Here is a 144,179-nt window from a genome sequence, read left to right as displayed (position 1 = left end):
TCAAGGCCAGGTTGGAAGGGGCTTGGAGCAACCTGGTTCAGTGGAAGGTGTCCCTGCCCATGGCAGCGGGGTTGTCAGGAGATGATCTTTAGAGTCCCTTCCAAACCAAACCATTCTATGAGGGTTCTGCAAAATTATGTGCATTTCTTTTAGACAGTGGCATGGGCCAGCTGTCAGTATTGAGTGCGCTAATCCTGAGCTGCTTTATGATTCTCTCGCCGACTGCCAAGGTCTGCAGGGAAAGACATCCTCTGCCTAAGGGGCCCTGATGGCATCCTGCCATTGCCATGCACCAGGAAGCTTGGAAACATTGCCAGAAATGTTATTTTGGAAACATGCTGTTTGTAAAAGTTTGTACAGGTATATATACACAACTACAGGAGCCAGGGCTGGGCCTCAGTAGCAGCAGCACCTGCTGGTCCCGAGGGCCACAAACACGTGGGGACATTAACAAACTCCGTACAGACGGTGCCGGCCATTGTGTTCACCATCGCGACGGGGAACGGGGCCGCGGCTGGGGCGGGGACCGGGGTGGGTGGGACCGGGTCAGGGCCAGCGGGGCCGAGCTGTGCCCAGCGGGATCGGGGCCGGCGGGGCGACCTCACGCCGAGAGCCGGGAGCCGTTGCCATGGCGACACCGGCAGAGCCGAGCTGCTGTGCGGGAGCGCGGCCCTGCGAGCGATCCTATCGATTAAACGAGCTTTTTATATAATAATAATTATTATTATTAGTTTATATTTTAAACATTGATTTATTTAGGGCAGAAGGGCAGTGGGACAGACAGCCCGCTGCAAGCCACGTATGAGGAAATCGCTGAGCGCAGCTTGAATGGACGGCGGCCATCGGGGCCCTTCACTGTCCCCAGGAGGGAGCGACCTGGTTTATGTGGTTGTTCTCCAGGGTGAAGTCTCCCTACACAGTAAATACCGGTGCTGAGCACCCAAAGTTGATTTGGTTTTGTGGTGTTTAGGGACAGTGCTCACCAGCAGGGCAACACTCAAAGCCCTGATTACCAGGTCTGCTAAAGTCCCTGCATGTCTGTGGACACCTCAGGTCTTCCCACAGGGATTCCTTGGATGGAAGGTAAGGACCTTCCTGCAGGAGGAATGGCTCCTATAATATTCATTATCCTCAGCCTGACCGCAGCGTTAGTATGCAGTGACCCCTCGTAATAACAGGACACCCCTCTCTCCCAAGCCTTACAGCCTTACATGGGTGTATGCATACTTGTGCTGTCCTCTTGCCTCCCCTGTCTCAGGAAAGAGGCACAATACAGTGCAGCAGTCTGCCGGTGAATCTGTTACTAAAGGAATTCATGCATCTTGCATCTTGAAGATGCATTATTAATGCCTGGACAAATCACATCAGGTGGAGCCCAGCAAGTCCCTGGCACTGCAAAAAGGAACAAAGGCTGGTTCTACAAGAGAGAGAGGGATGAGACAAATTATAACAGCTGGGAGTTTCTTGTCAGTAAGATGGCATAAAAACAGAAATGCTAAAATTGTTTGCATGTAAGACAAGCTTATTTTTTTTTTATTGGGAAGGAAATCACACGTTGCACTGAGAAGAAGATACTTTATTTGTATCCTAATAAATATCACATTGTTGGGCATCTTTGAATTTCACAGCAAACTGGGGCAGCTTGCTGGCATTGAAATTACTTCCAAACAGAGTTTTATTTGGTATCTGGAAAGGACTATAAAGACTGGATTTGCTAGCAGAGGGTCTGTTTCTTGTCTCCTTGAAGTCAATGGCAAAAGTCCCATTCACTCTAGCAGTAACAGGATCAGGCCAGAGTTTGTAGCAGTGTTCCAAAGTGAAGGAGGCGACTGCCTGCAACAGCATGTGGGAAGGCACAGACCCCAGCCTCTCAGGCAAAGAGCAATACTTCTTCGTCTCTAACTCCTGATAAGAAGATCTAATTTGTGCAGCACAGGCTTTGATGCCAGCTAATATTTTTGTCCCTGCAGTGTGAGTACTTAGCCAAAATCTAGGCCTTGCTGGCTTTGTTGCACTGAGAAGGGAAGAGGATGATAGAAACCCAGGATTTCTTTGGGAACAGCCCTGTTTATTTACAGAGGATGCACACAAAGTGCTATTACAGCAAGGCAGGAGCAAAGAAGGCAGTTTCTTGTTTGGAAGTGTCTCTTTTTCAGTGAGTGCTCAGCCAGGAAGCTATGTTTTGGTTTTACCCTGTGAAAATACACCATTGCACTCTAGCAGGCTTCTTTCCCAATGTCTTCTCTTTTCTCATTGTTTTGCACTCCCTCACACATCTGTATACAAGCATACAAACTTCCAGCTGTTTTACTCACAGTCTTCACCCAGGAGAACTGCTGGGTCTCCTCTCAGCTCCTGCCCATTCTGCTCTTTCCTTGTGAAGCTGAGCTATGCTCTGGGCACTGACTTCCATTGCTTCTGTTGCCTCTAAATTAAAGGGCACCCAATTGTTGTTCCATTTAGTCTTAAAGTCCATTAAAAAATAATTCTGACTTTCACCCACCCTGTGTTTTGTGATTTCCATTTCAGCACATCCATGCATTATTTTTGTCTCCAAGCTGACCCACTGGAAGGCAGTATTTTCTTTCCTAAGAGCTTCTAAGGGCACACTGGTAATTTGTGTTTAGCTGACAAAAAAACCTGAAAATACTTCCAGACATATTCTACCAACTCGCTATTTTTTTCTCCCCAATGTATGACTCCTCAGCATTTCTATCAAATTATTTAAATTAAATATATGTCAGAGTGCTTAAAAATGACCTGAAGTAATTATTTAATCACTAATATAGTATGAAATGTGTTTCCACTAGGTCACCGAAAACAGATCTCGCCTTTGATGTGAAATGGAGACAAAAGAATATTTGTTAGGGTTCCACCTGACATTGTAGGAGATTACTGAGATATCCTTAGCCATCACTATAGTGATAATAACTCCCTCAGAGCAAGAGATAAAGCCCTCCAAGAAATAAGACCCAGTGAGGAGAGGGAAAAACAGAAAGGACAAACCCAGCAGTTTTCACTATAGCAAAAAGTAAAAAAATGTGTCTCTCTAATTCTTTAATATACTGGCAATGTGACATGTTTTGCCAGAACCGGATGGATGAGTGAAGACCATGACAGAGGAGCACTGGTGTGATTATATGTACAGGCAGGCATGCACTGAGGACACTGTGGGGTCATAGAGTACCTATACCCAGCCAGGAGAGTGATCTATGGTTAATGAGAACATCTGCTCAGTGCTCACAGACAACCAAAAAGGTAATGATGGTACATATGGAAGGAAAGGACTTGAATATAAACACTTCAAATATTTAAGATATGGCTATGAAGATGATCAGAGGGCTGGAGTGTTCTCCTGTGGAGACAGGCTGGGAGAACTGGGCTTGTTCAACCTGGAGAAGAGAAGGCTCAGGGGAGACCCTAGAGCAGCTTCCAGTGCCTGAAAGGTGCTACAAGAAATCTGGACAGGGACTTTTTACAAGGCCAGATAGTGACAGGACAAGGGGGAGTGAGGTTAAACTGAAAGAGGGGAGATTTGGATTAGACGTTATGAAAAAATTCTTCCCTGTAAGGGTGGTGAGGCACTGGTACAGGTTGCCCAGAGAAGTTGTGGCTGCCCCATCCTTGGCAGTGTTCAAGGTCAGGATGGACAAGGCTTTGAGCAACCTGGTCTAGAAGATGTCCCAGGCCATGGCAGAGGGTTGGAACTGGATGATCTTAAGGTTCTTTCCAACCCAAACCATTCTATGATTCTATGATTATATAACTATGATATAAGGGGCTGAAGCATCATGGCATACAGCACTATGTTCAGGATTAATCAAGCACTATTGAGAATATCAGTTATTGGGGAACAGAGATCATGATCAGCATATCAAGAAAGACTGAAAGCATGGGAAAGCTTCTTGAAAAGGGAACCTGCAGAGATGAGGCTGTTTAGATGCGGCAACTCTTTAGTAAGGAGTCTTTAGTCAGCCTTATTTGGGATTGGAGAATGGCAGGGAATTTAAGGCAGTTAGAGAAGTCTTCACATGAAGATTAGGCACATAGACATGTGGGATTTTCTCTGGTACTCCAGGCCCAGGCAGAATTAGAGCATTCTCATCAATACTTCTGTTTTCCTTCAGGAAAACTCTTGCTTGATTAGGCCCAAAGTGCATCTTCTATTGGTTGCCTAAATTCAGAAAAGAGGATTTTATTTTGTTAAATTGCAGACTAATGATTTCTAGCACATTAAAAGGGGGCATTTTTCCAAAGCTGCTTCTGTATAATCTGTCTGTTAAATAAGAATCTTCCTGGCATCCTACAGGAAATGACATTCTATTTAAACATGTTACCTGCTGATCTACTAGAGAAGCAGGCCAGCAGTTTTCTTGTTTGGTTTGTGTGTGTAGTTGTTTCATGGCTCCTGGGTAATGTTATCCGTATTTTTCTGTTTGGAGAATCACTTTTCCCTGCGCACTCACCAACCAACATGAAACCACCTAATTATATTTTCATAATCATGATTAAAAACCATCTAAATTATCCCGCTTGATGTACTCAAAGAGTTTGTTGATTGCTTTTTGATGTGTATTAGAGCTTTTTGCAGAGCCACATCAAATGGTTTGCTCCACAATGAAATAAAAAAAAAATCTTGTAATATACATATGCACATCTTTAAAAAAAATATATATAATTTATATTCTGCTAATTAAGCTACATCAAAACCAAGTCTATCACCATGAAATAATTGTGTAAAAGCTGCTCACCTATTATAAGAACATTAATTTCCACTTTACTTTTTTTTTCCAAAATATTGATTTTATCTTATACAAGGCAATTCAGCATTTCAGAGACTCAGAGTCTCAGAGTGTTTTTCCACATCCATGGAGACCTTGAATCTTGAATACAAAATCAAGTTTTAGAATAGAAAACTCAAGTAAATAATATTTTCATGTGGAATATGCTCCTTCTGCATCACAGAATATGCTCCTTCTGCATCACAAACATTTTAATTTTTTCCTCTATGTTGTTTTCACATCTTATATATGCCACACCAAATCTTGGCAAAAGTTCTGTCTGCTGCAGCAAAGAGATTATTAAGAAGAGGAGGAGAAGGGAGTTTGCAGAATTTACTCTGATTGTGGGTTAGAGATTGATCCGTGGCCCATTTTACCAGGAGAATGTCACAATGTACAGATGTAGGTTTGGTGCTGGTCTGGTTGATCTTGAAGACTGTGTTGGGACAACATCATGCAGAGGTTCAGAATTTAGTGGAGTCTGGGATTCCTCAAAGCCATGAAAGACTTCATTAGGTCAGTCCATGAGTAAGTTGGAGTCAAGGTTTGCTTCATGGCTGTCCAGCACTGATCACAAAATCAACATTCATTAAATAATAAAAGTAAAATACTCTAGGAACACAATTAAATAATGCAATGTCTGCCTACTTGATATTAAATTTGTTGTCATATCAAATATTCACGTGAAGTAAATCTGTACGTGTGTCTGTATGAATGGAGTGCAAGTGCAAACATTGATTCTTTGCTACAAGTTCATGGCCAGATCTCTAAGGCAAGAGCATGGGGTTTGATCACTCATGCAAAAATGTCCTCCTCCACAGTGTCATCTTCCTTAGCTCTGTGTGTGTATCTGTGTGTGTAGGCTGTTTCTCCTCTCTTGGAAACCTGTAAAATGCTGACACTTATTCTGTGGTATCAGTGACAGCTATGGGGTATTCAAGTACAGCTCTGTTCATCCATGTGCTTCCAGTTTGACTTTCAGTAAATCTTTAATGATCCTTTTCAATTACTGGGTCAAACAGTATTTGACAAGAATGCACGTTGTCTAATATTAGCACTTAGACAGGAGTGCATTTTTTAGATAGCACTTAGAATCCACAATGTTGTCATGATATTTGTGAATGTACTCTCAGGTTGATCTCAATGACCCCATTACAAAGGTCTTCTCATGCCTTGCTGTGTTATCGTCTCTCTTTCCTTGACTTTACTGATAAAGAGCTGTCAGAGTTTACCTGGGAACACTATGAGAGTCAATGTCCTGAGTTATGCCCTAAAAGGACATTGGACTTACTGGCATGGCTGTAACTACCACTGGGTTTCCTGTGTGAGACCATGTGAGACTGATCCTTTGGTTTCTTTGGTGGTGTCTGATCTCACCTGCAGCCCATGTATATTGTGGACCCCTCTGCTGTGTGTCTCATGCATCCCTTAGCCTCCATGCAGGGGAATGGCTTCAGGTGCAGTGTAGTTTCACTCTAGCTGCTGCTCCTGGGTCTGATGTCCATGTGTCCTGCTGGGAAGGCATGGGCCTGATGTCAGGACACAGACCATACAAAAGACGTACAGGCAGATGAAAGAACATCGCTATAGCTATGCAAATAACTTGGCTAGATACTTGGAAAGGAGGCAATTAAATGAGCTGTTGTGAGATTACAGAGCTGTGATTACCCCTTTACCTGGCATCCAAAGGTACTTCCTGTAGTTCTGAAGACAAACAAGGAATCCCCTTCTAATGTTATACTCACTTCCTCTCCCTTTTAGCTGCCATTCCTTCAGTTGATCAGGGTATCAAAACATCATCTGCTTGACCCATTCTTCTGCAGTAGGAAGACAAACAACAGAGTATGGCAGCCCCTTAACGGGCTCTGAAGGTGCTCTTGGAGCATGCTCAGCGTAGCCTGGCTAGACTAAGTTCCTTGTGAAACTTTCTGAAGGCTTCACTTTTTTAAAAAGACTTCTGGCAAAGCAACCACCATTTCTATCTTGCAGCAGCCTAGGGGTTAGGAAGTAGGAAACCCACATTCAGTTCCTATCGTTGCTGGAAAGAATTCAAACACACTTCTAGTCATTAGACTATAGGTTTTTCTGGAACGCTTTACCGCTCCTTGTGAAGCTGCACCACTGTGCAGAAAAATGGTTTGAATTCACCGAGAGAAGGAGAAAAGGCAAGTGAAAGCATGACTCCCCAGGCTAATGATTAGGCAGCTTTTTCAGAAGTAGGAGGAGGTAGGCTCCAGTCATTCCTCCTGTTTTGTGCTTTAGCTCATGCCTGTTTCATATCATGTCCTCATTCTTTCAGTTAAACTGGTGCATTTTGGTATTTTGAGCAAGAAATTATAGTCTGGTATCTACCTACTGTGCATGCTCACAGTGTTCTGCCTATGCAGTGAGTTTACTGTGTGTGTGTCAATGAAGGAAGCTGAGGTTTCTCATCTATTTCCATTTATATGGGATAAGATCTATGAGGCTGATCCAGTTGCAGTGAAAATTCCTCTTTTTGTAAAGCCCACCCTCCCCCAGCCTCCAGCCGTTTTCACAATGTCATCTTTTATTAAGATCACATTAACGCTTCTGGAACAGCCATATTTTATTGGGATCTCTCACAAGAGGATGAGTCAGACCATCTGATTTTATTTTGTTAAGTTCATTTTTGATTTGTTGAATTTAGTTCAGATATGAACACATCTTGTCCAATTTATCTTTAATATAATACAGACGCTGGCACAGGCACTGATCCTGGTTACACTAGTGTAAATTTGGGGACATGCCAATGGAGCACTGCCAAGGCCATATTAAAGTTTCACTTTCAGCATGGCTAGAACTGCTAGCTTCTCAGGAAGCAGGCTGCCGTGGCGGGATGAGCCAATGTACCATTTCTCAATAGCTCTACAATTCTCTCTTGGTTGGAGAATATCCCAGGTAACACAATACAACCAAAGTCAGATGTGGCCAAAAGACTGCTTTTACATAGCCTGAGGCTGACTGGATCGCTAGTTCACATAAGCCTTGACTGATGGGGATAAGTTGATGGGATTTAATCAGTAAAGAGGGAAAAATGAAATAAACTTTGTATGGATGGCAAGAGCCATGATTAGTCAATGTATTTATCACCTGGCTATTTCCCAGAGTCATACAGTAAAACGAGAAGAAATGAACAGCATCTAACCTGTCCAAACCTTATTTTACCTTTTATTGCTCAGAATAGCACATGCTGTAAGGTATGTACCAGGAAAAGGCAACTGGATGCTGTCACAGCTTTTCCCAGAGAACGGGAGTTTTGCGTAATTCTCCTCAATTTGTGTGTGTGCCCCAACGTTCTGCTGTAAATGCTAAAAATGTAAATGGCTTATTGATTTATTGAACCACCTAAATACTTTGATATGTCAGTACTACGATGGATTTTCAGATTTTGGCCTATGCGATGTAACTTCAGAAAACCCAGCTGACAGTAGCTTAGCTGTTCTTGAGACTCAGAATGGGTAATTTGCATTCTACACCCAGTGAAAACCTGTATTTCTTTTTTTTGTACTTCAGACTGAAGTCTGGTGGCATCTCTCGCTTAACTGAAGCCAGAGAACATGATACAAATTTCTTGAAATATGTACTTCATGCTGAATCAGTACTAAACACAGGATAAAATTGACCCCACTTCTCTGGAATGAATCATGACAAGCCTGGGTTGGCAGGAATGGCAACCTGCTGTGAACACTGATACCTCTGTAATTATTGATTTATGGAACTCTCCTGTCTTTCACCAGTTATCTTTCTACCCTTTTCACGTTTATTTGGTTCTTTAATATTGCCTGTGCTCTAACTTGTGAGCTCTGTGGGTTAGTGATTCGCTTTGTATAATTTTCCTGTGGCATCTTTAATTCACTTAAGAGTCCTTAGAAACCTCTACACAGAAAAACACTGAGGTGCGGGTGTGCAGTCCTTGTGGAGCTAAAATGGCTTTCAACAACCATGCCATTGAACAGATGTAGTGCTTTTTCTATCTTGTCCTGATTATTTGAATCAAGGTTTGATTTGACATATATTTTACAAATGTTTAATCCTTTCAATAAATAGAACTCACTATTAAAATACACTACACACTTTACTGCCAAGAGTAATAGTCTAGGATGAAGCCAACACTATAGATGAATAGGGTCTGCCAGGCTTCCAGGCCCTATGTGAACCTTTGGTAACTGCCTTCCTGAAGGCCCCAAGTATAACTCCTTTCAGGCTCCTTTCAAGGTAAGCCCCATGCTCTGGAACATGGACACTGGACCTCTGGCTTCTGCATCTTCCCAGACAGAAGACCCAAATTCTGTCCTATCCTTTTACTCCTGCCTTAGTAAAAGCTGCAAGGTTTTGTGACAGCACAAAAGCTTTTTAAAAGACTGTAAGGCAGCTTGAAAGCCCCTGGGTGGAAGAAGACATCTGCCTGAAACTCTCAGTGGGCTTTGGACTTTGAAGGGTGAGCATACATTTATGGGTGATGGGGAAGAGGCTGTGCTTTATTTTCCCAGTAGGGACCATGGTGGGTACACAGAGTCCCTGGACTGTGACACTTCTGGGCTTGTCCTCATGCAGCAATGCAAAATTTAACCCAGGTATGCCACAGGGTAAGTTTTTCAGCAGAAGACTCTCTGCTGGCATGGCTTAACTGCTATCAGTATCTAACCTCATGGGTTTAAGTATCTTTTCACTGTCATCTCTATGCTTTAGGACTGTATTGTCCTTGGAGAAATCATCCTTTTTGCCTCCAGGGTTCTTGTCAGGTGAGGGTTATCAGAAGGTACACAGGAGCTTTTGTCCTCTTTCTCCTGCTTTGCGGCCCCTGCCTGGCATGGTGCCTGGCCCTGTGCCACTTAGCTGAGAGACAGGGATGGTTCCATTCATGTGATGTCTGCAGAGAGAGGAGGCCTGTGCCTGCCTTGTAGCTCCCCTAAGTCCTTAAGAGACCCTGCAAAAACTCTGCTTCTGTATCTCACCAAAGTTTCTTCAGCTGTTAGTCCTTGCAGGATACTGCAGGAGTCAGATGAGATTTGGGGCTGGATGCTAAAGACCTGGGAGTTGTGATGGGTTTCCACTCACTGCCACTCAGTGACTTCAAGCCCACTGTCAGGACCACCAGCCAGATTGAGAACTACAGACAGAGCCCACAGATGGGTTCCCCAGATTTTATCATCACTCAGATATGTGCGCTCTATCAACAAACTTCTTCCTCCAAGAATCAAAGAGATTTCAGCTTGTTTGCACAAGAGGTGCTCTCTTTTGATGATGATGGAGCAGTGAGCTTGTGGCCAGAGGGTGATGACCTTGTGGTGATATTGGATACTTGACTGTGCACCTCTGATCCCTGCTGGTGAGGTGACAGGGTAATTTTGACCCTGGGGAGGTGGTCCCTTGTATCTCCTAAGCCATTCTCACTAATTTGCATGACTAGAACACCATTTACAAGTTTCTCATGCAGGAACCTGGCTCTTACATCCAGGCAGGTTCAGCACAGCCTCTCTGATGAGGGCATTTCCCACATAGATAGTCAAGAACATTTCTAAAGCTAGCTGAAGGCTCTGATATAGAAACAAGATAATATTTCTTTTCCCATCATCTATGGTCTGTGGGGAGGGAATAGAGACAGCCACCACTCATTTAGCAACAGCAATTCAATTTTTAAGAAATGGGAAGAGACACTAAAAAGCACTCTTTGACTTAGGGTCATTTAAGCAGATAGCGCTGAAGCAAAACCTGTGATGGGGAGCAGCAATTATTTTTAGTTACATTATTACATATTATTCAAGCTTATTGCAACTGGATATATAATAATGCAGCTATTGCATTCATTTTCTATTTCCTTTTAAATAAGACTTCAAATGTTACAAAAAGTTTGAAACATAATTGCTAGTATGACTGCCCTATCTTCAGCCAAATAAGCATTTTTTTTATTAGACCTTATTTTATAAATGGAACGTGGCTTGCAGGTTTGAATTCAATCCTTCTCTGCTCAGCACTAAGCCATATATTGGAGAGGTAGAGCATTTAAATGTTGCCAAGATACCTTTGCATCCCGAAGGGCAAGAGAAAGTTCAGTAAAGTGAAGGCTTAGATTCTGGAGAGTTGAGCCAAATCTATGCAGAAAATCTGAAAATTGCAAATATTGTGGGTTTGGATTGAACCTAATAATGCATTTTATTATTTAGATGTAATAAAAATTTAAATGATGCAAAAAATAGTAAAACCTCTAGTTTAGTGAGAGAGATTGAAGTGTTTTTAGACTATGCTACATGAATGCCAATGTAGACAATTGAGTTTTGATAGCTATTCGTCTAACATTTGCAGAAAGACATTAACAATATATCATCCTTCACTGCCAGCTGCAGTCACATAATATCATTCACAAATTATGTATTTAGGTTTTGAGAACATGAGATGTTTTTTGCAATGCTAAGACCAAGACTGTGCGTCCAGAGATACTGAGCAGAGAGTCTGGCCCAATCCTGATCTCTGATATTTCTACTGACATCAAAAGTGAGAGCCATATGCAAAGGGTTTAACACTGCCACCTGCAGATTGCTGTCGAATTTGCCGGGTTTTCTCACTGTTCCATGGCTATTTTTTGCACTCTTTTTTTTTTTTTTTTTCCCCACCATTTAAATTGTTGCCCTTTCCATTCACTCCTGGTTGCTCTAAAGTCTGCTGGACATCCTCTGATGGACTTTTTCTGGGAATGCTACTCCAGGCTTTAAACACTAAGGCAGTTTTATCAAAACATTCTTTTTTTTTGGTCATCATGCTTCATTATTGACTTTTCTACCCATGAAAGGACTCTGAGCATCCAATCAAATAAGCATGAAGCTACAGAAGACAGTGTGCACATCCTGTGTTCTAGGACTACTTTTGAGCACTGAAACTCAGAGCTGATATTTTCCTCTCACTTAATAAAATTGCCAGAAGGGAAATACCTTCACTGTCAGAATGGCTATGTGAACAGATGAATTAGGATTAATAGGCTTTTTTAATGAGCTTTCTAAATTGGTTATAATAAAGAAGGTATTACAGCATGCTTCTGTCCCCACAATGCCACCCCAGCATGGGAAAGATAGATAGAAAAGAGCAAGATTTATACAAAAGAAAGAACAATCTAGAAGAATCATAGAATCACTGCATTGAAGAGCTAATCCCAGAAGTGACACCAATGGAACACTTTAATAAGGATGAGGTGTGACTACACCAAAACCCAGAACCTGCTGTAGAGATTTGTAAACTACCAAAAACCTGGATAAACTAGTCCATGGCTCACAGCACAAAGCTGTGTGGAGTTACCAGTTGGGGCTTCAGTCTGGGATATCCTACATTTATACTGCACCAGCCCTGAGGCACATAAAGATCTGCCTTGTACACATCAGCTTTGGAGCCTGTGCACATCGCTCCACCGTACTTCTTGTAGGCAATGTCTGCTGAAGAGGCAAAGATCCAGGCAAATTTGATTCTATTGCAAACTCAGGTGGCTGTCTATGGTGTGACAGCTAACACAAAATTCTTTGTTTTCACATCTAAAATTAGGATTAAAAAAATCATATCCCTTTGACAAATGTCTCCAACTTAAAGAAAGACCTATATGAACTGATATGTTAATCAATCTTTGATTATTATTTTATTCTTGATAAAGATTTTGAGTATGAATTTTAATTAATAAAGAGAATAAGTATATAATCCAATTGTGAAGGTTGAAGTAGATCAGTTTTAGAAAGTTTCATAGTCCATCCATTCTTAGGGGCTGATATTAAACTCAGCTTTTGTCTGCTTCAGAAAGAGTGGTATGACTTTATAGGAGAATTTATTTTTGAGAGGGAAGAGCAGACCACATAAATGAGATATTAATATTTTTTCATTACAGCAAGGTCACATGCAGCTGCATTTTCAAAACCCAGGTGTTCTGCACTTCAGGCAGTAGGTGCTCAAATAGATCTCTGCATGCTGCTGTGCCTGGGAGTTTTCAACAGTTATCTTAAATACTGATCTTTTCTAAAAATATGACCATATAATTATATGCTCAGATACTAAGAATTGTGACTATGGTGACTGGAGGCATGTGTCCTGGTTCCCTGCTGGACACTTGGAAATTAGCAGTCCTTGCCTTTACTTCTCAACGGGATTGCTGCAAACACTGGCCTGTCGTTACAGATGGCTTCCTTATTCTCTGCCTAGCAGCGACAGAAAAATGATGCACCCAATTACTAGTGCCACTTAAAAAAAAAGTGCACAGTTCATTAGTTTGAATGGGCGTGCAGTTCTGACCTAGTGTGTCATTCACATATTATAATGAGTCATTAGCATATGCTAATTGCAAGCCTGAGCCTAGCCCTGGCACTTGTAAAAGATGCCGGATGATACTATATAGATGCTGGCTAGCGTTGGCTGTGCACTGCATGCTGGCTCCTGCTTCAAGCAGCAGCCTGGCTGGTTGGCTCCAAACTTGGTACCAGAAGTCTGCCTTTCTCTCTGCAGCAAGGACTGCTGAATCAGCTTTGAATGCAAGCAGAGGCTTATTGAGTGAAGGCATTTTGCAGGTGGGCAAAGGCAATTTCTGGAGACCAGTCATAACTTGGAAACCCTCTGTGATCTGCAAGAGATGCTGGTCAAAAATGGATGGAGACCCACAGACCTTTTCTAAACATGACAGCAATGTGTAGTTCATTCAGCAAGAAAATACTATCAGAGAAAAAGGGAAGTGCCAAACCCCTGGAACGGTAGCTGAGGAACTACAGTGCAGACCTTGAAAGTGCCATGAGCAAGAACAAAACATATTGAAGCTGAATTTCACTTCTAGAAAATGTGTTGAACTCTGCTCACTTGCCTTGGGGTCCAGTCTGCAAACTTTCACCTAGCAGGGGACGCTGGCTACCCATCACTTCCTGAGGGAAGTCAGGGGAATGATTAATTTGCCTCCAGCTGAGCCTGCTGGAGTGTCTTCTGGCTGTCTTCTTCTATGATGGAATCACAGCTCCTTGATTTTCTTTTGTTCCCTTGAGGGACTTTCCCAATTGGTTCTAGTGGTGTTTCTGAGATAATTTACCTACTGGGCTTGGCCAGAGCTCCTCACCTTCCTTCCCTAGGGTAACTCCACCATACCCCTCTGGGTAAAAAGTGTGGAGGGTGAAGTGTGGATGGTGGCTGATTGCATGTACAAATCCAGAGCAATCTTCACAATACGCACCCAGTCCTTCCAGCCACGTTTGCCTCTTCTCTGTAATGGGTGGAGAATCAACTGAAAGTGGTGCTGTCCATGTGCCCGGTGCCACAGATGCTGGACACTGGCACAGGCTGCCCAGAGGAGCTGTGGCTGCGTGGCTGCTCCATCCCTGTCAGTGTTCAAGGCCAGGTTAGACGGGGCTTGGAGCAACCTGGTCTAGTGGAAGGTGTCCCTGCCCACAGCAGGGGCTAGAAACTGGATGATCTTTAAGGTCCTTTCCAACCCAAAACATTCTATGATTCTATAACATCATCTTCCCAGACACTGGTACCCCTGCCACTTTCCCTCTTGCCTGGAGAGTGGAGCAACACTCAGTACGGACAACCCACAATCCTCAGAAATCTCGTGTGAGTGCTTATTAATTGTGGGATTGGCATTAAAATCACAGGACATTAACAGGGCACATTCTTTGTGCTTTATGGTTCAGAAACCACCAGGGGTCAGGGTCTCTAGGGCTTTTCCTGCAAGTGTTAGACGTTCCTGGGGAGGAGAAAAGCAGAGAGAAAGGGAATACTCTTACACAAGTCTTCTGACTTCAGGGGTTGGGGCTGCAAGAAAACAGACAGCAAATGTTGTGGAATTAATTCTAAAATCTGGCAATGCTGCACATGTTTTTCTTCATGGGCAGAATAAAACAGGCAAGTAAGGGCTGCGCTAAGAGAAGCTTTAATTTCTTTCTCTTGAATATGTTTTTTCTAATTCCTCCTGATCCTGATCTCCATTCTGTTGCACACAGTCATCCAGAAAAACACACTTTCTGTGTGTTTTCATCTTTAACTCCACATTTGTTCATCCTGAGCTTTCACTGCCTGTTAGCAGAGATGATGGCTGTTATTACGTGACTTTTCATACAGGTTTCACTGCAGCTGAAGTATCCTGTTTTTCAAACAAACTTCTGTGAAGTAGAAGTGATTAGCCAAATTAATGTGAAGTTAATGTCCCAAAGCAGCACAATTTGTTCTCAGAACTTCACGCGACATTTAGCTAACAGCTTAAAAGAAAGGTTCCATTTGATAAAGCGATCAGAAAGAGTCACAGCAATGAGCTTGGATATGCAGGGCTTGGTATAGTTTTTTTCACTACCATAAATTAAAGAATAAGTATCAAATAGTGTATTTAGTCAGGCAAGCATATGCAAAAAGAAAAAGAAAAGAAAAAAAGGAAAAAAAATTGGCAATTTGGAAAGTTACTCACTGTTTTCATGGTGCATCTTGGGAACTGTAGCTCTGAGGGCCACCAGCAGAGAACAGTGCTGGGGAAGGAGGGAGAGGTTAGGCTTAGGAAGGCCAAAATGCCAGACTTGAGGTGGAGGTCCAAGTCCTTCAGTCCTTGTTGTTTTAATGCCAACAATCCTTTAATAAAATAGCTCACTGCTCGTCCTTATGCAATAGCCTTTTGCTTTTGGAAACCTATGTCCAGATCATGTTCAGGGCTGTAAAAGTGTGTAGGACAATGGATGCCATCTGTTTCTGAAGAGGCTCTCAGAAGAGCCTACACTAGGGATGAGCAACACTTTAGTGATCCTTCCCACAGAATAAATCCTGAGACAGGCAAGACTGGGATGGTAGTCCTTTTGCAGGTGCATTGCCTGAGCTGCCTGGGGAAGCACACACAACACCTGCTCAGGCACTACCCGACTGAAGCTGAGCCACTGCAATTAGTCCCTCATTTTAATGAGCGCCAGGGTTAGTCACATCTTTTTTAAATTACCCCCTTGTGATTTTATCCTTTGAAGGGCTCTTAACCCTCCACTGCTAGCAAGATCAGTGAGGAAATGGCACACAGTACCACTCAGCTGTGCTGGGTGCCTCACAATATCAGGCCAGGTCTTATAGTTTTCAGGGTCAACTTTGGCTGCGAATGGGACCTTCATGGTAGGATCATCCTCCAGTGGTATAAATTGCTCCTATAACATGGCTGACTGCTCATTTGACCTAGGATGGCCCAAAATGGCAGTGTGACCATTCTAGATGGATGATTTTAGATTAATGCATAGAAATCTCATCTCAATTTAAACGTGTCTTCTTTGCAAGGAGAACTCCATGTTCCTTAAACCCAGGCTTCACATTTGTCCCACATTCCTAGAACTCATGATTGTGAATCGCTCTTCTCATTCACCTCAGCTAGTGCAGATAATGTGTAAAAAGGCTTTCAGTATAGAAAATGTTCAGAGGATGAATGTTTGTCTGTCAAGCAGAGCAATTCTACTTGCACTTCAGTATTAAAGAAATCCTGTGAATTAGCATTCCATCAGCTACAAATCCAGTAACTTTGTGGGAAGCTTTTAAGAACATATTCTGTGGTCAGATGATTGCATATTGGGCTAGAACCAGAAGTGATTAAATGTTGAAATTAGAAGCCTATGAAATAAGCTGGGATCCCTAGAAAATCAGTGCACAGCTTATTGTAAATTTGATTATGAATTTTTTAGGCACTAAGTAGACAAAATTACTGTTAATCACATGTAAATTGAGATACTGGAACTAATCCACTGAAATTAGTAGGATTTTTTGCCATTGATTTCGACAAGAGCAGGATCAGGCCTTCTCTGAGCAAGGAAGGGGAGGTGGAAAATTAATGTCTTGAAGAAGAAAGACTTAGGCCAGGTCTCACTATCAAAATGATGGATGGCTCAGTAAGTAACCAACTCTCAATTCTTTTTCTCTTCCCTAAAAAGGCATCATTAGCTGAAAATCTGTGCCAAGCTCAAGTGCCACTTCTATTAAAAAAAGCTAGGTTTTGTCAGCATGATGTATTAATATCAAAGGTCACAACCAGAAACTTATTTACCAAATATGTGCTGATGAAATGTTTGATAACTTGCACAAGGAGTAGAAATCCAGGCTGTAATGGGGTGTCAGTAGAAGGGGTTGCATTTGCTGCTGTGGGGTCCTCGGGTCTTTTCTGCCTGCTGTGGTTGGATGGCATGGGTAATCTGCAGAGACACTGCAGCCTGAAGTCAAGTGAGTATCCTTATTGCAGACATAGGCTTCTTAAGAATAGCTAATATGTTCAGGTAACATAGGGACAGAACCTTGGAATTAAAAGTAAAAATCAGCTGCATTTTAGAGTGAAACAACTGCAAGCTAAAGGAAGAATTTTTTACTATCTAGAGTTCAGCCTCAGTATGTATTTACCTACTGTGGCATTTGGGAATAAGTAGGCATAGTTTATGAATCAATTATTGATAGTGCTGTAACCCCCTCCATTGTGGGCCAGAATGCACAAATGGCCTTTGCACTTTTAAGGTACAACCATGTAATATTGATCACTATTTCCTGTCCTTCTTAACCTCATGAACAAATCATTATCAGCTCACATTTATGAAGGCAGAGATTCCCTAATTCTCCTTTCCCCATCTCCTGGACTCAGCACAGCAACCAAGGGCAAAATGATGAGAGAAGTTAATAATCACTTTAAGCTGCTTCTGCACCATATTCTTAGGCTACTGAAGATCCTTGGCAAAAATTCATCTTACGGCTGGCTCTGCACTGCTCTAGCTGAGTCCTGATTCCTGAGGATTCATTTGAACAACATCAGCCATCGGCCATGGCTTACCAGCCATGCTGCTCCGTCTGTTTTCTCCTGTTGTGTATGCCAAAACCGGGTGCAAGTGTCTTACCCAGGCTGAGAAATCCCTTACATAAGGAGAATTCTCCAGAGGCCCTTTATGCATGATTTACAGCATCATTATGCTATCACACAGCCATAAAACCCATAAAGTCCCAAGCACTGAAAGCAAGATTCACACAGGCTCACACTTTCCTCTAACGGCTGCTGTACCCCTGGAATATGTGCAGCACAAACCTTCTCTCCCCACCTCCACTACCCAGTGTGATGCCCTGGCAGGTCTCAGTGGGCTGCCAAGTGATTGCATGTGATGCTCCTGAGGGAGGAGAGGTTTGAAGAGCCCCTGGCAGATGTGGGTGTACCTGCAGTGTGGATGGGTGACAGAGGTTGCATCCAAGCACTGTGGCTCTTCCCACATCATCTGATGCTAGGAAGTTTTCTCCTGTCAGCACATGAGCCACTACACCATCTCAGCTGTCAAAAACGAAGAAGCCTGAGAGTCTAGGCAAATGTGAATTAAACACGACTGCTCGGGTACTGTGTTATGACAAGCATATTTCCATCCATTATTTTCAGCTACCCAACAAGAAATCATTTCAGTATCAGTGGCTAGCTCTATATACTCACTCATTTGAATATAATGACTTTGGTTTCATCTGAAGGCTTAAAATTCCTCTGGGCAAATCAGATTTCTTTTTAAATCTTTACGAATTGAAAAATCTAGTAGCCATGGTTGATTTCCCATTTTGATGGGTACATTGCTCTCTTAGCTATCTCTCAGGCAGAGTATATCACCTGAAGTGTGAAGTTCTATAAGCACAAATTATGCCTGATAGTGAGATGCCTTCTTTTTTTTTTCCCCTAATTAGTAAAGTTAATTTGATTTAAATGGCAGTTCTGCTGAGGTACTTGTATTTATTCCGCTTTGAATTCATGAACATTCTGAAAATGTTTTCAAAATATTAAATGAAGCTATAATTTTCCTTTGGTCAAGCAAAAAATCCCACCCCACACATTATTGCTTGAACAGCTATTCCCAAGCATTTTCAGAAGGCTTGATTTGCTTTATCCACAGGCTTTGATTTCTTAGGACTGGTGACTTGTCTTATGTAGTAGAAAATTGCAAGTCTCAGCTACAAAGATCCAAGAAAAACAGAAGCCTCTTTATGAGAAGCATGTTATCCTAAGACAGTCTTTGTCGGCCTTTGCAGACTCCTGTGGGTCCCAGAACTCCCACTATGGGGACCACAAAAGGTAAGCAAAACCAGCACACCCACTGCCAGCAGATTTTTATTTGCTGTGTAGAGATCCACATCTCCAGTGATAAATCCTAAAGGGTCCACACACTGAGAAATGCTGAAAAACACTGCCCCAGGTTGAAAACCTCTGTGGTTGAAAACCACTGTGCTCGTACCTTGGAGCTATCTTTGCTAATTGGGCAGAGCTGACAAGCAGGTCCAAGATGGTGAAAAGTGATCCCCAAATTATTAGCAACGTGATGACATCTGGAAATTTTGTAGAGCAATATAGGCACAGCTCTAATCAAGGACTTATTCAGCCTCTTGTATAGCCCATCTGTTAAAGATTTAGCATATTAAATATAATGCCCTCAGCAACTGACTTTGATGCATGTTCAACTGTGAAATATCTTTTCTAGCTAACGTAAAGAAATTATTGTTTATTATCTGTTAGGTCCTTAGAATGGAATCTCTGCAAAAGCCACCAAAATAAATGTATGTTTTTAGTATCTATGAAATGTTGATATCAGATGGAATTGCTCTGCTATCCAAAGTTCACTAAGTCCCAGAGACTTTTCTGGATTTCACTCGGATTCTAACTATGTCCAAACTGCATAAAACAAAGGAAGTGTGTTAAACTTAGGATACTCAGATTTTAAATGAAAAATAGAAAGCAGTGCAGTGCAAATATAACTGTATTTCTGCCTGATATGAAGTAGTTTATTATAAGTATTAGAACACAGTTTATTACCAAGTATTGAACACAGTTTGTTGGGTTTGGTTTTTTCCCCTTTGCTTGGTGCAGAACAAGTGAAAGGTAAGGGATTCATCCTGGTTCAATTCCATTTTGGGAAATTCTGTTTCGCTTGACACTAAATTCACCCTAAAGTGCCAAAAAAGGAGAAAAAAAGGAAGCCTCCACTCCTAAATCATTATTTGCCGCTGTAATTATTAATCAGCAGGTACATCTGATGGCTTCCTTTAGTTTGGGGAAAAGCAGATTGTTGTTTGCATGGCTCCTCATTAAGTTATTATGTTTTCATTCTCTAGAATGAAAAATGTACTATACATATAAAATAACTGCCTTGGGAAACCTTTATTTGAATCTAAGCGAGTTTGCACCTTCAGTAACTGATATTGGAGTAGTATAATCTTCTCTTCAAATTTGTTTATAGTGTTTGATTTAGCTAAGAGTTCCTTCCCCTGTTCTTCCTCCAAAAGAACTTCCATTTTATTCATGGAGGGCTTGTCAGGGTTAAGTGGACCTGTTGGAGCAGGTCCACAAAGACGATCAGATGGATGGAATACCTCCTCTGAGAAGACAAGCTGAGTGAGTTGGGGTTGTTCAGCCTGGGAGCAGGTGATGGGGTCTGAGGAGTACATGCCACATGGTGTCAAGTCCCTGTAACACCACCAGACTGTTCACATGCTGTGAGAACGTGGTGGTGCTGAGGAGGATCATAGGACCCCAGCACTGTACCAGGTGCTTGCTGGGTTGCATTCAGCAGTTCCCAGGGATTTTGTCTTCTTAATATCAGTGGTCATTAGATGGAAATGATACTAAACTGTTTACATTCCTACAGAATCAGAGCTCTCAGGGCTACAATGCCTTTGCAAAGCCTGCTTAAGATCCAGCTTTAATGATTCTGAAATTAAGTCAACAGATCTCCATGTTTCTTCCTTAGCTATGCAATCCAACAGCTTTCTTGAAACTGGTAAATAAGAATCAATGATGCAATCACTGATTAGTTTTTGTGTGTGTGACTTTACTGTTTGCAGTTAGAGCACGGCAGCTCTGCACTGGAAGAAGTCACCAAGCTTCTGTCATTTTTAAGGTGCACTATGCTGAGTACTTACTTTCATTAAGAGATAATAGACTCTAAAATTGCTCAGTTTTGATTTACACACATAAATTAGTAATAAAAGTCTCTAATGACTTTAAACATTTTGCGTTGATAATTAAATTGTAAGGGAGGCTATAAATGGATGTGTAGAAGAGAATATGCTCCTCTTAATATTTATTATACACATTAAAGGCTTGACTTAAATATGTGAGGAAGAGTGGAGACCCTTTGCACTAGACAAGAACAATGCCAAGCTGAGTGCAGGCCCTGCCCTGAAGAGTCGAGTTTTGAGAAAGAAATAGAGCTTGCAAACAGATAAAGCAATTTTCCTGGGATAACACTGTTAGTTCTCACCAAGGATGCTGCTTCCAGGTCCATGACCCTATCCACTGCACAGCAGTTCCTGCATGGAAGATAAAGGATGAGAATTCTAAGCTGTCAAGTTCCCACAATAAAACATATAGAAATATTTTACTTCTGTTCATAACAGATTCATTGTGCAAAAAGGAGTGTTTTTTCCTAGGCATCTACCTCAGTAATATGTGTGAGGTCACTTAGTCCTGCCAGCAGATGCTGTACATTCCAGAAAAATGCAAAGAAGAGACTGACAAAATTAGGAGCTTCTAAGAGGGTTGTGTAGCTATGTTTTCATTTTCAGTGGAAAATGGCAGTTGTGTACAGAGTGTTCAGAAACCATCAAAAAGACCTCTCAAGAGGCATACAGTTGATCTTAAAATCATGAAATATGAAATACAATAATAACTCTAGGAAAGTTCTGGTCCTTGTGCATATTTAATATAAAACTTATAAAATGTGTGGTGTGCACATTAAGGCTCCCTCTGTAATTATAAGTTAAACTTTCTTTTTAGTGAAAACTGAGAACTTACTGGAATCACTCGTCCCTGGCAAGTGATTTTCTGGCTTTCAGAAAATAACAGAGATTGAAAGACTATGAAAAGCAATAGCTGAGATATGGTCAGTTAAAGAACATTTCAGCCTTTACTGGACATTCTCAATTCCTGTAATGAAAGTTTGCTCACCTCAAACCAATCTTTTTTGTCATGCAATTACTTATAATTTAAAATGTACTTCCCATTTCTAGATTGATTTTTTTCTAATAGTATGACCCTCTAGTAGCAGTATCTTCTTGTACATTTTTCTGGCATTAATTTAAGTTTTTTGAAGATTTCATCTCCTGTGAAGAAACCCTGTGCACCTCCTATGTACACAAGACCAACATTTAAAAAATTTGAAAAGAGGTACTCAGTTTCTTCCTTATCATACCTCTTTGCTCTCTGAAGAAGGAAAACAAAAGCTTTTGCTAAATATGGAAAAAGCACCAACCTAGATTTGTTTTATGGTGTCCTGGATGACAAACTTAGGTTGTTTACCAGCCAACAAATATTTCAGATATTCATTCATAGATTTACAAAAGAGAACTAACCAAAAATGTATGTATAACTTGTCTGGCTTTTCCTGACCTTGAAAGTTCATAAATAAATAATAACCTCAAAGTTCAAGAAAATTGCAACAGATATGTACTCAGATTGCTGACATTTTCTGAGAGAAACTTGCAAAGATCTGTATCATAGATCTTGATAAAGTGATGAGTTTTGAAAAAGAGATGGTACTGGCTTTTAAACATCTTCCCCATGGTCACTGGCAAAACAAGAACAGACATTGCTTAGGACATCCCTTAAAGCTCAGTAAGTTTTTGAATGGATATGTTCATGTATCTGCTCATCTGAAATAAAGCAAAAAAAATTACTGTGTGATTGATTTTTACTGCAGGATAAAAAATTTCATGTTTTAGTTTTGCATTGCTCTAGATGCTACTGGTGGTTGAGTACTAAAAGAGAAATTAAGTCATTCACTCCCAGAAACTCCAAAAGTGAAGGAATACAGTGCCAACCAGCTAGTCTTACACAAAGCACTTTTGCCAGCTTTCATGGGAAGATCACAAAAGGCAACAATCTTATAATTAACAAGATGAGTGAGTGTACATTAATAATACATAATTCAGATGCTTCTCACCTCCATCATGAGTAGGTTTTGTGAGATTTTAAGTTTTTATTATGGTGGAGTCTCAATATGACATATAACTCCTAGGACCCAATGTCAAATTTAGGACTCTGATTTTCCACCCACATTTCTCTAGTTCTTCCTGATGTCAGTCACTACCCATGGATGCTATTAGTTAAATAACATTCTGTAGAATATCCCATAGTAAAGTGGTAGATGGCTGGAATTGCCTTCAAAGTGTGTCAATATTTGAATCCTCTTTATGTTTGGATATATCAGAATACTGCATAAGAACATTCTGACTGGTTTGGACTGAATGTCTGTCTAGTCCAGTAGTCTATGGTTGATAAAGCCAAATAGGAGATACTTACGGAAACAGTATAAGAAAGTGAGAAAGAATCAAGTGATCTTCGCACTGATACATACTCAAACTCTGGTCAGATAGTCTAGTGTTGCTTGGTTGCTTATTGTCCTGATGGCTTCCTTCAAAGTCAAACGAAAAAGTACCATGTGGGCTGAGATTGCATCTACTCTAGCATTTTGGTTGCAAGCAATAATCAGTTTTTTTACAGAATTTCCAGTTGTCTCCTTTACTATGTACTGGTTTGATTCACATCGTGGCTTTGTGCATGTAAGTAAGATTTGTTGGAGAGCAAACAATAAGAAACTCTCCTCCTGGATGTATTAGATTCACTCAAAATCCAGCTGTAGTCATAAGGCTACAAATAACTGACTGGTGCTTTGAATGACTTTGAAATACAGGCATGATAAGGAAGTTCAGCTGAGAGGACTGGGTTAATCTAACCTGAAATAAAATCCTGTAATTTTATATAGCGTAAATGCAGAGACATCAATACTGACGTGTTAGGCTATGTCTAGGAAGGCAAAGCAGCAACTCTTTCTTGAACTACAGAGCTGCGAGCAAGTCTCATTCCACTATCTCTGTGGAAACAGACTTTGGTATAAGGAGCTACATAAAAGCCATGACTCATGGGAATTCATGAACTTATGTAGCAGCAGCTAATATTAAGGACTATTGCCTACATATCTATCTCTCAAGACATAATTTTCGAAGCTGTTGTCTTCTTGTTCACTGAACACAAAATCTAGCTAAGAAGTCTAAAGCAACAAAATGCCAAGGAAGAAAGCTGTGGTTTTGCTCTCAGTTGATCTACACAGTTTATCAGTTAGTTCTTTTGACATTGAATTTATTTGAGCTCTAGGTATTTGCAGTGATATTAATGAGTTACCTGACAAAATTAGGTAAAATAGTATTTAAACAGCAAGGCAGCAGGTTGCTGTTGTGGGCTAGTACCTAATAACCTGCTTCAGAGAGCAGGAAAAAAACACATCAAAATGGACTGCTTAGTTACAGAGTGGCTGCAGGGTCCCCCTTCCATGCTGTGTATTCACATCCTGGACCTCCAAATCAGAATTCCCCTGCATGGCATCTGTCATGTGTGGGAGGGTGTATGTACAGCCACACTGGCATGTAACCATCTAGAAACTAGCTGTTAATGCAGGATGTATCATAAGCTACTGTTGCTCTGAGCAGCAGTAACTAGCTGCCTGGCTTAGGGAATTGTAGGGCACCAATCACTGTAGAATCTAAGTGCCAATAATGCTTAACATTTATTTTACACTTTACAGAGTTAAAGTGCTGTAGGAACATTAGCTAATTAATTATTGCATCTCCCTTGTGAGATGGGTCGGTTGGTAAGTATTAGTCCCATGTTACAGATAGGAAAACTGACATGCAGTGTTTTCCCCTTTTATTTTTCTATGCATTCTGTAAAGCTCCAGGCACTTTAGAGGAGTTTGCTGCAAGTTACTTGCCCAAAGCCACTGTTCAAGTTGAGGACCTAGGCAGTATTATCAAACTGGACTTCCAGTTCCCTGTCTCTTGCTCATTTCTCCATGTACCGCACAGCCTGTTTCTGGGTAGTAAGGAGACAGTTTTGTTGCAGCAGTCACAGGAAATAAACAAACAAATCAGACCCAGAGCAACAAACTCCTGTTCTGACAGATCTACTCTGTCCAGAACTCCAAGCGACTCATCTGGGTACTCTGCTCCCTCTACTGCAGGTTTCATATGCAGCACCAGAAATAGGATATACATATTTAATGGCTTATGAATAAGCATCCAGAGGCACCTAGAGAACCTTGTAAGAAACAGGAGCCATGCTTCTCAGTTAGCCTGCTGCTCAGCAAGCACAGAGCTGTGATGGGACTGGGATGTCTGAAATCTCAATAGAATTCCTGAAAGCTTTCCACAGTGTCATCTGCTCAGCATTCAGATCACTCGAAGTAGTCCTAAAGTCCAAATGCTGACTTTACTGCTCAAACCCAGGTTCTGGCAGAAATTGAATTTCTATTGGGCTTCTGTTTTTAAGGGAACAATTCTCTGGGTCCTGCTAGCACTTGGACATGTGGCCCTTTGATTCCTCTATGGGTTGCGTTAGTAAGCTAAGAACATTCATAAGGGTTTTAAAACATGACATTATTGCCATATATCAAAAAGTTTTGGAGTTTACAAAACCAGCAGACCTCTTCAATAGCAAACTTCATGGTTTTCAGAAGCCACTGGCTTCTCCTTTCAGTCTGCTAGGGCATTCAATTTAATCCTCTGAGTTCTGAGCTTTGTTTATGATGTAAAAGTCTCCAGTCTCAACTCTGCAAGGACTGGGGTGTTTTCTACATGCTACTGTAATTATAGCCCAGAACAAACAGACAAGGCTGATGCACCCACTAAATTATTGTATTTTCTAATAATGAAAGGGTTCTGAAATGTGGGAGATGTAAGGTGGCTACAGGTGAGGCACTCCCGACATTACTCTCTCTCAGATGAAAACATTGCAAATGTCAAGTGAGCATGATGGAGCATACATTAGTATATTAATGAAAATGGTCTAAAATATGATGAAAGACACGCTTAAGGAGTGAGTTATTTGGAACTACTTGAATCTGTGAATCATACTTCCATGAGTATTTTCTTACTTGCAGGGCTCTGACCTTCTCTGTGTTTGGTATTGCTGAAAAGAAAATAGTGTGACCATAGACAGTAAATGGAGAATCCCTCTACTTTGACTTGTACAGGTTATGACTTGTGCAGGTTATGTTTGTGATTGAGAAAGGGTCCGTCCTGAGAATGTAGTGATTATAAGTCAGGCACTGGAATCATCTAATGAATACTGGGTTGTTATTACTAGTCACCATTTGGTAAGCCCAGATAGTATTTGCAGCATTGCCTTTGCAGTTGTTGCACTGAAAGCATAATTTAGCTGCTTTTCTTTTTTTCATTCTTAACTGTGAATCTGATTTAATCACATGTCTCTAACAGCTGATGTTTTAAGAAACCCCCAGAATTCACAAGACCCGGCAATTTCAAAATGCAATCCATAAAGCTAATTGCAATTCTTCATGCAAGTAGAACTAATTGCATGTATGTACTTGACCTTTAAACACCAGTTCTGTTTTCTGTCTGAGACTTTTATATTTTTAATTTCTTCACCTCTCTGTTTATTGTTCTTAATCAAGTTGTGCCCTCAAGTGATTAAAAACTCAAATTAAGGCTTCATGCTTTCTTTAAGTATGTGATGGTGAGAAGCGGGTTAACACAAACACTTTCATGGCAATATTTTAAGAGGTTAAAGTACTGATTTAATTGATGTAAATAATTCTTCAAAGTGGTAACCACACAAATGTTGCTGTATTATGCTACTAGATAAGATCCATTGATGAGAATTTTCCTATAAATTTATAGATAATGTACTAGCAGGGTGTCTTCTTGTGTAAATCAGAAACACATAATGAAGAGTACACTTGATTCAAAAATTCATTTTAAATAAGGTAATACCTAATCAGTAGCATAAACAGGATTATTAAAAAAAATCATATTTAACCTTTTGTTCTGGGAGCAGCCTTTGAACAACTGTTCTGGTAGCCTTCCCTGGCATTCACCAAGCATTGGCAGACTTGGCAAACTGGCAGGAAAGATGATGCAGGAATTATTTAATTCAGATGCCTGAATCATTGCACATTGGCTCCACCAATCTTTATATCCTACCCTCAGGTTCTCCTGCACTGTCCATCACTGCCATGCTGGGGACTGGGCTAGTGCCTGTGGCTAATGAATACTGCATTTCCTCCTCTCATTTCATCTCACCTATCAAGATAGAAGTGTAAAATACTATATGTTGAATCTCATCTCCCCTCTTACCATCAACATAACCATGAAGCAGTGTCAAAGAGGGGAATGGTTGGATGGATGGTTTTGGGCTGCTCTCCCTACTGACCTGGTTCTTCTGCTGGAAAGCTGACACCACTTGCTGTGGGAAAGTTGTAATATGGTTTGTTTAATAGAGTAAATCATGCTTTTATCCCTGGAAATAAGATGTGGTGGAGACAGGTTGTCATGGTTACTTAGCCATTTCCCCAGAGTCACAACACCAGTGTCCCGGAGGGGACATAATTCTATTTTATGCATATGCATGAGGCTAGCAGGTGCTTTGGCACTTTAATTATATATTTTTTTAAATGGTTAACTGTAAAATTGTGACAGAAACACAGAGTAAAAAGGATAAGAAATGGGCTTGGAAAGCAGGCAATAGTATTGTCAGGGAAAGAAAAAATATGACCAGGTTTATGAAGGCCTCTGCCAGAATTTAAAATAAATAAATGTGTTTCCTAATGATGTCAGAAAGTCAAGTTGATCCTGAAAATTACACTCTGCAGGTAGGAGGGTATGTGAAAGAAACTTCACAGAATTGAATTCTTATATGAAAATTTTCTATGGGAAAGTTAGTCAGCTAATGGCTGGGGCAAGAAGAGAGGGAGTGAGAGAAACAAGAATGAATAAAATATTAATAACTTAAATATTTAGAAAGCCCCCCAAAACAACAGTAAAATATGTAACTACAAAGACTGTTGGAAAATTGTTGGTATCATCAGATGACAACTTTCATGCCTGATCAAGATGTTTTGTAAGTTACTGCACTTCATTTAGTTTCTGTCTCCTCATGTTAGTCATGACCTATCAGCTTCTGCTGTCCCAGGTGTTAATTACTGTTCCTCAGTTAAAAAGGACTACACATTTTTAGCCCAGTACAATAGAAAGTAAACCAGCTTTAAGTCAAAATAAGTTATGTGGATGAGGATTTCTCAAGTTATCTTCAGATATATCAGCTGCTGTGTAATTACTGTAAATTCAAATATTGTACAAGGCTGTGCATGTTTTGGCAAGTAACTGATATTTAGACATTGGTTAATGTGTCCAACAGTAAGATGAAATCACAAAATACGGAATCTCTGAATACTGATACCTGGCATGCAAAGAAGGGTTCCATGCTGAAAGAACAAGCCCTTACAATTAGTTTGATTTATATATGTCTCCTACCACTGAAACAGAAATTTCACTTTACTACTGCTGATCATGTTAGGGATGTTTTGGACTCAATCAAAGGTTTCTTAACAGGAATAAATGTGTTCACAGATGATGAATAAGCCATGAAAAGTTTTTCTGAGCAATGTCCCAGATTTTTTTCACTGTACTTCTGAAGGCGGGTTGGGAAACCATCATTTTATCAAAAATGTCAAAATTTCAAATTTATTTCTTTGTTTGGAGGGAATGAAAATGAGGCTGTTCATTATTTTTGTTAGCCACTCCAAGTCAGAGAAGACATTATTTTGTCTTGAGCACATTCACTTGGGTTTTGAGATGGTCTTATTCTGTTACATAGATATATAGACACGTGTGTCTCTCTCTTCCTCTCCGCTGCTCCCCCTTCCCACTTATTTTTTGCAAAGTCTATATGTTTCCACAATTTTTTTTTTTTCTTTTTGACAGAAGAATGCATTCTGGTGAATATTTTGGTGGGTTTTTTCCCAAATCTTTTAAATTGCTCTGGTTTTATGTTCTCCAGCATCTTGCTTAAGAGTTTCACGTCAGGCAGTGCTTTCATGGGCATTTGGCTCAGCCTCAATGCCCTATTGTATTGTGAGGTTGTTTTTAACTCAGGTCTCCTCACAGGGCATGCAAACAGATTCATGAAAGGGGGAGGAAGAAGTAGAGTAGGAAAAAGCATGAATTGCTTATCAAACCAATTGTACCAAGAAAAATGTTTGTATAACTGGAGGTTTTGATAAAGCAATGATAACATGGCCTCTGAAAAACCTTATTTCTGAAGAGAAGTTGACTAAATCCAGGCCCTTCTTTCCCCAGTTGCTGTTCTGGAGTGAGCTCAGGAGGCACAGGAGCCACATTTATACACAAGGGGAGAAACATCCGTAATCAGCTGAAGTGAGGTGTGGACTGAAAATGTTAAGAAACGTTGTTTTCCCCTGTTGCAAGTCTGCTTAAACGTTTATGTTCTGCTGGAAATGTTTCATGACAACCAAAGCGTGTTTGGCTCCTGCAGGTGCTGATAAAGGCTAAGGCTCTGTGTTCATTACCAGAGTTGTTCTCCAAAAAATTCTCTTATGCAATCAAGCAATATTCATTTTACGAGCGTTAGAAGCATTTTCCCTCTCCATTGTGAACTTAAAGCCTGAGAAGTGTCTTGGCTGTGTTCTAGGAAATTCTAGCTAGCTAATGCTATTATGGACATATACCATAAAATGTATGTGTTCAGTACAGCCAGAAGACTAAGGAAGAACACTTTGAGATACATTGTGCTGTTTTTCAGGTGGAGCAGAAACTTCTTAAAAGGCTTCACTACAGAGCATACACATTTAGCCAATACCTTTGCTGAGATGTGTGTTAACAAGTCCCTCATGGCAGTGCCAAATGTTAAACAGAGTTGCATACTGCTCAGTTTTAGCAAAGATTTCTACAGAGAAATATTCCCAAAAAGAGTCCGTTTCAGTTGCTAAGATAGCAGTTCACCAAAGAAGTCCAGGCAAACCTGAAGAATCAACCTGATTCAGTGGAGCACTAAAGTATGTTATTTGCACATCCCTGAGATTAACGGGATGGAAGCTAGGGAGGAACCCCAGCCCCGCTGGAGCCCAGGGTGAAAATTCTGTTGATTTCAACAGGGCAAAATTTCATCCCTTGTGTGTAAGTACTTTGCTGAAGGGGCCCTGGGACCTTCCAGATGCTCAGTGCCAAGTACAAGAGTAAGCACTTTTGCCTAATCAAAGACTGTGTCCTTCTTACAAGAAATGTGAGCTTCTGTGGCACTACTGTATCCGCTTCTACTCCTACATGGGCCAAGTGGTCAATGTGCCAAACACAAAACTTAAAAGGAGTAGAAATCAAAGCTGTCCTCTTGCATCTGCACCAGCAAATCCACCTTAGGGGCTTATAACACACCAGTTACTAGTGTTTTTAGGCACCTCATGTATTTATCCTCAGAAGTACTCCATGGGGTGAGGCAGTGCTGCTAATCCTGCAGTACTGACAGCTCAGCAGGGACAAATGGCTGCACAGTGCCACACAAGTAATTCACTGTCAGGCCTCATTCTCCGACAGCTCAGGCTAATGCTCCTAAGCTCAAGACGATGTCTCTTCTCACCACATGTTTTACAAAAAGCCTATTGCCTTGTGTACACAGTACTTACACTGCATGAGAAGAAATCTGGCTATCACATTAAAACTTGGCCTAGAAACCTTTAATCTTAAAAAAAATCATGACATGGAGCTTTTATGGAACTATGAGAGAGACAAATTAAATGGGTGTTGGAATTGTGTTCTATGATATATTAAAAATGACAATGTTGCTTGAGAAGCATTGTAGGAAGCCAAAACTTGACACTGATGAGGGACCAGGCTCTAGAAGGGATTGGGAGGGCTCATTCCTTCCATCTCCTGGCTCCTGAGCAAAAGCAAGTGGTAGCTGTTTCATATATTGCTGGAACAGGCTGTTACATTTGCTCATCACCTAGCACCATCTGATGCGGATTCATGCTCGAGCTGGTCAGGTGCTACCTATCCATAAATAAAACTGTTCTTAACTTTAAATTCAACCCTGTAAAGTCCTTTAAAATCTGAGGTACAAGTGAAGAGTTTTGCCCGAGCTGAGTTGAAGCTAATGCGAGCACTTTGCTTTCCCATAGCTGAAAACTTGAAAGAACATAAAAATCAGGAAAGTGTCAGAAAAAGATTTTAGGAAGCTGCCTATTTCCCTCTCCTTCTTCTTTGTAACCCTATGGCCTCTTACCCTACTTATGCCTACTCTGAGAAGGGCTCAAGGATCTCTACTGAAAGAAATACTACAACCTCGACAGACAACTTCTTCCGTTTCGTTACAGTCCTGGTTGGAAGGGTTTCCTAAAGTCAAACCTTCTGTTATTCAACTCCTTTACCATGGATGTGGCAGAGCATTCCTGTGCCCTTTAACACCTTTTTAGGTACCTGAGGACTGGTATTAAATCCATCCTCAGCCTTTCTTCTTTAGATTAAACAAGCATAGTCACCTTTTGCTCGCCTCTTTCCTTCTCTGTGCTTTTTTTCCTAGAAGTTACCTCCCCTGTCCCTACCCAAGACTACACACAGCATTTCAGCAGAGGCTTGTCTTGTAGCTCTAAAATTGCTTAGATCTCCAAATTACTCCATAATGGAGAAATAGGATTTTGGTTAAAATTGCAGGAAGGTCTTACTTGCACCTTGCCATGTCATCTGCAGCCGTATAAGCATTGCACTGTACTGAACAAGACCTGGAGCAGACCTTTAGAAGATTTAATGATAAATACTTTTGTTTGATCATAAACCACAATCCAAAATATTCTCTATCTGCTCTACAATCTCTTATGACCATATGATGTAGGATAGTGTCAAAACCTCACTAAAGGCAAGGCGCATGCTATCTAATTTCCATTACTGACAAGGCCCATTACACAGAAAAGAAAGTAAGGTTCATTTGACATAGCATGATATATAAATATTGATTTCCAGATGCCTTCTTACAGATTTTTTCTGAGTCTTGAAGTTAATTTGACTTCTTCAATAGCTCCTTATTTCCCCCTTTTGCTTAAGTAAAAGCAGAATACTCTGCTTTTCTAGCTATCTAGTTATTCATTTCCTCTTCACAAGTTCCCAGGAACAGTACTAATGAACCTGAGACGGCTTCAGCCAGTCCTTAAGTATCCTATCCAAACTTCATCAGATTCTGGGGGTTCAAAAACAAATGAACTTAAATGAATACCCTTTACCTATCCTTTCCCTTTTCTAGGAAAAACTGGGTTTTGTTTCTGATTTTAATCATGCCAATTGCATGCTCGTAACTGACCTTTTAATGAGTGAAGATACAAGAACCCCACTTCACACACAGGCCTTCTCTGCATCCTTTCTGAGACTTTTCTGACTCATGATTATTCAATCAACACTGCTTTTGGCTTACCTCTTACTCCCAATGCACATGCAGAATGTTTTTTTTCTTACCCTTGGTGCCTCTGCCTAATGGTGTTCCAGTCTGTGTTCCAGCTTTTCTTCTTCTGTTCTTACATGGTCCTGGTAATCTTTCATACTTGGTCCATACTATCTGAACACAGCTTCCTCCTTCTGTGCACTCCACACCCATGCTGGTCAGTCTGCCTCCTACAGCAGGGACTTTCCATTTCCAGCATTGTTAAAGCCCCCTTGCTACCACTGAAAGCTTCTCTTGCTTGATCAGTTTTGTGGCCAGTTGTGTTGTTCCTCCCACCACATGTGACTTTTTTCCTCTATAATTGTTACTTACAGAATCTTGAGGCAGTTCTAGCCTTCTCTATATGCCAGGCTTTCAGCAAGTAAAAGTACCCAGACTGAGGCAATACCCATCCTGATTTCCCCCTGCCTGTTCTTCCTTTCATATTATTATTCCAGTCATGCAAATTATTCCACCAAGACCCTGTTACACCAATTAAGTGATGATCGTGATCTTGTATTGAGACTTCCAGCTCCACCTGTTTATCCCAAATATTTCTTCCATTAGTATACAGACATCTACAGTGTTCAGCGGATCGATTCACTACCCCCTGTGTCTCTCCTGTGACCCTATTTTGAATACCAAAACCTCAAAAATTTTAGGCACCTATGAGGCTGCTCTTGTTTATGCTCACTTCTTTTTTTTTCCCCTAGTCAACCCCTCCCTCAATCCTACTTTAAAGCCCTTCTAAGTAGGTTAGCAGTTTGTTGGATCAACAGCATGGAGCCACTGCAGCAGAAAAACATGAGCACCCTTCAGTAGCATCTCAGGCTATGGCAGGCAGCACCCAGCTGGCTTTCCCTGAATAGCAAATACAGCCAACAGCAAACCTCCCTTCGCGCCTGAAGAGGGTTGTCAGCTTTTTTAGATATTCTTTTATTATAGGAGAGGGCTGGCTACAAATCTCTTAGTTAGAGTTGGGTGTGTGATTTTTTTCCTTAGCACTGGGTTTAAATATCACTTGATCTTTGAACAATGTACCTGTTCTTGATCTCCACAAGTATCCTCTGCTTCAGGAGGGAGCCAGCTCCTGCATCCCCTCCCTGTGGAGAAGCTGTTTCCTTCCCCATTGATGGTGTTGCTTTCTACTCTGTCTAGACAGCCTTTTTGTGCTTGGAGATGTCCTCACACACTGTGTCCTCAGGGCCTTCTGGCTTCCTTCCCTGCAGCTTACCACCAAAGGCATCCTGGGGTACAGGCACCTCTCCTGCTGTTTTTCTTCCCCACTAGAAGGGAGAGGCCACATTCCTTACAAATACAACCTAAAAAGGGGCTGAAGTATCAGCATTCTCCACCTGAGATGCACCTCTGTGGTGCAGACCAATATCAAAGCTTGTCTTTGTGTACAGATGCAGCCAGACTGATCTCATTCACCCCTTAAACTGAGAGGTGGGGAGCTGCTCTTCTCTGGGAATGGGATATATACTTCAGGATGTATCTTCTGTTTATGGCCATCAGTACAGCAGCCTGAGCACAAACCCATGAGACTTCAGCTTCCTCTAAATATCCTATACAAACCTCATCGTACCAAGAGGAATTGAAAACACTGGGGAGGGGAGCCTTGCGGCTTCCACATCACAGCTAGCTCGAGAACCTGACTTTCTTGGAGTCCAGGCAGTACGAGTGCGTGTCCCACTGCTTCTCTTCATGCAGGAATGATGTGAAAAATACACTTCAGCCCTACTGTTATAAGTGTACAGGATGACAATGCCACCACTGCAGTCTTGTGATTTTTTTTTCCTTCCAACTATGTTCCAATGAAAGAACATTTTGTTTAGCTTGTGAAATGTAAATATCACAAATCATAGGAAAACATACAATAGTTGTATTTTGTTATAAGCAATCAGTACCCACTAGGAAAATGCTAGAAGAATGAAACTCTCTTCCTTTTCCTGTTGATTGTGCGTGCTACGCTTTCAGACAAAATAGCATTTCCCTCCAGGACCTGATGCTACATTCTTTCCCAGCATTTGCTATTGACATTACTTCCTAAGTTATTGTTATTCCTCTTATTGATTATTATTGCAAATACATGGAAGACTTATACCAGCACCCAGCTCCTTCAAAGGCAGAATGGATATCCTCACAAGAAACACAGAGGTAGAGGAAGGTGTGAAGGACCAACATTAATAAATGGGGTACCAATGGTATAAGAACTGTTGTAGTCTATGCACCTGTTTTTCTGAATGTGTTATTCTATGCAGAATAAAGAAATTCTAACATTGAAGTTACTGCTGGAACTGAGTTGTGCAGATCAAAGTGATAATTACCATGTTCTATAAATCCTTGTTTTTGATGATGAGGTTTTTTAAGCCTATAACAACGCACAGCTCCAATTGCGAAAGCTTAAAATTGCTTCTTCAGTAGAAGCAGAGCTTTGATTTCATCTAATTTGACCCTTCCAACACACTTGTAAGTGCACTCCAGCATGGCTAGAGATAAAAACTTTGAAATTTAAATGTGCAACTTGCAGCCAGGGTTGGATTTGCGAGCTAGGACACAGAGTACCTTTTGATGAGCAGCAGTTTTCATTACAGCTGTCAGAAAATACCTCCCCATTAGGAAGCAATGAGTACATTTAATTCAAGTCGAACCCTTCCAGCACCATCACTTACACTCTTCTGCTCTGTGAGTGAGGTTCTAATAATACACTGAGCCATGTGGGACACACCAGGGTGATTAATGCTTGGATGTGAACATACACTGCACAGAGTATATATTTCCCCCTTAAATGAATATATCTGGTTTTCATTGATATTGAGGTAGATTTGCTCTGTACTTGCTCACATGAGGAAGCCTAGAACTGTGGGATGTATCATTCAGTAATAGCTCCTGATAAAACTAACACTTGGAACACGACAAAGTAAAAAATGTGAATTCATATTCACTTTTAATAAACTGGGGTAATTAGTCAGTTGAAATGCGATAGAAAGTGACAGCCTGTGACACATAAAAGACTGCAGACTGACAAAGACAGAGCTATTCTTCATTGCGCTAACATCCGTTTCTTCATCAACATTGAATTTTTTCAGTCTCTTGGCATTTCAATTACATTATAAAATGAAGGGCTAAAATCCTGGCTCTGCATTTTTTCCTCTCCTCTTTGAGAGTAGAGAAAAGAGATGAGAAAAACCATCTCTGCTACTTCTGTAGCCCCTGGAATGATGTAAGTAAGTGGGCCGTGGCATGCATAGTACCTGTGAGGTGTGCAGAAGTTGTTCAGCCTTGATGTCATCAAGGTGCTCCCAGGACTGTGAAATCCCACCAAAGGGAACTCCCTGGAAGACAATGAGAATGGGGCAAAACAGGTAGAAAAGCAGCAAAAATATTTATGAGTAAAACAAATTTATCCATGAAACTCAAGATGCCCCAAACACTCCTTTACTCTTTGCTGGCATCATAGGTAATTTCCTCTGCATTCCCAGTGGCCAGCTCCTAATGGGTATCTGATGGGGGTGGTCAGGTAACTGATTTCTGACAGTATCACATTTCTACCTCACCTGGTCTCCGTTTCTCAGTGCTCCCATCCTTGTTGGGCTGCTCCACAGGGTGCAGGGAGCCAGGAGTGAGGGGGGTGGCAGCATGGCTGGCAGGTCAGTGGCATCACCCATATAGGATGCAGTCCCATGGTGCTCCAAGCAGAGCAAGTCTGGTGATGGTACCAGGGTCACCAGAATGCAAATACAGCTCCCAGACCAAGATGGGGGCCCAACAAGACTACTTCTCACTCATCTCCCATGGCACACCCAGAGCCTGGACACTGCTTTCCCTCTGTTGGTGCTGGTGCATGCTGGACCCCTTGATGAGGTCACATAACTTGCTGTGTGCATAAAACTAATTCCTCTCGCTAAAAAAGACAGCTTTCTGCTCAGTTAACAAACTGAAATTAACCTCTGAAAGACTCAAACATTTCCAGAGCCAGTGGAAGCAGAAGAGAACTGTGGCGATGGGAGCAAGAGAGGAAGGAGAAAGAGAGGAGGAGGAAGATAGAGCTGAGAGCTTGCCTTTCCACTCTCTTATTGGGAGCAGCAGCAAGTCAGCTGGCTTTGCCTAAGAAATTCCTAATACTTAGTTTTCCCTTTTACATGATGGGGTCCAAGCTTAAACAGGGGAAGTTCAGGAAGTTCTTTACTGTGAAGGTGGTGAGGCACTGGAATGGGTTGCCCAAAGAAGTGGTAAATGCTTCATCTCTGGCAGTGGTCAAGGCCAGGCTGAACAGAGCCTTGGGCGAACACAATCTACAAGAGCAGAGTAGAGGGGCAGGATCACCTCCTTCGTCCTGCTGGTCACGCTCCTTTTGATCCAACCGTATCCTGGGCTGCATCAAAAGGAACGTGACCAGCAGGTCGAAGGAGGTGATCCTGCCCTTCCACTCGGGTCTTGTGAGACCTCACCTAGAGTACTGTGTGCAGTTCTGGTGTCCTCAACATAAAAAGGACATGGAACTGTTGGAACAAGTCCAGAGAAGGGCCACGAGGATGATCAGGGGACTGGAGCACCTCCCGTATGAAGACAGGCTGAGAAAGTTGGGGCTGTTCAGCCTGGAGAAGAGAAGGCTGCGTGGAGACCTCATAGCAGCCTTCCAGTATCTGAAGGGGGCCTATAGGGATGCTGGAGAGGGACTCTTCATTAGGGACTGTAGTGACAGGACAATGGGTGACGGGTTGAAACTTAAACAGAGGAAGTTTAGATTGGATATAAGGAAGAAGTTCTTTCCTGCTAGGGTGGTGAGGCACTGGAATGGGTTGCCCAGGGAGGTTGTGAATGCTCCATCCCTGGCAGTGTTCAAGGCCAGGCTGGACAAAGCCTTGCGTGACATGGTGAGGTGTTCCTGCCCATGGCAGGGGAGTTGGAACTAGATGATCTTAAGGTCCTTTCCAACCCTAACTATCCTATGATTCTATATACAACAAAACAGCACCTTTTATTTAGATCACCTGGGACAACTGTAAAAGCCAGACCAGCTTTTAGGCACATGAGTCCTTCCTCAGGACTGACATAGCCTCACTCACTGCCTTGGAGCAGCCTCATGAGCAGAGCACTGCTACTCTTCCCACCATTCAGGTCTTCTGAAAATCCTACCATAAACCTCCAGCAGAGAAAAAGAAGTGAGAAGGAAGCACTTTTACACAACGTACAAGTGATATTTAAATTCTTTTTTAAAATGACATCAGGACGTTTTGTTGTGCAAAGCCTTAACTTGTTGATTTGTGAAACATCAATGACTTATCAGGCATGCTATTTTGTTAATATTTATATATGGTTTTGAGAGCCTCAGATGGAAGGCACCAAGGCTGAGCTGTACTTCTCAGAAGCCTCATGGTCTTATTTGGTTCATATGTCAAAGGAGCTTTTAATTTCTCAGCTGTGGGACTCAAGTCTTAAAATACCCCAGCAGCCAGAAACTCTTATTTAAGTACCTGAATGAAAGGGTCAGGTTTTCAACTGTTTCTAGTCTTCTGCAGTTCCTATTGTTTTAATAGAGATGTTCTGTTCAGGAAACTTCGCTCCCAGCTGTAGGCATGAACTTCTACTGTTGTGACCTAATGCTTCACAGCACAATCACTGCTTCTGTCACTGCAGTGAATAATGGATCTGGAGGGAATGTGTAGTCTAACTAGCATGCACAGAAAAATGGTGATGACCTGAACTCCTACCTTCCACTGCCTACCTTTGAGCCTTATTTTTCAGTGAAAAAGAAGTAATCTTTGCAGAAGTGAAATCAGCAACCATATATTTTAAATAGATCTTACAAATCTCAGAGAGAGACTAAAAGGCAAAACTGTGTTAGCAGCACTGCTAGAATTACTCATTTGTGAACCATTTTGTTGAAAAACACAGCTCTGAGGTGTGCCTTTGAATCCTTTCACCAGTCTCTTAGGTGTTCTGCAGAAGGTGCAACCTGGGCACTGTGACATGTTGCTGAAGGCACCTCTTTTCCATTCTCTGACTGGGCTTCCTATGTCTGACACCTCTCTTCTACCAAAAGTAAAATGTTTTTTTGGTAACTGGGTAAACCAAAATTCTGAATTTTAAGCAGCCAGGGATATGAACTTGAACCTGTGCTTACAAACTTGAAATACATTGCTTATAAATGTTTGTTTGAGTAAAATTTAGGCTGTATGAGTTAGTCTTCCAAAAGAGGCATGAACAGATCCGATCTGAAGCTCAGACCAGTTCCTTGGGTGGTGTAAGTATTGACTTGGGTGCTGACACTGGTGAAACGAAACCATTTTACACCAGCTGAGGGCTCTGTGTATGTTTTTTTAAATTCAGGGAACTTCTCACAGACAGGGTTTTATTCTCGCCCTGTTCAGCCAGCAATATTCATGATCAGAAAGAGAATGCTCCTCTGCCAGGTCACTGCAGAAGTGAGATAAATGTGTGGTCTTAATCATAGTTTACTTTTAACCCTTAGATTTTGCTCATTACCTCTCAGGTTACTTGTTGTAGCAAATCACCTTGGCTCCGGCAGAAAATGCAGGGGAAACAAACTGGAACTTGTTTTCACCTTAAGGAGCCAAGTGGTTTAAGGACTGGCATGTAAACAGCTCCACTACACCTATGCTGTATTATGAAGTCCAGTGGGATTCTGCTTTAATCTTGAGAGGGAGTGCGAGGGGTTTGTTTTTCACAGGGGCTTTAGCCTACAGTTAAGTGCAAACACCTGCTGAAGTACTGGTAATTAGTAGGTAATTAGTAGCTAATGTTCTTAGAATTTAAAAAGAAAAGCTTACATAAGTAATTACTTACTATTTCTTATAATGTGCTGCTTTTCCTGAGATTTCATATCCCCAGACCATTTGCCAAGTTCCTAGGTTCCACAACATACTAAATTGTTTATTAATTACACACGTATATTGCTTGTAGAAAAAAAATAAAATGCATTAAAACGCTGGAAACAGGAGTGAGTTATCTTTTAAATTACAGCACAAGACTCACTGGAAATGACGGAATTTGCAGAGGGCAACGGCTTTAGGAGGAGCATTAATTTGGGGCTGGGAGAGGAGGATGGTGGTGGCTAGAGCAATGAAAGCAACAGCTGGGTAGCCCAGAATGTGTTCCTTTTTCTTGGATAGGGGATAGAGAGACACAGAGTGAGAAGCAGGCTTTGTGGTGAGTGTTTTGCTCAGGCCAGTAAATGTTCAGCACAGCTGTGGACCCCCAATTGGATTCATGCTTTCCCAGATCTATTCACACATTTCAGGTGTGCTAAGAGTTGGGGGCTGCTCTGGCTCTGCAGCAAAACAGTTTGAGTGCTATTTCACCTCTTGCAGGAAGATCTTTTCTGGATCAATGGAAGAGCTAAAACATCTGCCTCGTCAAACTCTTTCTGTAGCCTGCACTCAGCATTTTCATATATGAGAAGTATAATGGCAAAGCCATGCTTCTCAACATGCTTTAGACGGTAGCTAACAGATGATGCAGCAATCGCGGCTGTGATTGCACTCACCAGCTGCCAGTCTTGCTGCTGCAGTGTGTGGGACATGCTTTATACAGAGGCAGAAAAGCAGAATGCCTGCTGAGGTCCATCCATAACTGGATGCTGCTCATCATGTATCCTCCTGTAGGACCCTGGTGACAGCTCAGCATGAGTCTATTCCTACAGGGCAGTAGGGTACACACAGCCTGTTCTCCCTGATGATGACTCTCTTGTGAGGTACAGTGCATACAAAAGCAGGTTTAATATTAGCAAGGACCATATAAAGGTGAATCATAGTTCTACAGAGTAGTCCTTGCAGGGAAGGGATTGAATTTTACCCTCTGAGCTTCTGCATTGGAGGATGGAACACAAAAGTGGTGGGAGATCTGCCATCTTCCCTGAACCCATGCTGTACAGCAAGGCCCTGGGGACAGCTGAGCTATCTCAGGATCCTCTCATGTAGGACAGGGGCTTTTGGAAGAGCTGAGATGGGAAAATGTCCCCACCTTTCAAGGAAGCTTACAAACTTGAAAGAGCAGCCTTCCAAACCTTGTCCATGGCAATGGTGGGGAGTGCCTCTGGAGGTCTCTCAGCTACTAACTGCCTTTATCCTGTCTTACACCATTTTAATCGGGATTCTGTAAACTAAAAACTTGTGGGGCAGCCTGGCCAGGGCTGTGATGCTTTAACAGAAAGGTGATTCCGTCAAAGATGGAGCTACACTAAAGATAGAGAACCATGAAGCTGAAGTGCTTCTTTTATAGTTACTATTCAGAGTGAAGTTTTGTTTTTAGCTTGGCACTGAATAAGAAGAAACAAACAAACATTCACAAATTGGACTAATTGAGATTAAAGCTGCTGGTAGGCACCAACTTAGCATACAGCTTGGGCTTCCTCAGGGCTTTAGGTCCTCTAGCATTCTTATTATTCCTTTCCAATCAATTAAGCTGAATGCAAATGGCAAAACCTAAAATTATGAAGAAAATAAAACAAAGGGAAAAATCACTTCAAGAAAAAAAAACCAAAACACCTCAAGGGTGGGGGAGAGTTGGCTGTTTCAGACATACATTGCTCTTGAGAAAAAACACCCACATTTTCTTGTAGAGTTTTAATACAAGCTGATTAATCTCTTTGGGGTATACACCTTGGAAGGCTCCTAACCCAGCTGTATCTTACTATCAACTCCTCTCACACAGAGCCAGCAACTCTCTGAGGAGGTGCTAAAGTGCTAGGGCAGCATTTGTTTCCCGAGCTCCGGGTCTACTCTCTCCTGGTGAAGACAGACCAGGCACTCCTTTGTCATTCAACTTTGCTTTAGATTCATACAACATTTACCACGACTCAGGTTTTCCTGAACTGCGAACGGCATTGCCTGTCAGGACAAAGGAGAACTCTGAATGAAGGCATCCTAGGTGATGAAGAGATTTGTCCTCGCAAAGTCCTTATGAAAGAGTGGCTTTGTGTCTCTCGCAGCGTTTCTTTCAGTGAAAAAGTGCTAGCTTCATTTTTTAATTAAAAATAGTGCGCGCTTCATACTTACATGGTAATGATTTGTAAAAGTATTTATGTTTCCTAAATAAGCAGTAATTAAAAAAATTAAACAGCAAATCTGCAGCCCTTTAGGAGCTATTTCCTGCCACTGTGCTATGCACCAGGGATGTGTGAGGCTTCCTAATCATTGCTGGGGACCAAAAAAGCAGATTATTTGTGCTTCAAAGGCATCGGTCTGTACATCCAAATTACAAAGTACCACCCCTATTAGTGGTGTAGGACTGAGAATGGAGTTGTTGTGATTCACTCTGAAGGGAAAAATGTATCCGTCAGCCTGTCTATTTTAATTTCTCATTCTTATAGCACATTTTGCTCAGAAGGTGAAGCTATGAAACTCTGAAGGGAGGTAGGGTGAGAATATTGATATAGGAAGATAGTTTCATATTCCTTGAATTGCAACAGAAAACTGCTTGAAAGAGCACAGAAATACCACCCAGCAGTTTAAGAAAGGAAGACTAATTAATTCAAATAATTTTGAATACAAATTGGCATTAAAGTACAAACACAATTTGGCCAGGACGTCGAATGACTGTACCTTGCCAAAGGGTTTATGGCATTAAATTATCTAATCTAGCCATGCTTTCAGACCTGAACAAAAGACCTGTTCTATAGCTCAGTCCCCTCTGTGGGCCCACTCCATGTACCCTGGGGCTTCTAATGCAGTGTTATTTAGCTTTTCCATAAAGACCAACCTTGAATAGAAATGGTATTTTTACTCTTTCTCCAGCATGCTACTTAAGACGTGTCTCACCACAAGGACTCAATTCCGTTGCCTTATCAGAAAATTCAAATACTGTTTAAGGCGTCCGAGACATCCACCAACACATCACCAAGAAAAGGCTCATGGCTTCCTGTACCAGGAACTGCTTCTTGTCCCATATGTCTAATGGAAACACCAGACTGATGGTTTAATGATACAGGCTGGTGTTGTGATATAGTGACAGCACATGTAAATTCCGCTGTGGTAGCCAGTTTTGTTATTTTCAAGCGACATATTCTTACTACACTCAGAATATTGGTTGTTTTGATTCTCTATGAAAATTTAGAACCAGAGGGAAAACAGTTTTTCAGAGGCTACTGCATCTTCCTGGAGTGTTAGAAGAGAGATGAGCTGGATAATGACATTTTGCAGTTTGATTCCTGAAAACTGGTTTGATTTCAGGTCAATCATTTTATTTTTGACGTAAACTGATGGTAGATAACAGAGCAAAAATACACATATTCTTCTCTGGGTGTCAACTGATACACCATTTACCCAGCTGATGTATCAATTTGCACATGAAAAGCTGTGTGCAAATAACACAGGGCAACATTTATGCATTGTAGGCTAATTTTGCTCTCCTTTCATTGGGGTTGACAGGTATAAATGAGAGCAGATGATTTTTTCTCTGTGACCTTATACAGAAATGAATGAGATCCTTCAGGACTTTGTTGCCTGTACATTTATAACAATAAAGCAATCGAAGTGATCATATAATGGCTTCTTTTTCATTGCTTCTTTGGGGCACGAGCTCAGCTCATTTAATTGGTAACAGGTTGATGATCCATCCTGGTCAGGATGGCCTAGGTGGTGGCTAAAAGCTGCACACGCATGATGGGTCTTCATATACCAGACATCGACGTAGGATGTTTGGTATATGAGTATTATGTTCTTAGAGAACCGAGGAAGATCTTGGGTTTATGGCAAGCACGTGTCTATATCTGAAATCATAAAATATAAATACAGTTCATTAGAATTCCACACCAGTCTCAACAGCAAGTGTCTGAACTCGAGTAGGCCGAACCCCTCATTTCCTCCGTGTCTGGGCTGAAGGGGATGAGTGAATCCACATGGAGGAAAGCAGCAGTCCCAGGCTACACTTGGGAATCTTTTCTCCAGGTTTTCTGAAACTTACAGTAAACCTACATAAAATCAAGTGGACAATATAAAGAAAAGAACAGGGCCAAAGAAGGAGCAAATGTTGTATACGTCTTAACAGTTAATTCTTGCCTAGTATTTAGTGGAGCTTTTTGCTTGGTTTGAACATGTTATTCAGAAGCATCTCTTTATAAAGACTTCTTTTTATAAAAGCTTATGTCTGCAGGCACATATTCACCACTACTAGAAATTTTGACATGTTTACATAAATAAAAAAAGCTCATGGCTTGTGGTCTTTCAAGAGCTGGATGAGATGAGAAAATTGATAGCATATTAAGAAAACCCATGCTACCAAGTACTATGAACTCAGAGAGATCTTTTGCTGAGCTTGTGATGTGTCTGTTGTTCTGGAGAACCACAGTTACTGGTTCTCTGTGGGTCATTTAACATAACATCTTTGGTTCTTTGCAGGGCATCTGTCATTATAAGAGTCTGAGAATAACAGTGGATGCCTAATGACTGCTGTTGTGTACAGCCAAGAAGGGAGAAAAGATATTTCTATTGGTCGAGCGAACCAGTTGCTTATCATGAAAAGACATCTTTGGAGCAGGAGCAGTCACTTGACTAAACCTAGCAATCAGCTGTTGACTAGAAGGGGTAAACCTCCAAGTGAATCAGATAGAAGAAGAAACAATGTTTTGTGTTCCAAAGTTCTGTGTTCCAAAAGTTATAAAGTTTATAGTTACTGAAGTGATTCACAGGTCTTCCTAATGATGAAAATCTGGACTTCTTGGAACCAAGGGGTTCCTCTTCTTCCTAAGCAGTGCCTTTGCATCATGTTTATGCTTATATGCATGATTTTTGTACTTACTATGGTTTTATGTACGTATTTCAGGACAGTGAGTCAATGTCACTAAACCTCCCAGTGAGGGAGCAAAAGAAAAGGAAACACAAATTACTATACCACTTGAGCAAGACTCTGTGTATCAAAACCTGGGTAAAATCTTCAACTGTGGTCTTTGGCTTAAATTATGCAGTGTTCTACATCTGGAGGTGGTACCTATATACAGGCCATGTTGATGTCATGGTTGCAACATCTAAGAGCTCTGAATACCACCAAAGATTTCCAACAGAGAATGTGTGAACATTATACAGACAGCAGCAGCATGTTGTTTTGGTTTTTTTTTAGGTATCTCCTGTTAATTAAGGGCATGTCTTAAATGCAGGCTTAGTTTTATCGCTTAGATAAGTGAAAAGCTGCAACATGGATGTGACCCTTGTTTGAAGCCAGCTTAACAAGCCTTTCATGCTCAAAAAGATAGAGTGATGAGAAAGGGAGGCATGAAGAGCTGAAACGATCTAATTGCAGTCACAGAACAGATCAGTTCTGAGCCCTTGTTTCTTAAACCCAAGCACTGCTGCCTCACTGTCCTTCCTCCTGTGACAGAAGTAGTCCAGATGGAGGGTTTGACTTCAGCAATGACTGTCACAACATGGTCTGAATGTGATGTTAATGCCCTACGCACTAACTGTAAAATAACATGAATCCTAGCCTGCACCGAGGTTTCCCTGTCAGTACAGTATGCTGCTTTCTTTGGTGCTCATTAGACGCTTGTAAATGCCTGTCAGAATTTATCGCCTGCTTTTATTTATTTATTTATGTAATCTCACTTACTTTCACAGGTCTTGTCTCTTTAACCACGTAATTTAATTATTAAACATGAAAATATTTCCCCCTTTATTCTGATTGTTCTGTGGCTGATGATAGTGAGATGCCATGATGGAGTGCACTCAAGGACCTCCTAGATGAGCCTATATATTTGCATTGCTAATTTCTTGCCTTGAGAGGGAAGGCAATGGTTGACTTTGTTCCTTGTTTGATTCATAGATCTGTCTTGTTTTATTGAGGATTGATTTGTGTGTAGGCAGGGAAGAGGGCTGGATATATGGTTTGCATTGCTAGCTCTTGCGCACAAGTGAAGTACTGCTTGTTTGCAAGCAGATGTTGAAAAATGGGAGAACAATTGTGTTACAAAAGAATTGTTAAGGTGTCTGTGAGGAAGCTCTGTGTGTTAAGACCTGCACAAAGAGATGCTTTTGGTCTGTGTGGACCAGAAAAGGGAGATGATCAAAGGAGAACTTAGAATGGACAGTCTGAAACAAATGGAAATCACGGATAACAGAAAAATAAATACTTTGTATAGGCTTAGTGTTAGCATCAGAGTCTTACGATGCTGGTAAGATGCAAAAAAAGCCATAAATCAATGGAACGCTGAGAAGAATAATGTTTCTGTAACAAGTGGTATAAGACTTGGAGGCTTAGCCCAGACCAAGAACAAAGTAGAAAGCTTCACAAAAAAATAATTGAGGTCCCTGCAAAATATTTCAATTTTTTTATTGATTGAAGGCAATTATCCCTTAATTGCATATTTAAATGAGGTATTAGGAGGTTTAACTAAGCAATGCCTCTTAATTGCTGCTGCACACTAGGTGTCACAGATTGTGTTTATTTCATATGTTAATTAAAGAGAATGGGTATTTTATTTTATTGACTAGAAGGCTCTTCAGGCTGTACTGCTTAGGACCAAGGATGTCTCAGGTGTCCGCAGGACCCTGGGTATTAATGCAATTATTAGAAAGTTTCCAGTTTTAAATGAAGAGGTGCATCTCAATTTTGTGGATACTTTCAGCCACTTAGACCTTATATAAGTAGGGGGAGGGAGAACCTGAACCCGGGTAACATTAACTTCTATGGTACAGAAATTCTTGAGTGCAGGCACAACAACAGCAAAGGTATGCATGTCAAGAGCACAGGTCTTTTCTGTCAGTGCTGAACACACACCTCTGAGACTGAAATAGGATCTGATGAGGCCTGATTTGAAGTACCAAGCATGATTTCTAGGCTACGGCATTGTTCTCTAAGGATTTGTTGCACAGTCATGTATGGTTCATATGTTGGAGTTAGCAGCCCCACCACCACGAGGTCGGGGGAAGTGTCTGGATACCACATGGTTGTTCTGAGCTGTTTTATTTGGGGATTACTTTACATAAATGATGGGTTTTTCTGTAAAAATCTCTCTTGTCTGACTTACTTCGTAGCTGCTGAAAGAGCGATGTACAGGTAGAGCTAAACATTAATGTGAGGTAGAGTTCTGTGCTGGTGTGTAGTACAGGTCTACACAGTACAGGATCATACACTTCTCTGATAGTATCCAGTTTTCCTATAAGAAAATAATCAGCTGGAAAGCACTGAAAATGCTAGGGACAAGGTATCCCATCTAATCACTGGAGTGCTATGCTGTATCTATATGGAGGAGCAGATGGATGGATACTGCAAACTGGACAGATATGAACCTTCTTCGGGACAGAAACCGTACAGCTGTGTTAGTGAGGTTTGTGCCTGAGCTAATAAGGCCCACTGGGAGGCAGAGTGTGTTAATTTAGGAATAATATAATACTCACGCCATCAAACAGCTTCTGGATCAGAGCAAGTGCAGCTCAGAGCATGGGCAAAAGGGACACATCTGCAGGCGCCCCGTGCAGCTCACCAGTGTGGTGGGGCTGGTGAGAAATTGAAGGTGGTTTCAGGGCGCATCAGGCATGTCCCTGCTTGGGGCATGGAGAAGCTCTCAGAGATATGCATAAGGAAAAGCAATCTGGAGTTGGAACCAGAGGAGAAAAGATCTGCCAGAATGACCAGGGGGGCAGCCGAATCCATTTGGGGAAACTCAGGAACACAGCATATTTTTTCTAGAGAAACAGAAGCAGATGGCAGAAGCCTGAGCAATCTTCAGGCATGGGCCTAGGGAGATGGGCTGCATCCTTGCCTGAGGAGGCAATAACTGACTTACAACAAGAGCAGTGGCCCCAGCCACACACAAGTTCTTGAGGCTGCTGTGAAAGCAGGGAACAAGCAGGAGGGGGAAGACAGAAGGGAGGAAGAATCAAGATTCTCCAGCTGGCTTTGGGGAAAAGGGTCTTGAAGGAGAAAGAGGGCTTCATCAGGGACTGTAGTGATAGGACAAAGGGTAATGGGTTCAAACTAAAACTGGGGAAGGTATCTATCAGGTTAAATATGAAGAAGAAGTTCTTTACTGTGAGGCCCTGGAATGGGTTGCCCGAAGAAGTGATAAATGATCCATCCCTAGCAGTGTTCAAGCCTTGGGTGACACGATCTAGGGTAAGGCATCCCTGCAAAAACAGCAAAGCAATGAGGTTCAGAAATGGTCTTCCAGTTAGGGCAGTGGAAGGAAAAAAGTGTTCTGAACATGGCACTGAACTGGTTTATTTATTGAATCACCGGTTAGCGTTTCAGAGCTGGTCTCTGATGCCAGGGAAGAGCTCTTCCAACTGTATGTTCAAATGTAATATTCCACAAATTGTGTTTCTGGTGTGTTTTCCTACCTGAACATATAAGGGATTTTCAAAGAAGCACCAAAATCCCATGGCTGTTCTTTGAGCACAGGGCATCTGGCTTTCTTTTGTGTTTTGGAAAAAACACCTGGAGCCAGTGATGATGGGATGATCATGGACATCATTTCTGCCTTCTGTCAGAATATAAAAATGCAGTGCCATTCATCAGCTTGAAGTATTGACTGGACTGTTAGACTTAACAGTGAATTTGCTCTCTTTTAAATGTGTTAAATCCAACCATAGATTAAATTTAAACTACTTTGCTACAGCATAATCCACCAGGGACACCCTGACTTTCCATTGACTTTAATGGAGCCTCTACTGAACAATTAGAGCAAAGCACAAATTATGCAGTGTGGCTGTAGAGACGAAGTGGTTAACATCCTTTTTTTTTTGTGGGTAATTTCCCCTTTTAGTTCTTACTGTGTCATTATAATTAGCAAAGCCCAAGGGTTCAAATCTGAGCTAACAAAGGGCAGCAGCATGATAGTTTGTGTGTTGTTACTGCTGCTTATTACATCTATCATTATCATCTCACCATGACCTTGGGCATCCCCTGCTGGTTTATCATCTCTCCATCTCATGTCTGCTGTAAGCTCTCTAGGGCAGATCTGGTGGTTTGGTGGTCCAGACCTTCAACAACAGGACTTCATTCTACATCAAGGCGTGTAGGAGCAGCAATACAACTTTTAGAAAGATGGTTAACAAATGCATGGTTTAACGGCAGGTCTTTTGGAAAGGCAAATGCTGCTGTGCTGAGCATGTCCTCCTGGGGCCCAGTAGGTGTCTGTTGTAGGCCCAAAGAAAGGTTGAGCTGTATATATCAGTATGTTAAAGGACTAGGTAGGGAACACCTCTGCTCTGCCACAAAATACAGGCTACTATCCTGTGGGAGTAGTGACAGATCGGTTAGCTCATGCAAGACCCCATAGGAAAAGGGTGGCTTGGATCTACATCCAGTTCAGTTTTAAGAGAGCTCAACTATGGATTGATCAGACTCATCAACAAGACATTCCTGTCCAGGACAGACTGGCAAGACTGCTGCATCCAGTTTTGTCTTCTGCTGGCACAGCTGCCCAAGCATCTGCAGAGCCTCCATGAGCTGGTGGTATGCTGGTGTCTACCATGCTTTGCTGGAATTGAGCCTTTGAAAAGCTGATATATTTTTGTCTATCTAACATCATTGGGATAATGCAGGGGGCGAAGATGAAGCATAGCAGTTTTTTAACCATTAAAAGGGAGATCAGACTGGACGATTTTTGGCTCCCTTTTGGCCAGAAATCTGTGGAACAATACGTTGTCCCTCATTGGGCAAAGACTTCTGAGAAGCCCGTAATTTAGCCTGTAATGTATGAGAGGTTTAATATTACAACAGGCAGCACAATGGCTTGAAGAGAACCAGACAGGTCTTGACATCACCAGCCTTTTCTTCCCTTCAGTTCCCGAGTGCAGTTGCTATTGTATGAGCTTCCTCACTAATGGCATTGAAGAGGGATCCAGCATCAGCCAACCGGTAGGTCTCTTGCCACTGTATCATTATTTCTGCTCCTAGAAGATGTAGGCAGGACCATGATCAAAATATCGCAGGCTGCCAGCAAACTTCTGCTGCCACGAGAGGGGCCGAACTGCTGTTTGCGAGGGGAGGATGGAAATTTCAAAGTTAACATGGTTCCCATCTCTGGAACTATTTAACTGCAGCACACAAAGCATTCAAGTACATAGGGAATTCAGTCGTTTTATGCAGGTCAGCCCGGCGATGAAAATTTTTATATCAAAATGTTTAACTTCAAAAGGGGTTAGATTCAATTTCCTGGTGAAAGCTCGAGTCAGTTTTCATTTTAATCTCCCCTGCGTGCCTGCCCCTAGGTAAAATGTCATTGCATTGTCACGTTTGATTGTAATAATCGTAGTCATTTGGCCAGCAACAAAATCATAGGCCTGAACGTTCCTGACGATTTAATCCAAATTCAGATCCAGATATGTCACGTGTCCCATTTTTGAGATGAGTGGAGCCATTTATTTGCACCTGGATCATCAAATTAGGATGCTGCTCTGTCCTCTGAGGTCCTTGCTTCTATCTTACCTTATCTCCTGCTCCCCAGACAACATTTTTCCTGTTTAGGGCAGCTGCTCCAATGACTGATTCTGAAGCTGCCCAAATAACGTAGACTCTTCCCCCATCCAGAGAAACCAGAAGTGCCACATTGTTTGTGTCTTTCCTTTCATAAGTAGTTCATGAATATGCTTCCTTAAGTCACTGAAGGAAAATTCTTCCAAGAAAAAAAAAAACTCCTGTCTTGTCTTTAAGAAAAATATTTGGACTGGTAAAATGCATTGTACTATGAAGGATAGTTCCAATTTACAGACTCATGAGCTTACGAGTGGAATAAGCTTCCATCCTTATCTTTATGTTACAGCAATGGCACCCACATACGATAAGTCTTCACTGGCAGAATTTTGAAAAAGTAATTCCAATGCAGTGAATATAAAATAAATGCTATCAAGGAAAAATATTTTTTGCTCCCCTCGAACAGAAAACATTATTGAAACTGTTGGATGCCTCAGGAGTCTATTCATGCAAAATCTATTTCTGCAGTCAAAATATATTCTATTCTGCAGATATTTTTTCAATATGTGACTGAGACTTCAAGACAGAAAGAAATAGCCATTTTGGCCAGGAAAGAACTGGCATGTGGTCTGGCTTTAGGTGAGCATAGATTTTTGCATGAAAATTATAGTAATTATGGGTATTTGTAAACAGCGATTTTTGCACTTTAACGGCCTAATCGCATGGTCAACAGCTGGAAGTTGCTCTATGCAGATTCTTACCTAACACATAATAAAAGTCACCCTTTGCTGCATTTCCACAAAGAAAGGAATTATGGCACAAAAGAGACCTGCCAAATGCAATCTTTCATCCTCTTCTGCTTCTTAAAGAGGATGTTTGAATATTCTGATTTTAAAAAAGGGATAAAACAAAAGGAAAAATAATTTATGTATATCTAAAACGTGTCTAAAGAAAAAAAGAATGGAAAATGCTGATGTATATGTACTACTTAGCCGTTCACTGTTAATGTATGCATTTCCATTGCATTTGAAAGTTCATATGTCATGCATGGTACACATCTGTTCTTTTCATTTTTGATTCTTTTTTAAATACATATTTTTAATTTCTCCCTATTGTTTTCTCAGAAGGGTTCAGTACAGCAATTTAAAAGCATATCCAACAAGGAAAACCACATAAAATGACTCTTGTCATATTGAAAATTTTTGCAACCTGATGAGGAATTTTGCAATCTAACAGGAAACAAAACCTTAAAAAACCCTGCCTAAACTGCCCCCCCCCCCCCCCCCCCCCCGACTGTTGGGAAACACCTCAGTTTAGCATCCTGGTCCCCAGGTGTCCTAATCCAGGCATAGCTCAATCAATTAGAAGTTGCACTAGCTGGTGTTAGTGTTTACATTAATCTTTTCTTTGCATTTAGAAGTGCTGCTATAGCTCAGCTGAGAAATGGTAACTTCAAATCCTTAATTTACTTGTGACGAACACCCTTTATCCTTAGGTTTTCTAATAAGATGCTGTCAATATGCATCACTTCTAGTCTTCTACATCCTCGCCCCTGTTTCTCCGCTGAACATCAGACTATTGTAGTCAGGATTTTCTATAGTCAGGATTTTCTATATCCAGGTTTTAAAAAATGAGTGCATAAAAAAGCTCATGATACACCCACAGCTTCACCAGGAGCTGTGCAGAAAAGCACAACCCCAGCCCTCTTCCTTTCTTGCCTTCGCAGTTACTTCCCTCCCATCAAGTCCATAATAGTTATATAGATTGTGTTAATAAGCATCGAGTTGTATAAAGCTGCACACCCATGGGTTAGTTTGTGTATGAAATCAGTGAGTTTGTATATGTAATGTATAATGTCAACACTAGCTACTGGAACTTGAGTATAAATTTGGTCTAAAACTTGCAGTGGAGGAGAAATGAATGCTAGGAAACTATGGACAAGTGATAACCATGAAGAACTCCAAAGCCTCCCTTAAGAAACTACATTTTGAAGGATTATCTGCAAAAACAAAACCCACTCGGCCTTTGGATCCCTGTCCCTGGTGCATGCTGTTTTGCTGGGCTGAGGATGGGATCTAAGTTTTCTGTGGCTGCAACTGGGACCTGAGCATCCCCAGCAAGCCCCAACTGAGAGAGCTCAGAGGAATGCACTGGCAAAGCCCTGGCATAGAGCAGCTCCCATGTAGCTGATATCTGCCTGACACCTGGGGATCCCCTGCAGTTGATGATGGAGACTGGGTGCAGTTGGGTGAGCAGTGAAGGTTGCCCTTTCTTTCTTTCCCATGCTGCAACAGGGACTTCCCAGCTTCTGACCAGGCTGGGAGACACAGCTCTCAGGTTGCACTTACAAGTCTTACCCCGAGGCTTATTTTTACCCCTTTCTTATCCTTTGAAGTCATTCTGCTTTCTGACAGCAAGCAGTTGGCATATATTTGGGTTCATTTTGCTCTTTCTCCCTTTTTTGCCGCTGTATATGTTATTTTTTGTTAATTTAGGAATTGCTGTGAGTTTTTGGCTTGACTCTTATTGAATATTGTGCATTTTAAAGGTGTTTAGTCCTGTCATTGCTAGTATTAATCGCTTCACTATCAATTCCCTATTCCCATCTGTTGTTTTGAAATAGCATTATATATTATTATGCTTCTTCATTGCTTTGGCTCTCTGTCACAGCTGACTGCTTGTTTACCTCACCCTCTGAGGAGCTCCCAATATCCTTTTTATCCCTTGTTCTCATGGCAATGCTCCAGTTCCATGAGTCCTGGTGTGTTTATCAGAGGTTTAGAGTAGAGCATTAGGGCATCTTGCCCCAGAGTTTTAACATCTCTCTCGGTTTCTGTCCCTCTTCCTCTCCAGCTACCTGTCTTGTCCCTCTGCTATGAGTAACTGCCCTGAAGTATCACCTGCAGAAGTAGATTCATGCCTATAACTCAGCCACCAGCCTTGCACCTCAGCTGAAGTCACCACTGGGGAGAATAGGCAGAGTTACTGGGAAGCCTCCACTGACTCCATTCATCTCTGACATGACCCCCTCAGGTTCCCCAAGAGCACCCATAGGATTTGATTAAGTATTTCCTGTCAGAATTACCTTGGATTTTGCTGCAGTATCCCATTTACTGCTTTTTTTTCCTGCTTGTCCTTTCCTCTTCCTATAGCATTTTTGTGCCCTTTTCCTGCCTAATTGGCTTCGCAATTTTATTACCTCTTCTTTCCTCCCTCATAATAGCAGGCTTGTTTCCAAACTATTTTGTCACTTCTCTACTACACCTATTTTCTCCTTCAGCCACTTAACCAATGTATTTTATGGATGCTTCCAATATTCATGACATCAAATGTCATTTCCACCTGTGTCCCAGGCTGTTTAATTTCTAGCATCTGAAAAAAAAAAAAGAAGCATTTATGCTTTAAAAAGACAATAATGTAGTTAAAAGGGTGGGTTTTTTTTCAATAGCTTTTCATAGGACCATCATAACTTGCATTTTACTCTTTTCAGTGCTAAGGGCTTGTGAGCAGAGATGATAATAATGGTAAACATCACTTCAGCCAATGTCCCCCAACACTTCCATCTCTGCAATCACTTCTCTGCCCTTCACAGTGACCTTGTCCTGCACTGCCTGAATGAATTCCTGCTGCTTGTTTCTCAATCACAAGGAAAATTTCCTGTATGTTATAGTTTATATGACTGCGTAAACGCAGAACTGCAATCCTTTTCTGGAGGAGAGGCAAATACTTCTGTTTGAAAACATAGCTGGAAACGGGAACATCAGTCAGGCAGTGGGTTAGGAATCACTATGCAGGCACCATGTCATTCAAATCCTGTCACACGGGGACCAAGCTCTGTCACTGAAAAGAGCCATCAGATAAACGTGTTGAGGCTGTTAGTCCATTTGGAATAGTATTACTGGGTTACAAACCTTTTTTTTTGTTTGTTTTTTTATTTCTATATTTTCTACATTTTCTAAATTCATAGGAGGCCAGTTTCCATCCAGTTGTTCTTGCCCAGTGGATGCCTCAGGTAAACTTTTTTTTTCTCCTACAACTGGTATTTACATACTGTACATCCACAGAAGGCAGTTCTGGAGGCCTTCATACTTCATTTTGCTAGCTGAAAATGCCAAGCTCCAGCTTCTGTAGTAAGGCTAACTGCCTGTTTCCCAAGCATCTTAGTAGAGTTCTCTGTATCAATTTCAGTTTGAACTTTTGGGGTTTGAATGTGGGTAGCCAGAGTGGTAGACAGTATTTCAGATCTTTTCTCAGCATTGCTTCATACCATTATGTTAAGACTTTCCTTTTGCTATTGAGACTATCTTGCCTGTCATGGGCTGGATTTGGCTTTTCCAGAGGTGAATCCCATTGGCAGCTTAGAGTCATTCATGTTTTCATTAGCTGCTTTAGCAACTTAACCACATCTCAGTCATTTTCAACTGATAAGAGCTCCTTCTACAACAGCTATGGTATCAGTCCCTCAGTACCTGAGCTTCTGTTGCACGTTACTGAATGATTTTTATTTTTTCCTATTCCTCAAATGCATCTATTCTTTCTGTCTGCTCCCCTGATATTCTTCTGTATTAACACTTCCTTTTAGATACGAGCAATCATTAGTATCCTGCTCAGGATCCAAAAATTAAGAACTCTCCCTATTTATATACAGGTCATCAGGAATCAGAGAAAGAAGGATTCCAAATCTGATTCTGGAGAAACTTCATTCGTGTCTCTCCTTTAGCACAAGAGTTCTCTTTTCAGTACTGCCAGGGGTCGTCTTCCTGTCAGCAGGCTCCCACGCAACAGTTCCTCTGTGCTTTCCTATTTTCTCTAGTTTAAGAAATGATTTCCCATTTGGCGCCTTATTAAATGATTTGCTGAAGTCCAGGTACATTATACCTACTATATTTCCTTTGTCTAGATAATCATTAATCTTTACAAAATCCTACCAAGTTAGTCTAAACCTACCATTAGCGAACCCAAATGCTTTGGTATTACTTTTAGTCCATTCACCATTTATTTCCATGACTTAAATGGCTTCTTTCTATCAAAATTTGTTCCAAGGTCTTTGGATGTTTGGTCACTGACTCGTAATTGTCAGCTCTTTTTTCTTCTCCCTTTTAAAAGTAGGAACTGCATTTGCTATTTTTGAATCCCAGGAGTTGATAGGCTTGTCACGAATACGTGCAACTGTTCCTGTAGTTTTGTGTGCCAGTTCTATATGAATTCTGAATGAGATTATCCAGGTCCTCCCAACTGGAGACAATTAAGCTCTTAGGTTTTTTGCTGTTGTTTCCAACGTAGAAAACCTCATTCTCATTATCCATCTTCCCTTTGCCCTTCTGGTCAATCTCATTACTCTTACTAAAGTTCAAGCTAAATGCTCTGTAAGTGGCTCTTTATCCAACAGGTCCATAGATCCTTATTTTTTCCCTCCTGCTAGGAATGCAACTTTGAGATCTTATTAACACCACTGTTTTGATGAATCCTCTGGCCTCTTCCCCATCCAATGCCTGGAGAAACAGAGTGTGTTGACTTCAGCAACTACAGTGCTCAGAGCACTTAGTCCATCAGAGCTTGCCCTTTTGAAATGGAGAACATTAGCTCCAGTCTTTCTTTTGTTTATTCTTCCATTTAATGTAAACTAAATCAAGGCACAATCACTTGAGCCAATTCTGTTTCTAAGCTCAGGTCTACTAAAATTTCTTACCCAAACCAATGGAAAATTCCAGTCACTCTTTTGATTTCTTTCTGTAATAAACACAACTGCATGTATTATGTATAATTGTCATCATCAGCTACTTAATTTCATTGATACCAGAATGCCCAGGAATCTCTTTAGGAGGCATTTTGTCTTAATTGTGCTTAGTAGAGAGGGATAAAGAGCCTGAGAGGCAAGACAAATCTTCAACATAAGTGGAGATGATTGAAATTTGACTGTGACAAATTCCAGCCTTTTTAGCCCAAATTAGGATGAAACATAAAGGTGTATATGTATTAAAAGGGGACTATTTCCAGGTCAGATGAGTTGCTTGAAATGTTTCATTTTGTTTTAACTCCATTAGAACTGATTCAATGGCCTTTTCATTTGGTTTTCCCCTCCAGCATTTTGAAATTTGAAAAAAAAGAAAAAAAGGAAAAAAATATCTGACCTGTCAGAGATGAAATTACTTTAATATTAAATGTTCACACTTTGATTCCTCCTAGAAAGTGTGTTTTTAAAATGACTTCCTGTGCTGTTTTGTATCTGGCAGTGGATTAAAAATATGCTTACCCTGTAACAGAAATTAAACAGAAATGTGCAGTGCATGTGATCAATCACAGCTAAGCAAACTCTGCAAACTGTAGAAATGTTAGCTGAATTATTCTCATGGTGACCTGTGGTTCTGCTAGGTGTATTTCCACAGTGCATGCTTCTGCTTTGTAATCACTGCAAGTTTGGTTGCATGTTTCCTGGGAGGGAAGAAAGGTCCCTTGATGGAAATGTTACGCTGACTGTGTAGATTTTGAGGACTTGTTCTCTCTGCAGAGAGGACGGTCCTAATAAAGAGGCATCTGGGCCTTCTTGTCTCTTTTCATCTATTAAGATATGTCAGGCTAGGCTCTGGACAGCTGGATTGTGATATTTTTGCCCCTAGGGTGTTTTGGGGTAGTGCAGTAGGAGAGCGTTGCTATCTCTAGGAGCCAGTGAATCTGAGAATATGTCCCAAGGATGAAACCTGGAGAAGTGCAAAGAATGATTTCATCTTGATTAATTACACAGTATTGATCCTCTGTGGAAAGAGCAATTATCCCAGACACTCTGTTCGCAGGAGTGAAAGCCACTGGGAAAGCCACTCTGATAAAGAGGATGAACGTTTTCCTTCCAAAGGGCTCAACTGGTTTTATCCTCAGGGTCTGCAGTTTTAAATTTAGACTCAAAGAGAAAAAAAAATTGAGCTTTAGTGTAGATGTGCCCAGCTTATATCAAGTGCAGCAGAAGTTGTACAGAGAAGTGGCAGGGTTAAAACTCCATTCCAGTTGGTAAAGTGTGAAATCTGGCCTTGTGCACCTTTTCATGAACGAGTTTATCCAGAGTTTTCAAAACCTGCAGGTTGTACATTGAAAGTTATCATAATGAGGATGTCATTCTCCCCCAACCACTGCCTTGCCGAGCTGCAGGTGTCTTCATAGGCATTGATCAGAAGGATGCCAGATTCTACCCTATGCATCAAGGAAATAAAGCTCCTTTACCAAGAACATGAATGTGTCAAGTGCAGGATCGCTCACAGCGATATGCTGACATTGTCTTCTCTTCTGATCTTGCAAGGAGTTGTGACTCTTGAGATTTATTATTTATTTTTTTTTTAATTCAGTAGTGTTAGTCTGTATTAACCTACAAGAAGTGCACATCAGTAAAATTTGTAGTAGTGGCCTAAACTTAAACTTATGCCCAAATTCAAGCCCATTCCTTTAGCTGAGATTTTCTCTGTTGTTTTCACCAGACTGCATTTCCAGTCACCAGGGGATAGAGCCACCAGTGTCCAGTAAAACCAGTGTTAATCCATACCCCCTGTGCTTGCTCTCTTTGGTGCACCTGAAGTTTAATCCTCTACCACCCCCTTACTCCAAGGCTGTTGTTACTCTGCAGCACTCCAAGATCTAAAGCCTTGAAGATTTCTCAGCATATGGTCAATGCCATGGTCCTCTTTCTGCTCCATGGAGGTAGGGAAGGAATTTGAGGTAGAACCTTCTCTTAGCTCTAGATGGCTTTTTGACCCTCCTTAGCTGTAGATGCCTTTCCCTTTGGAGCCTTGCTGGTCACACAAAGCCTGGCAGATCCCCTCAGGGATATTACCCTTGAACTAGCTATCCCAGCACTCTCCTCTTTTCTCCTATTGAGCTCCTGTGTTAAGAATCACTCATGTTAATCAGTTGCATTAACAAATCCAGACAAACTGTTAGCTTTTGCCTGCTGCTTCTATAGCATACTCAACTGTCGGTTCTTTTGCTGAACCCGTCTTTGATCCCGTGTTTACTGAGATTTTGTCTTGATTCATAACCCTTCTTTTCCTCAGTTGTTGATCACTATGGGAAGCTTTATAGAAAAGTTCATATGCTTTGGGAGATATTTCAGTCCTCTTTCAGTCAGTGCTATGACAAACACATGAAGCACGCTTTTCTCTAAGAGCTGTCCCTAATTTTTGAGAAACAAACTGCTCTATTCTTCTGCTCAGATCCTACAAACTACAATTCCCATAGTACCACTCAGTATCACAGCTTTGGTGATGTCGGTATCTTGTACTCAGCCACAGCTGGGATTTGGTGTAAAACAATTTTCTAGGTATGTATAGCATCTGTAGATGACTGGCTTTTGTAGCAGCAGGCTGTATATCAAAATATTTTCCACTTTGGGGGAGTGGGTGAAATTGCCAATGTGATCATAATGCAAGCTATAAAAAGATCAAAGTTGCAGTGCTCTGCAGCAGCATTGTCCATTGAAATGTAGCAGGAGATCGCTGGGAAAAAAATGTTCATGCAATATATAAGACATTAAAAATTCTGTTACATTACTCTTACCACAAAGATTGTAATGAAAATGGGAAATGGCACAAACGTAACCCATTCTCATTACAATCGTTAGATTGTAATCTCGTGCTCTCCTTCTCAAGAGAATGCTAAATGAGATTTTAAAGTATGGAAAATAAAGGAGCAAATAGAAACTGGAAAGCAAAAAAGGTGAGGCATGATAGACTGCTCCTGCATTCTTATGTTCTTCATTTTTGCAGTAAAATGGGAGAGAACTGCATGATTTCAAAGAAAGATATATGCACACATAGATATATTTCTTTTTCTTTTTCTTTTTCTTTTTCTTTTGAAATTATATTCTTTCGATATTCTTATCTCCTTCATTCTCACTTGAAAAAAAAGATCCCCCAAACTCAAAGAGGCAAAGTAACACCTCAGATATCTACATCAACAGATTTATTTTAACAGCGTAGAATTTGCCCTTATCCATCACAGTAAGAGCTGAAGGTAACACCTCCCAGTGAGAGAGATCGGTATGACTTAGGAGACTAGCAATTAAAAATCTGTCAGTCACAGGTTTGGATGGAGCCCTGATTAGATAGTGGGCAAAAGTTGTTAATATTACCTGATCACTATAGACGAAAGTACCTGACCTCCTTCTAATCCCCATGTAAGTATTTAAACGACACTCTGCAGCTGCCACTCCGTGGTGCCATCGGTGCTGCCAGCAGAAGACTGAGCATTAAATGGCATAAGAACTGATCTAACCCCAACTCCTTCCCTGCAATGCTAGTTCATGCACAGGTTTGGAGCAGGTGTCAGAGGTACCTTCCTTCTGGAGTCTGATGGGAGAGAGAATGCTGGCTTCTCCTTGGGCTGTGCATCTGGGAGCTTGCAGGACCTCTTAAAATATTGATTAAAGGAAAAAAATTCAATTGAACATTCAGAGTCAGAGTCACAGAAAAGGCTTGAGACCCAGCATTTAATAGCTGTTTTGCTTGGACAGACGGTGGAGGTGAGTGATACACACAGGAAACAAAAGGGCTTCTTGGTCATTGAGGCTATGCCCCTACAGAGTCCACGTGACATCCACTGCACATAACCCTGAACAGTTCATCTTCATAAACATCATAACACCTCTATAGGAAAAGAAAAGCCTTTCAGACAAAAGATTAAAAGCTACAAAATCTTTAGCTTAACCCAGGGAGAAGGTAAAAAAGATCAAAGCCATCAAAAATAATTTAGGTCCTTGCAGTTGTTTTGGAGATGTGTCTTCTTGTCTGGCCCTGGATTTTATGTTCACCCATGTCTTTGCTCACTTTGATTGGTGTAGGTTTGGGATTATTCTTTTTGTTTCATTATTCATTTGTTTTGTTTTTTGTTTTATCTTGAGTCCCCTCCCTTCCCTCACCGATCTTCCCCCAGGAGGTGACCGTGGGCTGCTCTATGTGCAAATACAAGATGGAAGCTGTCCCTATAGACAAATCATCTGTCATAGTTTGATGTAACCTTCCATCACTTTTTGTTTAATGGATATCCTAGGTAAGGTCCTTTCCAACCCTAACTATTCTATGATTCTAAACTTTTTGGCTCACTTAAAATCTGTCAAGAAATTACGAAGGAAAAAATATGATATTTTCATGGGTTTATACCAGAATAAACCTTCTTATCTTTGTTTGCAAATGGCCTCAAAAGGTCAGACTTTTTCTTATCCACATACAGATGCTGGAGGTGACGTGTTAATGATTTGACTGACTTGAAATCCAAAGTTACTTTACAAAGAACATATAAAAATCTAATCTGTAACTTCAGAATGACTTGTAGGTTTTTCTGTAATCCTGGTTAAAAGTGTTTAAAGCTGAGATGACTTCTTATTTGTGAGGTTACACTATCATGGAAATGTTTATAGCTGAACTAGAATTCCTGACATCTCTTCTATGTGAGCTGAGAAAAACCTGCATTTACAGCTGGCCTATGATAAATAGAGGACTTTTAATTTCTCAAGTATCCAGTCCCTTCAACTCCACAACCTACAAAAATAAAAATAAAATTTTCATTCTGAAGCTTAAACTTAATTTAGTTTCAGTGGCAGTGCTGTAATGAGTAGATCTAATTTAACCAGTCAGCACTTCCTGCCATTGGACATTAATTTTTTAAAGTCTGCAAGTTAATCAACCTGGTTTATGGTGAAGTGTGTTTTTACACCAAAACACCTCATTATTCCTTTTTTATTTTTCTGTTAAGTGTTAGGGCTAAGTGAAAATAGTTTCTGAATATAAAAGAATCAATTAATGTTTCAATGCGGGGGTTGGGGGGAAATCGCTCCCCAAATGGGTAACTTTCATTCAGTGCTGCAGACTGTTTCTCTTGAAGATGTCTTGAGAGAATGATCCGTGAGTGCTGCCTGTTAACTGGACTGGTCTTTACAGGCATGATGTATGGTGAGTAAATGAGGGAAAACCTGAATTTACTTTTTTTTTACTATAATAGTCCTCTGAAACATCAAATTAGCCCCAAGAATTTGAGAAGCCACATCCTTAATCTATTTGAGAAGAATCAATCAGAAGACACAGATTTTAGATATTAGAATATGCTATTTATAGGTAAAGATGAGGCTTTGTGTGTGAGAGGTAATACGCAAAGCCAGGCCTTGATTGGACCAAGACTTTTTGATATTACCCTGCAGCCATATTTGACTGGGAGTGTGAGGACATTTGGATCCTAGGTTCCTGCCTTCCAAGGGCAAACCTCCAGGAGCAGCCTTCCCACAGGAACAGCAGGGGCAAATATTTTGTCATTTTAAGTGGGAGCTTGGCAAATGCACTCGAGGGCTGCATGAGAGTATTGCCCCTGACATTATGCGACCATGCACATGGCTCTTTTCTTAATGCCAAAGTGGAAGCTTCTAAGGGAAATAAAAGTGTAAGTGTATCCTTTTGGCTCTCTCCTTTGTTTTTGCTTATACATCAAATTTCAGTAAGTGCAGTACATTTGTTCCCTGGACCTTCAACCCATCATCTCTCTTTTCTGCAAATCAGTTGTGCCTCAGTGTGTTTCAGCTGCTGCAATAACTATAATTCCAGTCATAGCCAGCCACTTAAATGGGCTTCTTGTGTCCATCGGGAAGAGCTATCCCATATGCAATGTCAGCTCCCAATACCTAGAGAAAGCACAGTCTCTCTGCCATGCTTTAAGGAGAGATGCAGTTCTGTGGTGACATTTGAGAGCATTCATTATCTCAGTGCAAGAATCTCTGGGGCACACTCTGGTCTCTTAACTTGTCCTTGTTTAACGGCACTCCTTACCTTTGCTGCCTGTGTTCAGCTAACCAAGTGGTGGCAGAGATGTGTATAGTCCCTCTTAAATCATTCTGATTTTCCCAAGTCCCTCTGCAGTTTTTTGATGGAACATATGGCAATGTTATGTCTATTTGAAAAAGCCTTTGCATCATATGTTTATACAACTGCTCACTATCCCAAGACAAAAATTCTTTCCTGTTATTGCCCATTTGCTGACTAAAGAAATTATCCTCTTTATGTATTCTGGTACTTTACCTTGATACCTTACATGTTTAATTATGTAGTCCATGGTTCATAATCCATATGATTCACTCACCATATAATACAACTCACATCAGTTTCATTTGTTTTAACCCTTGCCCTTTCTCTCTTGCTTTCCTTTGTCCACCTTTGCTATCTATTTGAGTTTGGATAATCACCCTGACTCCCATGACACTTTTCCTCCTTGGTGACAAAATAATCATTGAGTCCAGTGGTACAGGACTTGATCCAGCTCTTGATGATTACAGACGAGATATTAAAATAAGGCAAAAAACAAGCAAAACCCAAAGGAAACTCCAGTTATGTACCACATAAAGGAATAGCACCAGAATGGAGAAAAAGGAATGGGTTTTGTGGCTACAAAAGCAAATGGAGAAACAGCACCGTGTGCTTGGCTCTTTTTCTTTCTTCCTCTGTGCTGCTGGCCACCAACTTCGTTCATCCATGGAAGTCAGGGGTTTCCAGCAGTTTCAGTGGGAAAGCGTGTTGCACACAGCATCTTTCCATTCTCCAATTTCCCAATCATCAAAGCAGGAATAATGTTTTTTCTCTTTCTTGGGTTAGAGGTAGGTGAGGCCAGAAAAACCTTGGAATCTTTTAAGAGTGAAAACAGTTTTCCCCCCTGAGGTCTGATTTGAAATAAAACCCCAGCACCCTGAACATAAAGCTGGATGTGGGTATTTTTTTTTTTCCCTCAGAAGGAACAGTGAAATAGTTTTTAAAGTAATGCTTAAAATGGGCTTTTTACAATTGAACTTTTTTCCTTTGAAGTCCTTTGTATGACCACTGACTACTTCAGATGAAGTAACTTTATTTCAAAGCATGCGATATTAGGGAAATATATCTAATGTACTGTAGAGCTACAAGTAATGGGCTCATTTTCTTTTTGTCCTTTGTATCATACTGTCTCCAGTACATCTTGATGGGCGTACCTAAGGACTCTGTGCTCATTTTTTAGGCTTTCTAGAAATCTGGACTTTTTCTGTCCCTGCGTTATTCCAGAAGGTATCTATTTACATGAGATTCCTGAGCACTACTGATACAACCATTCTTTTTATTTACGAGTCAACGACATTAAGATTTTTTTTTCAACTTCTTTTTCTTTGCCCTTTTGTTTTGAAAAATAAGTCAATAAGCAAAAATCAAATGCAAGTATTTTCATACTTGGTGTAGCTCATCTCTTATACCAGGTATATTTGTCACCACACTTAGGTAAGAAATTTTTACTTGCTGTATGTACCCATTTTATAAATCTATCCTGCAGGGCTTCCAATACATTTCTATTTTCTGATGAAAGCACTTTCCAGACTTTTTCCTTTATTTTGAATTTTTTCCATAAAATATGTTTTCAGGTGGTGGGGAGAGCTGCAAGGTGAATGAAGTTTAGTAAAATCATTCTAACATCCAGGAGCTAATAGCTGTAGTAGAATACCATAGAGGAAAAAAAAAACAAAACAACCCAAAGGTTTGTAAAATGCATTTTTTGTCCTCACAGACATCTTGCTTCTCTGAACCCAAGATGAACCAGTTACACTACATCCACTTTCACCTGAGGAGGCTGGAAGGTGGCACCAGAGTGCATAAAAGCCTGGTTCGTGGTGGCTCAGCTGACTGGAAGAACAGGCTTTGGGGTGAGATCCAGAGCAGCTGCTCTCTGGGGAAGGGAACAGAGTACTTTTACATAAGGAGAACATAATCGTCTAGGCTGACATCTGGAAACGGCAGAAGGGTTAAACATCCAGTACTTGGGGGAAAAGAGGGCCAAGGAATTTTAAATGATGATTTAAGACTCAGTCCTGGAAGCTACTCATTGTAGGTGGACTTCTGCACTTGTGCCCAACACAGTCACTGTTGGCCATGCTAAAGGGATGGTGAAAAACTGTTTGGATGCACAAAACACATGAGGTTGCCAGAAGGCTGATGGGATTACTCTCCTGACCCAACATTTTACACTTCTTTATTCCTGGGCTACGAGATTATTCTGCTGCTTCTAATTGGCTTGATGGTCTTTCTGGAGAAAAATGAGTTGCAACAGCTTTTTCCTTCTCCTGAATTATTTACAGGTGGAAAATATCTGCCTTGCTGGATCTTACCCAAAAGGTACTAAAATGTTTTTTGCAGTCTGATACTATGCTTTTCCCCGCTTTACATTTGGCTAGCAAAATAATTTGGTTCAGTCAGATCTGAATAACATTTTTTTTTCTTCCCATTTTTTTTCCTTCTGGTTTAGGGAGTGAAACAGTTCTTTACACCACCCTATTCCTGATAGCAAACATATGTCTGGACTGCACAGCAATGAGCCTTGCAGTCCTACTTCTGGCAACTGTCCCCTGGCCAAAATGGCATCCCTCAGCACTCCTAATGGAGGTAAGTGCTCTGGAGCCCTCTACATGTCATCAGCACTTCCCAGATTCAAACATGTTACCTCATTTGCCACCACTGTCTTGGCAGCTCTTGCATCCAGGCATTTGGTAAGCTCTGTGGCACAGGCGGTGTTTGGAAGACCAAATCCCTTAAAAACTGTGATGCTGGGATGAGTCAGAGACGGGGTGAGAAAAAAAAAAGGGTGATTAAGTGACTGGCTATCTGGATTAACATCAGCTTGGAGCCTCTGCAGAGCTTGCTTGCATCCCCTAGAAAACGATGTGATACAGAGACTCACCCTACAGCAAAGAACTAAGAAACCTGCCTGCTGTCCTGGCTGGGACTGCTCAAGGAGGATGGACGTTACATAGGAAATTGAACTTGGGTGGAAACTGCCTTTTATCATAGGATTCAGTCTCTGTTCCATCTTCTTTATTTTCCTCCTTAGGAAAAGCAGGGCTGTGCTTTACTAAACACAGCTGATCTTCATTTATAAAGGGGCTGGAAGTAACCCCAGCTTTGCTGGGAAAGGTCAGGTGAACTGCGGTAGAAATGTACCTCCTGATTAGGTGGAAGAGGTACATGGAGGTCCTAAGGGAAATGATGGTTTAGAAGACTGAAGTTCAGTGATACATTGCTGGTGAGAGCATGAGTGAGTTAAAGGCTGTTCACTCAGGATCTGAAGCCATCCTTCTGCTACCGGCTGCTCATCCTGGGTCACAGGAGGCAGAAGAGAAGGACATGTAGCCTCCTCAGCCTCCATGGCCAGCAGGAGACCGTGTGAGCATGTCACCAGCTCCAGCTCCTGCGCCCTTGCCACTGCAGAGGCTGTAAGGACTTGTCTTTTGCTACTGAGCGCGGGTATGTTTTCTTCCAGCTGGGTGGCGTAAGTGGAGCAGGACTCAGCAGGAGGACTCCTGCCTTCTGCAAACACGCTGAACTCGGCCCAATGTGAGCTCTGGCTGTGGAAAATGCAGTAGGAGGCTGAGCTGTTGAGCTTTAATCAGCGTGCAGATCAGAAGGGGAAATTTCTCTCTGTTTCCTCCCATTTCTAATGCAGCAATATTTCAGCACTGTGCTTTAACCCGTGGTTCACAGCTGAGTGGTAGTTTTATGATTTCAGGAGGCCTCAGACCACAGTGTATTTAAATGTTCTATAAAATATGCAGGTTAATCACCTGACCCCTGCAAACTTCTTGGAAGAACCTGTATTGCATTAGCTAATGCATTGCAATGTCCTGTTGGAGCTGCAGAAAAACACTGTACATGGAAAGCAAACCTGTCAAACTTGTAGCTTTCCTGACTACACAAAGCAGAAAAAAATAAAAGCCCTTTAACCAGTGAAAAACAAGATAAACCCACAAACTTGATGGCCTTTTGTGAAACCTCAATTGGACATTGCAGCTCTGTGCTGTAATCTCAGAACAGAACCCTTATCATCTTGGATGTACTAGCATTGACCCATAACACAGAGTCTTAAATAAAAAGCAAACCATACTGTCAAAGCAAAAGTCAGTATCTCAGCAGGTCTGGCCTGAAGCAAGGGAGTGTGCAGAGAGAAAACAAAAACTCAGAAGAAGGAGAAGGCTGGATGGCTTGGAAGGAGGAAAAAAATCAAACCTCTAGAAAAATAGCAGGGTGGAGCAGAAATAAAAATACTTTGGACAAGTGAATCTCTACAGGCTGTGAAGCGCTAGGGAAAAAAAGGCCTAATTCTTGCCTCACCAGTGCCTGAGCTCATGTGGGTCAGCTGTGGTGGGAGAAGGGCTCTCAAGAGCTCAGATTTTGAAACATCTGCACAGATGTGGTCCAGCAAGACCGCCAGGCTGTAATTTATGGGCAGACTGCTCTAGGGCTACATAGGCAAGGGAGATGGCACCACACTCCCCTTAAGAAGAGTGACCAATGCTTCCTTTTCGCTTATGTGGGGACATTGTTCTGTGGCAGTCAGTCCCGAGGAGAGCAGAGACATGGTCTGTGCTCCTTCCTGCCTTGTCTAGTAATTTGTATGTGTGGGTGAGTTAACACTGAGTAGTTCCTGCTCTCCCTTGAATTGTGCTTCTGCCCACTGTATGGTAAGCAGAGATGGATGCAGAGGCATGGCTGAAGTCGTAGTCTTGTTCAGAGACTTCTCTTGGTCCACAGCCCTGCGAGATAGGCTTGTTTCTGCCTCATGTCCTCTCCCTCTCTGTGATGAAGCCAAGTCCTCCACTGGAAGAGATTCTCCTTTCTGTTGCATTGTGCATCCCTGCAAAGGACAGATGGGACCCAGCATTCAAAAGATACTTATGAGGAAATGCTGGCTTCTCAAGTGTTCAGAAGCTGGGAAGCTGAAGGATTGCTGAAATGTAGCCTGTGGAGAGTGAGGTTTGATTCCTACTGTGGAAAGCCCCTTGCCCAAGAAATATTTAACCGGCATAGGCTCATGCAACTGAAATGCAGTTTTACCTCGTTCAAATTATTTCATTCAAGGGTGCCTTGTTTTCTACTTCACTTAGTCCTAGACAGTTTTGTGTCATGAAACTCGCTTTAGAAAGGAGTAGGATGAGTTCACGTGCAACAAAAAAGAGGTGGCTGCATCTCTTGACCAAAACAATGGGGTATCCACCATTACCCTGCATTGCCAGCCTCCCTGGCCAACTGGTTAATTGGCTTGTACATCCTTCTCCATGGTCAATTAGGCCTACTCTCACCTCACTGTTGAGTACTGGTGCACAGCCAGTTGCTCCCTTTGTTTTTCTGGCTCCCAGGAATTACTTGTGGCTTTGTAGAGCTTACGGAGCTGTCTTGTCCTCTACTTCAGTAAGGTCCTTTGCTCAGTACTATTGATCTCTAGGGAGAGCAATGTGTCTACAGGCTGTAGATGCACCTGAAATTCTATCTGCAGTGGCTTCCCATCAGAGGGAGGTTGGAAAAGGAGATAAAACAGGGACCCACGTCAGCACCAGGGGAACTGGCTGCATTGCAAAACCAATGACAGTAGGATTTCCAGTGAGGTTGACAGGTTTTGTAGGCAACATGGGGTTGGATTATTTTTTTAATTCATGTGTTTATTTTTTAAATAAGAAAGTCACGCACTGTCCTTTATAGGTTCCCTGGAATACCAAATCTCCTCAGTTAGATGAGCCAGATGGAGCTGAAAGTCTTACATCAAACCCTGGTTGGAGCCAGAGGCCACAGAGGGGATCACACTAAGCATTATATGGTGCGTTACAATAAACCCATACAGGGGACTGAGAAGGATGATAGCATGGGTAGCACCGTAGGAATATTATATTGGTTAAACATCTTTTACCTTTTGAAACCCTTGATGATATGTTGGTCAAAACGGTATTCATCCTAACGAGTTTCCAAATTTCTGTGTCCTGGTTTTCCTCTCTAAACAGCCCAGCATGCCCTGATGTGCTATGTAGTTGTACATCCCACTCAGTACTCCTGTGTTGTCCCTCCTGTGCTGTGTACAGCTGCCTTTCCTGCCAGGTGGCCAAGGTCCACCTCCACCCAAGACAGAAGTGCCAAATGGCTTAATGAGGAGACGGTTTCAAATTGGTGACACTTTTATTGGTGGGCCAGAAACAGAAAAGACCCTGTAATTGTGTATCTGGCATGTTGTGCCATTAACACTCCCCACTGGGAGCCAGTCGCAAGGTAAATCACCTGGTTCACACTCCATAAGGACCTGGTTTGAAACCAAAAAATGATGTTAAAGCTTTCCCACCCTGCCCCAGGATCCCATTGCAGAGCTCTGCTTCGCAGATCATTGCAGCGCAGAAGGGAGTTTCAGACAAAGACAGTGCTCTACTTTGGCCCAAAGATCCTCCCATGGGAGCAGCTTTGTGGAGATGTTTTTTACACTCCTACCAGGTCTCAGTGAGACGTGTTTTGGCAAGCAGCAGCAACCACAGTTCGTAGGCACTTACTCATCCTCTCACTAGACTGCCCCAACAATCCCTAACTGCGAGCAAGGTCCAGCCCCGCAAACCTGGAGATCCCACATGAACAGGCTGTGGGAACATCTTATCTGTTCCTCACGCCACCAGAAATCTGTGACTGGGTTTCAGCCAGGTCCACAGGCTTCCTTTATGGATGTACCATGTGCCACCATGAGGGCTGGTGCTGGCACAGGGAGAAAACAGTGGAAACATACTGCTGGGGAGGGCAGCACTGTAGAAACCCAGAGCAGTTAAAGCTGCCCCAAGCTCATACAAGGATAGTGGACCTGTGGGAATGGAACTCCAGAACAAGGATGAAAGCATCATGATATTGCTTGGGGAAAATTATTTGAAAAATATTATTTTTTCTCATTCTATTCTTTCAGTATTTTTTTTAGTATTCTTCAATTTCTCTCCCCCATAACACCAACCTGATGAAAAGAGGCAACAAGCCTGAGAAAATGACCCTGGTGCCAAATGTGTTGATAATGGAGTGATGAACAGCCATACTGCAGCAGCACCTAAGCCCTGGAAACAAAGACTGCTCACGCACAACTGTCTAATTGCAGGGGGATTTAATAACTATTAATTTTGCAGAGTAGTATGTGCACTCACTCAGTGAAAGACAATGATTGCCTACAATGTTCAATTTAATGTATTTATTGTTATTTATGAAAAATATCATTGAAGATGTCTTTGCATTCATGGATCTGAGTCTTGCATAATTCATTGAAATGCTTGGCATCACTGCCATAAAATACACGCACTGAAGGTAATAAAATCCAGCTGTGCAGTACAGTAAAAATCTCCACCAAAAAATATAATAAAATGGACATATGAATCTTGATAAAATGCTGCACATTCACCCAAATTAGAGATGTACAGTAATCATGGATCAAGACTTATGCAAAAGCACATGCTGTCATCAGAAACAACATGGAATCATAGTATCAACTAGGTTGGAAAAGACCTTTAAGATCATCAGGTCCAGCCATTAGCCTAGGACTGCCAAGACCACCACTAAACCATGTCACTGAGGGCCTCATTTACACAGTTTGTTAACACTTCCAGGGACGGTGATTTCACCACTGCCCTGGGCAGCCTGTTCCAGTGCCTGATCACCCTCTCTGTGAAGAAATTTTCCCTAACATCCAATCTAAACCTCCCCTGGCACAACTTGAGGCTGTTTCTTTTTGTCCTATTGCTTGTTACTTGGTACAAGAGACTAACCCCCACCTCACTACAACCTCCTTGCAGGTAGTTGTAGAGAGTGATAAGGTCCCCCCTTGAGCCTTCTCTTCTCCAGCGTAAACACCCCCAGTCCCTCAGATGTTCCTCATCAGTCACTGAATCCATAGCAGTCACTGAAGCAAAACAGCCCAGAGTGTCAATATCACCAGCCTTCCTACACCACTAATAAGGCACCATACATGATGAATCCATGATGATCTATAAAGCCTTTGAAGCATCACAGCAAAACACTCATTGTAACAACAATTGTTCATGAGTCATGACACAAGAGGGCAGAGAACAGACATATGGAGTCCTCAGTAGTTTCAGCACAGCCTGGGAACCCTGAGAACCTTTGTAGTGGCCAATATCTTCTGAATAGTAGCATGCAACTTCCTCATGATAACCACAGCATTTCATCCCACAGCTTGTTAGCTCAGAGAATGCTCTTGCAGGTAAGAGCTCCCTGGGAGAGTTTCAGTCACTAAGTTCTGAAGTGAACTCTTCACAGCCTTGCAGAAAATAACTTTTAATATGCTGAAATCTGGCTTTTGCTTTTGCTCACTTTGGATGTGCAACATCTCCTTAACCACTGCTCAACGTTGCATGGGTGAGCTGGACTACGACCACTTCCAGAAAAGACCTTAGAGAAGAACAGCACCACCTGCCAGTCACTGTCTTACAACAGCAGCAGGAAATTCCCCCAACACGCACCACAGAGCACCATGTCAGAGGATGGGATATGGATTGCTTTGAAGCTTCACCCTGGTTCTGTGACATCAATGATTTGAGACAGGGATAGATTATTGCAGGATAGTGGTGTGATTTCTTTGTTCCACTCATGCTTGTTTGCAGGGGGTTGTTTGGTGCAGATGCATAAAACCTGTGCCAAGCATTCAGGTATAGATATGCTACAGATAGGTGATAAAGAGGCAAGACCACATAACCACTTCTACAGCTATGTTACATAGAATAGAATCATAGAATAGTTAGGGTTGGAAAGGACCTTAAGATCATCAAGTTCCAATGCCCCTGCCATGGGCAGGACACCTCGTACTAAACCATGTCACCCAAGGTCTCGTCTAACCTGGTCTTGAACACTGCCAAGGATGGAGCATTCACAACCTCCCTGGGCAACCCATTCCAGTGCCTCACCACCCTAACAGGAAAGAATTTCCTCCTTATATACAATCTAAACTTCCCTTGTTTAAGTTTTAACCCATTACCCTTGTCCCATCACTACAGTCCCTAATGAAGAGTCTCTCCCCAGCATCCCTATAGGCCCCCTAAGATAAGATGAGGAAAAGGTTTGTGGGAGCCTATGTGCAGAGAGAGATACGGGTAAGGAGAATTAAAGCAGTGGAACAAAATTTGAAGAGTGCCTCCAGAAAATGGCAAAAAAGCTGAGCACAGGAAACCTCCCAGCAGGAAGATCTATGGAGATTTAGGAACACTTGCCATGGTCTATGTAAGTGGCAATGGCTGGATCATTTAAAATTAACGGTGCTAAGCCCCAGCACTGTGCAGGGAACTGGATGGGGTTTGGGGTGAGTTTCTTTTTGCCAGCTGAGGGTAGACAAGCTGATCAGTGAATATCTGAGCTTTGCTCCAGCTCAGCTGCAGGGCATATCTGCACAGCAGCATGGAGCTGCAAGCACTGCACTAGTGGGCAAGAAGAAACAATGCCAATGGCCGTAACCCAGGCAGCAAGTCCTTTGCTAACATTTGTGCCCTTGTAACATTCTTGTCGCTGGTACTCAAGCTGTCCACAGGGAAGCTAAAATGACCATGTCTGCTCCCACTATCGTCACACCTTCGTTTGTGGCACTAGTTCTCTCACCCCCAGGGTTTTCACACAGGCGTTGGCCAGGCTCTGGCTGGCTCTGTGCTCATGCCATCATTTCTTCACACTGCTCAGATACAGAGAAGAAGCTTTATTTCTCTGTAACTACAGTAGTAGAGAATGTGAGGAATGAGGGGAGATGCAGGGAAGCAATACAAATGCACACGTGTGCTCTACTGAATCTGTCCATGCCTGTGTATTTCTCTGGGAAAGGGCAGTGCAGGCCTGTGCCATGGTTCTCTGTCCCACTTTCTCCCTGCATAAAACAGGAATAAAGATAGTGACCTAGTTCACTAGGGAGCCTGGAAAGACCAGTTAGTGTTTCTAAGGGTCTTTGAAAATAAGAAGGTCTGTATCGGTGCTAAGTGTTATTATTCACGTATTGTAATTCTAACCTATAAGGGTCAGTAGATTTTTTGGTTACTCCAGCAGCTGAAACAGAGGCTTCATATTTCATCTTTAGCTATACACAGGTTAACAGCAGACACACAATTGCATCAAAGTCATAAAGATAAAGGTGAAATCTACACAGTATTAGGCATTACAGTGCATTGCCTTGATACAGAGGAACTCTGGTCACCAACATCTGTGAAAGTTTAGCTGAAGTGGTGTATAAAGACTTTGTACCAGCTGATGAAATCCAGCATTTGTGAGCTTGATCCTGCAATCTGACATTTTCCATGGACTTTAGAATGAGCTAAAGCCCAAATCAGAAGGTGAAGGGTAAGTATTTTACTATACGACACACATTAAGCAAGGGAGTGTATAAATATATAGAAGGTACAGAGTAGTTTCATGGAGGTCTTTTCACTTAGAGCTTACTCACCCCTCTCCAACAAGATCAGTGACACAGTGTAGTGTGTGTAATTCTAAAAATCATAAAAACATCAAACAGGCTTTTTATAACATATCATGCTTTCCTGACATATATTGCTGTTCTGGCAATGACTTATATGCTACACATTTCCAAGACCACTGCTTCCCCTGTTTGGATTATGCTGACCTCCCAGAGGAGGTGACTGCATATTGGAACCTTGCACCGGGTAATGGAGAGAGAAAAGGACAGGACTCACATGCAGGATACCACCTTCCCAGCAGAGGCAGGTTTATTACTTCATTAAATCACATGGGTGAATTCCACCATGCGACAAATGAAGACAAACAGAGTATTTTCACATTATTTAGAAATTACTTTGATGTGTTACACCTCATGCCCAGGAAGACAGTGCCTATTTGCCCTAATTCTACTTCTCTGTTACAAAGAGCATCTTCTTTTACTTTGCATCTCAAATAATATCTGGGGAACGTGATGACATTGCTTGTGCATCCAAGGGAGAGGGTGTGTGATCAGTTGTCCAAGACACAGGCAGAAATGTTCCCTTCCTCATGAAGGTTTTGCCCTCTTCCCCTCTCTCAATTTTTGGGTAGGCGCACAGAGCCAACAGATGCTTTGTGGAATCTGAACAATGTAAGATGGAGTGGCAGAAGAGGTTCTTCTGTTCTTATGTATTTCCATATATCACACTTGATATCATAACAATAATAAGAAAAAAAAAAGAAATGCAAATCTTGACTGTGGAGAGCCGTATTTTCCCTGTTCCCTCCTGTTTCTTTAAGTAATACAAAGTCTGAAGCACTGAAGCTCTCATCCTCCCTTCATATATGAATAAATGAATTTGTTTACTCTGCTGTCTGAATAAGTGTGCTTCAAAACAATGACAGATTTCAGTGCATCAACTCCAGCCCTTCTTTGCAGCAGAGCCTTTCTGTCTTCCACATTCCTGAGAGCTGCAACTCATGCACAAGCTCCTCACACACCACCTCGTGACTGCAGGGGGGACTGCAGCATGTATAAGAACGTCACCCAATCCCACGCCATTCAATCTCTGGTTGAGATACTGGAATAGCTTTCATCCCTCCTTATTTCCCTGAAAGTGATTTTCTCTTTACCAAATTTGGTGCAACTTCTCTATCCTCTTACCATCGTGCAGACGCGTGCTTTTTAATGGCTGCTGGCATAGTTGTCTATGTTTTGAGGTGACATTTCAGAGGTGCTTTGGGTTTTTTTTTCGAAAAGAACTGTTACAAGGAATCAGCATTTTCTATTAAGCTTGGCTGCTAAATTTCTCTCTAGCTGTACTATTTAAGAATTTAGTACACTATTAACAAATGCACTAACTCTTCACTGTAAATGATTATGCTCTGTATGGCTTTTTCCTATATCCTGGAACTATTTACATTGTGAGTCATTGATTATTTATGGAGATATTCATGGTGCTTTTCTTGGACATACCATGTAAAAAAATCAGTAGGCTGGAGGGAAAGAACAACGGGGAGCTCTTGGGAGTGGACTTTTAGGTTTATTTTTACATTTTGAAAAAACCTTCAGCACCATCAAAAATCACTATTAACACTTGGCATTTTTCTATCGGCCTTTGTTGGAGAGCTTCAGATGGAGACAGGCTTCCTGGAAGCAAGCGTAATGATAACACCACCTGCGGCGTTATGATCTCCATTGCACTGGCAAGCTGCATGAAGCCTGGAGAAATTACAGGCTCAACCCTAAAGTTAGTAGGAATTCTGACCCTGCTGTTGCTAGGCATAAGGTGGCATGGATGATGACTTTCCAAAATCATGGATGAAGTGTGTTTGTGGAGCAAGTTTCAGAACTGAAGTTTCCTTAATTTGACCCCATTTTAGAGTACTGACAGTCCCAAAAGGACCCCCTGTTCCTTCCTGCAGTGAGAATGTAGGGTGCTTCCCTGGGGCACCTGGACGCAGCAGACACTGTGCATTCTGTGCTAGGTCTTGGTTTCAACAGACAGGACCTTCAGATTGCTTTTCATTTTTGATGTGGTTTGTGTTATGTGTCTAATGGGGTGGTTTGAAATGGTGTGTGTGTGAGAGAGGGAGAGAGGAAATGGCATGCTACCTAGGGACAGAGGAGTCCAACCTGCTTAAAAGGGAAATGTTGCTGGAGAAACACAAATTGGTGCAAGCCACATCATTAGGAGAAACTTGTCTATCATTAAGCTTTACATAGTGCACCCTGTGAGCCTGAAATAAGTCTCCAGGGGATATACAATCATACTTGCCACATGAGTGGAAATGCTGAAGATGAGCCACAGCACAGTCTGGGTGTCCACCTCCCACCTGTGTTAGCATCATTATATGCATGTTGGGCTGACTTAGCACGCTGAGGAGGAAGATGGCCATGCCATTCTCTTTTACCATCTGGGTAATTTACTCTGTGAGTTTCATAGAGAGGGAATTCATTAACGCAGATATGCTGAATGTAATTATTTAGATGATGCTGTGGGAGGAAGCTGTACAAAATTTGCAGAGTGAGTTCTGGTTGTACCTTGGGCAGTGCTTTTCTGGGTGGTCCTGCCTGAAAAAAAAATCACATGTAGGAATGCCTTGATGACTTTTTACTGGGCCCCAAATGGCAGCTCCTCCCAACCGGCATCAGTGGGAGATGTTCTCACTAGGCAAGGGCAATATTAGAAGACTCCCAGTTAGTATGTGTCACAACAGAGAGGGAATCTGTGGGAACTGCTGATCATTTATATCAAAATTAATGAGATTTTCACCCTCTGAATACAAGGGCTGAGTTGTATGCTGAGTGCAGGGAAAAAAAACCCATCCATGGGTATTTAGTTTGCCTTTTTTTATTTATACTTTTTTTTTTTTCCAGGGGTCTTGTATAATTGATGATGCTGCTTATTTGGCAAAGGAATTTTCTAAGCGCAAAATCCATTTTAATAGTTATTTTTGCCCATTAAACAAACTGTTGTTTTTTCCCTCCTACATCTGAAGCCAAAATCACAGGACGACAAAACAAATCAGCTTAATTTCACTGTGAACTTTTCTTTTGACATCCTTCTATTTTTCAAAGAGAATAAATGTGTTGTTACATGACTGCTCTTTTCCAGACAGAAGAGGCAGAGAGCTATTTTTGAAGCTCCTTAAATCAGAAGCTCTGGCTCTTTACAAAAGCATCCCCACAGGATATCAGGACTGTGTTTGGAAACATATGTGATAAAAAAAATCAAACCATAAAAATGAACTGGGATCACCTTGTAATTGGGCAGAGAAGACTTCCCGCTGCTGCCTGTATTTTTGTTAAAAGCCAGTGCTTCTGCATTTCTCACCTTTTGCTGCGAGAGATTGTACACAAAATCCCTGATTGCCAAGCAAATCAAAGCCAAGAGGGAGACCCCCTGTTTGGAGGAGACCACCCCCCTCCTATATTCTCTTATATTGATGTTATGTGGGGAAAATTAGATGTACAGAATGAATCAAAAGTCGTTGTAAAAAAATAAAATAAAAACACCACCACTGGAACAGAGCTACATGGGGGACCCGGAGGAGATCTTAGAATGCATCAGCTTCCATATAGAGCGGCAAGCTAATAGGCAGTTCATTGAAGCTAAAGTATAACATAAACCATAAAATTACAGAGAAAATGGATGGAAATATAATAAAAAATAATTAAAAATCATGCAGGAAGGTGGCATATCAACATGTGATGTAAATACAGACATAGGAAGTGCAGTTCATCATTTGAATGGATAATACAGTCGAAATGGTAACAAAATTTGTAGGGTTTTAATTTTTTTTTAAAGAAAAATGGAGAAAACCCCAATGGTTCCAGCAACAACTTTGCATTTTCTTCTGTCAGATGGTGATTTCTCTGTTTTACTCAGCTGCATTATTCTTAAGAAAAAACCCCCAACAACCTACTCTAAAATTAAATTAAAAAAAAAACAAACAACAAAAAAAGGAGAAAATTCAGTCATTTTCCTGGTCCTTAATTGTTAAACTTACTATGGAAAGACACTAGTCTCTCCACAAATTAAGCATCATATGAACCTTCTAATAGAAACCAGACTCCTATTTTCTCTTGTCCACTGCTTTCCACTCTTCAATGAAATGAAATTTCAACACTGTTGAAGTCTTACGGTAAAATGACTCTTTTCATGTCGATGGAAGACAGAGCGTTGAGAGAATACAGAAGTTAAAAAAAGGCAGCAGCATTCTCCCTTCCTTGGAAACTTTTCTCCTAGCGTCTACAGCCAGACATGTTCAAAACTCAGCATTTCCCAGCAATTTGTGCATCACACTGATAGTATATTCTTTTCCTTTCATGGACAAGCACCTGGAATTAGCTCATTGAAAGCAAGTTAGAATGTTCAGGCTGCAAGCATTTTGAGGATGGAGTGTCTTTCTGTTTTCTGGAGCAGGTCCTGATTCCTAGACACAAGGTCAATACTAAAATTAATCTTCTAGTATGAAAAGTGACCTTCACATATGAGAGTGCATCTGTATTGGTCTTTGATTTCAGACAACAAATAAGAATGTATATGTGTATGTGTGCACACATAAATGTATTTTCAGTTGATATTTATAGTAAGATCATAGAATACCAGGTTGGAAGGGACCTCAAGGATCATATGGTCCAACGTTTCTAGGCAAAGCTTGACCTAGACAAGGTGCCCCAGCACCCTGTCCAGCAGAGTCTTACAGGTGTCCAGCACTGGGAAATCACCACTTCCCTGAGGAGATTATTCCAATGGCTATTGTTCTCATTGTGAGAAGTGCTCCCCTTGTGTCCAGTCAGAATCTCCCCAGAAGTAACTTGTACCCATTACCCCTCATCTTTTCCATGTGACTGCTCATAAAAAATCTCCATCTTCCTTGTAGCTACCCTTTAAATGCTGACATCTGGTGAAATATTTTTACATTTTTACACCATTTTTTACATTTACATATTTTTACCTGTGTAAATACATACATATACATATGTATGTGAACACACACATGCGCGTTGAGAAGAATGCATGCCGTCTTTGATGGAAGCCATGCAACAGCTGTTATGTGGCAAAGCAAAGAGAGTAACAAGACTTTTCTAGGCTCCTGCATCATTTTCTTCAGCAAACATAGGTAGGGTTCCCAGCCCAGGAGGAAACATTCTTTGTAATGCAACTGGACTGCTTTTCCAAGACTTGGCAAGGCTATTTTCCTCATTTTCTTTTTCTCCTCATCATCCAGCAGCATGCTACATACATAGCAAGCACAGCAGAGTCATTGGCTCACTCCTTAGCATGGCCAGCATTTTTGTATGTATGCTTAGATGTTTTAGAATAAAGTGTTGGTTTTATACACATAGATACATACATGTTCTAATAGTGTCTATACTCACAACAAGGAGAGAAAATCTACATGCAAAATATGGTGCAGGTTTAGATATAAGTGATTTAGAGCTGAGTACAGTGGATGTCTACATTAAGAAAGGCTTGAAATCCGACAGAGCTACTTTATAGTGCGATCTACAAATTTTAAAGCTATCTTATTTAAGAGCTGAAAAAAACAGAGGTCAGCTTCCTCTGAAAAGAGGAGATGCGCAGCTTTAAATACCTGCAGTTATTTTGAGAGCATGGGTGATTAAATTCTAGCAACTATGCAATTTCAAATGCAATTGGAAGTAAATGGCAAAGAAAAAATACGACGTCACTTGCTCTGAAACTATTTTGTGTCTTTTTCTTCTTTCTGTGTCTCTAATTTCATTTTCTGTTCTTTACTGTCTTGGCTCCAAGCTCTGTTCAAGTTTCCACTATCTAAAGTAAAAGATTTTATTAATATCTATCTGTCTACCTGTCTGCCTGTCTACCTAACCTCCTACCTACCTACCAGTGTATTGTACCCATATGTCCACAATTCCACACAGATACACAGAAAAATGATTCTTTACATGGTACTCAAATACAGAGGTCCAGTCTTTTATCTCCCTGCTTTGATAATAATTTTCCCAGTAATACTTGGCAAAGGGGTACCTCCCTTAGAAAAGAAAAAGAATGAAAGTAAGAAATACCAGGAAAACTTGCAATTAATGGCTTTAACTTCCCATCTTGTTTAAATGCTTGCATAATTTCAGTTTCTGTGAGTTCCTAAAAGGAAGCCAAAACCCACCGGCCAAAAAAGGCAAGCAAAGAAACAGGAATCCACATAATCAGAAAACAGTACGTAATTGGGAGGGAAAAAAAAGCTTCAGGTTTAATTGATAGCTATTAGGAAGTAATGACTTCTGCCTCTTCACTTAAAAAAAAAAAAAATTTAAAAATTCTATCTAAATGGAATTTTCCATCATTAATGGAGGTTCCCAAAATCTCCTGAGAGGGAAAGTGAATGGGGATGTTAAACACAAAAGCTTATCATAAGGACCCTAATTCTGCCTCAAGCTGTTCACATTATGCATTATCCTGACCTGTGAGCCTTACTAGCATTCCTTTTTGAGAAATGGGCTAGAAACGTGGAAGCATTTCTGTGCAGCAGTGGAAACCAAATGGCATAAAACACTGAGCAAATGTGTAGAACTGGACAAAACCCAGAAAGCTCTGGCTCATGTTCATGGCTGCCTGTGGGTTTCTTGTAAGGACATTTTGGAAGTATTACTGAAGGCATTTGTAAGTTCTAATCTTATAAATGAAGAGCCAGTCTTCTCTCCCTTCCCCAGGTTTATGGCTAAACTCATAGGAAAGTTTCAGCACTTTGCCCATGTCAGCATCTCGGGCAATGCCCAAGGGAGAGGTCAGGACACTACGCTCCCAGGAGTGGGAACGAGCACAACAGGTCTCTCTTCATAGGACCACAAAACAGTTGCACATAATCAAGTAGAATAAGCATTGAACACTTAATAAGGGTGGTCTGCAGCTTATATCTAAATGAGAATTCAAGCTACCATGTTGGTTCACCTTACAGGTGGTGAATGGCTTACAGCAAAAGGACAGGGGATTTTGTTTGATGTAAATAGTGTACACTAGGGAAGGATACCGGATGGATGCCTCTTTTTTACACCCTCCCCAAACACAAATTCTCCAGCTCTGTGACCTCAGTGGTCCTCAGTCTGGTTGAGGGTTTGGGAGGGAAGGTGTAAGTGCTAGAAATGCAAGATGTTGGAATAAAAATTAGCCTTTGGTGCTTCAAGCAGAAGTCTTAGAGTCAGTGTGATTGGCTTTTTTGAAAATGCTAGCTCAAAACGTTTAACTGTGGCTAAAAATAAAAACAAAACAAAACAAAATTTTTAGGCATTACTGGGAAATGAATAGAGAACAAACAGTAAACATCATCATGTGAATGCAAATGCTCTTCTTCTCCAAAGATACATGGTCAAACCATTAAACTTACAAAAAAAGGGCAAAAAAAAGGTGATCAAGGCTGTGGTGCAGCTCCCAAACATAGGAAAGGTTAAACAGAGCTGGACTTCTTACCCCGAAAAAGAGATGATCAAGGGATAAGGCAGAAATCTATAAAAGCACAGGGAAGGCAAATGGAAGAAAGGAGGTTCCTGTTTGTTACTTCTAAAAATGAAAGAAAAAGGGGTTGTCAAATGAAAACACTGGGCAGCAAGCATGAAATAAATGAAAGGAAGAAACTATGAGTCACAGGATCTTGAGGCCAAAAGTATATGTAGGTCCCAAATGTAATACAATGAACTCACAGAAGAAATATCTCTGAAAGGCTATACAACACAAAAAAAAACACAGGTTCCCAGCCTGGGGACTTTCTAAACCCGAGTTTGTACCTAAACCCCAATTTCATCAGTGAAGCCAAAGCCTAAGGATTCTTCAGCCTAAAATTCATGTGCTTCATTTAAAGCCAAATATCTTCACTTGGAGAGTTTTAGTTGTGTGGGGATTTAGCCAAGACACCTCAGTTAGCTCTTGTGGTGTGTGGGGTAGCTTTAGACTGGCAGGTGGATGTTTAGTGCCACACTTCAGCGTGAGAGAGCTAAATGACTGACATACCTCAAAGTTTTATCTAGAGGGCTACCTTCATTTGTACACACAACAGGCAGATTTCCATAAGACTGTGAAGAGCAATGGCGCGTTAGTGGACAGCTCTTTCCACAGAGGTATTTTATTTGTTCCCTGAACTCTGCTTTGGAGAGAAATTCCTGAGCAAAGGTGAGCAATGCAAGACACTGTGCATCAGAGCGACACGCTTCGCTTCTGATGGCACAGGTCAAGCTCAGACACTAAATACAGGATCTGGATTTGCAGCAGAGAATGGGAACAAAGCAAATCTGAAATGCCTGTGCTGTTTACAGACCTTCCTCTGCTGTTGCTGTTGCTGACCCACTGCTTTATGAGCCTATGAGCACAGAGTCACCTACCCTGGTCATAGCTGCTCTGAGCAAAGAACCTTTTCTATGGAGAAATCACAGCAGCTTCGGGAAGGTGAGCAAGGATGCTGAGTGAGAGCAGGGAGCTGTAGCTTGTATTTTGGTGAACTTAATGACTAGTTTTGAGGCAAAGACTTGAAGGCCAAAGTCTGACAGGCTGTCAGGCACTGATTGCCATTTTCATAAAGGGCGCTATGCAAGTGTAAGTGATTGATTGATTGATTGATTTATTTTGCTGAGGCTCCTTTGTGGTCTCCTGGGGGGATTTCTGGCCACACCTCTCAGCCTGAAAGCACTTGCTCTGCCTGCTGTTGCTTTTTTTTTATTTGCGGGTAATGAAAATTTGTTATAAGCCTTCCCTTTCATCTGTACATGGCAGGCTGTCACACAGAAACAAGCCATTCTGGAACCTTGCTTCCTTCCAAATTGCTAAATATTTTTCTTCAAATTGCTTCCCTAATGGGCTAGTATAATAGGAGCAGCATGCTCTCTGCCCACGCTGAAGATGCCAGAGCATTTGTCCAGTGCACATGTGTGTTGGGCACAATAAACTCATTGCCTGGCCTGGAGACAGTGCAGCACTGCTGCTGATCTAATCTATATCCCAATTCCTTGGGCACAATCATGCACGCAGTGGATATAGGTGTATATGCACACAGATATGTACTTTCGCCTCCCCTAGGAAAATGTACCTCTTCAGGGAGTCAGCCAGCTATACATTCTGCTTTCCTAGGGAAAGAGCGATGATTGTGTTTCATAAGGTGAGACACAATGGCAGGAGGAGGAGGAGGAGGCTGCACAGCCACTGAGTAAGCCATGTGAGCAGTGGCAGAACTGGGCTCACTAATGGACTGGCCTGGCCAGTTTTTTATTGACTCCAGTTGCTGCTTTTTGGAGGGGCAGGCACCAGTGGTCCCCAAGGTCAGCAGTTCCATGTGCTCTATGCTAAACTGTTGCTGACCCACTGCTTTATGAGCCTAAGTGCTTATCCAGGAACAGAAGTGAATAGGTTGTGTGTGATAAGAAAATAATTTGCCAAAACTGCAACAATAAAGAAGGCCTGATGGGATCTCTTATGGTATGAATAGCCTGGAGCAGCTGCAGATTTCTCTCTGCTTTCACAATTATTTTCATTTTTATAACAACTAAAAAGGGAGCATTGTCCACAGGCTCCTGCAGTCTGTATTTTCATATCCAAATCTAATATTTCCATATACATGTACGTACATATTATATATTGTGGATCTTTGTGAATAAAAGACAGGAACAGAAAGAGAAAGAAAAAGGAAAAGCCTTCTCAGATAAGAGGCTGTTGGCACAGCAACTTAACCCGTTCCTCCTTTCTGTTTCTCTCACAACCTTCTTGCTGGATTTCTGTATGATCCCAGAGCAGCCAACCCAAGATATGTGGAGCTGTGTTTCCTGGGTGCTGTGCACAAATGCCCAGTGCGGCTGCACATGGGGCAGCTCTCGGTTCTGTGATGAAGCTCTGTGTCCAGGGGTAGCCATCCTCTCCCATTGTCCGCAGGGCTGGGAAGGTGATTCATATGCTCCTACCTCCCACTCCACAGCAGTGCCTGTTGAAAAGGCTGAGTATATTTTTGCATGCTTTCTACCTAGATGTTACAGAGGGGCTTCAGTCTGGCAGCTGACCCCTCCTGAGCAAACCCCATTCCCCACCTCCTGTACCAGTCTATTGCATTTCTATTGCTCTAGGAGAACAACCAGGTCTCACTCTCACCCCATGCTCAGTTCCCCACCCTGAACAGCCCCAGCAGTGCAGGACGTGGTGGCAAGCATTGTTCTATGATCTTCTCACTTGCCCACCAGTCCTGGATTGAGACCCAAAGCACTAGAAGCTCAGGGCTTCCTCCAAAAGCTAGACAGGGAGAAGCTTGCAGAGGTACCACACGCAAGAAAGCCCAGGCCTATGAAGCTCTCTTAGAACATCTAAAACCACCAGAGAAGGAGGGACTCCTAAAAATAAACTGTTCTTGCAGTTCATTTCTGCATAAGGAGAAGACCAGACTTCAGCCTTGGATGTCACAGTAGGGTCAGCCATGCAGGGTTCAGAAAACAGTTGTATAAAGAAAGACGCAAAGAAATGACTCAGATTGTAGCCGACTGCCTTTCTGATTTCTCAAGAGGTCTCCAGTGAACCAGGCTGAATGAGCTTTTTGTTGCCTTTACTGTTTATAGGAGTAGCTGAAGTCAGAGAGAGTTCTCCTGTCTTACTGCTGACAGCTACAGTATGGCAGGGCTGTGGTGCCTTAGCTTATAATGATCAATCTCATTTCAGTTCATTTTGCTAGAATTTAATTTTCACATGGCCCAGTGTGACCACATCCCACTAATTTCCCACTTGGATATTTTCTTAAAACAGAGAGACCAGTTGAAGATTCTGCAACTCCTGTTGGTGAAATAATATTAATAATTTACATTTATTAAGTGCTTTTCTTCCCAAAGGACTGCCCAAATGCTTTCCAAAATTTGTATATGCAGGAATCCCTTCACTAAGGAAAAAAGAAATGCAGCTGCTTCATTGGCACACAGCAGCACTAGCACAACAGCTTCGGATAGGGAATGAATCAAAGGTTTAATGTTATTACATCTTTGTGGTTCTGTTACAGTAATGCCCAGAAGTCCCAAGAGGGACCAAGGCCCCTCTTGGGCTGGGTGAAATAAGTAGTAAGGTTATTGAAAGAGAACCAGGGAACCGAAAATGGTAAAAAGCACACTAAAGGAAGAGTAGAAATAAAAAGAGAGATAAATGCACACGACTGCATAGATTTGAAAGACGTGAGAAAGTCATGGGATTGGACGCGAAGGGACCTGTGGTGTTACCCCATCCAAGCTTCTGTCCTAAAGCAAGTTCAGTTCCAACCATTTAATCACAAATAGACATTTCTATCACTTGTTCCTAATGATCTCCACTGATGGAGATTTTACAGCTTTCTGAGGCTGCTTCTTCTTAGCCTGTATTTTTCCCTCAACATTAACATGAACCTCTGCGTTTCTTGCTGTAACATAAACCTCCCACTTCTTGTCTCCTGCACAACAAAATCTTTACAGGCTGCCATCTCTCTCTCTTTGTTTGTTTGTTTGTTTGTTTGTTTGTTTTAAAAGAAAGACAAATCCATTGGCTGGTAGAATTCCTATAGAAGTGTTAAGGTGTTTAGCTCCGGTGTTACAGTGGACATGTGTCACAAAGCAGGGTCTAGAGGAGGGCATGGCATCGGACTATCTATATCCATGGGGAGCTGTGCGGAAATGAAAAGGTAGGGGAATGGAGGCTGCCAGGTTAGGATTTGCAGTCCTGTGGGAAAAGTGAGAGGTGTGGGAGAGGTGATGGACCTTGCTGTTAAGACCAGAAATGTCCATTTCCATATCTGTAGATTATTGAGGAAATGTATTTTAATAGTCCATAAGGAAACAAAAGCAGCAGATTAAGTGACTGAAGCATGGAGCTGGAGCAGACAGTTGTGGCAGCAGCACTGGGGAGGACTGACTGGAGAGTGGCTGCAGCAGTGAAGGACAGAGGAGGAGAGGTTGTGATGGTCAACAGAATAGGCTTAGCTAAGTGAGAAATGCCATGTGGACACAGGCAACAGTTTCTGAAGGAGAAAATAGAAATGCCCACTGCAGCATGGGTCTAAATGACTGAAAGGTTAATGACATTATGATCAGGCAGAGGAAGAAGCTGAGGGGTCTGGGAAAAGAAAATTAGTAGCTCTGTGCTAATGAGCTGCTGCCAGCAGGACCACTGTGAAGAGAGTTTGCTTGTGCAGGTGGAGATACAGGACTGGAAGGAATAAAGGCATCCTGCAGATACCAATTTGTAAGCATTCAGAAAGAATATATATATTGATTTGAAGATCCGGTTCACAGATGTGAACAGGTACAGAAAGAAAAAATTACTTTCTTCTCTCTCATATTCTCCTGCAAGAAAAGCAGTTATATGTGTTAATATCTTCTCCGGTACCTCCATCTTCTTTGACTTGATCTGAAGTACTGCTTGTTTGCCAGGCAGGAGGAGTCTTTCTAATTCTTCATCCACAAAATATACTAACCTAGATCCTGATGGTGTGCAACTAGTAGTAATACAATAGAATGTGATCTTGGAGTATTTTTCCTGAAACAAGATTTGTTAGAAGGACTAAGTAAATGCCACTGGGAAATTTCACAAGTTTTTAAATTTCCCTTCCTGGGAATGGAGGATGCTTTGCACTTCACAGGCAGTGCTCAGGGGACCCCAGCTGAAGGGCAAAGTACATCCCAACACCCAGACCTTCTTCTCTTCAGAGACTATCCAGGTACATATTAAAACTGAGATTTGAACTGACCTATGTCCCATCAATATCTTTTGCACTTCTTTAATGACAGAACTTAGCAAGGCAGATTTGAGCTTCACCTCTGCAGACCCAGATCCCCTTGTTTAAGTAGAATATTTTTTGTTTATGCTGCAGGCTAAACAACTAGGTTTACCTAGGGTCTCTTGTTAAAATGAGCCATCTGTGGCAGCTGTGGTAATTATACCCAGACTACTGTACCTTTCATGCAGAGCTCTTAGATTTGTGTTGAGACTTTGAAAACAAGAGGAACAATGGCACGAGGGGAAAGAAAATATCTCCTTAGAGTGAAAACTACCATGATGTCCTCCCTGTTTTCATTTTCAAGTCTTCCCTGAATTAACCACAATCCTCAAGTTGCCTGATGGCTGTTCCTTCAGACAAAAGACTGTAAAACTCTGAGGGGGAAAACCAGATGCCAGTCTGAGGCAGGTTTTGCATCTCCTCCTCCTCAGCAAATGCTTGCCCACACTTTGTTTTGGTAAACTAAGTAAATCCAGTATTTGCACTGCTCTGAAATCTGGGCTACGTAAGTGTCATGTCACAAGTACTACCACCACAAGAGTTAGTCTTTTGCCCAGTTTTGATTCCCTTCATCCATTCTGGACAATTCTTCATTAGCACAACTTCTGCAGTAGCTGCAGGGGGATTTGCTCCCCCTGTCCACAAAGCCATTGGCACTGCTATGAATATGAAGCAGCAGGAATTACTCCAGAGCAATGCCAGGTATTTCCTCCTCTCCAGGGGGGGGTGAGCACACTGCCCTGGGGAGGGTCAGACCTTTGAAATCTGTTGACTTTCCAGTGCTGCCAGAGAAATGCTAAAGATTAACAGCAGACTAGCTTCTGCATGGCGTATGCTAATTCTCCTCTAATTTTCCTCTTTAAAAGTTCTCCATGGGGTTTTTTTTTCATGCAATAGTGCTGAACAGTACCTGAAAACCCATGATACTGGATGATGCTTTGAAGAAAATATGGAGACCTTTAAACTTCCACGTTGTTGTAAATGCTACCAAACATAATGATTTTTATCTTTAATCTTCTCCTTGCTAAAACATAAATTTGAACAGATGGAAATAAGAAACAAAAGATTGTGGGAATAAGCATTGATGTTATCAGCTGGAACCGAGAACAGCAAAAGCAGCTACTGTTTCTTTGAGCTTTCAGGTAATATAGAATATTCTCACATACCTTATTTCTCTTATTTGGTGTTTTTCACTGTGGGTTTTCATATGTTGTAGGACCAGTTCATCCATAAGAGTAAGTCAAGTTAGCATGGCCAGGAAAGAACAATAGGTTTGATTCACTTCTGCTGTTTGTGGCACTACTGTGGCAGAAAGTCTGCCTGAGCAGGGGGAAGGTCAGAGCAGTGCAAGGTTCACAGCCCTCGCTGACTCCCTAAATGAGTACAGCAGACCTGGAAAAATGCTGTCAGTGGAGCAGAGAAGGGTGTTCTCATTCTCCTTAGCCCCTCAGCAGTTTCCAAATCACTAACAAGGTGTTTGCAGGCCAAGAACATGATTTAAGGCTCCAGTCCACAGGGTCAATCATCTAATGAGCATCTGCCCATTTGGTTTGAGAGCAAATCAAGTCCATCACAACTGTTGTCTGAAAAGTCATGGATAAATAGTCCAATAACAAACAGTATGAAGTAATTTCCTGCTCAAACTTACTGCACCCTGGTCTTTACCACAAGCTCAAATTTCTTGAGTGGGCTCAGATTTTAGCAAAGAATTACGGTATATTGCTTTCCATGAGAAGAATTTCCCACTTAACGGATCTCAGGACTCTATTAGACCCTTGGCTAATGGAAAACCATAAACCATCCCAGAGCTTTCTAGAACTCCATGGAGAGCTGAAAGTGCAGATATTTAGCCTCTTCAAGGGCCAGGGACTGACAGAGGACTCCTTAAAGGAATGCCAAGCTAATAGAAGTTCCAAACAATTTCTTTTCAAACAATTTCTAAAGGAAGAGATGATTGTATTAACAAGAATATGATTTAATGGCAGCATTAACTCTTCTTCAGTGGTGTTCCCTTCTGTTTCTCTGCTTGGTCATATCTGCCGCCAAACTCAGTGCTGTGGGCTGGTTTGGTTTTATTTACTGGGCATGGGGCTTTTATGCTACCCCACATGGGTAGATTGACCAGCACTCCTGGAAGGCTGTGCTCTGTGTTGCACATGATCCTGAAGGTGTGCAAAGCAAGTGGACCTAGATGTGCTCTGACCACCCCTGTTTTTGTCCCTGTCACACATACTATGGTACAAGCAGTCAAGAGTTTGGCTTGGAGCTATCAGACTGTTTCTCTGCCACTTGGGAAAATCCAGTTTCTGGCTCTGCACACTTCTGCACTGGAGCTGTGCCAGGGCAAACTCATTGTCTATTAACATATCTGTGCCTTGTCCACAAGTCAAAGTAGAGTGGAAAACGGGTCCTACTACCGCTAGAACATCTCATCAAGCATATCCTATGTATTTCAATTCACTATAGGCACTGCAGACTTATGGATCATTCTTCACTTTAGCATATATATGCCACTTAATGTTAGAGAGGCCCTGTCTGTTGGTAACTGGTGTTTTTTTGAATGGCTGCTCATGAGTCTTTTTTATTTTAATATTGCTTAACTCATCCCTTTCTAAAACAAACTCAGATTCATTCATTAAAATTAAGGCGCTAAGATTCCATAGAGACAAACCCCAGAGAGGGCTGATAAATTACACAAATAAGCTGTATTTATAATACCTCTGATGTCTCCAAATAGACATTTTATAGAAGAGAAGCTGTAGCAAACTGATAAATCTATTCTCTGATACTGCAGCTAAGCTGCATTTCAATACCTGAAACCATCTGTTTGGTACAAGCATACACTTAGCATAATATGAATACCTTAGCACACAGGTACCTTAGCATAGCGCATCCCTTCATTTTCTCATAACCAGCAATTATAGCCCAGGCAGAGAGGAACGTGTGGTAGGCTGAGAAGGAGGGAGGAGGAGAAACATAAAGAAGATGGATTTTTTTTTTTCCCTTAATCTGTGTGAGTCTGACAGAGCATTTGAAGATCTGTAAGCCACAGTGCCAGTGAGAGAGAGAGACAGAGAGACAGACAAAATTATTTCTTTGCTGGGTCTTGCAGTTTGGAGCAGTGGCTGCCTTATTCGCAGGACTCTTTTTCCCCAGATACCCACCCAAGAACCATTCACCTACATTTATTATTCTGTCAAATACAATGTGCAATAAAGAGGCAGTCTCCCCAGTGATGGGTACCTGTGTTCATAGCTCCACAGTGAAACACATAAATCACATGTGAAGGGCAATGCACATGTGCTTTTTGTTTCTTGTATCACCTTTTATTATCTTAGGACTGAAAAGTTAATAACCCAGTGGGTAATCACGCCATTATCAGTTTACATTGTAGTAAAGCCCATTCAAATGATGATTACATATGTTAATGAGTGTCGTTATAATACACTACACAGTACATTACCTTCAATAAATATAATTGTTTATGCACTTTAATGAGGGGATATAATGCCCCCAAAACTAATGGCATGGACTGAATTGTGATTTATTGCTGGAAAACTTTGCCATTAAGAAAGGAAATCTCACAAACCCTTTCATGTTTATCTAACTTTTTTTCCTCCTTTAAAAGCTGCCAATCATCTCTCCCTCCTTGTGCTTGCAAAGGGAAAATAGCTGTAAGACCCTTCAGCAGTGTTCCTTGTCAATGCCTTCCTCCACCTGAAGAAGCAGGAGGTGGGTTCATTTAGAAGGTTTAATGAAGATCATTATGTTTACCCCTTAGTAAGGCTAAATGCGTTATCTGGCAACAAAAATGATAACACGTCAGAATTCTGGCTGCAAATCAAGCAACGGGAAGTAAAAACATTGGTTGTTGAACTATACACTAGGAATAAAAAATAAGGTTAAGGATGACATTTTGGCCAATGGTCCTTCTTCTAGCTATAGAATAGTCAGAGCATAGTTGGCTGAGCAAAGCATTCAAAGCTCTCCAGCTGGGAATGAAGAAAACTAGAGGTGAAATGCCACCTGATCTCTTCAATCTCTAGGTGCTTTCTTTTCCAGAGGAGTGAGATAAAACCTTTCTTTGTGGGCTCAATAAGAAATGACAAAGAGGTAGAGAATGCTAAACCAGGCAGCACTGTGTAACCGGCTGAGGGTGCAGTAGGCTGAGCGAGATGAGCTATCAGCAACTAAACTGCACAAGACTGGAGTTTCCTCTTTAATTTCCCTCCACTTGGTTTCCTTCCTGAATGGCACTGCTGTGACATTTCCATTACTGGTGAAAAGCAGTGTGCTTTGTATAGTAGTCTCTTCTCCTATTGAAGTCAGTAGCAAAAACTCCCATTGATTTCAACAGCAGAAGCAGCCGGCTGACTGCAGGCTCATGGTTCCATCTGCAGAGAATTTGCATCCACTATGTCCTAATTTTTCTTTCATCAGTGTTGGAAATTTTTTAAAAAAAGCATTTCCTCAAGTCTTAAGGAATAAATTAAATGCTGAAATTTAGAACAAATAATAACAGGAATTCCTCTAAATGTTACTAAAATTCAGGTGTGACAGCAGGGAAGGTGAGAAAGCTGTAATGTGAAGGAGTGATATGAACTAAAGCAGTTTCTCAAGGTATATTCCCAGCTATGTATATGTACAGTAATTACTTGAGAAACTTTCCAGGGATCACAGTCATGTTCCAACTAGTTTGAAAGTCAGTAGTGCAAAAAAAACTTTGACATTGAGATGCAATTTGTGGTAAGATCTAATTAATTTTTTTGCTCCTAAGAATAATTTATTATTTACACTTCTTATTATATATGTATTTTAGCTTCATTAGTCTGCAATGCTGGAAAAAATTATACCTTCAAGTCCTATTTATCAAATTAATGGTGCAATTTCATAGTGACACATTCCACATTCATTAAACCAAGTACAGTAAAAATGCATTTAAATTAGATTAGTGTGATGTAATAACGATTTCAGTGTACGGGGTGATATTCTAGCAGTAAAGAAACACCCGGATCGAGTTGAAAGCAACTTTGAGATGATTTCTCAAAACTGACTTTGGTACTGCTTTAAGTGAAAGAGTAAGGATTAACACCTCTCCCCCCAGCTTGCTCCATGTGGGAGTGCGGGGCCCTGGGTGGAATCATTGCAAATGGGCGGCAGAGTCCTCCTGGCCATTCCAGCAGAGAAAGCCATGTGTGCTCTGCAGATGGCAGCTTTGTCAGCCTCCCAAAATGCCAGAGAGGGTTGCCAGCGTGAGTTCACCTTTTGCCAGTACTGACCTTGCACGATGCCACAGAAGTTGCTGATATCCCCTTAGAATCTTGATTTTTCAGGCAGTTTTAGGCTGACAAAGGCTCAGACGTCTGTGCACACATCCAAAAGCACATACAGGCAAGATGCTTGGATGTAGGACCTCTTGGAGGTACCTCCCATGCCCTTTTGCTTCCTGGATTACTGCTCTCTGGCCATATGCAAGCATTTCCCAGGCCACAGAGGCTGAGTGAATGTCGATCCATTTCTATCAACCTCATCCATCCCAGCAATCCTGATCACAGAGAGAAACAGAAACTCCAGGTGGGTGCTAAATTCGCTGTCCACAGAGGATCTATAAAATCTTAAGCCTTTCTGCCTCCTCACACGATGTACACTGAGTGCTTCAGTGATCCCACTGCAAAACAGCCAGAAACTCCCATGACCCTACCATCATGTCTTTTAATACCAAGTTTTAGTTTAGCACGTTACTTGTAGCTTAACTTTCCTAGCTTGACCTCATGAATGGGAGTACCCAGTAAGCAGCAGGGTGATGGAGTTAGCTGGTCAAGGAGCAAATCACCAGGAATTCACATCCTGAAACTCTGATTGAGTTAGACTGGGGCTGCACATCCCCTCTCTCCACGTTCCGATACTCGTCTTGCAGTCCTTACAGCCCAGCAGAGGAGTGTTTTCAGCTGGCTGACATTCAACCCCGTGCTGCTCCAATATCACATTAAAGAAGCAAATTAAATCAGAATAGCTCCTTAATAAAAAAAAATCTTTCTTCTGACTATCCACAGGGAGTTGTGTATTGTGTGTATCTGTCTTTCAGAATGTAAGCCTTCAGGGCAGTGAGTATCTTTATTTCTGAAACACAAACAGTATTAAAACACCATTGGCACTTAATAAATCAGCAAAACTACAATCGCTACATAGGCCTCTTGGTGAGCCACCAGTTACCTTAACACATTAGCAAAAGCGTGTCCTTTGCATTCTGGTGTGTGGCTTGTGACAGGTGTGCAGTGCGATGGCAGACTGAGGGCCCCAGATTTTGGAGGATGCTATTTGCTCACCAAGAAAGCCCCGGACCATTGAAGGCATCGCTGTGGAGATTTCCCTCAGACAATTCTGTCCTGACCCATAGGCACAGTGCCACCAGGGGAGACAAGTTCATTCTCCATCTGGCATCTCCTGAGCTGAGGTGTTAAGAAAGGTGGGAATGATAGATGCAAGACTGCTAGTTTAGAGGATTTCCTGTTAGAAGAATACTTGTATTGTGATGATACGGAGTTGTGCCAGCTAGAGCTGGTACAATCCTGACACAAAAGGCAATGACCGCCATGGTCACCGCCCCATGGCCATTTCTGGGAAGGCTGAGCTTGTAGGGGTTGTAGAAAAGAGCTGAAGATGAGCTATACTGGTTTAAAATTCAGGATCAGGGAAATGCAGTAGGGTAGGAAATTAAGAATCTTCTGTGTTGAGCTGAATGTGCATTAATAGCAAGGTAACTGCTGCATTTTTGAAGGACTACATCAGCCCTTTATGAACCCAAATGTCATTTGCAGACTTAGGCCTAGAGATACTTTTGCCAAAAATGAAAAAAAAAAAAAAAAAGACAAGGTTTTACAAATTTTTCTGTAAGGATCTGCTAAAAAGATGAGCTGAATCACTGTGCACAAACTAATGTATTAATATAAACAATTAAGCTTGATTAAAAAGAAATCAGTTTTGCCTCTGGCCTGACTGACCTCAGATTTCAAAGGGCTGCTTTTCCAGTCCTAAGGGCCTGAGCTATGTGTCCTTTTGACTCCAGCTCCTCAGCCTGTCATCCCCAGGCATATCCTCTCTCCCATGCTTCTTCCTCCCCTTCTTCCAGTGGATATAGGCTTATTTAAACAATTAAAGCTGTATGCCCCTACTGCCTTCTCTAGGAAACAAGGGGCATGACACAACCAAGTCAGCCTGAGCAGTCACAGGCCAGGAGAACAAATCAAATAAAATGATTGCTAAAAAAAAATAAAATTAAAAAGAAATCAAACCTAAGCTGAAATTTGCATTTTCTCATCTATCTCAATTGAAGATTTCTGCTACCATATGGTGCTGTGTGAGGCTATAAGTACGCTGCTCTCCCAGACCCATTTCTAATGGCATTTCCCATCAGTAAACAGGTTCTCCTAGCTTCTCCTGTGCCTCTGAGCTCAGAAAATTGGAGTGGGTACCTTTGTGCATCTGCAAACAAGCAAATGCAACTTGTCAATGGATGGGTTTCCCTTGCATTGGGCAGAGGCCTTGTTTCCTGCAGGACGGTGCAGCACACCCATGTCACAAAGAGCACCCGTAGCAGCTTCTTTCCTCCTTACTTTTCCCTAACATCTTCATACCCCTAAGCAGGGCTGATCCAGTACCCAGAGGCTCCTCCTGTCTGGATCCTTTGCCATGGCCTTGCAGTGTCAGCTCCACAATACCTCCCTGGCAGGACAGAGTAGGGGCTGTCTCCTGCTGTTCTTCTGCTGTGCTCTGTAGGGTGCATAAAGGAAAAGGGGGCAGCCCCCCTGTTGGGGGTTTTGCCTTGGGGGGAAGCTGAGAAATCAGTTAAGAAGTGTTAATGCCACCTGGAAAACCTGGAACAGTCTTGAAAAGATCTTGTTCAACAAAGTCTATAGGCTTTACCCATTTTAGTGGCAAATTTCTGTGTCATTCTTGTGTAGGAGCCTAAGAGCGGTGATGGAGCACTGTGCCATCCTACATTGTGCATCCTGGGGCCTTCGTGTCCTCTCTGCATTTTTTAATGGACTGGAGTTTGGTTAGTGCTCCCTGCACACTGAGAAAGAGAAGAGGGAAGTACTGTTGGTGGTACTGGGGTGTGTTTTGTGAGGCTAATCTGAATATTGCCTTACAAAGGCATTATTATCAGCTCGTTGTCTTAGACTGGGGACAAGAGCTCAGGCTATTCACATCAGGTGACCACATTTTCAAATCAATTGCAATGGTTCAAAAATATCCAAAAGGTCAATATATTGTTTATACCACATCAGTGATGCTAGGGGGAATAACAACCTTCAGTAAATCCTATTATTTTCACAACTATACTAATAACATGAGAAACTATAGATATAATAAAAGTTTATATCTATAGTTGCTCTGCAGACACCTCCTCTCGTATGGTATAAATATAGTATATGAGACTTGGCGGTGTAATACAGTTTTTATTTCAATTTTTTAGGGATGGCCATGCACATCCATAACTCATGAAAATAAAAAGTGTATTACACTGCCAACTGTTACATATTCCCTAGTAAAGCAAAAATGGCAAAATAAATTTTATTTTTCTCTTCTCCCCACTAACAAAGTGTCTAGCTGATATGGTGATGATGAAGTGTTAGACTAAATATTATTTATCTGAACATTTTCTATGCCATAGCCATGTCTGTCCTGTCTATTTGTCAGTCCTGTCTATCTGTCAAATGCTAGATACTTTCTTCTTTCCCTGCATGTTGGCTTTGGTTTTAATTTTGTGCTGCTGTACTTGCTGCTACTCTCCTTAGGAATGAAAGGAAGAGAGATTGCTTCTTCAATGTCCTGTTCTTGGATCTTCTCAGGCACATTCTCTTTCTGTCTTAAGAGCTCTAACATCTGTGCGGGACATGTGTGTTGGCTTGGTAGCATAGCCAGCACTTGTTCAAGATGTGCAAAATAGTGTAAATGAAGAAGTATCTCAGCTTTGTGTTGTGCATCAGTGGAACAAGAGGCGAAAACCCTATAATTCATAGTAGGGATGGGGTAAGAATTAGAAACTCAAGCGCAGCAGGCTAAGACTCGTATACCTAAGAGAAATGGAACAAATATGTTACTCCCATACTATAAAAAGGGGAAAAGCAATAAAATCCTGTTTTATAAAGATGGTATTATATTACAGTCAGCTCTTGAGTATCCAGACAGCAATGAATCAGGTGGCAGATTAACTGTGCTGGGCTTGTAAGGACACCCAGTGTGGTGCTTCTTGGAGTGAGAGCAGATCCAGGGCCACTCGTCACTGCGGCTGGGAGGCATCCACACATGGCAGTGGGGCCAGGCCGGGTCCAGCCAAGTCAAGAGCTATCTACACGCTGCGCTGCTGCCATCAAAGCTGAGCTGCCTCCTGCAAAGCTTTCTTGAGCGGCTCTGTCCTCTCCCTCTGGAGAAATTTTGTTTGGGGGTAAAAGTGGTTTATTTGATTTCTGACAAACCAGCCCTGCATTAGAAGACATGTAATGTCTGACCAGCTTCTTCCCTATTCATAGGGCATTCACTAACCTCTCCTCAAGGATAGAACACGAGCAAGAAACCTTAATCCCTGGTCCCCTCTGTGGCACTGGTGCTAACCACCATTTTCTCTCAGCATGTCTAATTGATTAACATAATTAAACTAAACTTAGACAGATGTTCCCGACATGTATTTAGTTTGAAGTTTTCTGCTTCTGTGTTGGATGTGAAGTACCATGACATTTGTGATCTTTTCATAAGGGTGTCGGTTGGTACCATAAAATTATTACTTCCTCTTAAGAATCTCACACCTTGGCCTGCCTTCCCTTCCCTTCCGTTTTTGGGAAGGTCTTTCCTGAGGGTCAGTGAACACATAATTTTATCCATGTGTCACAATTACAGACACACCTGTGCTAAATAACTTTGAGTGTTAGTCCACTGTGAAGAGTCCATGCTCAGTAGCCCTCAAAATTTTTCATCCCTTGCCTGCAGTGGAGTGGTCTTGTAGCTGAGTAGCAGTTGTACAGAACTTCCTCAATATTTTTCTTTCTTTTTTTTAGGATGCCTGTCACACAGACACACAGTCCCTAAATTGCTACCTTCCTGCCTCTGCATTTCTCTTTTCATTTCTCTTCTTCTTGTGCAGTGAAAGACGTTAGGGATGGAGTGATAAAAGCAGATGATAAAACAGCATCACTGGGGAGATCTGCACCTTGGAAATACAGGGTCTGCACTCACGCAAAATTTCCATTGATGACAGTGAGTTATGCCTCACGACAAAAGGCAAAGGAGTCCTTAAAACTGTACTTGCCTAATTAAGGTCCTGGTTCAGCTAGAGTGCCTAATTTAAAACAGATGACTCAGTGTTGATGCTGCTGCACTTTAAGTTGGGTACCTGCCCAAGTACTTGACTGAATGGAGGCCCAAGCAATGTATCTTTAAATGAAACACAAGTGGAATACAACAGCCGTTCTAACCACTATATATAATTGACTAAAAAATCAAATCACTGCAAAAGGTGCTGCACTTACAGTGAAAAAAATGAACAAATGACTTACAGATTGCCAACATGACAGTCTGCAGCAGAGCAGAACTCAGAGAATTCAGCTCCCGTTTGAATTCATGGGAAAGCAGGGACGTTTGAAACTGCTAAGTTAACCAAAAATATATATTGTTAAAGCCAACAAATCTATTTTTCTGTTTGAAAGTCCCTGTTTTGCTATACAGAGGAATAGGATCTCAATTCTCTTACTCTTCAGCATCGTAAAATCTGGAGTGCCTGCTTGGGGAGGTGTCAGGAAAATATTGGTTCCCATTCTAAGCTTACATGGTATTTACACTGTGGCTCAGTGTAAAGCAATAAGAGATATTATAATTAACCTCTTCAATTTTCCCCTTAAGAAGTATCTGATTCAATGAACTGTCAATCAGGTCTCCCACTTCCTATTAGAACAGGGGTTAACATGTAGGACCGATAAATGAGTTCAGTGAAAGAGGAGAAGCAGTATAGGGCTATGAAAAGTATAGGATGGTAAATATTAATTATTTTTTATTATATCAACAAATTTTAAGATGCTCTGTGGCTGCTTTTCAGCTACATCGGTGCTCTCTTTCTGTGCCCCTGGTTCCAAAGGCACACACAATTGTTGGTGCAATTGTATGCCTGCTTCGTGGGAGCAGTTTAGGTCACTGGAATTGATTTGCAGACATGTAAACCTGGCGCTCAAAGGTATGCAGGCATGTAACTGTCACTGATGTCATTGGGTATTCGGCACTTTAAGATGGGTGACCAAATATCTTTACTAAGTGCTGAAACGGTCTGAACTGTGCAATAACACAAAGTGTCACAGCTTAGTGCTTGAAATATTATCCTTTTATCTTAGAATTTCAACTTTCATAAATGTAGGTCTATTCACGGTCCCCAGTGCTGCAACTGACTGCATTATTTATTATTTATCATTATTAATTATCACAATGTATTATTTATGCCATGCAATAGGTATGCGAGGTATTTTGCCAAGAAGCATCCCTCACTCTCACATTTATTAATTTCTAGAATATTGCTATGCTGTTTGATTTGGAATTGAATCAATACATGCCTAGATATTATAATGAATGGTAGTGAAAAGCTGCAAAAGGTCTCCTGTTTTCAGCTGTGTGAATCATGTCAGTCTGGGCTCCTCTTCGATGTTTACTGCCTTCCTTTCCAAGCTTTGACAATCATCCACCAGAAAGAGATGTCTGGCTTTGGGCTCAGTCTTGTGCCCTGAGAGCACTTCCCTGATTCTTCTGAAGCCACAGCATAAAAACCAGTGCTGGGGCTGCAGCTAAGCGTCACAAGTGGAGCTGAATTATGTGACTGTGGGCATCCACTTTCTAGTATATGATTTCCCTAAGGGTTATTGTTTGTGAAGTTGTGACCAGTATATCTCAGCAAGAAGAGGGCACACTACTATGTTGGTCTTTGCACACAAATAGTAAAAATAATGTGCCCAGAAGGGTGTGCAATACTTGTAAAGGTTAGCATTGAAAGAAGTATAAACAAAGGAAAGAAACAAAAGCCTCTAATAGTGCAGGAGTTTCAAAACTGCCCTGATTCTGAGATATGTTTAAATTTCTAAAACTACATTTCTAAAGTTCTTGTAGTCTCCTATTACAACTCAAATAGCTATTATCTGTAAGTTAAATTAGGAGTGACAAGGCTTTGTCTCAGAGTTGCGGCAATGAGTGAGGTCTCAGATAATTTAACATCATCAGATGAACACAGGTTGAGAGGAAAGGCCTGGAAGTTCAAGGCCTCCAAATTCTGCCCATATTATTTATTATTATATCACAACTGTGCTTTTTAATGGCTCCTTTTTTAAATAGCTGAACACAATTGTAAATATAGCTCCTTTTCCAGGAGCTCACTGTAGACAAACATGGAGCAGGCTGGTGAAAGAAGTGAAAGGAGCAGATTAAGCATACTTACAAAGCTACAATGTACTTCTTATACATGCAAAAAAAGCTATAATCAGCTGTATTTTTTTCTGAATCAGAAGTCAACATCACTGTCAGAAATAAATGCACTGAAAAAAGGAGGAAGGTTTTTAAAATTCGCTTGTATTCAATAAACAAAATCTAAATAGGCAGGATTTTTGTCTCCTGTTAATGTTTAATAAAGGTTCATTGGTATAAACTGCCAGCTAAAGCACCTTTTAATTATAATAATGATCATTTGTGAGCAATGGGAGAGCCTTCAGACTTCTGTGAATTGATTCATCCAAGCTCCACTCCAAGACATGAGGCTAAGGATGAATTTGGAAATGATCCACCCCGCTTCAATTTCCATAAAAGCAGGGTGACAAAGTCCTCCTTCCCTAATCCTGGTGGAAATCAGGGGCGGTTCTGCTGAAATCAGCAATGTGCAAAGATCAACCCTAACTATTCTATGATTCCATGTTAAACTGGTCAAAGTAAGGGAGTAGCTCAGCAACAACGGAGTTTCTCTGTGAGCTTGGCAGTTCATTCTCTAGCTCCAATAATGAAAACACAGAGATGTGCTAAAACAGCAGGGGTCCTTATACTCCTTTATCATCTGGGATCACATCTTAATAGAAGGAATGACTGATGAACACTTTCCATTCTCCCATCTAAAAAAATCACCTCCTCTTCCACTTCCAATCATATAACCTTCTTGTGGCAAAGCAATAGCAATTACAGAAATATTAGGGAAGTAATTAATGTATTTTAGCCATCTTTTAATGAAATTCAGCAGCTGAAAAAAAGGGAGAGGAGGCAATAAAGTGTAACCTCTGATCTCTACCACATGCCACAGTTTGGAATCTTGTATATTGGAAGTCAGAAAAATGTTTGCATCGATTTAACTTTATTAGGTTAACCTGTCCTGGGTATTGCTGGCTGGGTAATACCACACAAAAAGTTCACAGTTGCAAAATTAAGCTGATTTTTGATGAAGAGATCTAATAAAAGAGATGGAACAATTTCTGTTAACATTACAGCCACATGGACATTTATCGATTTCCTGGAGCCTCCTGCAAACTCTTCTCTCTTTCAACTTCTTCTGTGCAGATCCTACTGGAAATGTTCTAGATCCATTTACCTTTCTGAAGAGGTCAGCCTGCCAAAATGTGAACAAATGGTGGTTGGGTAGGAGAATAGATGCCCTCATCCTCCTTCCTTCAAGAGTGTGCCAGAGCAGGCTTCTGACTACACCAGAGGTAACACTTTCACCTTTAGTAACTCAGATGTTATTCTCAGCACATGGTAGCAGAGAGGGACGTTTTTCCAGTAATTTCTTTCAGTTTGTCTCTAAGTGTCTGCATCATCCCAGGTGTTGCTGCTTCCTTTTGCAGAAACTCCATGAGTAACCTGGATCCTCTGTTTCCACTTTTTTTCAAGACCTTCACCTGGTGATCTAACTTCATATTGCCGTCAAGCTGCAATGTCTGAGAAGCGTGTTCCTATTAGCTGCTAGAACACAGGCTTGGACCATGCTTTCTCTCAAGTGCATTTTGGTGTTATGCCGTGATTAAACCTGTGCACTGCTCTACCAGTGATTCATCAGCAGGTGACCTCCTTTCTCTTTCCCCCAGCATATCATCTAAAAAAGTCCAGTGGGCTCATGTTTATTGGGTTCTCTTCAGCAATGTGCCAAAATGGTTTAGACTGTATATTGAAACACTTGGTCATACTTCTGCCTAATATCATGGTGTATCAGCGTTGGAAATATCTTGCAGCTATTATACAATCCATCTGGTGTCTAATTGGTCATCAGTCTAACAGCACAGCTGTAAATGGCTAGTTTTTCTCTTCTGTCATGCAAGGTAATTGAGTGTCCAAATCTGTCAACAGCCTGTTGGAAGACAGCCTTCTCTCCACTGGGCAGCTCTACGCCCTTAGACTCTGCAAGCATTGCTGTTTTGTTTCCCTTTGGGAGCTGACACATTCAGACATTACGTAATTATTTGTCCCTTTCCTGCTGTTCATAGGCTGAGGTGTTTTCCTAGTGTGAGCACTGCCTGTTGCAATGTTTATGCTAGACTATGAGGGCAATATTTGGTTGGTATCTGTCCTCTCTTCCAGAAGCTAGAAAGATCAGGAGCTAGGAACATCAAAGAAATTACCAGTATGAGTTTGTCCAGCCTTTTCCAAGAGCAGGCACTCACCCCTGCAATTGACAGAACATCTTCTTCACACTGGCCAAAAGAGTTTTTCACCACTTTGCAGTTTTAAAGATAAAATAGCAGAAGACCAACAACTACAATGTGCCGTTGAGAGAGGTAAAGTACAAGAGATCATGGATGTCATCAAGATCTGTGAAACATCAGGGAGGTCATTAGAACAATGCTACTATAATTCTGTAGAATGGATTGTGCAGCTCTTTTGCTTTCCTTCCAGGTTACAGTGTTTAGCAGTTAATTACATTTTCTTGTGTCCTGTGGATCTCACTGGCATCATGTTCATGTACCATATGGATTCCACATCACTAGAAAGAAACCTTCTCTTTATTAACAGTGTTGCTTATTGCACAGCCACATGCATAGCGTCCTCAAGGCAGACATATGTATTGATATAATGGTTTCTCTTCCAAAGTCTTCTTTCCTGCAATCCATGGGATTACGTATAATTATACATGGAAGCTGTACATACATTGCTGAAGTGAGACTTCTCTGTTCAGCTTTAGATATTCCTAGTCTCAACATCTAGATCTTAAACGAGATGTCTACACCCACTTTGTAAGAGGAATAAACATTTCCAAATTGCAGTTCCTAAGATAGATGTCAAAACCAGGGGCAGTGAGCTGTACTGTTAAAATGCCTGTTTCCGTCCTTTAACTCTAAAGGGTACATAGAACCTACATAGCCAGAGGTGTCTGTCTACAACATAAGTGCTGACAGTCAAATGGGATGAATCCCACTTACCCTGGAATACCTAAGGGAATAAAGACTCCCTCAGAATCTGTCAACTTACAGTTTACTTTTGCAGCCTCTTATCTCTAAGTTTCCACTGTGTCACACTGCTGTCTGCTCACATTGCAGTATCTGCACTGAAACAGGCTGAAAAACTGAAGGGAGAATATTGAGTTTGCTTTGATCTAGCAAATTCTTGTGTGATGCTAATAAGACCAAAAGTTGTGTGAACATGGCTTTCTCTTTTTTGTTCCTAGCTGTGTGTAGGAAAGAAAGTGTTTAAGTTCCAGCTTTTATGAGGAAATGTCAATAAAGCATATAGGACGTGTTTCAGTGACAACTGTGGTCAGAACAAATGCGAAAAACACAGGTGGGAGAACCATCGGGAACTGTGGGATAGCAATGGTATTTTCCTCCACAGCTCAGTATAAGAGTAAGTTTTCAGTATTTCATGCATTTTCTTCAACTTTCTCAATAGCCCTGAATACAAACGGTCCAGAGCACAAGGTAAGGGATTGCTTGAAGAGACTGTGTTTTAAGTGCCACTGTTGGCATTAGTCCATCCGACTGTTGGTAGATAAGAGTGATGCAGCTCTACTGCACACCAGATAAGTTGCTAGATAAGAGTGATGCAGCTCTACTGCACACCAATATCCTTGCTGGTGCAGGAAGGACAAATTTCCCTTGTCCTGCTCCAAGTTCCCTCCAGCTGCATTACTGTGCAGTTCTCAGTGTCTTGGCCCTGAAATATCAGGTCATCTTTCCAAAGGAAAGGTTCCTCCTTTAGAGTGTGACCTTTATGGCTATCCAGCATTCTGAAAGTGTTAAACAGAAAGGTCAGGATAAGCGTTCTTCTCTTTAGGTTAATTTTCTGCAGATTGCCTGTCCAGCCCTCTCTGAAACCTCCCTCCAAGGCCAGCACTGCTGTGTGAGCGTTTTTAATACAGGCCTCCTAATACAAAGTTCACATCCAGCTGCTACAAGGAAGAACAAATTTTCACCTGCGCTCCAGTGTGAGAGCAAATTGCCTTATCTGCATGGGAGCTCAGAAAGGAGCTCCAGAAAAAAATGATGCATCCCAGTTTTCCTATTTGCAGAGCTGAATTAAGCTTTTTAATGAGTCAGTGATTATTTTTCCCACCTTAAATCTGTGCATAGTTGAATCTGCACATAGGCTGGGCATAGTTTAATCTTCTTAGCTTGGTGTCCAAATACAAATGAAGGCAATACTGACGTTACAAGGTTTCTCCTAAGGGTGTCCACTAGGACAGGCATTTTCAGTGAGCAGCTCCCAAAAAGCAGAACAGATATATTTAAGTGTTTGAAAGGCTGTTATCAGAGACTCTTACCACGTTGTAGACAATTTGCATAGAGCTGAAATGGGAATGAAAGGGTTATAACTTATTGCTATTTGCAATTATCCTTTGTGTCTTCTAATATAGAAGACCATCAGTGGCCTAAAATTCGGTATGTAAGGCCGTGTCTGCAAACATCAATAACTCTTCTTGAAAGAACACTTATGTTAGTAACAAAACCTGAGGTATCTGTGAAAATAAATACATTAATACCCAGCACAGAGAGCTATCTTTGCAACCATATCAATCCCAATGTCTCTCTCCTAAAACTTCAAGCAACTCTCAGGGACTGGGGGAGAGAATATAAAAGGTGCTGTGAACGCTGGTCTAGTCCAAGGACAGACACTGCAGTCCTGCTCTGCTTCCCTCCTGCTGTCCCCACTGCAAGGACTGGGACTGCAGCCTGTGTGCTGGTACTGTAGAAGATACGGAAGCAGCACTCATATTTTACCACTACAAGCTGCTGACTACAAGGACTGTCTGCTTTAAATGTATAAGAACTCTGCTCTCATTGTAAATCATACTTTTTTGGTGAGCTACAAGGAAGACAAAATCCTCACATCTTTGATGTACACTTTTTTTCATGCTAGATGACCAAGATATTTATAGGGACAAGCTGTGCACTGGATTATAAAACAAGAGACCCAGTTTATGAAAAGGACGTTGAATGTGAAGTCAACATAATTTCCCTTTTTCTTATTTATTTTGCAGTATTAAAGAGCTGTCATAATACTACCTGACCATGCTTGGGATGCAGTCAGACTGGCTGGGGCTGTGTAGTCATCTCAGTCCACCTGAAGAACCACAGGTCCTCTGGGGAGCTGTTCAGCGATTCAGAATACAAAAGCAGTAGTTTGGCTTAAAAACTGATAACTTTAGAAAATGATGCCCGGAAAGGCATATCTGCTTGGGAGCAAAGCCAAATATCCAGCAGGACCGACTCTTCTGCCCACAAATAACTTGAGGTCAGAGATGTGTCCTAGAAAATCCATCTCTGAGGGAGGGAAGAGCAGCAGGGGCTCTTCATAACCAGCCACCACCCCCAGAAAGAGATAAAGTACTGAGATGACAGAAGTAGAGTCTGTGTGCAGCAGCAGAGCACAGAGGGAGGAGCTGCCTGAGGGACAGCCGTGAAGCCAGGCAGAGGGGTGAGAAGCAGAGGGGCGACTGATCACCTCTGAGGAGGCACTCAGCAGACACCCAGCCATTAACCCTCCAGGGCTTCAGCAAGGGCATGAAGAAGCCACCCCAGTGCCACAGAAGAAGCTGAAAAGAGGATCCATCCTCTTCTCCAGGAATAGATAAATGCCAGACAGAGGGTGAGCAAGCAGGGAGAGCCCTGCAAGGCAGCTGGTTATGAAAAGTGCGTGGGCAGTTATTTCACTAAAGCTCTTCCTTTCCCACCCCTGCAAGAGAAGGAGCAGAAGCATATTCTGCCCCTCCAATTCAACTCTTCAAGCTACTTGCAAAATATACACTGCCAGAGCATCTTTCTTTCCATCCTCTCAGGGACCCAGCTCTTCCGTTAAGGTGGACTGTGAAGTCTGGAGCCTGGTCCCACCTCGAGGCATCTCTGAAAGGCTGCTGAGTTAGATGCTACCATATAGAAGGAAGGTGATTTAAACAGCTGAGTAACACATGGAAGTCTGTGAGATAAGTGTACAGCCTATTATTTATCAGGAGTATGTGCAAGGAGTTTTTTAATATGCCCAGTTGCATAAACTGAATATTTCCTTTTCCTAGCTGTTTCCCTTACTTGCTGTTGCTCAACTTCTGTAAAAGCAAAGTGGAGGTTTGTCTTAAGGAGAGCCTTGAAGGAGAGGCTAGAAGCTTTGCCAGTCAATCAGAAAGATGTCCCAAGTTTAAGAGCTGGTATGAAAGAGAAGCTGGTGCCATGTAGCACTGCAGATTAAACATGAAACTCAGCAAAGTTTGTGTAAAGGTTCTTGATGTACACTTGTTCAGATCTGGAGCTGACTTGAATCAAAACTTAGAAGTGCAATTCCAAACTTCCAAACATCATCCCTGAAGTCTGATTCAGATAGCATTCTGATCAAAACTTCTCTTAAATAGAAAGTGCCATGCCACTCCAGCTTCAAATGCCTCTTCAAATTCCTCTGGACAGTTTCCATCAATTTATCTCACACTCATCCCTTCGTCACACCAAGCCTTGCTATGCATCTGCTAGCAGTAAGATAGAAATGTCAGTGATTGGCTCCCAGCATCTTGACTTCCAAGTAGTTTCAGAAAGGACCCTTCATGTCCTATGATTCTCTTTCTGAAGTTTTGACTGCTCTGCTTATCTCTTTCCCGAGAAACAGCCTCACATAATAACAGCAAGTCTCTTTAGAGATCTAGCCTTTTTCCTAGATACAGTCATTTCCTCTGCAGATACCACATGAGGGCTACTATGGTGTTGGCCAAAACAATAAGCAGATGTGGCTCAGCCCTGGTGCCTGGCTCCGAGTCACTCTTGCAGGGGTGAAGAGGAAGGATTCCTTCCTTATCTGATGGCCCCTGCTTGCTTCCAACGACCTGAGTATCGTAACTCTTTTCCTGCGGGGAGGTGCTCTCATCTCCCAAAGCCAGAAGAGGGCTTTTGCTGCCTTAGTGGACAGTGCTTTGTACTAACCTGAGAGTCAAAGGACCAGGCCTGTAAGTCTTTTCTTCTTGCATAATTTCTGAGGGATGGATAAAATGAGCTTGCAATAGAAAGGATGAGAGATGCCGATTAGAAACCTTGTTTCTGTCTACATGAACATCTCTCTCTGTCTGTGGTAAAGTTTTTGATACATATTCCTGTTTTGATGGGCAACTTTCTTCTGCCCCATAGCACTTCAGTGGTGAGAGCCCTGTTTTTTCTCTGTATATAATACAGAAACTAGAAAGGCTATTAGGAGTTTTCTGGGTAATACAGAAAGTTTATGTACTATTGTCATTCAGGGCTAGACTGCAGTCTGCTGGTTAGAGCAGACACTTGCCTTAGGGCTGCTGTTCTCATCTGGGGTGGCTTTCAGGAGCATGTGTTCATCACTGGAGGCAGAGTCTGCCCATGCTACCCTGGGCATCTCTCTTTTTGGGCACACTCTTGTAAAACGTGCTTCCCCATAAAAGACTTGTCCCTGAGATTTTGTCATTGCCAGTATTTAACCTCCAGTTTACTTTGCCGAAGGGCCAGTCTCATCAGTGTGTGTCTGCAATGCAGTGTGCCAGTCAGGGAGGAGATGGGCACCTGCACACACTGGTTCCTTCTAGGCACAGCTATTCTCCTGAAGTGACACCACTTCAGAGTCTGAGGGAAAAAAAGTCAGCACAACACTTCTAAGCTGTCATGAGTGAAGAAAGGCTCCTTTCATTTTATGTTTTGTTATGTAGCAGAAAAAATCTGTCACTTTGCAGGATGATTGCAACAAACAGCTTTAAAAACTGATTAAGTGGTTCAGCTTTTAATCACTCAGCAGCTGTTTACTCTACAATTCACAGGTATATTTATGTCCCCCTTTAGTTGTCAGTTATCTTCCTTTCTAGCCCCTAATCCTCAGCTGAGTGGCAGGGTATGTCCCTTTGTGGGTCAGACTGAGGCATGGCAATTGGGTGGATAACAAATGCAGCACATATACACAGGCCAGCAATCCGGGTAGGTACCCCAGAACTAGTAACTAGTAACCCTAACTGGGTCTTTGGATCAACAGCTAATCCCTTCTGATATGAAAAATGGTCATTTTTCATGGTGAGACAGGAATGTGGAGATACAGTTTTTAATCTGACAGTGGTGGTCATCATGTAGTGCCTTGGTTTAGCTCAAGAGTAAGTTGTATTTCGCTATTGGGTGAAAATACGGGGCCTGTAAGGATTTAGGGTTTGCAGGAACTGCAAGGTGCAACAAATCTCTACAGAGCCAAGAGTTCTCTTGTCACACCAAGGTTGTCTTGCCTGCAGGAGCCTGAGGCTTCTGGGGTGCACATTTTCATCTGTAAAAGGGTATCTTAAAACAAGATTCACAAACGTGTTCCAGTAATCAGTAATGTGACTTTATCAATGGGCTGTGACCTATTGTCTTGCAGGAGATCAACCTGACGAACCGGCATAGTTAACAGTGTTTCTACCTCTCTATCATATTCTGAGGAATGATTTGGCTTTAGAAGTACACCAGAATCCTCAAGGGGGAGGAAATCGCAAGAGCTGATCATTTTGGAGAATGAAGAGGGTCCAAATAGGTGCTAATATTCACAAGAGAAGCTTTCAAATGAATGAAATACATCCTGGATATTAATAGTGAAGTCTATGAAGATCTGTTTTGCCAATATTTTAAATGGAGAATGAAAGCATGTGCAGATTTTAGGGATTTTTTTCCCTTTTTATTGAAAAAACACATTGCACATACAAATTAAAACTGCATTCCCCATATAAGACTACAATGTTTTTGGCACATGTACTCAGCATGCATAAATGTTGTCTGTATTTAAGTTCTCCTAGACATATATAATTAATGAAATACATTTGTATATAGCCTCATTTTGTGAGCAGCCTAAATTTAGACTGCCTATCCGTTTGCAATGTAAATCTTCATTTTGGTTGTTATATTAAATGTTAATGCTTGTGCTAATTTTTAGTCTCTAACCTTAAGGCAGGTCACACATCGCTTTATTAAAATAAAAGAAAGGAAGAAAGAAAGAATATTAATTCAGTCACTGGAGTCAACAATTAAAAGTACACGGGAGTTTGGACAAAAAAGTAAGGAAATGATAACTTAATGGCAACAGGCATGTCCTCCAACAGCTAGGCACCATGGTGTGATCCTTATTTACTTTTATAGTGCACCCCATTGTGCCTATGTGTTGGAAGACATATGTCATGTTTCATCCTCAAGGGCCTAAGTGTGGATTTCCTGTTATTTTTTTCACAACTTTAAAAGTTGTTTCAATGAAGTTTTTGTTGGAAGAACTTTAGTAAAATGTGTTTTATATACTGTGTGGCTAACCGGGAAAAACTGCAGCCCCAGAGGAAAATAAGGAAGAAAGGCTACAGCCCAAAGGAAAGGAAGGAGAGGGCTGGGAGTGGAATGGAGCTGTTAGCTGGGCTGGGAGTGGCGACAGCAGTCCTCACCCCCTGACAACTCCGTGTGCAGACTTAGCAGCTGGCAGGGAACTGTAGCCCCCACCAGCCCCATGGTGCATTCTTTTCCACTATCCCAGATGAAGGGATGCTTTGAATATCCATGGCCATGCTCACACGTGGCTGATTCTGTTGTCCTTTTTTCTTGCAAGCTGTCTAGAGTGGACATGCACACAGGCTTCCCATGAGAAGGCTGTGGAAAGCCCTTGATGGGCATGCTCCTCTGATCCCTATGGAGCAGCAGCCCACCTGGAAACATCTAGGTTTATTTCAAATAGGAAATGGGGAGACTCTGCAAAATGTCATGCTTTTTGTCTGCACTGAGAGCTAATTAGTGCCCTGATTTAGTGTAAAAAGCAAATGTGAATAACTGTTATAAGCTACCAGATGCTCTTTTTAAATTTATTTATAGGGTTTTCGCTGGAAATTTCTTAATTTTCAGCAAATACTTTCCACACCATTTCTAAGGTCTTTGAAATCCCTGTCTGATGCCTTAAAACAGAATCTCTGATACACACTTTTTCCTCCAGTTATGCCAAATATAGCAAGGAAATGCATGGAAGTGGAGTGTATTCAGAATTAAGGCCTTTCCTTTACAAAAATTACCTAGCTAACTTCAACGAACAAAACTTCACCACGAAGCTTTTCCATACCAAAATTCTGTACAAATGCCTTTTAAATGTTTCAAATTTTCTAGAATTAGGCTGTCACTTTTGCAAATGTTCTGTGAAATTTTAGCAGCAATTACTACTAAGCAAAACGTTTCAAAGAAAGGAATTCTAAAAAAGGAACAAAGATAAAAAGAAAGAATCCTGCAACACTAGTTTAGGAGTCAAAACTCTCTTGCAGTGGAAATTAAGCCCAATATCACTATGAGAAGCACGTGGTATAGCAGGGTGGACACAGAACAACTGGGTCTCCCCGTGTGGTCTGACCTGTGCGACCCTGCAAAGCCCGTTGACTTCAATGCTTCCTGACCCTTTTCCCATCTGTTATGTAAGGGACTGTCCACATGTGGATGGGCTGCTTCCTGGGTCAAAACTCTCTCTGTCCACCTTTTAATAGTCTTTTTTTTTTTTTTTCACTGTGCAGTGTCTCTTATTTCTGGGCATTTCTATATCTGTAGTAATGAATGAACAAGAATGTACTCCATGGTGAAAGTAAAAATGGGATATCCAGTAAATCTGATGTGAAACCTGCACGACCCCCATCTTACAACGCAGAAACCACTGGTTAGCACTGATCTTGCCTCCTGCATTTTAGGGTTCATTCAACCAAGAAAGATCATGCCCCAGGAGCACACACTATTTCCTAGGTAACCTGCACAAGCAAAACTGAGACTCAGTTTCAACACAAATACAGGTGAAGAATACCTGCCTTGGCATCAAACCTGTTCATCCACTGGCTAACTGAAAGCTTTCTAAACAAACATTCCATTCTGCTGGCTCCAGAATTACGGTGGCACTTATGGCTTTGACTTGGTGGTATAAACTAGAAGCAGTAGCAGCACACTTGAAAATAAGAATTGTATATAAAAAACACAGAAGAAAGAGTCCATCATCTTCCTTGTGAAATGCCAGCTCCAATCTATACAGAGCCAGTGGTAAATTACCCACCTGTTTTCACTTACTTAACATTAAAAAACACTTATACATCATTACACTTTTGTATCATATTAGTGAAAATGAATGCTAGAGCAATATGAGGTAAACATTGCTAATGTGGGAGAAGGTTGTTTATACCTTCTAATGATAGGATTAACTATGGCAGTGATAGATATGCCATGCTCCTTTGAACCCCAGCTCACCACCAAAAAACTCATGTGATAGTACAAAGAGACCTGCAAGGCCAAAACATGCTTTTCTTCTGGTTTTTGGGAGAGTTCAAAAGAGCACGTTCCCTGACTTAAAATGTCGCTATCCTGAGTGGCGTCCTGGGGATCTGGAGGGCTGTGTGCATTTGATCGCCTTTCATATTGTTTTCTGACACCTATAAATCTTTCTCTCTTTAACACAATTTGAAAGGAAGAAAAGGAAGTGGATCATTTAATAAATACTTTGTTGGTGTGTTTCTTAACAGCAGTTCGTAGGCACTCTGTTAAGTTTTCCAGCACCTCCACCTCTGAAGTCTGAAAATGTCATTGTCTGACTTACAGCGTACCATGGGGGGCCTGATCCAAAGCCCACCAGTGTCAGCAGAAAGGCTCCTGCTGAATGCTTGAGGTGTTTTATTGGCCCCACCTGCCCATAAAACACAGAGTGACAGAGAGAGCAGCCACAGAATGGATGGCATCTGGGATACAGCACCTCTGGAAATTGCTTTGCCAAACCTTGAACTTCCAGATAACTTTGCACAAGCTTTTCTGACAACATAGCCCATGCCATCCTTAGCAGCCATGCATGCTTTCTTGTTGGGATAGACTCTTTATCATGCCATGTGGTGCTTGGAAGGGCTGATGTGCTTGTCCTGAGGGAAGGATTGCTTTCACTTTGTTCCCACCCAAGGTAAGTAAATAAAATGGCAACAGGACCATGCATTTAATATTCCACTAAACCATTTGTGCTCAGTGCTTGTTTTCCATGGTGAGTGTTGCAGAGCAGCTCTTCTCAGGTGCCTGCCTTCTCATGCTGTAAAATTGGACAGGATGGCAGCAGAGTCTGAGCGGAATTAAATTAAGTCACACCACCCATTTCTTCTCGTTAAATCCCAGCAAATCTCTGTTCTGCAGATCGCTCACAAAGCTCCTCCACCTCCCTGCCCTTGTAGGGATCCCTATCCCTGCCCGGCAGGCCTCTGGAGACATCCGAAAGCTGACTGCAGGCTGATGCTACTCCCCACTATGAGGGGCAGCACACCTCTGCAGGGCACAGCAGGGCATCTCACTGCAAGGACTCTGGAAGGTTCAGACTAATCTTCAAGGGAAAGAAAAAAAGCCTATCTGAAAAATGGGGTAGAGATAATAACACTTGTGGCTGTACAAGCGAAGATAACGGCAAAAATAATCAAATCTCATGCTCCTGGGAGGAAACTAATTGCACACAGGGGTCAGGAAGACATTTTCATCCACTGTTGAGCATTGCACAGTTGGCTGCTGCGTTGTTATTATGAAAGAGGGAAGTGGAAGGAGAAAGGGGGAGTTTGCTTGGATTGTTGTTTGGCTTTTTTTTCCTGAAGAGATGGAGGGAAAGGCAAGAGTGGCTCTTGTTTGCCCTTAAGCATCAAGAGCTGGCTGACATCAGAGGCATAATACCAGGCTGGATGGATACAGTATGGCAACGCTGATGTGTCCAATGGATTGGGAAAGTGGGATGCATCTCTCCATGCGCACACATCTGCTATCCCTCACTTGTGAATGTTACTCCAGATGGTAATCAAGAAGGTGGTTTTATAACCCACATTAAGAGGACTGTCTGCTGACAAGTTATGTGTTTTCTTCCCTTGAGTACATGCTGTTAAGATGGATAAGTGCAAATGGTTGAAATTTGGTTGTTAACTCTGAATAATAATAATACTTTGCATTTCTATTGCATCTTCCATCCTAGGATCTCAAAGCACTCTGAAAACACTAATTAACTGAATCTTGCTGCACTGCTGTGAAGCAGGTAATTATTATTACCAATTTTTACAGAAAAAGAAGCTTTGCCATAGTGAAAGAGAATTTCCCTAGGTCACCAAAAAAACAAAAATAGTCAAGAAATGATGGTGACTTCTCAAAGTAAATTAGAAACATTGCATTAATCTCCTGGAAATTAATTTGGGTTTGTTTTTTTCCCAGTAAATAAATTAAGCCAAGCTTCACGTATTTTCAACTTTTGAAAACCTCCTTTTTGGGACTACAACACTAAAAAGAAACTACAGACCTTGCACATTTCACTTTCTTGCTGAACAACCAGAAAAATGTCAATCAGGAACGAAAATTGGTTATGGAAAGCTGAGTTAGTCAAAGAAAAAGTTTGAAGATTACAATTAATTAATAATAAGAATATGGTGCAAAACCATGTCAGCTTCAGTGCCAATTCCCGTTCCTTTTGGTCTCATCAGATAGTTCATTACTGTCTTTCCTCCTCACTGGAAAAAAAAAACAACAAACTGTGAGGAGTACAAGGCTTTTTTTTTTAATCCTGCTTTTCTGTTTTTTTCTTCCTATCATCTGTTAAAAAACACCCTCTGAATGTGCTCCTGAAGGCTGAGACTTCATAGACAATAGGCTCATAAGCTTGCGTGAATGAGAAAAAGAGAGAAAGACCAAGTTTCAGTGATGATTTTTGCCTGTTGGATAATATTACTTGTTTGATTTTCAGACCCAGAATACATTCTTAAATTAGAGGAAGATGTTGTGGTCCCGTCAAAGAATGGAAGACAAATTCTGCTAATCCTTCTGAGAGATGAAACAATGGTAATGGGGGGTAAGGAATGATGTCTGGGTGGGCAATATTGCCTGTTCATTTCCTCGGCTTAGCTGCTGATTGTCACTCTTGTGCCTTTGAGATGCCCATAAGCTTCCAGGGAGACTACATGAAGGTAGAGCAGCTTAATTATGTAGGCTGCTATTTACTAGGTTTCAGCTGAATCCATCAAACTAACTTTGCTTTAACCTGAGCCAGATCTGATTATGAAGCCAATTTATTGACTGGTTTCTCCTTTGGCAGTGCATCCTTTGATTTAGACACAGATACTTATCTACTTGAAAAGCAGGGGTGCTATGACACAATTTATATTTTAAAAAGCAATATTACATGGAACATAATTTTTAAAAAACAAACAAACAAACAACAACAACAAAAAGCCCTTTGAATCTAGAATAATGGCTACCTGTAAGGCAGTAGCTCACTTGAGAGATTTTGCTCAAGTAACTTATAACTATCAGCAGAACCCCCTAGGGAATTACCACTGTTTTTGCAGAAGCTGTTTGCAGTGGAATAAACAGACAAGTGCTCTATATATCATTTTAAGTAAGACAAATAAAGTTCTGCTTCCTCCTTACAACGATGTCATTGTCACTTATATAAGAATAATTCTGTGTGACTTTTTATGAATCTTTCCCCTGTGCAGAAGTACAATGGCCTAATTTCCTACACTGCGCATTATAAATAAACGTCCTTCTCTGGCAATCTATAGCCAAGCTGAAATGATCTTACCATGAACAGAGCTGTCTAGAAATGCTGAGGTGCATTTGAGCATTTGCAATCGGAGGAGGGAAACACTATCACCCCAGAAGAGGATATGTCCAAACCCTGGGAGGGTTTCTTATGGCCAAGGAATAGCTGTTGGGAAGGCCAGGGGAAGCCACTCCTTTTGTCACAGATTCCTTTTACAACTCATGGAGTAGCTGGGAGTTGGTTTAATTTATTTTGGATTCTCACAAAGGCAACATCAAATGTATGGTACTTGTGAGCATGGAGGAGAAAAGAAGACAACCCGTTTCCCATTCAACCACCCATGACTATTGCTACAAAGAAACCCTCAGATGGTAAAAACACGTTAAAAAATTAATAAAAAAAGCTAGAAAGTGTTATTCAAAATGTAATTTTAACACATTGTGAAGGGCTTTTAAGGAGAAATCTGTGTGGGGAGGGCTCTTATCTCTCTAAGGCTCCAGCTAATGTAGCTGGCTGCCCAGGGGAATGCCGGAGGGAAAGAAAATGGGAGAAATGATATTAAAAGGGTGGGAACATTATTTTATAACTTAAAAAAAATATTTGTTTTCCCCAGAGTCTTTCAGGTTGGTTTGCTCTTCTGGCTGCTTTTGATCTGCCAATAGCAAAGCCCATCCCTGCAGTGATTGTGGAGTTCTGTCTGATATTCCCTGCGTGCCGTCAGCATAGGGATTTCATTTCATACATCATTTCCAGTGAATACCCTCAGTACAAAGCACAGAAGAAATTTCTCTCATATACACATGCACACGCTCGCGTCTGAGTGTGCACGCATACATGTGTATGTGCCCACATGAATCAAATCACTCTTGGCTGAGTGATACCCTGTACCTCTGGTTAAATTCATGTGATAAATTGTATTACCCTGTGTCTTTCACTGCCCCACCTGCACTATCCTGCCTCCTAATCTCTCTCCCTGGATTTTTTCTAATGTTCTGAACCTCTGAGAGTAGCTTCCAAAAGGATGTCATTAAAACAACCAGAAAAAGCAACCAGCAGAGTAACGTTTCTTTTTCTCCTCCTTAGGTGGAAGCTACCTTATTCCTCCTCACCTCAGCCAAAAAAAAAGTAAAATAGGTGGAAGCTACCTTATTCCTCCTCACCTCAGCCAAAAAAAAAAGTAAAACCAACCCAAGTTCCGGGACAGACAGCATATACAGAATGACCCATTTAAAATCCAGTATTTTACAACCTAGCAGGGTTAGAAAAGTGTACTGGAAATGGAAGATTTCTAACGGGGCACAGTCAGGATTTTACACCTGAGCTATCAGATCTCAATATATTTGTTTTGTACTATCTAGGGGTTTCTACAGCACCAGAAGTTTTGTTTCGTCAGCCTTTTGAGCTCTATTTAACTGGACTTGTGAAAACTAAAGGGAAAATTTCTTGCCATGTGAACACACATTAATATAAGACATAAAAAAATCTACAAAAGCACTTCAGAATTTATGCATAGGAAACCAAAGATGGTGCAAAGCAGGAAAAATCTGCATCTCCTCTTGAGATTGTTTACATGTCATTTCATTATCTGGAACTAATCTGGACAAAACTCACAGTGAATATTCCCTCAAACCTAGTCTATCAAGACTTTCCTATGCTATTTTAAGGTACTTTGAAATCCCAAAGTGAGAAATTTCGATATAGGTGCAACATAACTTTTCACTGTACTGGGGTTTTCTCTATCCATTCCGCCTGGCCTGTCATTGCTTTTTTGCATCACAGAGTGAATTAATAGTAATATAATCCTAGCCTTTAGAAGCTAAATAAGATAGGAATATATAGACCATTGAGAACCAAGGACAAAGGACTGGAAGAAAACTCCTGGGTTACCTACATCCTCAGAAACACGTGGCTCTTTCTCACCTAACCATTATAGCGGCTGTAGGAGCTTCTGGTGAGCCAGAGTTACTCCTCTCCTGCAAGCAGCTGCCAGCATTTCCCGACACCATGGGTGGCCAAGGGGCACAGCACTTGTGCCACCACTCTCCATGACTTTCAGAGGTGGTTTGTTGGGTTAGCAGAGCTGGCAGGGCTCAGAATTATATCTCCACCTTGTGTGCCTGTGCCATCCCTGCCCATGTGAAGTTTTGTCTATTCTCACTCGTTATCTTAAGGAGATTGCTTCTCTACAGGCAGCATATTTTAATACCCAGCTTGTCTGTTTTAAGGAAAAAAAAAAATCATGGTATCTAACCTAAACTTTTTCTTCCTTTGTTTGAGGCTGCTTCTTCTTGTTCTACCTTCTTGTATTAATGTGAAGAATTCCCTTACTTCATTAAACGCACTTCTACATAATGGTAATATCCCCAGCGAGTGATCTCTGTATAAATTCTGTTCCTCTGATATTTTCCCATGTTTTATACTCTGATCTCTGTATTACTGTGGTGGTTAATCTTGTATGTTCTCCAGTGTGGTATCTACATGCTAGGAGAACCATAAAGTGTCTTGGGTGGCATCGTCCTACATTTACATAGTTGCTATATCACTTTTCCACTTTTATACAAGTCTTCTTTTTAATCGCATAGAAGAATCATAGAGTAGCTAGAATAACAGTCTCAAGCTCTGTCATTGGTTTCCAAATAGCTCATCTTCAGCTATGTCTCTTATATACACTCCCAGAGTATTATATTTGTTGGAAACGCCATTCAAAGTGCTTATGGACATAATCTTGCTGTATTTTCTGAGTTATCTCTTTTTTTGGTCACTGGACTTATATATGCAGCATTTCTGAGGTGCTATGAAATATAAACCTGCAAAGCAAGAGCACAGTTATAAGACAAGTGACCCTGATTGAAATGGTGCCTGTGAAAACTGATTACCCAGCAAATTGCCCATATGCACAGTCTTGGAATAAGAACGTTTCTAAGCTCATTTGTGGGCTGCTGTTGCCATTTAATGCAGTTTCTGACAAATCATTCATAAAATTAATGGTCACAACTGATGCTTGTTTCTTTCAAGCTCTTCTGTAAAAAATAGTTCTCCCATTGATTCAGGAAGATTTGTAAAGGAATGAGTGCTATCTGAAGACAAATTGAAAGAGATAATCTTCACACCACTGCAGAGACTTAGGCTACCGGTAAAATTGCGGGTTACTGTATAATTTTGCTCTTCACAATCCACCTGTCAGGTTTTCTGTTATTGATGTAGCTTTGACCTGTAGCTTTGAAAAAAATGTTCATAAAGGATCCTGTCACTTGTTCCCCCACTAAATGTCCCTGAAAGGATGTTGCTGGCTCTGTGGACAGTGGTTTGAAGAGGGATGGCCTTGGCTTTTTCTTCAACATCTCTGCTGCAGGTTGTGGACCCAGAATAACTTTTTATATCCTCAAAAAAAATAGGACTCACAGTTCATGTGGCCTATGTCCCAGGGTAGAAGTGCCATTTCTAATTTCCCATACCCAAGATACTTTCTTTCCCAGAACTCAAGTTTTGTGGGAGCTCTGGGTTCGAAATTAACCTCTTCGGTTAATAGTAGAATTGCCAAGAGACTTTGCAAAAGGTTTCAGAAACCAATTACTATTTACTCTGACTAACAGAACGAATGTTCAGTTCTAATGAAATAAATACCAGATAGTGTTTGTTTCCTCATCCCTCTGGGTTTCTTTCCAGCCTAGGCTAGATGTCATTTAGACAAATTTCTTCCCTTTTCTTTTGGATAGTCATAGAAAGTCATCTCCCTCCTTAATAGATATTATACTTCTCCTGAGATAGTTTTGGAATTTAAAACTTCTCTCTGAAAGCACATCCCTCCGGCACTTTTTCTTTTCTGAACAAGGGTGTCTGCAACCTCTCCCTGAGGGTCTCAGGCTTTGGTTTCACAGTGTTGGTCACCAGTATTAGCTTAACCCACACCCTCTACCTCCAACCACCATTTCTTACTGCCTCTGCAAATGGTGCTATTTTTCAGATGTCCTGGCACAATTGCTTGTGGGACAGAGCTTTGAACTGTATCAGAAAAATGACCCACCTTTTAAGTCATACAGCTGCACCCCCTATCCCCCAAATAATAGTACTAAAACAGCCCTAAATTTGATGTCTTTTAAAACCAAATATTAACAATTAATCAGCCTTTGTTGCATGAAGATTTTCTAGTCAAAACACAAATATTCACCAGGAAAGTTCAAGAAAATTAATGTTTGTCAAGGACTGGAGGAAACACCCTTTATTTGCAAGTAGCCTTTAAGTCTCAACCTGCTCAGAGATGTACAAGCAGGCCTAGCCTTGTCTTCTGAACAGGAAACGGTGAAACTCTCCACTGTGAAGGATACAGTACACAAGGATTCACACAGTACAGAAACTGAATTTCAGAAGAAATTTACAGGAAGTGAGATACGTATGCTACCATGGACCAAACGCTTCTGCAGAAAACTACTTTCTTGTTACAGAGATTTCAGCACTGATTTGGAATGTAAAGTAATTAAGGTCTCCCTGCCTGATTATTATCCCAGACTAATTTTACATTGGCATAATTCCATGAACTTCCTTGTAGTTGATATGAGTGTAACTCAAAGAAGAATCAAATCCTGAGCATTCTGGATCACTGGATCATTGCACAGCTACGTATGCACATTGTGTGTGTACTATCCTTGTATTTGGGTATCAGCAGTCTCCTGTAGCAAATGGGTTAAACAGGGAACCTCATTCTAGACTAATACTTTCAGATGCATAATAAACTCCTAAGAATTACATGCAATAAATCTGTCATATTTTTATTTTTTCGTACTTCTCCTATGATGCAGTCATTGACTTCAAAATCTCCTCCATAGATAAAAGGGAAAAGTCTTTTGGGACTCCAGATAACCCTGAAACTGTCTTCCTTAGTCATTAGAGAGCCTGAGACAGAGGTCCTCAGGATATGTACCTCCTCAAACTATCTCAAGCCCATCACTGAATCTTCATAAGTTTCCTGCCATCATCATGGTCTACTGTACTAGTGTCCATATGAAAAGGAAGAGCAGAGACACAATCAGGGGAACACAGTCATAGCTGGGCCCTCCTTTGGTTTCACAAGTGGGTGCATTTAGCATATCAGTAGATCCAACAGGAGTATCTTGGTTTGATTTTGCTGTGGTTTCACATATGGCATGATGAAGCAAAGGGAAGTCACAGAGTCCAACTCAGCACACAACAAAAAGAGCCAAAATCTGAGTGACTTATGCAAGTTAATCCCCCACAATCAAGACCACTGTGCATACCTATTTTGGCAAAGCCCTGTTTCGTTCACTTGGCATAGTAAAAGACTGAGATTATTCCACATCCTCTCAGGGAAAACCCCAGACAAGGAAGCTGGTGGCCCTGCTGGGGAGCAGCTCTGAGCAGCTTAGAAGGGCTTCCAAACCACACACTCAAGCAGAGAAGAATACATCATCTGGTCATTTTTAGGAGACTGTATTGAAAACATGCATGTTTGCAGCAAGGAGATTGTTGTCATGACATTATGTTCTTGTGTCTCAGAGTGATTACAAGACACCCTGGTTTTCCTCAGTTTTTCCCTTACTACTCCAGTTCCTCCTCAGCCAAGGCTGAGTTCAAAGATCACCCAATGCATAAAAAGAAATAGAATGTTTCCAGCCTATTCCCTTACCTGATTGGACTGTTTAATATACGACTAATGTTCAAAAGGCTTTACTGCACAAGAAAAGTCTTCAGGATCCCTACCAGGAAAGAAACATTCAAGGTGAATGCAAGTAGACAGTTTCAAACATAACCATATGGACAACAGTTTAAAGCTGGACTAAGTTGCCTGTGAAAAGACAAGACTCCCCAAACAGCATCTTTGTTCTTCTCCAGCATACTGCTCCAGTGTCTGCAAAAAGTATGATTGTTTTCTTTATGGTGAATATTCTACGAAGACACTTCTCCTCTATTACTGTGTCCCCCAGTGCTTTCCTGCCAGCTCAAATAAATTAACATCCAGCTGGTTAGGTTGCTACTTTTGGGGTGGGAAGGCCAATATTACCTTGTCAGTGCTGCTCCCTAAGCGGTTTATCACACCACTGTTCAAACAGTGAGATGCTATAACAATGCACAGCACATGTTTTGCAAGTTATTTCCCCACTAGTTCAATTTCTGTCCTTTTCTTTTGTATTTGAAGAAGGCACTCTTCACATAATCTCCACCTTGATCTGACAGGGACCTGCAACTTGTTTTGAAGTCCTCGGCAGTTCTCTTTCAATGGAGCAAATGGGAGGTCACAGAATTATCATTGCACATCATTAGTATGTTTTGTACTTACATATTAATTTTGCTTGACAATGTCATTCCTTACATCATGAAAAATTCTCATCTAATCCCAGAGGGCAAACAGCTTCCCATAATGTCAGGTCACACTGCCATTTCTTCGTCTGTGCAAAAGCGTGTTTTTATACAGAAGGTTCTTGGTCCACGAAAAAACCGCTCTGGGTAACAGGAGGGCCAAGCTTCCTGATTATCCATATACTTATTGACCATGCAGCATGAATCAACACATTCTGAGAGGAAGCGCAGGTTGGATATTTTTCAGCACAGTACAGCAGTTATTTTGTGCAAACACAGCAGGCTTCTGGTTTACCACTCTCTGATGGAAGTGTTCAGAGTCAGGAGAGAGGGGAAATTAATTTAGATTTTGAATAGAAGTGGGCATCAATTATATGTGCTTAAAAAAAAAAGGGTTGTTTGACCCTCATACTTGGCAGAGGAAGTGTAACAAGTCCTGATTGGGGCTTTTACACTTTATTTGTGCAAGCTCACTTCGTGACACTGAATGGTTTAAGGATTTACATTCAGCTGACCTATCTCTGCATAAACAAAGGGGCTATAAAGAGGTCTACAAAAGTAACTTCTTAGATTTAGTTTTGTCAGATCTTCTCAGGTAGTCTGTGGATGTTTGATTGTACTGAACTAGATTCAGTTTTTAAGGGAGGCTGGCTGTAATCATGCATTCACTGGGAGTTCATGAGTACTACTGACAACACAACTTAATTCCCAGGGCAAATTACTCCTTAGGGTTTACATAGGATCAAATATTGCTCATGGTATCTATGTACCATGTCCCTGTTATTAGTGTATACAGGAGAGCCCTCTAAATTGGTACTGTAGGATGGGAAGAGAAATGGACCAATTACACAATCACCCCAGTCACCCAGTGCTCACAGTGATATACACTATGGGTAGATGATCACTTTTAAACCAGGCATTGTAAATATAGACTTTAGACATGATTTTTAGAATCATGTGCAGCACAATAATAGTACAAACTGTAATGAAGAGAAAAGAAAGATTTTTGGAGCAAGAAATTTCCATGCAACCCTGCCCACACAAGTGTTTGCTATGACATCAGGTGTAACACTGAACCAAGCTGCACATGCTGTGGTGTTTTTTTAGCCACAGACACAGTAAGATATACTGTATTATGTAAACAAGTTTTGCCACCATTTATTACCTGTACAGTGACCAAAATGTACTGTGGCAGACCTTAGCACAGCGACAGGGTCATTACAGAAACATGTAAAAGCACAGGAAGACATATTCAAACGGTGAAGACTGAGACAGTCTGAGCTGCTCACAACATTGCTTAAGTTCAAAGGAGCATTGACCACTTCAGGTCAACCAAACCTTGTCTAGCTCTCTTCAGGAGAGAAAATAGATGGTTCCAGTTGTCTTTTGCTTTTTTAAATTTCGGGGCCACAGCAGAGAGGCTGAATATGGCACAACGCTGTTTCTCCATGAAATGTGCAAGCTAATGTAAGATGACAAGTAATGATAGTAGCAAACAGCAGTAATGAGCAGATGGGTGATGAAGAAGATTTTTTTGCTTCGTGAGCCAGCAATACCTTTTCCAGAGGAACAAGACTTGCTTGTGTAGTATTCAGGGAGGTAGAGTTCAGACAGGGCTATGAATTGGGAACTAGCTCTATTTTCAGGGATCCTAGAGTCAATGAGAAAAGTCTCTTACATTAGGAATTAAATTATTCTTATATTGTGTGCATTAAAGAATACACATTATTCTGTGTCTGGCAAACTTGCTTTGATCAAAACACAACTGATCAAAATTTCACAAGCATTTGGATTTGTGTGGGGCAAGAGAGAATTGAGATTTAGCATCAAAATGAATGCTTGGTTCAAACTTTCTCAATGAGGCCCTTTCCATGAAAAGTGTATCGTGTCACCCATCTGCAATTATTATTACAGTTGCTTTTGTTTGATTTGTCTTTTTGAAAGCAAACCATCTTTATTTGAAAGCAACTTTGAAACTCTAAGGGTTTTCTGAGATTTTGCAAAATCAAATATCAACACTTTACTCTTCAGAAAAAAAAGTTTCTACTTTTCCCAGTCCTTTCCTTGTTTTTCCCAATATAATACACATGCTAGCCCTTTATAACATAAAAACATGAAACAGTATGAATCTTTCTTAAAAAGAAAGAAAAGTAAAGGAAACAACAAACAAAGTAACAATATCTGAACAGAATTCCTCATTTATAGTTCTGTTCTTGGGAGAAGTGGAGAGAGACTGAATCATGTTTGACAGATGTTGCTGACTTTGTTTACTGCACTACTGGAAGGTGCTGTATTGACATACTTAGGTGATGAGGGCAGAACTAGAAAGTTAGCAAAGAAAGTAGCAGGGAAAAGAGGTAAACATAAGAAAAAACAGCAAGAGTAAGCTTTGAGACCAAAGGGATGCTAACAGCAGGACAATGTGCCTTGAATTATGGCCAAAGCCATTTTAGTAGTAGTAGTACCAGGGAAACAATAGAATAAACCTCTGCAGATATCCAGATGACCAAACCTAAAGAGGTGTGAATAGTCATAATATGAGGTGCTTAAACCATGTGCAAGCAACACAGCTTCCCTGAGGTTGTGCTGAGAACAGGGTTTGGCAGAATCTGCGTCTAGATGCAAGAGCTTTGCAAACCACTTTGCTCTCTGGCTGCCAGGACCGTAATGGCAGCAGAATCTGTTTGGGGCCTTTCATCTCCTCTGCTGTCTAAGGACGAACCCCAGTCCCTGCCTCACAACAGTTCTGAAATGGAAGAGGACAACCTACATGAAGCCCAGTGCTCTGCCCTTCATCAGGCCAGAGCGCATTTGTTGCACAGCAAATGCACTGACATTTTGCTGGAGTGTAACTGCTGTGTTAACTGCTGTGTAGGTGTACCTGTGGTATATTTGGGCAGGCTTCAGAGGGCAATTTTTTTGATGTGTGCACAGAAATGTTCAGGTATAGAGCACTCTCCCTTCACCTTGTTTTCATTTTCACAGCCACCTAAAGAGTCAACCCCATCTGCACAGCAACTCTCCTGAAATTACCAGGGCAAAGACCTTCCCAAATAAAACGGGTCCCTTGTCAGCTGTTCTGGTTCAGTACAGAAAACCAAAAATACTCATGCTCACAGTCCTAAATGTACAAATCAGAGAAATATTGGAATGAAGGTATACAGTGTAAACCATACACACATTTTCTCATGCCTGCTTTATGTTGTCCACAGGGCAAGACCATTTGTTCCACATTATAGAGGCAGTAACTGTGCTTTTGAAAAAACACATCATCCCATATCCAATTAAAAATATATGCTATACAGGCCTATTTGCCATTGACAATGTCTTTTAACAGCTGGCTGAGATAGGGCTAGTGTCTTGATTATGAAAAGCTGAAGAGGAAGTTCCTATCTGATTTGAGAGCATCTGAAAGTGAAAAGATACAAGCCTTTAACAGACTCAGTGGCCAGGCTATGTGATCGGTGTCTGACCACTGTAACCTTGTTTGGGCATTTTGGGCTGCTACTTGTTAGATAACCAGCTACAGTGTGCAAGGCAGAGTAAAAGAAATATTGGTGAGGAGGAAAGGTTGAAGCTGGGAAGAGAAGAGTGAGCAAAAAGAGAAGTATTTTATTCTTAACAAACTGGAAAGCTACTGAGATGAGGGACTGACCTGGCAATAGCTGTAAAGTTGAGGGGCTCCCATTTCAGGGATGTCATGTTGTTGTGCCCAGCCTTTTGTTCCACATGTTCGCTGTAGCTTAGGGGCATGTCACACGCTTGTGAGAACTTTACCAGAGTGTTGATGCAATATTGTGTCAGAAACCGAGTGATTTGTTTTTCCTCTGGACATTGATTGAAAAAATTCTTATTACATTTTATAGCTTGCTTGGCCTTGGTATGAGAGTCAAGACATAAATTGGACCATAAATTGGCCTATGTCAGAATCTGCATTGAAATGACATCAAATACGTGTCATCGTGCTGGTGTTTCAGCTAACAGCAGGAACCCGACACTCCCTGTCAACTTGATCAAATGCTAGACCCCCTCACATCTGTGCCATGTGGCACACTTTAACAGTTACAGCAAAGGCTGTGGAGGTATCTCCTGTGATGGTAGTGGAGAATGCTGCAGTAGGAAAATAAATTGTGTTTGTAGGCCAAATTGATTTGCTTCGACTTATTGCAAAGTAACAATCTCCACAGTGAGTGTTGCAAGTATATGCATATAAATAAAAATTGACACCAAAAAAAAAATATAGATACACTGAGAGGAGAAGAGAGCATACATAACTGAGATATATTTATCCCACAAGCAAAGCAAGACTTGATAATTCATGAGTGGCAAAAAGATGCAGTTGAGTTATGGAGATCTTTCCTCTGGAGTGAAATAAATACAGCATCTCGATTCAGCCCATTATATAGCATGATTAATAGAAGTGAATGTTTTCAATAGGCTGGTTTTATTTTGAAGCATTTAGAAGCCATATTCTGTTATAAATTTACAAACTATCAAAAATCCTTGTGGTGATTTGGATTTAGAAAGCTACGTTTTGGTGATAGCAAGTTGGGGGGGTGGGTAAATTTCTATTCATGACTCTGTAAAGAGAAAGCAAAGATTTTAGGTAGAAACTGGAGTTTACCTACTTGTAAGTTAGTGACTCCGCCTTCATCACAAAGCTATAGCATAGCTTAGTGTAAGCTAAAATCTACCACATACTATGAGACACCATTCTGGGTAGCAGATTATCAGGTGAGCAGCTTCATTGAATTCGGTGTAAGTCGGCATTTGTCCGTCACCTTCAACACCACTGTATGGACTGGCCATTTCCCACCATTTCACTCTCCATCTAGCAGTATCTTAATATCTAAACCTATCACCCCTCTGTTGCTAAATGCTAGGAACACTGCGGGCAGGAACATGGCATCACCACAGATGAAGTGTTTGCAACATGATGTTAAGACAACAGGCTTCTCCCCACCGGCTTTACACAGACTTGGAGTACTGTTGTCTGTGGAGACAGACAGTGGCCAAGTGTGAAATACCAAGCCATGAAAGGTGGCCTGGAGATACTTTATGACTGTCTCTAAATCTGTATCTTTTTCTAGCTTAGATTTCAGCTATTGCATACTATGCAAATGTCAGCACTATTAGTGACTTGCTTATAACTGTAATAGAAAACTCTCAATAATGTGCCTGTTCAACAGTCCTAAATCATAAGACCTTCCTATGGGCCAAAACACAACTACCTCACAAAACTGCCAAAACCTTAGTTTTTCCATTGCCAACACCAACAATGCCCTGAGGTTCTTTTAGTATAAAATTGGTAACATACAGAAAACTGAAAATGTTGAGACAGCATTGAGGAGTAACTCTATTAACTCAAGAGAGTTGTATGACTGTCAAAAAGAGAAAAGAGCCAGACCTACAGAAATCCTTATGGAAATAAAAAACAGAGGGATAACGGCATGTACTGCAGAACTAGTTTTTATTCACTTAGTTCATTAGAAAGGCTTATTTTTAATTGAAGTCTACCTGAACATGGAAGAAAACCCAGAACTTTCCTTACCAGAGAACTGGACCTTATCTGTAGGTCTGAGAAAGGTGCAGTGAATGATATGCCACATACATGGCTAAAATATGCCACACAGTAACCTGCTGAAAGGGGAAATGCAACTGGATATTTATGCTCCTCAAAGTTGTGCATGACACCTCAGGAGTGAGGGACTTGTTTGTCATCTTTTTGACGAGTCAGAAGGAATTCCAGAGCAGAGAAGCATCTTGAATCCACTGTAAATCCTCCACCTTGTTATCATTCAGCAATCTGCAGGGTTGCAACAGAAGAGATGCTATCTTTGTTTTACTGTTTGTACAGCTGTAGGAATTATGTCCATGCCCACAAACCTAACTCTATTTAAGGGTCTTCAGGGCTGCTATTCTGAAACCGAGCTCGGGACAGGAATGCTGAAACACAAAACACTTCCAGGATAAGGGCTGAAGTGACTCTTGCAAACTGCTATCAAAAGCTTCTTGCAGCAATCTGTTCCTTGTGCCTTGGTAGTAACACATCTGAAATATTTGCTCTAAGATGGACATTCTGAAAAACAACTCCAGATTTTTGTGCCCGGCTCCCCCACTGTGTTCCCCTCCTCTCCCTTCCTAAGCACATTCTAAATTATTTCTTATATGCATGTTGCTCTGTAGGACTGAACTTTTGCTGTTTGAACAGAAATAGGATCACTTACATAGAACTATCCAGCTGTTCCACATCATCTCCTATTACGTTTTTGCACCTGTAAGAAAGAAATATATTGAAAACCTGTAATTCTGACAACTTTTAACTGAAAAATGGAAAAAGGGGCAGACAAAATGTTGGCAGGTTATTTTTTTCAAACTTACAAAGGCCACTGTCCAAACCACCAAACAAAAAATATTGCCTCTGCTTGATGTTTCCTTAAATTAACTATGACTTAAGAATGAGTAACCCAGAACAGAATTTAATCACAAGATTCGCTGCAAGAATGCCTTTGATTTTTAATTCAAGACACTGAGACTTAAGTACTTGCAGAAAACGGAGAAAAAGCTTGAATATGCTCCTTTACTAAGGTTTATAAGCTTTATTGTGTCCTTTACTCTAATGAAAATTTGTCCTAAGCCAGGAAGTCTGGACAAAGAGACAATTGAGCAGATTTTCTAGATCTGTGGTGTCCACAGCAAAGAGAAGTGTTGCCATCGAGCTGGCTCTGGCTCCCTGGTTCTGATCCACTGTGTCTCAACCTACCTTAGTGATGCCAGGAACTTTATGTTGAACGGACATCCCCATCTGCCCAAGTTATCTTTCCTCTGGAGCACTTTCTGAAGCCCCATGTCTCCTACCACATTAGCCAACAGACAATACTGTCAGCAGAAAGTCTGATTGAATAAGCTTTACTGTATGGTCTGACTGTAAGCATAACAGAAAAAGGCTTTCCTATCAAAAGGTTCTCATGAAGATCTAAAGGCATTGCAATTGTTCTGCTGATTCTCTACAGGAAACAAATTTCTATTAAGTACTATTAAAATTATAATTGTAAATGTTAAATGGCCAGCACTTCACCTTGCAAAATTCCATATTGAGTTCTTTGTAAATCTGTCAAGGTCTAACATTCTAGACCAAAATCTTCCATGGTAGCTGCCTGCTTCAAATGAGCTATTAGGGGTAACTAATGTAACACGGTGATGACATCAGTTAGCAAGCTCAGTGGTGGCTTGCATTTGAGATCAGCTTTTCTTAGTCTGGACCAAATGGGATCTTTCAGAAACTGAAACGCACCTAAAATTATTTCCAAGCTCTGCAGAATACAATAAGCTCAGTAGGATGCACACTGTGGTAAATCTTATAATCATCCCAGGGAATAGAGCAACAAATTCAACCAGTTAGGCCTAAAATTCAGCTATGAGATTAGCATTCACTAGTTAAATCCCACCTGAGTTTTTCAAGGACTTCTCCACCAGAACTGCTGCTCTGGCAGACTAGAGCAGCTGCTTCTCCATGTGTGCTCCCAGTGGCACTTTGCTACCTGAGCCTTCAGCAGGCAGGTGGCCTAGAGCAAACGGCACTGGGGCATTGATTTCCACAAGCTCCTCCTCTGGACTGTTTGCTAATGCAACCATAATATATCCTTTAGAGACTAAGGTGCACGGTTCATAATTCCATTCATTCAGCACAACTCGAATTAAAAGTTCATATGAAGGCACATGTCCAAACCAGTGATGTTATCCTTTTTCTTTAATCTGCCTATTAAAACCCTTCACGCACATAGACACAGAGCTCAATTCTTACACATGCAATATTCTTGGTGATCCATGTTGGGTGAACCAAAGAATAGTCTGAGTGAAGCTCACAGAAGCAAAGGCATTTGGCCCAAAGGATGAAATGAAATACACAACACCTAGATTTCCCCACAGGGACCTCAGAGCAGCAGGCAGTCTTATTTACCATGTACTCTATAATTTTGAGACATAAAGCAGGGACTTAGGAATGGTACCTGGGCCTTTACTGTGAGTATCCTCACTTTGTCAGTTTAAAGCTGGAACCAGTGCATTAACTGAAGGGATTGTGTGCGTGTGTGGTTTAATACGCATTTAATAGAGCTCCTGGGAAAGCTAATGGAGTTGCCTTGGGGAGTTGAGCAACCTCCCAGTGCGCTCTGCATAAATCTTCTTTAGCTGCAGGTGGACAAAAAGTTATGTTAAGTGCAAAAGTGAAGGTAACAGCTGCTGAATCCCTTTTGCTGGCCTATGGAGAATTGGTACTGCATGTTACCAGGTGATTGGTGATTTCTTAACCTCTTCTCACCTGTGAAATAAGAGGAAAAATTGAAGTTCTGGGGGGAGAATTTCTCTCCTAGTAGAATTTTTCTCTTATTCACCAAGGACAGTAGGTTAAAAAAATAATATGGAAAGAAATTCAGCTAGAAAATGGCCAGGACACCACAAACACAGTTTTATAAGGCTCTTTCTTCTTACTTTCCTTTTTTTTTTAGCTTGAGGAAGATAACTTGGTTTTATACTTTACTGTCTTATTAACAGAATGCATTTTGGAAGTCTGCCACTGTTAACAGTATCAGAAGGATTTAAGGCTGCTGAAATACACTTGAAGATTTAATTCTGCTGACTTCAGCTCTGATCCGAAGTAAAAACTGTAACCATAGATTAAATGTTTAGCGCCAGATATTGCAATTGCTGCTTCTTGTCGTAAATCCTTGTGTCTATTGCTGTTTCAGACAGCTCTCTGCGGGCCCTTGGCAGTGCATGCAGCACAATGCTCATGTTGTATAAGATTCTTCACCAGGGGCCAATTCTTGAAGTCCTCTCTCCATCCTTCCTCATAAAACTCCCAGTTACCTGAGTGAGAACCTTGAGATGTAGGCTGCCTGATGGACATAATTCCCACGCAATGCAGTGAAAACCAGGATGACCACTTGATTTTATAATTCCTGATCTTTGGTTTTCAGAAAGAATATTCTAAGGATGGGGCGGGGGAGAGAAAGGGCCTTTCCAGACTTTATTAATCTCTTAGGAGAGCCAACTAATAAAAGCAAATAATCAATACAAAATTAGATTGTCATGATGAAAATTAACTAATGTGGTCATTCATACAGTAGAATATCTGGTTAAAAGTTTAAGGGCTAGCTTCCTCTCTTAGTTCTAATTTTATAGGTCTCTGTAGACTCCTTTTTTGGACTTCAGCAATCATTGACATTTTAATCTTTTTAATGTGGTTGTCTGATTTACACGTGGGGTTTGCTTTTTCATAGTGAGTAGTTCTCCACTCATTGCTTATTGCACTCAAATAAAGTTATAATAAGAATACATTTCAATAGTCTCTGGTCCAAAACTGGTGCCTGTCTTCCCTGACCTTGGGTAGATTTATTGCATTGTAAATCTCAGCACACAAGCTTTAAATTTTTTTTTCCACTAAAATTTTAATGTCCAGGGTATCAACCCAAAATATTTTTAAGGCATCTCATAGTACCAGTCATATTGGCATTCGAGAAGATGCTGGCAACCTTGTTCTTATTCTAAGGGAAAAAAAAAAAAACAAAAATAAAACCAAGTCTAAGAAGGTGGCACACACTAGAAGAAAAAATAAGCAAAACAATTTCTGTGTCCCCACACCAGCACCACATGTAGAGATTGGGATGAAAGGCATTGGGTCATGAGCCTTTGCCTGCGTGACTAGGTGGTGGCCTGGCATTGAAATTGTTATGCCTTCAGGAAGAGGGAAAAACAAAATTTGGAAGAAAAAATTGAGTTCAGAATGTTGAGTGGAAGGTCAGTAGCACTACACCAGTCCAGCTAACCCATAAGTTGGGTAAGAATTATTCAGTCAACTAGCTGGATATCTATATTTCTCCAGGGATGAAAAATCTGACCTATGCTCTATCTTGCTACTTGGGAAGGATCAACTCAGAATCTAGTAAATTCAATTTAAACAGATTTTTCTTTTAATTTTAATTTGAGCTCTTGGAAACTTGGCATGACTGTACAGTGATAACCTGCTGTATTGCCTGTCCTTGCTCACTTTCACATTCAGTTAGGTGTTTCAAGTGGTTGTTTGTAGCCTTCTCATACTTCATCTGGTGGGTTTTTTTTAGTGTTATATAAGACCTGTGTAGAATAAAAGCATCAGGCTCGTTTTGTATGGCTGCACTAGTCCCAGAGCATGCAGATGAAAGAAACTGCACAGTGATGCACTCAGCACAGCTCCAGTGCAGGAGGCAATCGCTTCCTTTGTTCCTTTCCCATGTGAGAAAACTAGTCTGTTATTAATTCTCTACCCTATCCCCATTTAGTGTTATAGAGAGTGCCAGGGAGAAGCTGGGAATATAATGCTTTCCTCCCTTTTTGCTACAGGTCATATAAAATGGATATTGCATTCAGTGCAGATGGGGCAACATTGTCATTCATCAGTTCCCCAAATTGGCTGCTTGGCAGACAGAATTATTTAAGTAAAACTGAAGTAATTTTCAAAATTGAAACTTAAGCTGTTTAGTGACATAAGCCAAGAGCAGTTTTTCTTGGACCCCCAACACTTCCTTGGCTCGCATTCGCAGTTCAGCTATTTTCATTCCCGTCAATTAGTTCAATCTCCATGGATGTGAGGAAGGGCTAGAGCAGTGCAGTTTCTTTGATGCAATTTCATGTATACATATGGAGCATCTGTTACTCCAGGAGTCTTGCCGTCACTTCCATTATAGGGAGAGTATTGATGGTGATAGGAACTCAGGACCTGATGGGCCATTTTCTTCTGAGCTTCACACAACAGTGCCTTGGCAGAAAGCTGTGTGCAAGGGAATACCCCTGCAAACAAAGGAAACACACCATGGTAAAGCCCTGCAAAGGGGCACAGGGAAATTAAATGTGTAGGTATGTGCTCCCTTCCTCCCCTGCTCAACTCCTCCTGAGCATTTGGGTATTTGGCACCTTCATTGTGAATGAAAATAATATGGACACAGGGTTTCTTGACACCAAGATAGGGGTATTTGGGTTGGCCCCCTCAAAAATAAAAGGCTCGAGAAGACACTTTGCTTTTAACAGCCTCTTGTCGTCAGGCCACTCCTTTCTGGAGGCTAGGGGGAGCTATAAAAGGTTTTTCTTCAGTATTTCTTTTGCGACAGCATGTATTCACTTGTATTGATGCGCCAGAGGCAATCATTACCAACAACTCAGGTAAATATCTTCAGCCAATTATTAACCTGTGATAGAAAGATAACATTTTCTCCCCTTCTTGGTACCTTTTATTTATCCTCAATGCTTTCCAGGGAAATATCTGAGAGCTCTTGTTTTTCGTCTTATAATATGGTCAGGAGGATAAGTTAAGAATCTAAGATTGCTGTCCCAAATACCAGCACTTGGTTAAGTGTGATTTAAGTGGCAATTAAAATGTTATGCTAGGCTTCGGTATACAGTGAGCTTCTGTCTCTCTGTTTAGTACACCTACCTCTTGCTTAGTTTCAGAAAGGGCCCGATGGATGGTTTCAAGGACCATTCATGAAATATTTGACAGGTACCTGCTATCTAGCATAGATTGCTGCTGGTTTAATAACCACTACATTTCCAGCTTGTTTGGGTGCTTCAGTCTCTAAGCAACCTTCTTTGCGAAGAAGCACAGGCCATACTCATGCAAGGACAAGATACCTGAGGTCCTCAGGAACTCTCAGGTGGTCAGAAAATGTTCAAGCAGAACATTTGCTTGCTGCCAGGCACTTTGGGAACCCAGAGCCTGTCATCTTGAGGGTGAAATCGGCAACTTCTGCTTCGGTGCACAATGAAAATGAAAAGATCTAAGATCTCTTACAAAACAATGTTTCACAAATTGATTTAACTGGGATGTGCCATTCTGATTTCAGGTATTTTGTTAGTGAAAATTTTCAAATGGAAGGAAAAGTGCCTTGACAAAAAAAAAAAAAAGGTAACATACTATTCAAATAAAGTTTGATGGAATGTATTTCAGCTCTTCTTTCCAAGCAGCGTTTCACTGAAATCAACACATTGCTGCTGGAGTGTTTGCTTTTTGTCAGCTGACATTTTTCCTTCTAAAAATCTCCAGCCAATTTTTTTCTCCTCGTGTATCGGTATTGCAGTTGGAATATTTGTAACTGTGGTTTGAATTTATGCGAGATGCTTTTAGTCTGACTCTTCAACCCACTTAGATCAAGGCAGACTCTTGTATAATTTGAAACATTCCACAATGTTTATCTCTGGGTTGGTGAAATGCATTAGAAGGACAGTTTGAAATCATTGCTTCAAGAGTTATGTTGCTCCTATAAATTCCTGCCTTTTCTCAAAATAGGTTAATTGTTTCTTGTCACCTCCCACATAATATTAAATTATGTGAAACTAGTTATGTACAAAAAATGAGAGGTTTGCTTTTTCCCTGAGGTTTTAAAGAAGTTCATAGAGTGAATTGCAGAAAATACAGAAGAGATGTAGTCCTTACCAACACCAGTTTTCTCCTTAACCTTGGACTCTGCATATGGAGTCACTATAGCAAAGTTAAATTTGCTATACCGAATATATATATATGAATATACACCGAATGATAATTGAATATGCAGAGAGAACTTAGAAAGCAAACAGTGCCCAGCATTGATCCCCTATTACAATGAGATCTGCTTTTTCATTTAAAAAAAAAGAGGGTATATTTTCTATTCCTGTACAACAGCTATAATTTAGTGGAATTGGAAACCCCTGTGCTCTTTGGAGGCTGCAGATTCAAAGACACATCTAACTCATCATTACAGCACCTTTAAACTACCATAGTAGGGCTGGTATCTGCTCTAGTACGTTTAGATATGAGTTTTATGTAAAGCTGCCAGATAAAACCATTCATTTAGCTTTTTCTTTCCATGGACCAGCATGTAGAAACAGTCTTGTAGCAGCTTTCCCTTCTCTTAAATTATAAGCATCTGTTCCTGATCAGTTTTGAAAAGTACTATATTATCATTATAACCGATAATAACAGAAGATTTTTTTGGTAATTGAATTCTTTTCTTTGGTTTTATTACTGTTTGTCATTGCTCTTTGTTTTGTTTTGTTTGTCTCCCTGGGATTGTCCATGAGCAAAATTATCTGGGAAACAACCTCGTCGTTTAGTTATGAAGCACCAATAAGCCTGAACAGCACCACTGTAGTTTTTGTCTACACTGAATAGCCTTTGCTATGTATTAGCTGAGTTCCATTGCAAATTCAAGCCCTATATATATATTGTTCATGGCCCTTTGTGTCATCAGGAAATTAAAGTTTGCAGCTGGCCTCTTCATCTTAGTTAATCATGCAAACATGAAACCTTAAAGGTCCACGCAGTGGTCCCTGCGGGGGCCCCACTCAACACTTCTCTGCAGCGTGACATTGTTTTTCAGCTGTTTTTATCTTCTCCCCTCTTCTGTTCTGAGCTCCTGCTGCTTTTAGTTTCAGTAGCAGACTGTCATGGGGCACTTTATCATGGGCTGTCCAGAGCACCGCAGTAGCCATGCCCCTTCACCATGCACCACAACCTGCTTGAAAGTTTAGGAGGTTAGAGATGAAATCTCTCCTGCTCTCACTTAACTGACTCCCTGCTTTCAGCCCTGCCTTGGCAGTGAACGGGAAAATCCTCTGAGTATACCTTGTATTATGTCTTATACAAGGTTTCAGGGTGATGGTTTAAGGGCTTACTTTCTCTTACCTGTGTTTTATGCTGTGGTTGCTTGTTTTCTAAGAACTCACTTAAGTTATGACAATAAATCAAAGATTTCCTTCCAGATGTCTTTAACCATCTAGCATCATTTCCTCCAGGTCCTCGATATGTCCTAGATTTTAGTTTCCTTAGGTAATTTCCTCCACTGGCCTTAGTGACCCTGACACAGGCTGACCTGTAGTTAACTTTGTCTCCCTTTTTAAGATCGGGTTTGAAGAAGTCAGTTAATACCTCATTTAAAGAGGGAGGGTGAGGGGGTGGGAAGGGACGTGGGCGTGAAGGAAAGCCTCCACTAGCATCTTCGTTTTCATTTCCTGTGCCATTGTGTTCTAACTTTCTCCCTGATTGATTTCTACTCTCTTGCAGGTGACAAGAAAAATCTTTTTGCGTTTGTTTTCTGTTGGTTTTTTTTTCTTTGCTGTAGCTCTTTTAAATTTCATATTGCATTTATGTTACCTCTTGATACACAGCATACATGTGAAAGACTTATAAAGGGTTGGGGTTTTTTTAACCATCACATTTCTCCACAGTTGTTAATATTTTTTCTCCTTACCATTTGAGAGTAACATACCAAAAGCCATTTTGTCATTTTAAGGATCACAGCTACTCTTAGAGAGCTCTAATCTTTTGGGCCGTAGTCCAACAAATCTTTTAAGCATGTGCTTAACTTCAGGCACGTGAGCAGTTGTATTGAACTCAGTGGAGCTAGTCAGGTGCTTAAAGTTAAGCAGATGATTAAGTGCTTTGTTTGGCTGGCCTCGCAAAGCTCTGTCCCGCAGGGGAGCCTTTGCCAACACCCTGCTCAGAGCTACCAGCGGGCGGGTGTTCTGGCTGCATTCAGAAGGCCGGCATTGTAGCAGAGAGGGGAGGATCCTGCAGCACATGATCCTCCCCAAAGTTTTAAAAGAACATCTTTCTTTTCAGTTACTGATTTTAATATAAAATGCGTGCCTTTGCACATGGTGCCTTCTGACCTCAAGGCGTCTGCAATTTAAGTGATACAGACAAGGGCGAAAGAGGCGAGGAATTGAAACAGATGAAGCAAGAAAGATGACACAAAAGCAGCCATGCAGGTCTGATTTCACAAGGATATGCAACTTTTTGCACTGTCTTCCTCTGCTGATTTCAGAAAGACCCTTGTGTGCTCACCTGGAAGTATTCAGCACCTTGCATTATCAGAACCTAGTCTTTTAGCTGACGTCTTTCAGCTGCCCATATACTTTGCTCTGCTCAGAGGTAGGAAGATAACCCACCCTCACCAAGCATTCGGTGCATCATTGCTTGCCGCAGTTTCTACCCCCTACATCCATAGTAAAAACACATTCTCTCAAGTGCTTCACACTAAAGGGACAAAACAGGAGCCACATCCCCTTTGTCTCAAGTTAGAGGGAAGACACTGGTATGTCAACACTATCCCATCATAGCTTTCTCCTGGCTGCTTCCACCTGCCTGAGAACAAAGCTGTTACTGCAGCTGCTTTGTGGCACCAAAGGACATGCACTTCCCAGGGAAGTTAGGTTGTCTGTAGTAGTTTGGGTGCTCAGAAATTAATCTGAACAAGGGACTGCATTCAAGTGCCTTGAAATGGCTTCTCTGGATATATATGAACCTCTTGCAATGATGCTTTGTAAAACTGTGCGTGATAGAGTCCTGTATCAGCTAAAGTGTCTGGGTCTCGTGCTGGATTGGAGGTTGTGAAGAAGCTGGCTGGTGGTTCTGCGTGCTCTAAGTCAGTTAATCCTCAGTTAATCTGAGGCCTAGCCAAATGAAGAAACCTTCATCACTAAATTAATGGAATAGGCCTGAAGTTAACTATCAGATGTTCCCCTAGGTAAGACATTTTGGTGTTCCTCACAGACACAGCTCTAAAGCTCTTTACATAAAGGCTGCTTCACATAAGTCTCATTCCTACCAGAGCCTTTCCTATTTGTCAGACACTGTACACAAATGTGTACACAAAATGTGTCTTTTTAAGTTAAGGGAGAAATGGCTGCGAGGAATGGGAAAGGCTTGAGTAATACCCCTTTAAAATAATTTTACTGACCTTGGACTTGAGAAGCTACTAATGCAGGAATGGGAACAAGATGGGGCCCATGGTTACAGAAGCAATTTCAGCAATATTTCTGGAAAGATAATGTGTCACTCTTCTGTATTGGTAGGCTGGCATCTCTTCTTGTCGTATGACCCTAATTAATTTATGTAGCATGCATCATGGGGGAAGACAAGATCCAGACTTTGTAATGGGATTTTGCCTTGTGCCAGACAGAAGTAATTAACTGTATCTTTTTCTGTTTCAGTTGCTCTTCCCTAAAAAATTTGTACTAGGAAGGTGAAATCATACACAGTCACACCTTGTCCATGCAAGCTTTTCTTATCTCCTGCGATAGAATCAAATGCTATACTTCATCTCTAGCAAACAGGAATATCCCTATGAATTACAGAATCCCAAGGGTTGGAAGGGACCTCAAAGATCATCCAGTCCAACCCTCCTGCAAGAGCAGGGTAACCTAGAGTACATCACACAAGAACTTGTCCAGGCGGGCCTTGAACATCTCCAACGTAGGAGACTCCACAACCCCCCTGGGCAACCTGTTCCAGTGATCTGTCACTCTCACAGTAAAGAAATTTTTCCTCATGGAACCTCCTATGCTCCAGTTTACACCCACTGCCCCTTGTTCTATCACAGGACATCACTGAAAAAAACCTAGCTCCACCATAGCACCAAACCGAAAGTCACTCTGAGCACACTTGTTCTTTGTGGCATTATCACTGCTCTGGTTGCTAGATAACCCCTGTTGTTCTGTATCGGCTTGCATTTCCTCTATCCGTTTGCTTTGATTTCAACAGGTATATCCTATTGAATGTGTGGCAGGTAGGGAGGGTATTTGTGCATAGGATAGGTGTATAGACAGCATCAAGCTCATCAAAAAAAGAGGAGGAGAACACAGGTGCTCTTCTAAGCTAATGAAAGGAGAATACGTTTTTACCCAAAGCATAGCAGAGCTGTGAAAATTCTTGTTAAAGTTCTACAAGGATTAAAACCAAAATAAAGAAAAAGGGTTGGATTTTTAGCTTCTGAGTTTGTCCTTTGAGCGTTAGGAGAGACTTCCTCTTTCTGGGGAAGATTCTGGGCTGTGTTTGGCAATGTCAGGAGAGAGTTCAGGGGCAATTTCTTTCTCCTGTCTTGGTCTCAGCTGTCCTGGACATAGAGGATATCATCCAGGACCTTGTCACCATCTCTCTGAGGACGGCTTCTGTACCCCTCCTCTCCAGACCCTCCAGGTCAACATGATCCTTTCCTAGTTCATCTCCATGTAGCTGTCAAGACCAGTAATAAGCTGCTATTGAAGCTCACACACTTCCGGACTGATCAAGAGCAGTTCCATGAGGAGTTTATCTGTCCGGGCTGGGGCAGAGTCAGCAGGCAGCTGGGGATGGGCTGGGTGCAGCAAGTGCTGCCATCAGTGTGGCTCTTTGCAGGGGAGATGTTTGAGTATGTTCTCAGAGGAGGTAGTGGTCCAGCAGCCATGCCTCCTGGAGCAACCAGTACTGCAGGGGCATGGCAGGAAAAAAACCACATCACTAAGCAGCCTCCCCATCCCCAGGGGCTGCATCCAGCACTGCTGCAAACGCTGCTCCTGTTAACAGCACAGAGAGCTGTGCCTGCCATTCCCTAAGTGCAAAATGTGCAGGAAATGTGTCCTATTATACCAAAATTGTGGTCATTCTTCACACCCCTGGCACCTGTATTTTGTTTCTAATGACTAGTTTGTCCTCTCTCTAGCTGGGATAAACTACAGAAAAACTCTCTCACAGGCACCACTTCTCTCTACTCTGCCTGACTTCTGGCTGCCTCAAGTGATCCTTCACCAGAAATAAAGCCTGCACTACTAATATTACATCACCTCACAGTCCCTGACATACCATACCTCTTTAAAACATACAGCCATTCCTTTCTCCTGCACATCCATGATAGGATCTTACTGTAGCGTTCTAGGCTACCCCTGTCTCACTGAAGTCTTATATGTTTTAACTTTTGTCCTTGGCATCCAGACAATTCTTCTATTCTCAGGATGCTTTCTGCTGAACTTCCTGTCTATAAAAATACGCTCAGGGAGTCTATCACTCTTCCAGCCTATTCCTTCCCCTTCCCAGAGCTTCCCCTTCTCTTACCATACCAAGCAATTATTCTTATTAATTATTCTAGCTAAGAGTAATTATCAGCAGCATGCACCCCCAGCTACATTAATAACAGCAATCTCTAGGACACTGAGGAATTGGCTGAAAAGATTCACTTTGCTACTTGGATTGCATAGGAAGACAAATTCCTTTTCTTCCCTGCATGTGTATTTTGAGGGGTGTCTTAACACTTCATTTTTTGTAAGATAGGCAAAAAGAGGGCAGATGAAAGAGTGAGGACTTAGTGTATAGGAATTCCCTAAGACGAGTCAAAGAATAGAGATTGAAGGTTTAGTGTGTGGGTTTTGTACAGGGTTTCTAAGCAGTGGCACAAATTGTGGGTTTGTTTTTTTTTTTTTAATTTTTTTTCTAGCTTCTGATATTTATGGGCCAAATGTTGAAATTTCTGCTTGGGCTCCAATAATCTGGGGTCTGCCTCCGGGTGAGAGCTACAAATTGTTTTCATCCATTCCACAGGCACAACTATCATTCAGCAACAAATGGAATAAAATTTGGCCATGTTTTATCATCTGTAATTTGTCAATATTTTTCATCTGGCTGCTGAAGAGCGCTGAAGTTGTTAAAGGTGATATTTCTTTAGTGTAAAAAAAGAATCAAAAGACCAAAATATTTCAGAAACAAAGAAATAATAATAATAAAAAAACCTTCTGCAAAACAGATAGTTAAAAAAATATTCTCCCTCAAAATCGCTTACCATTTGCCTAAGCTGCAAAGTTTTTAATGACATTCTAGTGAAAATAGAGCGCTCTGGCTAAATTCCTTCAAACCCAATAAAGCAGATGACTGGGAACCATAATGGAATTGATGCTGTCAAGTGCATTTGCTTTTTTAATGCTAACATGTTTTTGGTTATTAAGAAACAAAAAACCAAGTGGTATATGATCAACATAGCTTCTGACAGGGGCATTGGAACCCATCTGGCTTATGGATCCCCCACTTTTTTTTATTAGCCTGAGATTATAAAGTTGTAACACTGTAGTTTAGCTTCTGGCTTCTGCAATTGTAAATTGGCAAAGGGCTAAATATAAGGTGTGAGTTTCTGAAAACTAAACTACGATACTGACCCAGCGCATACCACACAGGCCTGCAGCAGATGTACTACATGCAGGAAATACAGTAGCGCTGTTGAAATGTTACTGATTGGTTCCAACTGAGTAGCTCTAGATATAAACCAGCTTTCGAAAGAAACAGATGAGGTAAAAATGTCAGGAAAGATCATTAAAAGATGATGCCATATATTACTTCATGAAATCAAACAAGGCAAAAATAACACCAAGTGTCCTCCAGTAGTAATGGAGGTCCTCCACGAATGTTAGCTCCATAGCTGTCAGTATCTGTGATGAAAAAAAAAGCCGCTCAATCTTTCCAGGTTTCTTTCATTTAAATAAGCTTTTTAACATACAAAAGATTTGTTCTCTCAGTGTGCTTCATTAGTGCAGCTTACCACCACAAAACCTGGCTGTATTGAGAAAGATTGCCCCATTATCAAATAATTAGGGCTGCCTTAGCAGGTGCATACACTTACCTTTGCAATTAAATCCTTGTTAAAACACCAAAATCCAGAGAATTTAAATAGTTACCTGATCCCAGAGGAGATAGCCCAGAAAGTTATTCTATAAGGTAGACATCATCTGGGAGCAATGGTACTGAGCAGAGAGTCTCTTCCTCATGGGATGTTGATGAAGCACATCTGCACACATCATGCAGTGCAATACAAATTGCAATGACAATGCTAGACAAACACCTACTGTAGAAGAAGCCAGAGAAACCAAGCCTAAGCCTGCACAGAATCATATGGTATGTGATGGAGCTCTCACAGCTTCCCTAGCTATAGAGTTACAAGCAAAATTAAAGATGATGATCCTAATTTTTAATAATCCTTTGAAATATTTGCCTGATTTACTATACAGTGAGTGCAGGATACTTATTCCTGAATTTAGATTCTGAAATCTTGCCACAGTGGAACAACAATCACTACGCGGCTACATGCAAAGGTATTTTAGAGTCCTAATGAGATCTGAAAGAAAATAATTAAAGTTGCAGTAGTATCACACAGTCATAAAACTCACATTTCTGATATGCTATGGGTACAATTTTATATTCCTGTGTTGTACATTCTACACATTTACAGATCTGTGAATGTCTATATTAATAAAAAATGCCAGCAAACGTGTTAGACAAATTACAACAAACTTTCTCTGTTGTGTTGGCACACCCATTGTCCTTACCAGAACTGATCCACCATATGTGCCATAAACAAATACTTGCCTAGAGGTCTAGCAGTGCTTTTACCATAAAGAATACCGAGCGAGCTCTCGTTCTGCTGACTACTAGTATTCAGCCTCCAAGGTTGGATCAGAAACCCCAACCAAAGCGTAGTTTCCAAAACCCAGAGAGAAAACCATAAGATTGGAATAGGTTTGTTTTTCACCATTCAGAAGAACTCTGTTAACCAAAACAATGGGGCCTAACATGGAAAATAATTTACAAGATGTGTGCATACTCATTGACTTCAATATGTGTTCAAAGTTGTTGATTCAGCGCTGACAAAAGTACCCTCATATTTCAGATGTGAAATGTCTATAGAACAGCCAGTTTCTGGAACAATGTTCTTAGATAAATGGAGTTAGTCCTGGAAATCAATTTAAACAAAGCTGCAGCAGTGCTGGTATTGGAATTCACCAACTAGTTACATAATTTGAATAAATGGGAAAAGAGATGACTCCTGAGAGTAGCACTGGCAGCCAAAAGAATTATACTGATGGACTGGAAAAGCAAAGCCATGCCATGTATTGATTTATGGACTATTGCCCTTCTGGATATAGCTAAATGTGAAAGAACTCCCTTTATTCATACTAATAAAATGGACATCAATGCTCTCAGACAAAAACTGCTGTTGGAGTTGCACTGCGAATAGCTGGCTTATGGGATGGTCTTCTTTCACTTGCCCATCGCATATGCTCTGAGGGCTGGTGAAGTTTGAGACACACAGAAAACAACAGGGATTTTTTCTGGAGTTGCTTTATTTGTTTGTTTGGGGGTTTTATTCCACTCAAAATTATTTCCTTTGTTTTTATGGTGTTTCTTTTTCATTCTTCTAGAAACTTTTGGTGCAAAACAGAACTTAAGATAGTACATTATCACGTAATAGATGTGATCTTATGACAGTCAGTTTTCAGCATTTGGGAGACAAGCACCTTTTTTTCTGACTTAAAAATTCTAGGCAATGCTAAAGGAGGACAAACAGTAACTCTGCCCCTTCTGTGATACAGTTATGGCTGACATCTCCCTGTCCTACCTGTGAAAGCTGAGTTAACTCATGCCATGCTTGATTTGAGAAAGCCCCTACAAACCAGCTCTTTCTCCCTCTGCCAAACCACTGCTGTCCCTTAGGCCTTGTTTATCTTCAGAGGACCCTCTGATGATTTGCTTCTCTCCCCAGATTCATCTCTGTCAATATAACTAATATGGGGAGCCCTACTGCAGCCTGGCTGCTGCCAGAATTTTTAGTGCTATATTGATTAAACTGCTATGAGTGGGATGAAATTATGTGGTATTAGTTGTGCTGGCAACTGGTTTACCTTCGGGATCCTCATGTTGCTGGCGCTGGTGGAGCTAAGCCAGAATCAGGAACACTGGGAAATTAGGAAAAAAAAAAAAATAAAAAATTAAGCCCTTATGTAGACGTGACCTTAGTCGCTGAAACTTAATGTCGTGCAATGAATAGACCTTTTGGAGTCTGGGATGCTGTTGCGCTTGGTGACAGGTCCTGTCCATCTTCCCATCAGAAAGGAAGGAGCCCTACCTAGGAAGCCCTGAGTCAGAGCCTGCGCCAAGCACAGCTGTGAGTCAGGAAGAAAACCAAGCTGTTTGCTTCAGCTTTTGAGGAGCTAATGAGAGATAATGAGATCAGCTCTGGGATATGCAGGTAAGCAGTGGTGCAGCCTTGTCCCTTTGATATGCCCTTTTCGAAGACAGTCATCTCAGCTGCTGTCAGAGACAATGTCCCTTTGTCTGCCCATAGCGCCTGTGCAGCAGGACTCCTCCTGCACCCAGGGGACTGTAGGGAAGTGAGTCAACTTGCTTCTACAGGCTGCCTCTGGACCTGCCTGCCTCAGTCCTTGGAAGACAAGAGATGAATACACTTCCTGTGACTGTGGTGCCTAGACCTCCTGTGAAGTACTTCAACATTATTGAGAAGCCTAGAAAGCTCAGTGTAAAGTCCACGGGTGATTGCCCATTCACTTACTCTTGAAATGTTTTTGCATTGACTTTATATACAGAGTTCATCTCTGCCATCCAGGTGAACCTGGAAAAGAATTGTTACTGCTGTGGTGGAATAGAAGTGATGCAAAAACACACAACCATCAAAATGGCCTTCCACCATCCTTGAGATACAACCAGTCGATCTACTTCAGACACTGACCCCAGTGCTTACCAGAGAAGCATGTTGCCTAAGTCAGGTTTTCCCAGGACTCTCTGCAAAATGCAGGTGACAATTGTCATTGTATTCCAGACTAACTAATGTCACTAATGATATGACTTACAATGTGACTACTTCTAAGGCTATGCTACTTGACCTGTGTGAAGACAGAAAGGTAAAGAACATAATCAGTTTGTTAAAAGTGAGCACAGATTAGCAGTACAATTTGTAAATATAGAAAAAAGTTTAAGCTTCAGTCAAGCTGAAGAGAGAAAGGCTTTGCAACAAAGCTTTTATAAGTGGAAAAGAAAATGGAGTAAATCAGATGATAACTAATACTTCCTTCATCATCACTTATTCTCTTGCAGCGTAATTTTAGAATTTCAAGAAAAATGCACCAACCGAGCCTTAGAGATCAAAGAGAGAGAAAAATTCCAACATTTTTAATTTCTTTGTTGACAAAAGACACCTCCAAGATACCTGGGACTAGATGATTCTAGAGCTTAGTGTGATATTACAAAACCTGTCACATCTAAATCATTGCCTGAAGTTGAGCCTGAATGGCTAATGAAATGACTGAAAATTATCATCAGTCGAGAGGTCTTCAGTGGCCTGTGACAACTGCAGTCTGTGATGTAGGACAGTGGCTTCCATTTTAAGTATGCAGGCACACTGAACTCAGGGTAGGACACCAGAAAAAAAGCATTAAAAATTAATTCAGGCTGTAGGGGGGATGGATTGGAGCAGAAAAAAGATGGAGATGGGGTCAGGGCATTGGTATTAACACATTCCTTTTGTTAAATGTGCCTCATCATTGTAACAAACACCTCTAGCAATCAGAAGAAAAATATTCTTTAGTAGAATGGTTCACTAGTCATCATGAGGAGTGTTTACCTCCCGAATCTTGTACTGTTTATAGTCTCTCTTAGTTGTTTCCCAGGTAAAAACTGGCCCTAACCAGTCCTGGTTTGCTTATAAACTGAACTGATGACACTACAGCTTCAAGGGGGGGAATAGTTACAGTGAAAGTGATTGCAGAATATTTTCGTCTGTCAGTCCTGAAGCTCAAGTAAGCAAATATATACTGTTGTTTCGCTTCCTGTTCTCTTGGAGAGAGGTGGAGGTAAATGTAGGAACTTCTCCTCAACATGTCTGAATATGTCTTATTTTCATAACACCATGCCTATGTGGGACTTAACAACGATGGAACAGAATCATTACAGTGTCATCTATTCCTTACAGCATAACAGCTTTTGGAAGTCAGACTAACTTCAAAGCTATAAACTCAGGGTAATCATCTCTGCCACTTCCTGCATCAGAGCAGTGTTGTGGGATGTTGTTTTAAAAATCTCTTTGTCTTCAAACCTTGTGCAAAAGACCAGAGGGAGTCTTCTTCTCTGGACTACTCATCCTCTTCAGCACAAGCTTTGCTGAGCTCTTGTTCAGCAGATGGTGTAAGAGAGAGAGCCTCCAAAACCACAGAGACAAATATTTGATTTGGATGAGTACATTAAAGATTACTCACTTCTCCCCACAAATTATCTGTTTTGCAGAGAGTACAAAGGGCATGGATCATCCCCTTTCTAATAAAAGTGATCTCCAGCCATTGGTGCCAAGTGCCTTCTGCAGGTCAAGCCCACTGGTATCTGATACTCCATTTATGGTTAGGTGAGGAAAGGACATTGGCCTTGGCACTTTTCTGGGGAGTCTCTGAAGCAAATTGAATTTTCATGAAAATCATCCACCTCCAACAGCTATCCTAAAGAAGGGACTGTCAGGTTGAAACGCCCTGAGACACTAAGTTGTTCCCTAATTTGCAGATTTCTGAATCAGGCAAAGAAGCAAATCTATTCTTCCATCCTTAAAACACTGGTAAAGGTCATGAAAGCAGTGATGAAATGTGAACAGTAGCCTTGCCTGAAAAGGCACTGCTTTACATTTGCCCCATCTCCTCTCTTCTCCCATTTGCACATGTCTTTCTGGTAGATTATTGTCAGTAAGCACATTGCTAAAAGCAAGTGTTTCTAAATTTTCTTCCTGCCTCTGCCTTCCTCTCTTTCTGGTGACCTCCACCACTGCTCATGCCCTAACAAGACAATTTCCAAACCTTCTCTTTTATTTATCCTGGTGTCCTGGGTTCAGCAGTAGCAGTCATTTTTCTCCTTCTTGGTAGCTGGTGCAGTGCAGTGTTTTGACTTTCGGCCTGGGAACAGAGCTGATAACAATGATGTTTTGGTTTGGCCAAGGACTTTGTGAGCCTCATGCTCTGCCAGGGAGGAGGCGAAGCCGGGAGGAAGCAGAGACAGGACACCTGACCCAAACGGACCAAAGAGGTATTCCATACCACAGCACGTCATGCCCATGGGAGTTAGCCGGAAGGGCTGGGAGACTGCAGGGTTGCAGGAGGTATGGGTCGGTGCTTGGTCGGGCCTGGGGGGTGAGTTATCGGTTGGCTGGTGGTGAGGTGTTGTATTCTCTTCCCTTGTTATTTCCCTTATCATTGTTATTATTGGTGGTAGCAGTAGTGATCTGTGTTATACCTTAGTTACTAAACTGTTCTTATCTCAGCCCGTGGGAGTTGCATTCTTTTTGACTCTCCTCTCCGTCCCTCCGGGAGCAGGGGGAGGGCAAGAAGCGGGGGGAAGTGAGTGAACGAATTGCCTGACTGGGTTTAAACCACGACACCTGGACTTCCAGCTTCCCAAAGCACTTTATGACACTCTCCCCAGAAATTACATTACTTTCTTCTTGTGTGAATGACCACATCCCTTCAATCTGCAACTCCTTACTTTCTGCTCTCAACAGCCTGTATCAAGTTCACCCCATTCAAAACCTAGTTGCCAATATTACCTTGTTAAGCCCTCTTTTAAACTATTCCCTTCCTCCATTGTATCTTTGAACACAACAAATTCCAGTTTATCATGCCTGCCTTCACGAGCAATCACATCTATGTGCAGGACTACACTATGTACTTCCTTTCTTAATGATTCCCTCAGCATAGCTTGTAACCCTGCAATGTCATTTCTGCATTTATATGCATCTTCTCATGCTCTGGTCTACGTAGAGTACACATGTTCCATGTGCAAGCTATGAACTTGTCTCTTTGTATCGGTTCTTCTTTTTTAAGGTCCACAAAAGCTCAGTGAAACCAATCTACACCCTATGTCATCATCATAAAGGAAGGAATGAAATAGAATTTTATAATAATCTTTCCTGTGACTGCTCCAAACTCATATACTGGTCTTCCAAATTTCATCAGGATAGAAGCTATCTTTATTTTTGCCATCTAGTGTTCCAAGAAGGATGACAGAACTTAAACTAGGAGGATAATTAATAGATAGAAAGCATCATATTTATCTTTCCATTTTAGTAACTATGCTCACACCACTTCTACATACAGCATTGAATGTAATAGGCAAGCACTACTACTCTAACTGCATTTAATATAAAGAATGCTATGCTCCCAAATATAGGACTCATGAACATTAGGCTGTGAGTGCGACTGCTTATAAACTGACTGTGAATATTAATTTGGTATTCTTTTGTAATCAGAAGGTTTCATCGCTGCCCCATTTGCTTTTCAAGCATGACAAGTAGAGAATGTATTTGAGGCAAAAATGAAACAGCCTTTTTTTTTTTTTTTTAGGTCTACGCTTTATCACTACTTTATTGATTTTTCAGTATTTTAGCAGATACAGCACAACTGGATTAACTAGAAAAGGAACCTTTCACTCTTAGGTCATTAGTTCACATCTGAGACAGGTAGGTACTGACCGAAGGTCACTTTAGCATTATAATTTTAATAAAGACCAAGACAGAGACAGGCCCTCAACAGGCATAAAACAACACTTTAACTTTCTTAAGCTGTCCACAGCATACACAACTAGACCAACTTTGTTGCCTGCCAAAGTCAAACTGATAGAGAGTTAGACGGTCATCTAGTTGCCAGATGTCTGGCTGTGTAACTTTCTGGCACTAAGCATTATATAGAGACAGATCTATGGATTGGATCAATTAGCATTACACTTACCATCTGACAACTGTTTGGTCGCCTTCGCCCAGTTCCTAGAGGACAGGTGTTCACATCACAGAAATCACCATCACAATTGGTACGACTAATTGATACGGTTGTTGGCAGTCACAGCAGAGAGGACAAGGACTGAATTAGCACCGAGACCAA

The sequence above is a fragment of the Pezoporus wallicus genome, unplaced genomic scaffold, assembly GCF_028554395.1.
Source record: "Pezoporus wallicus isolate ANWC-B61680 ecotype Strahan unplaced genomic scaffold, APGP_CSIRO_Pwel_v1 contig_227, whole genome shotgun sequence".
NCBI classification, from domain to species: domain Eukaryota; kingdom Metazoa; phylum Chordata; class Aves; order Psittaciformes; family Psittacidae; genus Pezoporus; species Pezoporus wallicus.
Note: the sequence above shows the minus strand (reverse complement) of the source record.